Here is a 121,896-nt window from a genome sequence, read left to right as displayed (position 1 = left end):
TGTGTGTGAGAGAGAGAGAGAGAGAGAGAGAGAGAGAGAGAGAGAGAGAGAGAGAGAGAGAGAGTCAAACCCAGGGCCTTGTAGAAACAAGAATCAAGGCACCTGCTCTGTGCTCTGTCCCTAGGCAGAAACAACTAGTCCTGGTTTTGCGCCAGAGCAGTGGGACCCTATAGTTTATTTCGTAAAAATTCTTCTGGGGCTGTGCGGAAGCTGTCATAGAGGAGGAGAGCCAAGAGGAAGGCCCAGTCACTGTCCAGCAGGTGGGCAATGGTGGCCTGGCCAATGGAGGGGCTTTGGGAAACAGCTTAGGTTGGGGCCTGGCCGAGTCCTGGCAGAGAGAATGTCCCACCTCCGGGGTGGCTGGTGGCCAGGGAGGGCCTCACCCCTTTCTCTACACTTCCGGGGCTGCAACCTCGAGGACCAACACTCGTGTACAAGCAAAAATAGTTTATTTGAGGATGGAAGACCCATCAATGGGGGGGGTCCCAGGGGTGAGGCCACCGCAGCTGCCTGGATTTGGCACAGACAATCCCCAAAGTCCAGGTGAGGAATGCCCCGCTGTGAAGAAGCCCTTCCCTGGGCCCCCTAGCTGCCTCCCCCACTTCCCGGAGGAAGGATTGTGCAACCGCCAAGACTCCTCATCATTGACGTCCTTGTCATAGTCAAGGTTATCAGAACACAGGTTCGCAGCGTCTGGCCCGAGAGCTCCGCATGCAGTCTCCACCAGTGTCACGAGCCCCACGAGCAGCGTCAGAGTCCAGGTGTGGCTCCACCATCCAGTGGCGAGGGGGACACGTGATAAGGAGCCGCAGGCAGGGACAGACGGGCCTCTGGGGGTCCCTGCTGAAGCCTCAAGAAGGTTCTCTCTGGCCACTGGCCCTGGCCTGGCGACCGCCCTTTCTCTCTCCTCTCCCCCTGGCCACCCGCCACGGTCAGATTCCAGCCAGGGTTGGCCCAGGCGCTCTCCCAGATCTTAAAGCCCCTTGTCCGGCCCGGCTCTCCGCCACAAACCCTTTCGGGTAGCCCAGGAGGCTACGAACTCGCAGTTGTGATAGAGGAACATTCCCGAGAGGGTGAGGGCGATGCCCGTGTAGCTGAGGGTGCTGAGGCGGCTCCCAAACAGGAACCGGGACAGGACGAGGTTGCCCACGACCGTGAGGTTGCCCAGGACGTGCACGGTGAGGGCGGAGGTGAGGGCCAGCAGGGAGAAGCTGGCCAGGTTGTAGAGCACGGACAGGAGGCAGCTGAGCAGGATGCAGGCCCAGAGCCGGGAGTCTGTGGGCGCGGGCGGGGCGGCCACGCCCGTCTCCAGCACCAGGGCCGCGCCCGCCAGCAGGCAGAAGCTAGGCAGGGAGGTGGCGTAGAGCAAAGTCACCGCGTCCAGTCTCTCCTCCTGCAGCAGGGCACCTGCAACCAGGACAGTGGCCATCAGCTCTTGGCGGGAAGGGACCGAGTGACCCGCCCCCACTCCTGGAAGCCTGTCCAAGCCCCCTGGGCAGGAGAAGGGGCTCCCTGCTCTGGGCGTGAGTGATGGTCCAGAATCCAGACTCAGAATACACGGCCGGTGCCCTGTGTCCTCCTGTCATTTAGCTGTGACCTGTGACCTGGCACTTAACCCCTGGGAGCCCAGGTAACCTTACCTGGCAGAGTACACCTTCAGAAGTCAAGTGCCCAGGAAATATAACCCGTACACCTGTGATGGGCTACTTCCAACCACTTCTCACAGGCTGAGACAATAATCTATGAAGCTATCCAAAGGTCAATAAACATGAACTGCTGCTTATAAACAAACCAGCTAACCTCAGGGGCTCTCAGGCACTAGAGAAAAAGCTTCCTGGTTTTGTGGCCTGCTGCCTGCTTCCTTTCCTGATCTGAGCCCCTCATTGCGTCTCAGGGACCCCACTCTGCAGAGGCCTGCAGAATATCCCAGCTCTGCCCCTTACCAGCTAAGTGGCTTTGACATTTAAAAAAAAAAATTGCTAGGGAGGGATTGGGAAATGGGGCAGGAAAGATAGTACAGTGGGTAGCGCCTTGCATGCAGCAGACCCAGATTCAATCCTGGCAACCCATGTGGTCTTCTGAACCCTCCAAGAATGATCCCTGAACACAGAACCAGGAGTAAGCTCTGAATACCTCTGGTGGGCCCCAAAGCAAAAAAAGAAAAAAGAAAAGGTGGGGAACAAGGAGACTCAGTGGTAGGGTGCTTGCCCTGCAGGTGTCAGGCTCTGAATTAGATCCCCAACACCACCACCACCACCACCACCCACACACAACAGGTTAAAATAAGTTGAATCAAAACAGGAGACCATTCATTGCTTCACTTACAAATAACCTTTGGGAGGACAAGGGATCAAAAAAGCCATTGTCTGGCTTGCCAGTCACCCACTGTTTATAATCCACTATCAGCATCTTTGCGATCAACACAAGAGCTGCAGAGGGGAAGCCAGGCCTGAGAAAAAACCTTGAGCTTCGCAAGGAAAGGGGAGCTCCTGCCACTTTGCCTCTGCGTGACCCGCGTCGGGGTGTGGACACTCAACCCCACCCGGAGCTTGCCAAGGGGTGTCGCCCATCGTCACAGGCGGGGCTCAGGTCCCGAGTAGTAGAAAGGGGTGAGCACAGTGTGGGGCTTCTCCAAGGTCCTAGCGGCAAGAAATGAGTAATCGATCCGGGCCCCCTCCCAGGACTCTCCGAATTTTCCGATGCATGCTCTCCAAAGCCGCACACAGACGCTTACTCATAAGCTAAGCCTAGAATAGGAAATCTTATTTCTCTCGGTTTCATTCTGATGTTTTGGCCTTGTTCTCTAGGCAACAGTCCCTCCAACTCAAGCATTTCTAGAAATGAACAGATAATTGGGATGCCTCTTGCTCCTCCGCTCCAAATTTAGCAGCACTACCAGCTCTGTGTGTGTGTGTGGCCCGCCCGCCCCGGAGAGCTGTGGGCCACTGGGAAGTGTGGAAACTTCAGGTGAATGTCATCTGGCCCAGCAGGAAGGTCCCTAACCTCCCACCTGCCCCTGGAGCCTATTCTAGACGCCCTCAGCCCTCTGCCTCCCCTTGCTGGGGGCAGACCACTGATCTGTGACCCCCATCCCAGCAGAGGCCACTCAAATGCCAGCCCGGGTCTCCTCGGGACCCTTTTCCGGCCAGTCCATCACTCTCATTTCAACCTCTCCTTCCTCTAGTCTGAAGCACTTTGGTTTGGGGGCCACACCTGACAGTGCTCAGGGCTTCCTCCTGGCTCTGTGCTCAGGGAATCAGATGTAGTGCCAGGGACCCAGCAAGTAAGTGCCTCCCCCTAGCACCTCTCTGACCTCCACTTTTTTTTTTTTTTTGCTGTTTGGGTCACACCCATCGATGCACAGGGGTTACTCCTGGCTCTGCACTCAGGAATTACTCCTGGCGGTGCTCGGGAGACCATATGGGATGCTGGGAATCGAACCCGAGTTGGCTGCGTGCAAGACAAGCACCTACCTGCTGTACTATCACTCCAGCCCCTCCGCTGGTGTTTTTTGTCTCAGTGTCTGAACCTGCCCAGGTTTCTACCAGAGGTGAACCTGTTCCCAGACCCACGGTCATGGCTTACTGCATCTCTGCCCTTCACCTACTGTCTGTGTGGAGCAATACGGGGAGGGAAGAGGAGGTGCTGAGCACAAAGTCCTGTGTCTACCAGTGGCTGGTCACCGTGGCCGCTGGGAACCCTCCCCCACCCCCCTCCCCACGCTGCCCCTGGCAGCTGACACCTGGTGCCCCAAAGTCTGTTTCCTCTTCCCAGAACGCCCTATCCTGCTCCAGCTGGGTGTAGGGATTGCTACTTTCCCCCTCCTTTGGGGGCACAGTGCTGGGGACTGAACCCAGGTCTCCTGCTTTACCGCTGAGCCTATCCCCAGTATCCCGGCCCCACCACTATTTCTATTATTATGCTGACCACTGCCTGCCTCCTCCCCGCAGCAGTCTCCTGAGGGCTGCCTGGGAAGAAGGAGGCGCCCCATCAGTGTCCACCTTAGCTCTGAGGCTGTCTCCTGCTGCTGTGGTCTCCACCTCGGGGTGTGTCCTGCCCAGCCTGAGCGCAGTGGGCAGGGCTCAGGTCAGGCCATGCCCCATGCATGGCTCTGCCTGGGCACAACATCCGCAAGTCTTTTCTGCAACTCTTTTTTTCTGGGCATGGAAGGTGGCATCACCTGAGCCTCTAGGAAGCCCCCCTGGGCCAGCGATTGGCCCAGGCAGGAGGAACGCATCTGAGGTTCTCCCCAACTCTCAGTCCAGCTCCCAAGGGTGCTGTCAGGAAGGAAGCTGGAGGCAGTCACTGACACTCTAGTCTGAATCTGGCGCAGGTGCCTGTCCTGGATCACCGGCAAGCAGACATCTCCTCTTGCCCTCTCCTCTTCCTCCCTGCTGGGTTCCCACCCGTTATTTTGGGGGGGCCCAGCCTCCTTAGCACCCCTCTTCGCACGCTCGGCCATGGAGCCTATCCCACCTGCCAGAGCCACTCATCACCCCATCACGCTGTGGGTCACAGGTGCTAGGGACACCGCAAACCAGCCCTTGCCCTCTCTGAGCTCCTGTCTGGGGCGGAGGCTGACAGGCTGGCCGTGAACCGAGGGTAGCAGGAGACATGAGGGAGGTAGGCCCCGGGGACACCATGAAACCTGGAGCCAGCACCCGGCCTCCAGACCAGGCAGATGACAGCCGGGAGCGGAGGAGGGAGCAGCAGAGGCCTCGCTGCCACCTGCTCCGCAGTGTCCAGGCGACCTGGACGTCCACGGCCTGTCCTGCAGGCAGACGCTTGTGGCTGAGGCGCCTTGAGCCTCTCTGCAGGTGTGTGGGCCTCGAAGCCAGCCGGGGCCTTCCCAGCCCTGCCAGGGAAGGGGCGGGGGAGCCCAGCTCAGGTTTCCCACTGCCGACTCATGCCCAAACTCCGTGCCCAGCGCTCATGTAACCAGAGGGCAAAAATAGAGCAAGGGCTGTGGCGTGGCCGCAGGGCCTGGGAGGAGGGAGACAAGGCCGCTGGGGCCTGGCTCTGAAGATGCCCACTTCTGCCTTCAACCTGGGGCCCAGCTGGAGGCTGCCCTTGACCCCAGCTCAGGCCCCCGGAGCGCCCCTCTCCGGCCCCCATTCTCTCTCTCGGGTCTGGATCTAAAGACCTCTGTGCTAGAAGAGGGAAGAGCAAGAGAACCCCAAGAGTGAGGGGGAGCCTGAGGCCCCCCAAAGCCAGAACCTGACAAGGTCACTGAGGTGGGATGACCTAGGGCGTGTGGCGGGACTGGCCTCTGCTGTCTCCCTAGGGTGGGGTAACTCAGGCGATCCTTAGTCACAAGCAGGAAGGCGGCCCCTCCCGCAGTTAGTTCTGGATCTGGAGTCTCCACCCTTCCCTGCCACCCCCTTCCAACGGAGCCTAGATCTGGAGGCCCATGGACCAGGGCTCTAGCCCCGAAGAGCAGAATGTACCTGGGTAAACCAGGAACACCCAGTCTCAGTTGCATCATCTGTACAATGGGGATGCAGGAGGTCGCCATGACTACTCAGCATCAACAAGCAGCTGAGGGTCTGTGAGGTAGCAGCGCCCAGGAAACCTCACCCACACTCAGCCCCGCCCCACCCCTATGCCCGCCTAAGCCCTGCCTCTCTCCTGACTTGCCATCAGCCCCTCCAGCTCCTTTCCCTTAACCATGACCCTGGCCCCGTGCAGAACCCAACAACTGGCTTTGGATTTTGTCTCTGTGACTCACTAGCAAGTCTCTGCACTCCCTGTCCAAAGGGGGCTCCTTCCTGGATCAGGGCAGGGGGAGACGCAGTGGCTTTCCGCCGCTAGCAGAACTCACTCCCTCTGGAGTCTAAGTCTGGGGCTCCAAACTCACGGAATCGGGGGCCCTTCTTGCGCCTCACTTTTTGTGCCTTCCAAAGCCCTGTGCCTTCGTTGTTTTTGCTTTCTTTTTTTTAATAAAAAAAATATGTACCATGGCCTAACAGCCATGCCAGCACATAACCCGTGCCAGGCCACAAAACCACCCACACTGACCCCCACCTCCTCCACCAGCGACCCCCACACTCACTCTGCTGAATGGACTTGAGGCCACGGAGGCAGGTGGCCACCAGCAGGAATCCGCAGCCCACGGGGGGCGCCCGGAGCTCCCCAGCCAGGCTGCAGGCAGCCCCCAGGCAGAGCGGGCCCATGGCCACAAACTGCAGTGGGTGATGGCGGCGACCCAGGAGCAGTGCCGAGAGGGCCAGTGTGATGAGCGGGGTGGTCGTGGTGGCCAGCTGTGCCAGGTCCAGGGGTACGGTGCTCAGGCCCACGTTGCCACAGGCCATGGACGTGCCAAAGGTGAGGCTGAGAAGCAGCACCTGGCGGCGGGTCTGGCCGGGCATGGGGCGACGTGCCCTTCGGTGGCAGGCCAGCGCCGCAGCCAGCATGTGCAGCGCCGACAACAGCAGGGGCCGCCCGAAGCCGTGCACAGTGAAAATCCACTTGTTGAGGCTTGACATGCTGGCTCCTGCCAGCAGCCACACCAGGGCTGCCACGGCCACCCGGGCCCGGCCTGGCCACCCAAGGGCCTGCGGGGCTCTGGGGGGCCATTCGGGGGACCCAGCCACCCGAGCCTGGCCAGACATTGCCACTGCCTCCTGCGAGGTCATCCCGCCTTCATGGTGCTCCAACGGGCAGCGGCACATCCGTACCGGGCAGGCAGGTCAGAAGGCCGGTGGCTCTCCAGGGATCAGCTTTGGGCCACCAAAGGGCCTTGCTTCGGGGCCGGCTCAGGTGTCTGGTCCTCCTCCAGATTCCGTTCCTCCCTATGGCCAAGCTCCGGGTCGTGGCTACTGAGGTGCCAAACCTCCTGGTGCTGAGTCCGGCCTACGACGCTCGGGACAGCGCCGGCCGGCGCCAGGTGCAGCCTCCACTCGTCTCCCGGCTCGTGCTCACGCTTAGCTCGGAGATGGAGCCTCCTTCCTCGTCCTCTTCCATCCAGATCCCAGGACCACCCCTCCCCGCGTGGGCTGAGGCTATGCCCAGGCCCCGCAGGGGCGATCCGGGTTCCCGCGCGCACGTCTGCTGGGGTCGCGGCCGGCACCCGCCCACCGTACCCAGGCCCTGACAACCACACGCCGAGCCGCGCTCCGGCCGCCGAGCTCCGCTCGGTCCCGCTCGGGCCTGCGCTCCAGCTCGGGCTCCCGGCGCTCCCGGCGCTCCCGGCCGCTCCCGGCCGCGGCTCCCGCCCGGCTCCAGCCCCTGCGCGACCCGGCGGGCGCGGCCCCGAGCTCCCGGCCCCGCCTCCGCCGCCGCCCGCGCCCCATCCGGAAAGTGGGGCCCAGCCCCCGGCGCCGCCTTTGGCACGGCCCCGCCCCTCTCCGCCCCCGACACGCCCCTTGGTCAGGCCCCGCCTACAAACTGCCGCTTCCCGGTGCTGCCTCTGCCAGGCCCCGCCCCCAACACTCCCTTGACACGCCCCACAATCAGGTCCCGCCCATCCCCCGCCGCGTCCCGGCGCCGACTCGAGCCCGGCCACGCCCCGCGACCAGGCCCCGCCCACTCCTCGTATCGCCCCGGCGCCGCCCCCTCCACGCCCCCTCTCCGCCCGCTCACCGCCCCTCCCTTCTCCAGTCCCGAGTTCGCTCTGTGCGGGGAATCCTTCCATCACCATCGCGGGCGGGCGGGCTGAGCCTGCTCCCCTAACCGGTAGGGATCAGGCCCCTTCCTCTCCCAGAGTCAAACCTACCCCTGACCCATAGAGATCAACGCAGGGCAGGAGACGCACGTGTATTTTCTCACGGAGCCCAATAAAAAAATCTCAGACAGAAGCCTCCATCCTCCATAGCCCCCCCAATTCAGAAACAGTTTCTGGCCACATTTATGTCCTCTTGACCTCAGCATCTAGGAGAGTTGGACAGAGGAGTCCCTTAAGGACTGCTTCCAAACCACCGCGTCTCCTTCTTCTCCCAGTCCAAGGCGGAGCCCCCACCCCTACTCTCAGGACCAGCGGAGGGACGCTGAATCACCATGGTCACCCAGTTTCCATTCCCTCGCCATCACCCCTGTTCCAACCGCAGGGCACCCAGAGCTGACTCATAGCTGGACGTCTGGGATCCACCCACTGACAGGGACCTGGGCCGGGAGGCGAAGCTAAGTCCCTAGCCCCTGCCCAGGTCTTGGCTTTCCTCGCTGAGCCACAGATGCTTTCCCGGCTCCGGGCTGCGCAAACACAGCAGCCTCCAGAGCAGGACCGCTCGGTCGGGATTCCAGGCACGCCCTGGCCTCTCTCAGTTCTGATGTTCAAGCGTCCAAGGACCAGGCAGGTGCCCAGTGCCGCTTGCCAGCCTCTTCCCTGACGTCGGGCTTCCTTCCTAGCAGAAGCTCCTGCCCACTGGGCCACGGTTCACCCCTGCTGTCTGCCCTTGATGACAGCAAAACTGTTGGGAGAAACTAGCAGTGCCTCTTAGCCCGGTCAGTGGCGCCCTCTGGCGACGAGACCTCAGAATTACTGCACGTTGTAGCCAGGGCGGGAGTAGGGGGACGGGGTACGGCCCCTCGCCGCCCTCTCACTGCCCGCGCCCCGCCCCACCCTCCTTCAGGCCACGCCCCCCGTCCCAACTGCTGGCACAGATTGATTAAACCTTCTTCCAGATGCGCACTCCTGGCGCAGGTATCTGCATCTTGCCCTTGACCTCTGGTTATCCTAACACCCACAGATCACGCCCTCAGAGGCCAAATTGTAGGACAGGAAAGTTTAAGGGAACTAGGAGAGCATTTTAGACAGTTTCTTTCTAGAAGGAGCGCAGGGCATAGGGGCTGGGACGGGGGGAGGGGGCGAGGGCGGAGGACGCAAAATGGCCCGCAGAGAAGCAGCATCCTATCACTTTCACAATTCCTGAAAAGGAGAAATCAGGAGCACCGCCTCCCCAGTGCTATAATCTTTGCGGGATTTTGTCAATTCTCAGTCTTCTGGGGCGGGGGCGATGCTCAGGGATTACTTTTGACTCTGCTCTCAGAAATTACTCCTGGTGGACTTGGGGACCATATGGGGTGCCAGGGATAGAACCCGGGTGAGCTACGTGCACAGCAAGCTCCCTTCTTGCTGTACTATCTCTCCATCCCCATTAATAATTTCTAAGATTTCTTTTTGGCCACACCCAGTGGTGCTCAGGCTCTGTGCTCAGTGATCACTCCTGCCAAGGCTCAGACTGTATGGGTGCCAGGGATTGAACCTGAGTCAGCTGTGTGCAAGGCAAGGAATCTACCTGCTGTATTTATACTCTGGTCCTGATATCAACTCAAAACTAATGCCTGAACTGGGTTGGTTGGTTGTGGCAGGCTATGAAAATCTATCTACACCTCCTCCAAGACTTTCCCAAGAGGCTCTCACTTGCCCTGCCCATGAAGAATGAGGGTTAACGAGGGTATAGGCTGGGTGGGAGTTGGGAGGGAAGCTGAAGGCAGGGAGTGTGTGAGGGGAAGGGGGCGGGTGTGGAGTCCCGAGGGTGATCCCAGAGGGGCACCTAGCCAAGACATAGAAAGCACCATTAGCTGCCAGGAGCAGAGAGGTTCAGGCCAGCAGCTGGACCTCAGCCCCTAGACATGCCAGCAGCTCAGCTTGGGAGGAGGCAAGGTGACCTGGATGGAAGGGGGGGGGTTCTGTGGTGGTGAGGGCTGATGGGCAAATTCAGATCAGGTGATCCAGAGCCCCCATTCCTAACCTGCCTCCACCTGTAGGCAATAAGTTCTCCATAGGCTGGAAGAAGCCCAGGAATCCCACTTTATGGGCACATCAGGGCACTTTATGGGCACACCACACTCCTGGACATCCAAAAGCCCAGAGCAGCCTACTTTTGACCCCAGAATCCCAAATTCCCGCAGATCTGAGAGGTGCCCTTGGGGGAGGTGATATTCAGGAAGCAGGCTGGGAGAAACTCGGGGCAGGGGGAGGGCAGGGGGAAGGATACTGGTGGGGGAGAGGACCCCATTTCCAACAAGTGGGCTGTGAAGGCTGTGAAGGAGCATCTCCCCTTTTGATGCATAAACATCACCAGACACAGTGCTTTGCAGCAGGGCCCTCAGTTTCCCCTTCTGTGATCTCGGAGGACTACAGCTGTGTGAACCCAGTTTGCTGAGTCCAGGCCCATGCACAGCTGTCGGGAGGGCACGCAGGGGCAGCACAGGACATGACTCTCCTCTCCCCTCACCCCTTCTCAGGATTGGCCCATGTGCGATTCCCCCACCCCCAGGCCCATGTCCGAGGGTGGGCAGTGCCAGGAGACCCCACTCCGGGCTGAGAAAGGAAGTGGGGCTGGGGCCTTGAACTCGACATTGTTAGCATCCTGGCCGGGTTCCCACTCAGAGCTGGCTTAGGGTGATGGCAGGGAGCTGGGGACATGCTGGTGCCTTGGCTGTCGGGGTGGGGGTGGGGGTTGTTTGTTCAGCAAATATCCTGATTTGAGAGGATTCAGGCACTTCCGGCTCACCAGATGCACGCCTTCTAAACAGTCTCTGCGGAGAGATCACCCCCGGCTGATCCCAGGGTGCTCCCTCTGGTGAAAGTGTACCCCAGGCCCAGCCTGGCCTGAGACCTTCCACAGCCAGTCCCCCCTCTGTGGAAGGGGCCCCGGCTCTTCTTCAGGGGCGTCTCCGGGGCTTGGGGGGACAGCAGAGTGTGGAGCGCTGTGACTGGTGTGCAGGGCTCGGGTCACCTGGTGAGGAGCTTGGCTCTGCCACCTTCAGGCACTGTGACCACAGACAGCATCACAGTCCCCCTCGGGGACTAGGGGGTCCAGGGCACTGACATTGCCCCGTAACAACAGGCACCAAGTTTTCATTTACTGTTCTCATTCTTTGGCATTTGTTTCCATATAAAAGTGTTTCTGAATCACCTTCTTGTTTCTGTGTGGTTTTAGAGGGGGCCACACTCAGTGGTGTGGGTTTGATCCCCAGCACCGTCTACAGCCCTGGAGCCGGAAGGGAGTGGTCTCTGAGCAGAGAGCTGGGAGTCCACCCCGCATACCCCTAAACTAAAAGCCTGTGGGCAGGGAAATGACTTGGTCAGAAACACAAGTTTTCCCTAGGTTAACTTCCCTGCACCCCGTTTCCCCCAATCTGGGAATGGGGAAGAAACCCCCCCTAGCACCGAGCTGGGAGTAGCCCCCCGAACCACCAGGTGTAGCCCCAAAATGTAACAAATGCCTTGTGCAGAGTAACACTGCACCCCTAGAGCTCAGTTCTAACAGCCGCTTGCCGGCTTGTTGCCACCTCCAGGAGCTGCCGGTATCTCAGTGCCTGCTCTAGGGAGAGGGCCCTGTAGTCTGTGGTTTCCGCGCCACACCCAGTGTGCTCCCCAGCAGCGAAGCCCCTGATGGCAGTTGGGGTGCTTTCCATACCTGAACCCCAACTCCTGTGGGAAGCCCAGAGCCTGAGCTCCTTGGGAGTAGACCCTGGGGGTCAGGGTGGTCCCTGACTGTGTATATGGGAAGAGCCGAGGCCCAGAGCCAGAGCAGCAAGGCCCAGGGTCCCCCGGCTGAACTTAGACTCAGAATTTTGGCCATACAGCACACCTTCTCCAGATGGAACCCTGGCGACACTGAGCAGCAACTAACACGGCTCCAGGATTCGGGACTGGGACAGATCCGAGCCGCGCGGCCGCTAATGCGGCCGCGCGACCTTTTCTAAAACCTGAAAACATACAATCTTTGAATGGAAAACTAATTATCAAATGCCTCCTTATTAGGGTTATCTTGTTTGGGGATATAACTCCCACAACAATAGTGAGTTTTGTGTTGAAATATGGAACGTAATCAAGGTGAAGAGAAAATAAAGTGAGGTTCATCAGTTATACAGTTGGTGTGGGGGGTGGGGGGTATAACAGGGATTTTGGTGGTGGAATATGGGCACTGGTGAAGGGATGGTGTTTGAATACGGTATAACTGAGACATAAACCTGAGAACTCTGTAACTTTCCACATGGTGATAAAATTTTAAAAAAAATAAAAATTAAAAAAAAAAGAATTTCGGCCATAAACTATTTTTGAGGGGGCTTGCGGGGGCTACTCTGGCTCTGTGCTCAGGGGTTGTTCCCAGCGGTGCTGGCAGCCCATGCGATTCGAGGATTAAACCTAGGCCTGCAACCCTCAGCTCTCTGGTCCTGCGATGTAACCTTCTTCATCAGTGGCACCCCCGATTCCAGTGTTTGAAGGAGGAGGCAGGAGACCACTCCAGGCCCCCTCTGTCACGGTCAGAGCCACAGCGGCCACCGGACACTCCCCCTGAGGACAGTCTCCCATCAGTGCCACGAAGTCTCCCTCGGGTCAGTATGTGTGCCACGATGGATCCAGGCGCCCACCGCCAGCGTTATCCCCACCCTCAGCTTGAGGCCTCAGGACAGAACAGCGGGGGCACGGCCAAGGCTTTAATGGATCGTTTAGGAGCTGACCTCTGAGTCCCCAGCAGCAATGCTGCAGCAAGCCAGAGAGGAGGGCAGGGGTCCCACTGCACCAGCGGCCCGCGGGCCCCTCCTGTGCTGAGCAGTCTCCCCTGCTTCAGGACCTCCAGACAGTGGGTGACCTTCAGGGGCCCTCGGGGCGGGGGTTGGGGTGGCTCTGCTTGGCACCACCCACCCGGCTGAGCAGTGGCTTAGAAACTTCCTGGGGGTGTAGACAGGGATCACCAGGGGTCTTCGGTTTCTAGCACGTGGTGAGCAGGGTCGGGTGGAAGCCCAGAATCTGCAGCCCGTGGCATTGGGGGTGCAGCGTGGGGGGGCTACCAGCTGACCAGCCTCAGCTCGATGGTTTCTCCATCCTTGGGTCTGTAGTCAGCAATACCTGCAGAAACATCGGGGGATGATGCAGTGCAGTGAACAAGGCAGCCTCACCCCTGGGCCCCCGCTGGAGGCCAGGGCCTGTGAGAGGAGCAGGGCTGGCAGGAGGGAGCTGGCAGCTAGCTGGAGACCCAACTCAGCTCCGAATCCCCACTCCCTCCTCCTCCTCTCCATAGGGTCCGGTGGCCCACCATCATCAGCTCATTTTGCAGTGGGGGGGGGGATCCCACAGAGCGTTGGGGTAGGGGACAGCCAGGTGGAGGGTCTGCATGGGGAGGAAGGAACCAAGGGTGCTGATCACCCCTGAGCGCTGGGTCATTGTCCTCGGAGTTCCCAAGGGGTCATCAGAAAGGGGCTTGCTGGAGTCATGTGACGGGAGAGCCTGGCCCTCCAGTGAAGTTTTCTCCACCCCAAGGAAGGAGCAAGGCATTAGCAACACGTGGGGTGATGCCCACACTCTGCAGCTCACTTGTGGTGGGACTTTGACTCAGTTCGTTACCCTCTGTGAGGGCTGCTGGGTCTCACTTTTCTGAAATGTGGTGACACTGAGGTCAATAGTTGGATCATCCTCTTTCTTCCAGGGAACTGGGACAGAGGTCATGAGTAGGGGGGCGGGATACGAAGAGGACTCACGGCCCCTGTCTGCCTCATAGGGGGTCCAGTGGCCCTCTCAGATTCCTCCAGTCTAGTCCAGCCCTTATGGGTGATGAAAGTCAGAACTGGGTGCTCCACCTGTCACCTGTCTATTTTTTTTTTTTTGGCAGTGGGGTGGTCATAGCAGTGCTTAGGGCTTCCTCCTGGCTCTGTACTCAGGGATCACTCCTGGCAATGCTCAGGGGACCATATGGGATGCCAGAGAATGAACTTGGGCCAGCTGCAGGCAAGGCAAATGCCTTACCCACTGTACTCTGGCTCCAGCCCAGGTTCTATTTTATTTCTACTGGACAACTGCTAAATAATATGACTCCATTTTAATGAAAAAAAAAGTAAAGTTTCAAAAAAATTATCCAGGGGCTGAAGAGATAGTATAACAGATAAGATGCTTGCCTTGCACGCAGCCAACCCAGGTTAGATCCTCTGCACCACATATGGTTCCCTGGGTATTCAGGGTTCAGTAAGCCCTGAATACCACTAGGTGTGGCCAAAAATCAAAATAAAGAAAAAAAATTTTGTTTAGGATCCAGGGAGAAAAATCAATGGGCTAGAGATTTGCACACAGGAAGTCTGGGTTTGATCCCTGGCACTGTTTGGGCCCCTGAACACTGACAGGAGCAATCCCCAAGCAATGATGAAGGAGTGAAGGAGTAGGCCCTGAGCCCCGCCAGGATGGCCCCCCAAGGACAGAACAAAATGAAGAATTACCTGGGAGAAAACACCTCAAGAATTAAAGGAAGGGGGCTGGAGTGATAGCACAGTGGGTAGGGCATTTGCCTTGCACGCAGCCGACCCGGGGTCGATTCCCAGCATCCCATATGGTCCCCTGAGCACCGCCAGGAGTAATTCTTGAGTGCAGAGCTAAGAGTAACCCTTTGTGCATCGCCAGGTGTGACCCAAAAAACAAAAACAAAAACAAGCCAAAAACGAAAAAAAAAGAAGAAAAAAAAAAGAATTAAAGGAAGAAATTTCTGGGCAGTGAACTGGGGAAGGTTTAAAAAATTTCCTTGCTCAGCTCTCAGCCTAGATGTGACCCGAGCGGCCACACACGAGTGCCCCCTCCATTGCTGAACGCCCATGATCCTGGAGGCCAACTAACTACTTTCGGCACCAGCAGCTTCTTGCAGAAATGTCTCTAGACCGTGAACTAAGCTATGGCCCCATGCCACCCCGGAAGGGGAAAGTTTTTTCTCTCTCTGCTTTTCCTTTCCCCGGCAGCGGCGTGGCAACTGCCATCTAATAAGGCCCACGAAACAGAGGTACGAGCTTGCAATGATGTGACTTCTGGTAAAAATTTTCTGGACTTAGTTGCTAAAATACCAGAAATCCAACCAAGAGCTTATCGACCTCATATGCTCTTCATTCTCAACAATGGAAAACAAATTATCAAATGCTGCCTTTTCAACCGGTCTGATTGTTGGGGGGGGAAATCCAAATAATAATAGTGAGTTTCCTGTTGAAATATTGAATGTAATCAAAGTAAAGAGAAGGTAAAGTGAAAATCATCAGTCACACAGGTGCTGGGGTGCCGGGGATCGAACTGGGGTCCACCTGGGGGTGGGGGTGGGAGGGGAGGTATACTGGGGTTTTTGGTGGTAGAACATGTGCACTGGTGAAGGGGTGGGTGTTTGATCATGGTATGACTGAGACTTAAGCCTGAAATCTTTGTAACTTTTCACATGGTGATTCAATAAAAAAATAAAAAAAAAACTAGCTTAAGAGAAATAAAATTGGAGCTTGCTTCCCCCCCAAAAAAATTTTTTTTCCTTGCTCTCTGATGTCCTAGAGTTGCCATAGTCATACACATGATGGTTCTCAGAGTTCAGCAGAATCAACTATTAGCCACCTGAAACATCCAGGGCTGAGGCTGACTCAGGAAAGACTGGGCGGAGTTAGGGAGCTGTAATTCGGAGAGAGGGGTGGGGTCAGGGACACACCTGGAGGTGGCCGGCCACTCACCTTGCAACAGGGGCGTGTCAGGGTCTCGAAGGAGCTGCCAGAACTCACGTTCCCCAACTTCCTTCCCCATCACTGAGGTCAGGTAGGGGCCGGATAAGGTGGCCTGGGTTCTGTACCTGCCAGGGGGAAGGTGAAGAGAGAGAAAAGGCGACATTGGGGCTAGAGCAGTAGTACAGAAAGTTAAGTGCTTGCTTTGCATGATGCTGATCCTGGTGTGATCCCTGATGCTGCATCTGGTCCCCTGCGTGCAGAGCCAGGAGTCATCCCTGAGCACTGCTTAGTGTGCTCCCATACCACCATGCCCTCCAAAAAAAAGACTTGTTCCCACCCTCGCCAGGGCAGAAGTGGAGCTCACAGGCACAGGAAAATCCTGCCCTCCCCTCCCCCCACCAGGCAGGCACCCGCCCAACCCAGCCGGCTCCCCCTGGGCCCCACTTCCACCCTCTTTCCAGCCCCCCGATGCTAGTGGACACTGTCCACTCAGGCACTGGCTGCCTCATCAGCTCGGTGGCTGCTCCCCCCTCTGAGGGCTGATCAGCAGCTGCTGCCCTCACCCCGTGAGGTCCCTGACCAGTGAGAGAGGGTGAAACGTGCTGGCAGAGGGAAGCAGGCACGTGCCACGCAGGGAAGGAATGCTGGCAAGATTTGGAAGTTTCCGTGCCTCCGTGGTATACCTTTCTCTTGGTATTTTTAATTTTTAGGTGTTTTTTTTTTTTTAGCGGGGGTGGGGGGAGGAGAGGTGGGAGTTATACGTGGCTGCACTCAAGGGTTATTCCTGGCTGTACTGGGGATCGAACCCTTCCTGGGGCATGCCAAATTCTCCGTTTCTCTCCTCTTTCTCTTTCTCTCCCTCCCTCCGCACCCCCCTCCCCTTTGCCTCACTTTTGGTTTGGGGGCCACCCCTGGCAGTGATAAGGGCTTACTCCTGACTCTGCCCTTAGGGATCCTCGGGGGACTGTATGGGGATGCCAGGATTGAATCTGGGTTGGCCGCATGCAAGGGAAGCACCCTACTCTTGTACTATCATGCCGGGCCCAACTTTTCTTTCTCTTCCACCTTAGTTCTTCTCTCTTCTTCCATTTCAATCTTTTTTTTCTTTCTTTTTTTGAGGTGGGAGTGAGGGAGGCAGTGGAGTCACAACCAGTAGTTCATTGGGACTGTTCCTAGGCCTGTGCTCGAGTGAGTCTGGCAGTACACAAGGGACCCTCTGCTGGGGTGCCGGGGATCGAACTGGGGTCCGCAGGATACAAGGCAAGCACCTTAACTCCTCTCCTGTCTCTCGGACCCAGTCCCTCTCTCCCTCTCTGTCTGTTCTTCCCTCTTTGTCTCTGGTATACCTTCCCCTGCCGTGCATCCCTGTGCCTTCCTGCTGGGCCCCGGGTCAGATCAGGCGCCCGTGCCCACTACCAAGAGACTCGTTTCTCAGGTCAGTGTCAGAGGGCAGGGCATTCTGAACGGAAATGTTCACTTTCACATTCTCCATTTTGACGACACCTGAGAACCTGAAGACCAGCAGGTTCTTCTTCTTTTTTTTTTAATTTTTTAAAATTTTATTGAATCACCGTGAGATAGTTACAAGCTTTCATGTTTGGGTTACAATCTCACAATGATCAAACACCCATCCCTCCACCAGTGCACATTCCCCACCACCTTTTCCAAGTATACCCCCCCTTTCCCACCTTCCCCCTGCCTCTTTGGCAGACAATATTCCCCATACTCTTTCTCTACTTTTGGGCATCATGGCTTGCAACAAACACTGAGAGGTCATCATGCTTGGTCCATCATCTACTTTCGGCATGCATCTCCCATCCTAACTGGTTCCTCCAGCCATCATTTTCTTAGTGATCCCCTCTCTATTCCATCTGCCTTCTTCCCTCCACTCATGAAGTAGTCTTCTAGCTGTGGGGCAATCCCCCTGGCCCTTGTATCTACTGTCCTTGGGTGTCAGCCTCATGTGATGTTATTTTATACTCCACAAATGAGTGCAGCCCCTCTATGAAAGACCAGCAGGTCTGGGTAACCAAGGAGGCCCAGGTGTGTGGTCATCGGGACTGTGCCCCCGCCCTGCCCTTCAACATTGCCATGCGCACTGCAGGTGCCTAGGTAGGGAAAGAAGTGCACGTAGTAGTAGGGAAGAGAGACGGGGCTGCAGCGGCCTGTGCAAACTCAGGCCTGGCGGGGACTCAGTCAGAGAACACTGAGGCGCTGCCCAGTCCAAGCCCGCCACCGTCCTGCTTGTCATCTGAACGGGAAGGCCCTGGTTTCAGCGTGGCTGGTTTTATATGGTGGCTTGCTTTGCTCTGGTTTTTCTGTGTTGGGCCACGCCGGGTGGTACTCAGGGGTCACTCAGGATTTGCCTTGCTCAGACACTGTCCCCGGTGGGACCATGTGGTGCTGGACCCACAGGTCAGGCCTCCCCTGAGCAAAGCAGCCCTTCCAGCCATTTCCTTGGTCTGGTATTATGCACTTTGAATTTTAATTGGTGCCAGAATGATAATGGAACAGCACACAAAGCGCTAGCCCTGCAGGCGGCCACGTCAGCCCTGACCCAGGTTGGATCCCCAGCACCACATATGGTCTCCTGGGCACCGCCAGCGTCACTGTTGAGCAGGGTAGGAATAGCCCCTGAAATCCTCTGGGCACAGCCTCCCCGGCCCCCCTCCCAAATTAAAGGGATTTTAAAAAAGACTTCCTTGGCAGAGTTACTTAGGATTTATAACGGTCCAGAGCGCCAATTCTCTATTTTAGACACCTTTCAACCTGTTTACTTCCTGTGGGTTCCCCCCACCCTTCCTACTCATTGTCTCCTGAATCTCATGCCACGGTCCCCGCCCCTTTTACAGGATTTTCACCCATGGTCCCCTCGGAATACCCATATGTCCCCCCAGCCCCCGCCCGAGCCATTGAAACACACGGATTTAGAGGCTAGAAAGAGGCTGAATGGTCAGCTTGACCCGAGCATCTAAGCTCTATCTGCACAGAATCATTCCAGCGGGGACTCCCAGACCATCCTCTCAACAGGTCTTTGCATAGCTCAGGGCTGACAGTCCCCAGCTCAGAGGACCCCCGAGTGGGATGGGGAGCTCTCCCTGGATGCTGTCCCTTGAGAGTGGCAGCTGGGGACTGACACTGGGGCTCTCACACCGAGGCGTGCCCTGCTACAAGAGAAGTCTGGGTCGGGGAGTCTTGGTGGGTGGCCCTCGAGGTCACCTTCCCCAGGGACAACATGAGCTCCATCCGCTCTGCTCTAGGGAGCAAGATAATCTGACAGCGTCCATGCAGAAATGGCCACTCCAACACTTGCCCAGGCTCAGGGGGAGAAGGACGGTGTCTGAACTCTGACGTAGAGAGCTCTGCCTTGGGGGCTTTATCACTGCAATTAAACCCTGATCATTTTTGTAAGAGCTCGGGGTGTGTGTGTGGGGGGGGATGGCACAACCACAGTGCTCAGAGGCTATTCCTTGCTCAGTGCTCAGGAGTGACCCTTGGTAGGGGACCATGTATGGAGGCTAAGGGGTGGAACCACGGTTGGATGCGAGCAAGGCAGGCGCTTTACCCACTATACTGTTTCTCCAGCCCTGAGAGTTCTTATGGGCCGGGGAGATGGCTCAGAGGACAGGAGTGAATACTTGGCATGCAGGAGTCCTGGGTTTGAGCCCCAGCACCACCTGATTCCCCAAGGACCAGCCCTGTGGTGTACAAAGCCCGCATCACATTCTCCATGCACGTGAACCCCCGTTCACACAGAGCAGGGCTTCCCCGTGGCTTGCTAGTCCCAGAACCTGTGACGCAGCTGCCCACAGTTTTCGACCGTGGGATGAGTCAGGAGCAATGGGGAGAGGGGGTCCTCCTGAGGAGGAACATTCTCCTCCACCCCCTATTTCTTTTTTTTTTAATTTTGGGGTCACACCTGGCGATACACAGGGGTTCTTCCTGGTTCTGCACTCAGAAATTACTCCTGATGGTACTCAGGGGACCATATGAGATGCTCGGAATTGAATCCGGGTCGGCCGCATGCAAGGAAACACCCCACCCTCTGTACTATCACTCCAGCCCCCATCCCCTGTTTCTTATGTGACCTGGTTTCAAGGATGTAGGACCAGGTGGGCAGAGGACAGGATGGCTGGGGGTTGGGGGGTCTCACGTGAATCCTCCAAGCTCCTGTGCCTTCTTCAGAACATCCTCCAAGGAGGACCCAGCAGGGACGTGGATGAAGTGGCTGTACGGTGGCACGACGCTGGGAACCCTCAGCATGACCCAGATGTCCTCGAGCGCACGGCCCTCTGCAGGGGTCTCTGTGGTGGGTTCCAGTATGGCTGTGTCAGGGAGAGGGGGGGCAGCGGGTGTGAGGACAGGGGTGTGGGCATCAGTCCTCCTCTCCCCCTGGACACTATCCCCCTTTCCACCCATCTGCCACTTAGCGTCGTAGAAGCCTTTCTCTGGAACATTCATTTACTCTTACAACTCTTTCATGTTACCTCTGAGAGCCACTTCCCCCTTTTCTCTTTCTTGTATTTTTCTCTTGGTTTTTGGGTCACCATGGTGGCGTAGCCCCAAGCTCTGTGCCCTGGGAACGTGTGGTGCTGGCGGTGGACCCGGGCCTCCAGCGTGCAAAGCCTGTGCTCAGCTCTCCGCCCCCTCCACGGCCCTGCCTCTCCTTTCCGCTCTCCGGCCTGCCAGGCTCATTTACTCCCCCATAAGACTCTGCTTCCCTCCATTCCCGTCTTTTACGCCCTCTCTGCCTTTCTGCCCTGACCTCCCTTCTCTCTTCTCCACTGGCAAATCCCACTTACTTCCTCCCAGATGAAGCCGAGATTCACCTGTTAATTGGGTTCATCATGGTGTATCAGAGATAACCAAAATGTTTCCCTCTTTCCTTCCTCCTTCCTTCCTTCTTTCTTTCCTTCCCTTTTGTTTTCCTTCTCCATGTCTCTTCTTCTGTCCTTCCTTTTCTCTTCCTCTTTTTTTTTCTTTCTTTCTCCCTCCCTCTCTGTTTTTGTTTGTTGGTTGGTTTTGTTGGTTTCGTTTTGGGACACATAGCAATGCTCAGGGGTAACTCTTGCCTCTGCACTCAGGAATTACTCCCAGCAGTTGTTCAGGGTACCTTAAGTTGAGGGTTGAACCTAGGTCAGCCACAAAGGAAGTATCTGTACTAAAGGAACACCCCTGTACTATCCAGCCCCTCTCTGTTCTCTCTCTCTTTTTTCTTTTTTTTGCTTTTTGGGTCTCATCTGGTGATGCACAGGGGTTACTCCTGGCTTTGCACTCAGGAGTTACTCCTGGCGGTGCTCAGGGGACCATATGGAATGCTGGGGATTGAACCCAGGTCGGCCGCGTGCAAGGCAAACGCCTTATCAGCTGTGCTATCGCTCTAGCCCCTCTGTTCTGTCTCTTGCCCTCTCTCATTCTCTTTTTTTTTCTCTCTCCTACTCTTCCTACTTATCTCTTTTATCCATCCATTTAAATTTGTTAGTTTTGTGGCCACACCAGCTGTGCTCCTGGTTTTTCTTAAGGGTCACTCCTGAAGGTGCTCAGGGGGTCTTATATAGTGCCAGGGATCGAACCTGGGTTGGCTGCATACAAAGCAAGTGCCTTACCTGCTTTACTATCTTTCTGGCTCTTGGTATTATTTTTTTTCATTTTTAAAAAAGGAATAGGTCTGGGGCCACACCTGGGAGTGAGTGCTCAGAGAATATTCCCAGATCACTGATTGTTGACCCCTGTGGTGGTGGGGATCAAACCCAAGGCCACTGCACACACAGCGCATGTTCCAGCTTCTCTGGCATCTGCGTCTCTCTGGCCCACTCAAACGATCCTGTGCTACCACACAAAGGGGCGGAGAGTCAAGGCTTGGGATCTTCATTTGTATCTCCCTGTGGGCTCCCAGTAACTGTCACCTCCTTTCAGGGGCCAGAGCGTCCCCAGCATACCCGCAAACCCGGGTGGACTCAGCAAATCAGGGCCCACCACCGGCCCTCACTGGGCCACACAGCCACCAGCAAGAGCCGTGCAGTCTGCAAGGGACCGGGCTCTGTCACGGCTCAGCTACCTCTCGGCGCCCGGCAGTCTGAGGAGAGGAGATCCACATAGTTCTTGCTGTTCAGGACAGGCAGCAACTGAGAAATCATGAGAACGTTCTCGAAGTTTCCATCTTGAATGCTGGCTACCAGAGCTGCCCTGGCCTTAAGGCACGCTGCGCCCAATTCGACCCCGGGCAGCGGGGAGGTCATCAACAACTGGTGAGAGAATGGGGAGAGGGAGGAAGGTCAGTGGCAAGGACGAGCCAGATCCCCTCCCATGGCCACCAGCCTCTAGGAAGCTGGAGCACGGCCTTGCCCACCTGCAGAGCTAGCGGGGTGCTGTAGACATTCCCAAAGTAGCCCTCTGGGGTCTGGGCCTTCAGGATCTTCTCTCGTGCTGTCCTGATGGCCAACGCCATCCGGATGCTCAGGTCAGGGTTGAGATCAGCACGTTCCAGGCAAGTGAAGGCCAAGCCCGCCATGGCTGCCGAGTCTGCAGGGCACAGATACAGGACGGGAGGGGCAGCCAAGGGCAGGCAGGCCCTGGGGGGCAGTGGGCAGCCACCGGAGGGTTGGGAGAAGGTTGGGAGAAGGGGGCTGAGGTGGTCCAATGAGCATCTTTTTTTTTTTCTTTTTGGGTCACACCCGGCGATGTACAGGGGTTACTCCTGGCTCTGCACTCAGGAATTACTCCTGTTAGTTCTCAGGGGACCATATGGGATGTTGGGAATCGAACCCCAGTTGGCCACGTGCAAGGCAAACACCCTACCCGCTGTGCTACTGTTCCAGTCCTTCCGATGAGCATCTTAGAAAGTTTTCCCCAACCCAGGGGACCTACTCAGCCCAACTTGTCCAGGACTTTTTCTTGGTTTGGGCATAGGAGGCCTGGTGGCCCCGGAAACGGCTTGATCCTCAGACAGCTAGGACAGAGGTCAGAGGGGGAGACGGGACAGAGAGGCTGGTACCTTTCCGAACCTTCTCAAACCTCCCTACATTTTGGAACCACCAGGGAAGTGTTACAAGGTCTGAAACCTTGGCTACTCCTCGGAGGCAGATTAAAGAGATGCCGGTGGGCGCTATGTGGGCCCTATTGTTCTTGGGGGGTGGAGAGGGCAGAGAGGGTGGTGCTCAGGGACCACCATGGATACCCCCAGTAGTGCTGGGGATCAGACTCGGGACCATGTGCCTATGGGTCCAACATCCCTGGGTGCTTTTTCATTCGGAGGATTCTGTCTTTGGTGGGCGGCTCACCGGTTGGGTTCAGGGGCTACTCCCATCTTAGTGCTCAGGGATCATTCCTGGTGGTTCCCGAGGGGTTCTGTGGACCATGGGCCTCACACGGGCAAGGCGAGTGCTGGGCCATGGATCCACTTCCCCAGCCTGCCTCGGGGCTTTCATGCACCCCAACTCTGTGGCTCTTTGGTGACTAAATGCGCCCATACTCAGTGTTTCTGTGCTCTGAGTCCAGACAAGCTTCCCACCCAGCTGCCTTCTTTCCTCCTCTAACCCCCTGCCTCTGTCCCAGCCCTGCAAAACTCCTGCTCCGCTCACAGAGCACTGGACTGGAGGGGCCCTGGAGCCACAAGGCCAAGGTCACACAGACAGAAAACTACTCCAAAGCCTTGACGCAGATGTCCCAGCGGTGATGAGAATCAGGCGGCAGCCCTATCCCCAGTGGCTTCTCAATGCGGGCCTTTTCCTACAAGGCACCCCCTATCAAAATGCTGCTAGAAGTTTCTTTCACAGGGACACTGGAGGGCCGGTTGACTTGCTCAGGGTGCCCAAGGGTGGGTGAGTGTGGGCGGGAGCGAGGGCCGGGGTCCCAGCCTCCATCTAACTTGACTCCCGGCCGCTCCGGTGGACCTGGGGAAGGGGGGTGGGGGCTCCCCCAGAGAGGTGAGCGAGCAGGGCGAGAGGGACACAGGTAGGGACAGGCCCACTCACCCACAGAGAGGTGACCCTGGTACACAGGGTGGTCATGCTCCACAGCGTACAGGAGTTTGCCCACCACGCTGTTGTGGACCTGCTTCCGGTGGACGCACAGGGCCAGGATGCCCAGGCCGTACTGGTAGTAGCTGGTGTGGGGGTGGCCTTTGTGGCTGTGCCCTAGAAGGAGAAGAGGGCTGAAGGGCTGCGGGGTTACCTCTCTGCCCCTCCTAGCCATGAGCCCTGCCAGCTTGTGGAGCCCCCCTGGCCAGACTTGTGGGGCTCTCCCTCCCTCCATTCTGCTGACCCCTCCTTGCCGCTCAGCTTCAGGGGCTGGGCTGGTGGCAGGAATTTGGGGACAGGCCCCCCGCAATCCCACAGCCCTGCCGAGTGAGTGCAGGTTGAGAACTGGACTCAGGATTGAGTTCCCCTGGGGTCATAGAGCGACTCTTTGAAGAAATGGAGAGTTGGGACAGGATTTTCTACAGAAGAAATCCTGGGGTGTGGGGGGGTTGGTAGGTGGGCAGGGGGAGCTAAAGGCAGAGCAGGAGTCAGAACTTACAGGAGTGTGTGTTTGCATATAGATAGATATGAGAACCCTGGTTGTTGAGAGTAGCTGGGGTCCACAGAGGGGCCGGGGCATGGCTGAGCCACGTCCAGGGAGCTGAAAGGAGCAGGCAGGCCGGGCAGAGGGCTGTGAGCACCGCAGTGTTGATAGTAGCTGATATGATCATGTATATATTTAAACTACTGCTGTGTCAGGGGTATGCTGGGGTCATTTGGGGAGGCAGGAAAGCTAGCAAAGAAAGGCTCAGCAGTAAGCAGCAAGGACACTGTGTCTCAGAAGTGGAGAGCTGGGTCCATCTGGCATCTGAGCAGCAGGACTTGCTGGAAATGTGCATATGGGATGCAGGAAAGGCTTGATCAAGGGAGGGGGAAGGGGTGCTATTGGGGTAGACCTGAGCTCTAGGTGGAGAGGGAGACAAATGGAGGGTGAGAAAGAGGCTGGGAAGAAATACCAATTTTGACCTAGGTTTTTCCCCAGAAGATGTTGCCTGATGCTAGCTGCTTCCCCCCGCCCTCCACCTCCACCTATTCGCCACCTCCCAACCTGACACTCCCTGTCACTTACCAATGGTGTTCTTCTCATCTTCCAGGTACCGCTTCAACTGTGAGACCAGTCTGTCACCCTTGCGGCCCCCAACAAACTCGCAGTTGGCCCTGAGAGCGAGCAGGTAGAGAGCCAGGTGGCCCATGGAGGGCTTGGCCTGGCAGCTGCTGCTCTCATCATCAGGGGCACACCTAGGGACAGAGCAGTGACAGAGGTTTCATGAGAAAGTGACATGCAGTAAGCCTGGCTTGAGCGCCCCATACCCACCCCAACTTCTATCACACAGCAGGAAGAAACCATAACAGTTGAGAACTTTGCTCAGACCAGCAAAAGCAGCTGTGAGTTATGTATGCTGTGTTCCGCACATCACACAGTTTACTAAAAGCAAAAAATCAGACCTCAAACTACATTCTGAGGGCTCTTGCGTCCAAACGACTGGGTCCTGCCTCACCACTTGTGTGTGTGTGTGTGTTATGGAGTGGGACAAGGGGGGGGGGGGCGGGGTTGTTTGGTGACAACCAGCAATGCTTAGCGGGTTGCTCCTGTAGTGTTCAGGGGCTACACCATGTGGTGCCAGTGTTGGCGATCAAACAGGGCTCAGCAACACACAAGTCAAATGCCTTAATACATTGATACTGGTGCTGCAGTTTGTTTTAAGGCTCATTCAAGTATAAGCCACGTGTGTTTCATGCCCATGTCAATGTATTGGACTGTCTCTCTGGCCCTCCCTCCCCATTTGACCGCATTTCACCCAACTCTTGTCCCCTTTCTTTCCTCTCGCAGTCCTATGCCCTCTTTCCAAGTGAGAGTCCCTTCAGGTAAAAGTTTGTGACTGTTCCTAATTCTCCTCTCATTCAGATCCCTGCTGCACCTCAGAAAAGGCATCTCTGTAAAGTCCCCTGGAAAGAGAATGCTGAGAGAGTCAGATGCTACTGACATCAGCATGGAGAGTATGGTCATAGATTAGTGATGTCTGCTCAGGCACAGGAGGGGAGCAGGACAGAAGTTCCTTCTGGGCTCAGTGTGTTCATAGACTAGTGATGTCTGCACAGGCACTGGAGGGGAACAGGACAGAAGTTCCTTCTGGGTTCAGTGTGTAGAGTGTGGCCATGGATTAGCAATGCCTGCCTCCAGTACAGGTGGGTGAAAAGGCCCCCTATAAGCATCTCTGCTCTAGCCAAATCAAACCCTTCTACAAAAAAAAGACCCAGAGGAGTCTTGCCCAAGACCTCCCAACAAAGCAATGATAATGCCCAACCAGAACAGAGCTCTCCCATCTCATGGGATGTTGAGAAGATAGAGGGAAAGAAAAAGAAGAAAGGATCGTGCCAGACCTCAGGAGACTCTGCTGGTAATGCAGCTTGAGGCTGTGCAGGTAGGCTTCCTCCTGGAGCCCAGCCTGGAGACTGGAGAGGCGCAGGCCCACGTAGAGACTGGGGTTCAGGTGCTCCGATGACTGCAGGTCCACCCAGGGCAAGAGGCGCTGGCCCAGCCTCTCCACCAGCTTTCTGTCCACCTCTGGTATTTCTTAGGAAAGAGAACAGGCTATGTGAAACCACAGAAATAGAAACAGTTGTGACTTTACCAGAGAATAAATATCTCCCCAGAGAATAAAGCACCTCTACCCAGCACACACCCTACTAGTATGAACACTGGGCTCTATGCAAGGTAGTGGGTTGGGGGTGGGGGTGCTGCTCCCTAAAAGAGTTGTTGGACTGGGGCTAGAGCGGTAGCAAAGCGGGGAGGGCGTTTGCCTTGCATGTGGCCAACCCAGTTTCGATCCCCGGCATCCCATAGGGTCTCCTGAGCACCGCCAGGAGGGATTCCTGAGTGCAGAGCCAGGAGGAACCCCTGAGTATCGCTGGGTGTGACCCAAAAAACAAAACAAAATAAAACAAAAAAAAGAGTTGTTGGACTGGCCCAGGAAGAGGTGGTGAGTTGCCAAGGGCAGGAAACTGAGGCCAGGTGCACCAGAGACTGGCTAGCTGTCTGCTTGCTGCATCCCAGGCACCATGTGTGACCTGAGCCTGTGATGTGGCTTAGCTCATTATCACTTTGCCCAAAAGAGGAAACAGAAATTCAGTCACGTGCATCTCCCAGGAGGCCACAGGGCCAACTCCTGGCCTGCCTGCAAAATTCCTGGTTCCTGAACACGAGTTCCCTCCCTGAACAAAAACTCAGACCCATCGGGAGAAATGGGCAGCATATACAACGTTAGGGATGTGCTTCAAGTGGTGGAGCACAGGCCTCGCCAACCCCATCCCACCCAAGCCGCTAGTTACATAGAACCCTGGTGGCTTCCGGTCCAACCAAGCACTGCTGGGCTGGAACATGAACGGAGTGGGACAAACCCACCCACAGACAAATAGCCACTGTGGAGAGCCAGGCAGCCCTCTAGCTAACTCGGCTGCCTGGTGGCTTCCTGTGGTGGATTTGAAAGTCACGCCCTTCCGGCGCTAAGAGGATCTGAGATTGTCAGGTGAATTCTTCAAAAGCGTGATCATTTGCAGCCATCTTTCTGAAATCCTTTTGTTTTGTTTGGGGGCTATACCCCAGTGGTGCTGCTCAGGGGTTAGCCCTGGCTCTGCACTCAGGAATCACACCTGGAACGCCAAAGACTGAACCCGTGTTGGCCATGTGCAAGGCAGACGCCCACCCCACTGTACTAATCACTCCAGCCCCTGCAACCATCTTTGGGGGGGGGCGGGTGGAGCAGTGGGAATTACCTGAAACAGTATGAACAAAATGCCAGCAGTGGAAGTAGGAACCTCAGGGATATTTCCTAGAACCTGTGTGTAGCCATCTTCCTCCCTGGGGAAGAGGTCTGAGCTGCAGAACTGCTATGAGATCACTTGGGCTTTTCCTCTACTTACTGCCTTCCCCAGGGCTCCAAAACTACCTGGGCTGGGTGATGTCCCTGTAGGCTGACTCCCAGGGGACACAGTCAAGGACCTGCTGACAGAAGGCTCTGCTTCCGGACCATGTGGTGTTACTCTCACGTGCCTCCCATCTCTCCTTGTCTGGGTCCCATCATCATATGCCTGTCTCCCCAAATCAGAGCAAATCTGTTACTAGGAGAGGGGAACAGTAGTGGGGAGGAGGGGGATTGCTTTACTCCATCTGCCTCCGTAGGATCGAGTCAGTCTCTAGCTCTCTCCACCTGGCTCTCTGCTCCTCCGTCCTTCCCCTAGGGCCTCTGACCTCCAGCCCCATGAGTCAGCCCCAGCCTTAGGAGCGATAAGAAGAGGCACTGGAGCCAGCAAGAGGCTGAAGAGCACCATTCAGTCTCAGAAAGCTGGGTTCAGGAAGATTCACCCGGGAAATAAAAGTGTCTCTGGAGGAACCGCCTCCCTCCCCAAAGGTCTCTGCTCACTGCTGACCCACTCTGCCTGCAAAGGACAGATGGGCATGGACGGTCTACTACGACCTGGGAACGCACAATCCCCTTAATGCACCTGCATGAATATGCTGAAACCAGGCACTGAAATTTGTGTTAATTAGGCCACAGCACAGCGTCAGCCACGAGTGGTTCCCACTGTTCATGCAGTTTGGGGTGATGCAGCTGTGTCCTCAATCCCTTGGCGGGGCAAAGTGATAAATGGTAAAGTATCCTTGAAGCCCTCACAGCCTCAGGGCAGCGCCTGCATACCCTGGAGGGAGACAGGGAAGTCATCTGGCCCATTTGACAGAAAATAAGGCCAGAAGCAGCCAAGCAGCAGTGGGCTGCACCCCCAAACCCAGCCCGGGGCTCTCTAGGTCCCCTGAGAAGGGGGTTCTTGTGGGGTCAGGCATGTGGTTGGTATGGGAAGGATCACATTCAGTGAGGGAGGGGAGCAGTGGCCTCAGTGCTCCCTGGGGTGTGGGGGTAGGGGGCTCTCTGCACAGGATGTCAGGACCCCGGGGTCTGACTGCTGGGGGAACTGCAGGCCCAAGGCTTCCTGGAAAGCCGTGGCGGGGGTAGCCGCACTGGGCTCTGCCCAATTCACCGGTCACTGGGATAAGAAAGAATCTCCCACCTTGTTTCTCCAGGCTCCCGGAAGCCCCTGGGCTGAGCACATTGGGGGCAGAGTTCGGGAAGAGCAGCTGAGGTTGCAGAGGGCACAGATTCTCTTTCTGCTCCTTCCCTCCCACCCAATTGCTCAGACTCACAGGAGGGCCCTGACGCTCAGGCCCTTGACCCAGAAACCGAGCAGCCAGGCCCTCAGTGTGGACTTGAGGCAAATGTCTCCATGCTCACCTCACCCTTCCCTTCCCGTGTTCCTGGTGCTCCTCAGACATCCTCCCTGAGCTCCCCCCGGATCCCTGCACCCCTGCCTCCCTGTTCTTTGCGGCGGGGCGGGTTCCTCTGGCACACATCACAGCCCCCCAACCCAACCTCTGACTTCCCAGGCCGGCCCCAGAGCCTTCTGGAGGGCAGTTAGATCTGGCTTGGTTCTTTCCCACCCCTAGCCCAGTGCCTAGTCAGAAAGAATAAGTGAAGCAGCGAATCGATGATTTAATGGAAGCTGTTGTGTCTGGTAAGGAGAAACAGAGTCTCAGTACCATGTGCTTGGGCGAGAGGACGCAGGGAGCTGGAGGGCAGGCTCTGCACGCTGGGGGCCCGGGCTCCAGACCCGGCACCGCGTGCTCCCCCGAGCACTGCCAGGAATGATCCCTAAGCACCAAAGCAGGAAGAGGTCCCCGAACACAAACAAAACCAAACAAACTTAACTAAATGTACTCAATGCTGACATCCAGCCGAGCTCACATTTCTGTGGGGGCACAGAGGGCCAGATAAACGGCAGCCATACCTGATCCTATCCCCCACCGGCCCTAAAAGGCCTCAGCTGGCCCGGCTCTATGAGGGACTTGGACAAGAGGATCCAGCCTCCTCAAGATCCAGCAAGAAGTTGACCCCGGGCCGGCCTGGTTACTCACCACAGATCTCTGCGAGGGCCCCCAGCGCCCCCAGCAGGAAGAGGAGGGCCCCGAAGTGGCCCATGACAGGAGCAGGGGGTGAGCAGCTGCAGGCAGACGACTCTTGGGGCTGTCCTGACCACTCTGTCCACTCCGCTCTGCCAGAGGTGGCTTCCTGTCACTGATTAATCCCACCACGCCCCGCCGCAGGCTGCAAGGTCAGCAGAAAGAAAGGGGAAAGGGTTTGCAGGGGAGGGGGAGGGAAAGCCAAGAAACAGAGGAAGGAAGGGCCAGGCCAGGCCCAGAGCTGCCTTCGGGGAGGAAAGCGGAGGGGGCTGCGTGGGATTCGGGGTCCCCCTGCCAAGAAGGGCTGAGTGAGACCTCTCAACTGCCTCTCCCCTGTCCCAGCACCTGATCGGCCAGAGGTGAGAGCAACTGATTATCTGAGCAACTCTCTGCGGACCGCCCCCTGCTGCCCTCTGCTGCCCCCTGGTGGCCTCCCTGGTGGCCCTCCCTGTAGGAGCCCTCTGAAGTGCCCACCCGGCCGGGGGGATGGGGGGGAGCAGGCAGGGAGTGACCCCAGCTGTCACGTGAGTAAATCGGCAGTCAGCTGTTCTCTGTCCTCCCCACAGGGGTGGCGCCCGCCTGCTGGACACGATCCCACTGCCCTGGAGAGCAAACAAAACAAGCCACGGAACTGACTGAATTGTCTGAGACACAAAGCCACGGGCGTCCGGCCAGGCTTCCAAACGTCCCTGAAAACAGGCTGGCAGATCTCTGCTGGGAGGAGACGAGGCTCAGGATTGCTCCCTGCCCCCGCTGGAGTCAGAGTCCCTGGAGGAATGTGACCTTGGCTATGTCCTGAGTCAGGAAGGGTACCCAAGCCCTAACCCTGAGGGATCCGAACACCAGCAGGTCACCTACGCTCCTTCCGACTCCTAAATACCTCGGAGCACTTTCAAAGAAGAGCTGTATTACCATCCTCCTGTGGCTGATCACCATGCTTCCCAGATACCCTGCTTGGGTGCCTGATTTTCTTTTATTTAAAAAAAATTTTTTTTTTAATTTTATTGAATCACCGTGAGATAGTTACAAGCTTTCATGTTTGGGTTACAATCGCACAATGATCAAACACCCATCCCTCCACCAGTGCACATTCCCTACCACCAATATCCCCACCCCTTTCCCACCTTCCCTCTGTCTCTATGGCAGACAATATTCCCCATACTCTCTCTCTACTTTTGGGCATTATAGCTTGCAACACAGACACTGAGAGGTCATCATGTTTGTTCCTTTATCTACTTTCGGCATGCATCTCCCATCCCAACTGGTTCCTCCAGCCATCATCTTCTTAGTGATCCCTTCTCTATTCCATCTGCCTTCTCCTCTCTGCTCATGAAGCAGTCTTCCAGCTATGAGGCAATCCCCCTGGCCATTGTATCTACCATCCTTGGGTGTCAGCCTCATGTGATGCTACCCCACACTCTAAAAATGAGTGCAGTCCCTCTATGTCTGTCCCTCTCCTTCTGACTCATTTCACTTAGCATGATACTCTCCATGTTTATCCATTTATAAGCAAATTTCATGACTTCATCTCTCCTAACAGCTGCATAGTATTCCATTGTATAGATGTACCAAAGTTTCTTTAACCAGTTATCTGTTTTAGGGCACTCGGGTTGTTTCCAGATTTTGGCTATTGTGAACAGTGCTGCAATGAATATATAGGTACAGATGTCATTTCTACTGTGCTCTTTTGAATCCTTGGGATATATTCCCAGAAGTGGTATTGCGGGGTCATATGGAAGCTCAATTTCTAGTTTTGAAGGACTGTCCATATTGTTTTCCAGAAAGGCTGGACTAGTTGGCATTCCCACCAACAGTGAAGGAGTGTCCCTTTTTCCCCACATCCACGCCAGCATTGGTTGCTTTTTTTCTTTTGAATGTGTGCCAGTCCCTGTGGTGTGAGATGATATCTCATTGTTGTTTTAATTTGCATCTCCCTGATGACTAGTGATGTGGAGCATTTTTTCATGTGCCTTTTGGCCATTTGTATTTCTTTTTGAGGAAACTTCTATTCATTTCTTCTCCCCATGTTTTGATGGGGCTGGAGGTTTTTTTCTTATACAGTTCTACAAGTATCTTGTATATCCTGGATATTAATCCCTTATCAATGGGTATTCGGTAAATATTCTTTCCCATTCTGTGGGATGGGTGCCTGATTTTCACAGGCCAGGTTCCTAGCGCAGGAAGGCTGGACAGGGCCAGGCTCTGGGGGAAGGAGGGGTCCTAGCAGGGTGGGCTTCTGCAGATCCCTGTATACAGAATTCCCCGCACTATGGATGGTCACCTGAGCACCGCCAGGAGTGACCCCTGAGAACAGAGTCAGGAGTGAGGCCTGAGAACCAGGGGGGTGGCCCAACTTCCCCCTCCCCCACCACACACACAGACATACCTGCCCACAGTAATAAAATAAAAACACAGACTCTCAGGCTGGAGACATGGCTCAGAGGGACCACTAGAGAGCCAGCCAGTGGCCCCTGCGCTCCCAGGAACTGCTGGGTGAGCCCAAGATGATAATTTGGTTTGTTTTGGGTTTTTTTTTCTTTTTGGGTCACACCTGGCGATGCACAGGGGTTACTCCTGGCTCATGCACTCAGGAATCACTCCTGGCGGTGCTCAGGGGACCATATGGGATGCTGGGAATCGAACCTGGGTCGACCGCGTGCAAGGCAAACACCCTACCCGCTGTGCTATTGCTCCAGCCCCCCAAGATGATAATTTGTAAAAGGAATAAAAGCACAAGCTAGAGGCTGGGGTCATAGCACAGTGACTAAGGCACTTCCCTTGCATGCGGCCAAACCACGTTGCATCCCCGGTGCTGTGCTACGGTGAGTCCTGGCACGGAGCAACAGGCTGGTCTGTCAGCTGGTGTCACGGGCAAGGACACTGTTTTTTTCCTTGGCTGGAATCCATTGAGTGTGCATGGATGGTCCCCTCCAGTCAAATCTCCTGGGTTTCGATGCTTCACATGAGGAAGACCCAGGATCCCTCCTTGGCATCACATGGTCCCCTAAGCATTGCTAAGCATTGCTGGGAGTGACCCCCTATTTATGAGTCAGAAACAGTCCCTGAGCACTGCGAGGTGTGACTGCACCCTACAAAAAATATTAGCTGTTAGTTGGAGCAGAAATTAAATGAGTTTGAGCCATATGACAACTCAGAGCATTTTATTTTGGGGTGCTCCCAAGCAGTGCTCAGGGGACTGGAGGCCATTCCCAGCAGTGCTTAGACAGTGGAGACAGGCATTTCAAAGCTTGGCCTGGTGAGACAGCTCATCTTAGGGCTCTGGGGGGCCACCGGGACTATGCCCAGCAGTGCTAAGGGTGCCATGGGGTGCTGAGGCTTGAACTTGGTCCTATGCATACACATGGCTAACCCTAGCATTTTCTTTCTTTCTTTGGGGGGCAGGGCAGCCCCACGGCAGTGTTCAAGAGCTACATCTGGCTCTGTGTGTTGCTTGGGGGACCATATGTGGTGCTGGGGATTTGAACCATTTGAATCATGATTTTGTAGTCGCAGCTGCATGCAAGGCAAATTCCTTAGCCTCTGTACTACCTCTGCAGTCCCCAGCATTCTCCCTCAGTCCTCCTGAGAAACCCAGGAGCATGGCACTACACTCTCACTTTACAAAGAGTCTTCCACTCTCGCCAGAATCCACGAAGGCAGGTCTGGAGTCCAGGTCCGGAGGACTAACTTTTCTTGTTAAGATTCAATAAAGTGTTTTTGTGCTGGAGAGACAGTACAGCAGGAAGGGGCTTGATTTGCACGCAACTGTCGTAGATGCAATCCCAGGCACTGCACATGATCCCTGGAGAGCCACCAGGAATGATCCGTGAGCACAGAGGAAGTCTTTAGTACCACTGGGTATGGCCCCCAAGACTTCCAAAACTGCCGTTATTATTATTATTATTATTATTATTTGGCTTTATCAAGGATAGTCTTAAGTGAAGCTAGTGACTTTATACAATGGTTACTGACTAATACAGTAATACCAGTACCAGTCAGTAATTGGAGCCACTGCTTTGCATGGCACCAACATTCCAACATTTTAAATACCAAGATTTTCAACTTTAGCACAAATGCCCCCAATGAAACAGGAAAATTAAGACTTTAGTTTGTTTTTGCTTTGGAGCCACACCTGTGAGTTCACAAAGTGTGGGGGTGCACAGTGCGTGCGCTTGGTGGCCTCTCCCGCAGAGAGACAATGAGAGATGGGCACTCACAGATAGATGGTAAAAATGGCCCGTTCAGTGCAGACATGTTAGAATACTTAGAGAACATCTGAGGAGGGTCAAGGTATAGGACTGCATGTAGGTGTGATTGATCATCTAAAGAGGGAAAGGGTTTCAGGGGAGGCAATTTTTTTTTTTGGTTTTTGGGTCACACCTGGCGATGCACAGGGGTTACTCCTGGCTCTGCACTCAGGAATTACTCCTGGCGGTGCTCAGGGGACCATATGGGATGCTGGGATTTGAACCCGGGTCGGCCGCATGCAAGGCAAACACCCTACCCGCTATGCTATCACTCCAGCCCCCCAGGGGAGGCAATTCTCTTGGGGGGAATTAACTCAGGAGACACTCCGTCTCCCAGGGACATCTATATTGCTTTTCTCTTTCCCTTTAGCTGTAGCACTGTAGCACTGTTGTCCCATTGTTCATCGATTTGCTCGAGCAGGCACCAGTAATGTCTCCATTGTGAGACATGTTGTTACTGTTTTTGGCATATCGAATATAGCTTGCCAGGCTCTGCCATGCGGGTGGGATACTCTTGGTAGCTTGCCGGGTTCTCCAAGAGGGACAGAGGAATCAAACCCAAGTCGGCCACGTGCAAGGCAAATGCCCTACCCACTGTGCTATCGCTCCAATCCCTTTAGCTGTACATATAAAAAATTAATTTTATTTCTTATTAATGACTGTCTATCACTGTCATCCTGTTGCTCATCGATTTGCTTGAGTGGGCACCAGTAATGTCTCCATTGTGAGACTTGTTACTGATTTTGGCATATCGAATGCACCACGGGTAGCTTGCCAGGCTCTCCCGTGCAGGCGAGATACTCTCAGAAGCTTGCCGGGCTCTCCGAGCGGGGTGGAGGAATCAAACCCAGGTCTGCCACGTGCAAGGCACTTGCAGTTATTTGGATAAACACAGTAAGAGATATAGGTTTCAAAACTTAGTTCTCTGGGCTCTGAGGCAAGCAAGGCTTTTGCCATAAGTCCCAGACTAAGTCCTTGAACCAGTTCAGCTTGTCGTTCCCCATGGGGGTCCTGTCTCTTATGTCATAACAGCTTGCATCAAGACCATGCTTTTATGCTTTCTAGACTGTCCCATTTCGATACTGTGGTAGCTTCACCACTCGCCCAGGCTCCATCCCAGTTCCATGGCAGAACCTACTTTGGGGGATGTTAAGAACTACAGCAACAGGAGCCTAAGTCAACTCATTATGATGCATGCCCAGAAGTAGATATATTTTACAGTCAATCAAGTCCCAAATATTAGGAGCATAGAATTAAGTCTTTCTGTGTTTAGGAAAAAAAACATTGCTCTATAGTAAAATATTTTTAAAAGGCTATAGGGGAAATAGAAAAGCAAGTAATTCACTTCAAATACAAAGTCCACAGTCACCTAAGTTTTGGCTTATAAGTAACCAAGACTGACTTGGGAAACTATGACAATGAGAGATAAAACACAAAGGAAAGGTTAAAGATAAACTCTGGGGGTTGGGGGTGCTTGCAAGAGCACTGTAAGCTTCTCTGAGAGGAGAAAAAGGGCAATTCACTGATGAAACCTAAAACACTTAGGGTTAATATCCAACACAAACCCAGCAGTGCTCAGAGCTTACTTTCTCCTGGCTCTGAGCTCCGGGGTCACTCTTGGTGGCTCTCAGGGGACCACATAGAGTGTCAAGGATCCGACCTGGGTTGGCCAGGTAAGATCAAGGAAAAAACTTTTAAGATTTTTAAGTGATTTTTAAGGCACTCACTTTTAACACAAAATGGTATAGCGATTAAGGGACTTGCCTTGCATGTGGCCAACCCGGATTCGATCTCCACATAGAGTGCATCACCAGGAGATACCCTGAGCGCAGAATCAGAAGAAAAGCCTGAGCACCGCAAGGTGTGGTCCCCCCAAATTAATTAAGTCTAAGTCATCTTTATTTTTTTCCAAGGATTGGGAATTGACCACACCTGGAAATACTCAAGGGATCATGCTAACAACAGAGCTACTATATGACTCAGTGATCCCCCTAATATCTACCTATAAGGTGCAAAATCACCCATTTTATATCCACACCTCTATTCGCTTTGGCACATAGTACAACAGTCAGGTTTTGGAAACAACCCAGGTGTTCAACGGCAGCAAATGTACAAAGAAGCTGTGGGGTATACACACAATGGAATACTAATGATCAAGTCATGCAATTTGCTGCAACAGGGATGGGATGAAGGGCTCTATGTTAAGTGAAGTAAGTCAGAAGGAAAAGTTCAAGCACTGGGTGCTCTCACTGGTTTGTGGTATATAGAATAATATTGCTGGGGAATGGTCGCTTGCAAACGTGGGGAAAACGCTGGCTCTAGACCACAAAGACGGCAATGCCAAGGAAAGAGATAAATTGGGAGGGGGACAAGAAGAGGAGGTATGATAATAATGTAGAGGCAAGGGTCAGGGGCACTGGTTGTCTCTACAGAGTAGAGATACAGTTCCTGCATATAGCTAAACCACTAGATCCAACACTGCCAAGAGCATGAAACCAAGCAACAAAAACTTAACTGTCAAGGGGTCAGGCAGTGGAGTCATGGGGACCCTGGGTGGTGGACTTAGAGTGGAAATATTCTATGTCTGAAAACCCATTGTAAACAACTATGTAAATTATGTCTAAAAATATTTTGGGGGGCCCAGTGATGTTCAGGGGTTATTCCTGGCTCTGCACTCAAATACTACCTCTGGTGGTGTTAGGGGTTGGCAGATTTCTGCCTTTGGGGAGGCGAGGAGGAACAAAAGAACAAAACCAAGACAACTCTTTCTGCAAATGCATGGGGGTTTATTCAAGCCAACATGGCCATGTCGGGACCTTCAACCGTGCCTGAAAAGCAGCAAAGCTGAAGGTCCCGAATTCAAAAAGCGAGCCGTTTTTGTATCCTTTTGGGGGAGAAAAGGGAATCACACATATTGGATCAAAGGGAATCACACATATTGGACCAAAGGGAGTTACACCTATTGGATCAAAGGGAATCACACATAGGTCACTTAATTTGCTAATCTCAACATTTGTTAACTGTTAACTGTTTCCTCGCAAATGTTTGTTTACAGTTCCTAGAGCAGTTCCTTGGCCCATTTGTAGACCGTTTCCTGCCCAGGGTGGTAGGTCGCGAAAACATCTTTCAAAGCAGCCAAGCAGTTACAAAGGCAAATTTAACCCTTAACCTGCCCTCCTCTTCAGTGGTGCTCGGGGGACTATATGGGATTCTGGGGATTGAACCCATGTTGTCTGCGTGCAAGGCAAATGCCCTACCTGCTGTACTATTGCTCTGGCCCCAAACATTTTTTTTAAAACAGGAAAAAACATGTAACTATTCTAAACCTAATGCTCTAGCTACAAAAATATAAGGCAATTTTTTATAAAATTACAAGGATTTTACAAAATTTACCAAATTACTATCATTTTATACCATAAAAGTGGGAATTTGGGAATGGAGGCTGGGCCACACTTGGCGGTGCTCAGGGGTCACTCTGGATGATGCTCAGGGATCTGTGTGGTGCTGGACTAAGACTTTTGAGTTATCTCTTCAGCCTCAGCTATATCTTAACTCATCTTTTTTAGTAATTGAGACATCAAACAGAGAAAAGAAATAGTAAATCTTAAGTAAAGAACAGCCAGAGCAGAAACACTCATAATAGGCAAAAACTTAGAAACCAGAAGCTCAGAGAAATAGTACAGGGCTTAGGTATTTGCTTTGCATTCATCCGACCCTGGTTCAATCCCTGGCACTACATAATCCTCCAAGAACCACCAGGTCTTATCCCAGAGCACAGAGCCAGAAATAGCCCTTGAGCACTTCCAGGTGTGCCCAACCCTCCCCACCCCACAACCACTACCAAAACAGAGAAACTTAGAAACCACCGATATATAAGGAATTTAACCTTGGGGTCAGGGGCCTAGCTCAGCAGTGGAGCATTTGCCTTCAATGTGTGAGATCTTGGGTTCCCTCCCCAGCACTATAAAAAAGACCTCTTGTTTTTACTGGACATCTACTTGCAAAAAAATGAACTCAGACCATTGTCTAATATCAGGCACAAAAGTCAGATCAAAGTGGATTAAAGACCTCAATATCAGACCTTAATACATAAGGTACATGGAGGAATATGTAGACAGAACCTTCCATGACATTGAAGCTAAAAGCGTCTTTAAGGATGAAACACCACTGACCAAGCAAGTGGAAACAAACATAAACAAATGGGACTACATTAAACTAAGAAGCTTCTGCACATCCAAAGATACAGTGACCAAAATACAGAGAAAGCTCACAGAACAGGAAAGAATATTTACTCAATACTCATCTGATAAGGGGTTAATATTCAGGATATACAATACACTAGTCGAATTGTAGAAGGGAAAAAACCTCCAACCTCATCAAAAAATGGGGAGAAGAAATGAACAGAAGTTTCCTCAAAAAAGAAATACAAATGGCCAAAAGGCACATGAAAAAATGCTCCACATTGCTAGTCATCAGGGAGATGCAAATCAAAACAACAATGAGATATCATCTCACATCACAGAGACTGGCATACATAAAAAGAACAAGAGCAACCAGTGCTGGTACAGATGTGGGGAGAAAGGGACTCTCTTTCATTGTTGGTGGGAACGCAGACTGGTACCACCTTTTGGAAAACTACATATGCATTCCTTAAAAAAACTAGAAATAGAGCTTCAATATAACCCTGCAATACCACTTCTTGGAATATATCCCAAGGGTGCAAGAAAGCACAGTAGAAATGACGTCTACACCTGTATGTTCATTGCAGCACTGTTCACAATAGCCACAATTTGGAAAATACCCAAGTGCCTGAGAACAGACAACTGGTTAAAGAAACTCTGGTACATCTACACAATGGAATACTATGCTGCTGTTAGGAATGATGAAATTTGTTTATAAGTCGATGGTCATGGAGACTATCATGCTAACTGAAATGAATCAGAAAGAGAGGGACAGACATAGAATGCATTTGTGGTATATAAAATAACATAATATGAGACTAACACCCAAGGACAGTACACTCAAGGGCCAGGAATATTGCTCCACAGTTGCTTCATGAGCTGGGGGAGAAGGCAGCTGGGATAGAGGAATCGCTAAGTCAATGATGGTTGGCGGAATCGTTTGGAATGGGAGACATGTGCTGAAAGTAGATAGAGGACCAAACGTTATAGGCTCTTTGTATCTGTATTGCAAACCATAATGCCCAAAAGTTGAAAGAGAGTATGGGGGAAGTTGTCTGCCACAGAGGCTGGGGAGGTTAGGGATGGTGAGGGGGATACTCGGGACGTTGGTGGTAGAAAATGTGCACTGGTGGAGGGATGGCTGTTCAATCATTATATGACTGAAACTCAAACATGAACACTTTGTAACTGCATCTCACAGTGATTCAACTTAAAAAAGGGAAAAAATTGGACATTTTTATCATGTGTCTGATGATAAAGGAAAATCTTTTTTTTCTGTTGAATATGATATTAACTACTGGTTCATTTTTTTTTCTTTTTGGGTCACACCTGGCGTTGCACAGGGGTTACTCCTGACTCATGCACTCAGGAATTACTCCTGGTGGTGCTCGGGGGACCATATGAGATGCTGGGAATCGAACCTGGATCAGCCACGTGCAAGGCAAACGCCCTACTCACTGTGCTATCACTCCAGCCCCTACTGGTTCATTTTATATGGGCTTTACTCTGTTGAATTATGCTAATGCTCCTATCCCCATTTTGTTGAGTTTTTTTTTAAATCATAAACTTGTTGAATTTCACAAAAGCTATCATAGCACTATTAATATAATCATATAATTTTTATCTTACTTTTTGTATGTGTGGCATTTAATATTATCTGATTTGCACATAATGAGCCTTTCTTTCATTCCTGGAATAAATCCTATTTGGAGATAAAAAACTTTTTTAGACTTTGCCCGTACAGAGATCTGGCCTGTGCCCTTGATTTCTGGTAGATAATCTGAGAGTTATTATGAGCTGGGAGACAGTTTCAGATAATTGATAGGAGTGTCTAATCCTGAGCACCCCTTATGGTACCCTGAGCTCTGCCAAAAGTGATCCCTGAGGACAGAGCTAGGAGTAAGCCCTAAGCACTGCTGGGTGTGGTCTCCAAATCATGTGAGCAATACGTCAAAGATATTGTCACCTACTGATGGCAGGAAAGTGGCAGTGTCCTGAGTCTGCAGACACAGTGACTGGGGCTCTGAATTTGGTGCTTTCCTAGACTCTGCCACCTATGAATCTTACCTCAGTTGATTTAAATCAGTATCCTTACCCTGGAACCACAATTATAGGACTTTTAATTACGTTCTCTTTTCCTGGGGGGAGAGCATATCCCAAATCCTCAAGGGTTACTCATGATTCTGTGCTCAAGAATTACTCCCAGCAGTGCTCAGGGGACCATATGGGATACTGGTGATCAAACCTGGGTCGGCCTCATGGAAGGTAAGTGCCCTGCCCACTGTACTATATCTCCATCCCCATATTAAGTTTCCTTTTTGTTGTTGTTGTTTTGGGGCCACACCCAGCAGTGCTCAGGGTAACTCCTATCCCTACACTCAGGAATTACTCCTGGTGGGAGTAATTCAGGGGACCATATGGGTTGCTGGGGGTTGAACCCGGGTCAGCTGTGTGCAAGGCAAGTGCCTCACCCCTTACTTCAACCCCCAACCAAGTTAAGTTTTCTAAGTCCTACTAAATAATCTAACACGAGGATGACCCTGGAACTAGCAATGACGGAAATGAAGGTAGTCTCAGGGACTACATCCTTTCTTCATGGTTGCTTAACTTTTCCACTGTCTAATTTTTAAAAAGAAAGTTTATTGGACACGGAGCAAGGCAGGAAAAAACTCCATCATGCCTGGTTCCTGCTTCATGTCTTGTTTTACTTAAACCTTTTTGTTTTTCTTAAAACCCTGCTTCTCTCCCCTGGCCATCTGTGAGGGAAGGACAACTGGGCTGAAAACTCGGCCTTGGCAAATAGTTTCATACTCGCTAGCCGCTACCTATAGAAGCCACCTAGGGGTTGGAGCAATGGCACAGCGGGTAGGGCTTTTGCCTTGCATGCGGCCAACCCGGGTTCGATTCCCAGCATCCCATATGGTCCCCTGAGCACCGCCAGGGGTGATTCCTGAGTGCATAGCCAGGAGTAACCCCTGTGCAGCGCCAGGTATGACCCAAAAAGCAAAAAAACCAAAAAAACCCAACAAAACAAAACAACAACAACAACAAAAAGAAGCCACCTAGATGCAAGCAGGACAAGCAACTGCCAAAATGGTCCGAAGCATGTCACAGTGACCCATCTGTAACTGTCTTGTTTGTACTGTTTGATATGAGTAATAAAATGCAATTTCACTTATGTTTTTGTTTGAATTTATATGTGAGGGCTATGATGTAAACAATAACTATAAAACTATCAGCTTTTCCCTTGCTCAGGGTCTTGATTTGCCCTGCATGCCTGATAGCTCGACCCCAGCTAGCTGGCTTAATAATCTCTGCTTGTGTATTGCATTACTGGCTGAACTCTTTGTGTGGATTTAGAGAGGGGGGGAAATTATGGATACCAGACCCTTATATCGTCAGCCAAGGAAATGTGAAGATTGAATCAGTTTTATTAAGCAATTTGTGAATTGGGAAGCAGCCTATCTGAAAAACAGAAGGATATTCTGAGGAACTGGAAAACATAGAAAAATTTGAGAAAGTGAGGGAACAAGATTACTTGAAAAGAAAACTTTGGGGTGGGCCTGTCCCTTCTCCTCCCCCTTTCCCTCCCTTTGGCAGCCAAGAGTAATCCTTGAGCACAGAGTCAGGAGTAAGCTCTGAGCACTGTTGAGTTTGTCAAAAAAAAAAAAAAAGGAAAGAAAAAGAAAACAGGAGCCAGAGAGTTATTACAGCAGGTAGGGTCCTTGCCTCGCATGTGGTCCACCATGCACCCCTGGCACCCCATATATTCCCTGAGCCCTTCTAAGAGTAAGCTCTGAGCACAGCTCTCTGTGGCTCCAAATTAAACAAACAGAAAAATGAAAAGAAAAGAAAAAGGGAGGGCCTGGAGCAATAGCACAGCAGGTAGGGTCGTTTGCCTTGCACGTGGCCGACTCTGGTTCGATTTTCAGCACCCCAGATGGTCCCCCGAGTGATTCCTGAGTGCAGAGTCAGGAGTAATTCCTGAGCATCGTTGGGTGTACCAATGCCGTCTGTTACTCCAGTGGATAATCTGACTCTGAGAATCAAGAAGTGTTTATCCTGGCCCAATAGCCATAGTTTTGCAGTATGACCCCATGAAATCACATATCTGGGGCTAGAGGGTAGTACAGGGGTTAAGGTGCTTGCCTTGCACGCAGCCAACTCCAGTTTGTTCCCTAGATATACGGTCCCTGAGTACCGCCAGGAGGAACCTCTGAATACAAAGTCAGGAGTAGCCCCTGAGCACCTCCGGATGTGGCCTAAAACCAAACAAGCAAACAAACAAAAATCATCTATTAGTAGGAAACATCTCAGATTCTTCGCAAAGCCTGAGAAAATTCAGCGAGCAACCGTTACCATGACAACGCAGCCGGCGCGTGGGCTGCGCGAGTAGTGCCACTCTGCATCCCAGAAGGCACTGCGCTACCTCTGCTTCCGCCCTTCTCCCTCCCAGCATGCAGTGGAACGCAGAGCGACGAGTTTTCGTCCTTAGGGCGGTCATACAGATGCCTGCGCGCTGCGTTCGTTTAAAATTTTAAACTGTCTATAGAAATCTCATATGCGGGAGATAAATCTAAAGAGAGTTCGTGTGAACCCGTTTCCTAAAGTATTTAGTGAGAACTCTGGAGAGGAATTTATATGTTTTCTGGAATTTATTCAGGCATCTTGCTGGGCAGCTCTCAGCAGCAAGCGGCTTGGGGACCTCGGGGTCCTAATCAGGCACGTGCGAGAGGAAGTGGCGCTGTGGGTCCGGGCGGTCCTCCTGGATCCTTCAACGTGGAGCCATGGGGGGCTTGGAGAAAAAGAAGGCAAGTGCGGGAGACCCTGGGGCGGGAGTGGGGGAGATCCTCGAGAGGTGGGGGACGGGGGTGGTAGTACCTTTGACCCCCGCTTGCGTACGGAAACGCTGGGGCCCTGAGACGGGAGACAGGTCTGAGGGTTTCCGACAGCGTTCTCTGGTGAAAGCCGCGGGGCCGGTGTTTCTACAGTATGTTCATGAAACAGTTGCGGTTGCCCAGCAAATGTTCACCCCACAAAGCAGGCCCAGTCTAGGGGAACTATTTCCTGAGCGTGTAAAGGCTTTATTTATTTATTTTTTTTCTTAAATCACCGTTGTATCTGGGTGATTTCTTAAACGGGTTTCCTGTTGGGCCGAGCCCAGTGCCTCTCCGGGGATGGGGAGGCAGTCGGCCAGGGCACCGTGCCTTCTTGAATTCACCTGCTGGTGGGGAGTATGGGCAATGACGCAAACAACCAAACAGAAACAGTTCCGGACTGTTCTGTGTTTGGTGAAGGAGAAAGTAAGTAAGGGAGACTATACAGGGATGTCAGTTTTAATATTATCTTGGGAAGTCTCAGAGTTAGAAGATTTTAACCGCTACTTGGAAGATCAGAGGGTCTCGGATGGGTTCTGGAACAGGAAGATGTGTAAGGTCACGCATGGCAGGAAAAACCAAGCCAGGGGAAAGAGTGCTGTGTGCAGGGAGGCGGAAGGACAAGAAGATGGCTAGGGTACAGTAAGCCAAGGAGAGAATATCAGCCTGTGTAGTTGGGTTTGGACAGTGTCCATATTATGCTAAGTCTGTTAACCACGGTGAGGATTTTATTCAAGGAGGACCACACAGAGTTACCGCTATTTGGAGTCACCGTGGTGGCATGAAAAGATTGGGGAGGGGGGAGGCAGGAGGAAGATATAGTTACCTCAGATGTTTTCTTCAACATGAAAGTACTGCCAAAAAAAAACCAAAAACAACTTTTTTTTTTTTAACCCAACATACTATGAGCAGCAGGTAGCAATTGGAATAAAAGTTGAGGTAGAAATATCTTCCCTGGCTGCATAGATGTAGAGTGGTAAGCAAATTACGGCGATATTTGAAAGTTAATTATAATTTAATTACAATCGTTTACATGCATGAGCTCACATGTCAACAGTTTTGACGTACCTTATTTTTGTTTTTGTCTTCTGATGCTGTATATTGAGCTTAGGGTCTCCTCATAGATGTAAGATAGATGCTCTACCATTGAGCTACATCCTTTGCCGTATTTGGACATTTTGAATGATATGACTGTTGGATGTGAAAGGGCTGCCCTGTGCTTTATAGGATATTATGCAGCATTGCTGACTTTCTTCCTTACCCACATAGGCTCATCTTAGTGTTTAAACTAGTAAACACGGTGACAAGTATGTGCGACTTGAAAAATTAAACCCTTTAGTGAAGATGAAATCCTGATGCATCCTGAAACTCATTTTTGTACTCCTAGGAATTGGCTTGGTTTGAGATTCCTAGTAGATGTTACTAAGAAAATGCCTGAAGGAAAGAAAAGAGGATGTTCTTTTCAGAGGATTATTTGTAAACATGGGGAGTGGATAAGGGGTTGGTAGGACAGGGAAATAACTCAAAGAACTAAAGTGCATGTCTTTCATGCACTCTAGCATGCACCTGAGGACTGGGAAGGACCCCCAGGGAAGCAAAGCACAAAGAAACAAGAACCAAAATTCCGTATCTCACAGGAAGCTACCGGTCCATCTTTTCAAGTTGGACACGACCTCTTGCTCCCTAGGCAGAGCAGTGGAAAGGACGTGCCTGGTTAATGGGGCTGGTTAGGTCCAGCCCTGTGCCGCCATTGTCATCATGAATGTGATGATGTGATGAATGTGTGAAGCAGCTGTGTAGCTGCACACCTGTAGCTGGTTGCACAAGATAGTTCACTCCCTGGGGCCTCAGAGAACAGGAACAGGCCTCTGAATGATGGGAACATAGAGTAGAACTTGTTTATGTCTGTTAAATGATCCCGTCAGAAAGGGAGAGGCTTCCACATGCATTCTCAATTGGATGGTGGTTTCCCACAAGTGAGCATAAAAGGATGGGGTTTGTATGTGTGTGGGAGCAAAAAAGTGTGTGTGTGGGGGGGCGGGTAACAATTTCTAAACACGCAAGACCAAAAACTAATTTAGAGGCAACTGCGTAACAAATCCTCCTGTTTCTGGCAGCTGCATGGTCATGTTGTGTTTCCTGGGCTTTTAGCAGTTAGACAGGAAAGAGCTGCAGGGAAGCCCTGGCCTGCAAAGCCTTGGTTTTCACCCTTTTCTATTCACTCAGCTGTCAAAGATCACTGTACATCAACAGAGCTGCTGTCTCTCTGTGATGGGAACATTTCTTCGGCCTGTGTGGAGTGATTAAGGGTGGGAAGAACATGTTTTAAAAGCTCCTGGTGGGACTGGAGAGATAGCACAGCGGGTAGGGCGTTTGCCTTGCACGCAGCTGACCCGGGTTCGAATCCCAGCATCCCATATGGTCCCTGAGCACCGCCAGGAGTAATTTCTGAGTGTAGAACCAGGAGTAACCCCTGTGCATTGCTGGGTGTGACCCAAAAAGAAAAAAAAAAAAAAAGCTCCTGGTGATGGTGAAGTGGTTATAATGAAAAGAAAAAAAAATTGAGATTAGTGGATCATGCACTCAGGCTTTGAACTCAAAGGTTGGATGCCCAGTCCCAGTTGTTCAAAAGCTAGGAGGGGGCAAAAGGACTGGCCTTGCACATGCTGACCCAGTGTTGATGCTCTGAGCTCCCTGGTTCCTTCCAGGAGTGACCCCTGAGCGCATCCAGGAGTAAGCCCTGAGTATTGCCAGGAGTGACTCAAAAATAAAGGAAAATAATAAAGAGCTGCTAGGCCTGAACAGGTCATTTTTCTGAGCCTGTCCTTTCAGCGTGAGGAGGGAGTGTTTCGCTATTCTTTGTTTTTGTCCAGAGGCCACACTCTGCAGTGTTGGCAGCTGCTCCCGGCTCTGTGCTCAGGGAATCAGGCAGTGCAGGGGATTTGAACCTGGGTCTCCTGCATACAAAGCATGTGCTCAGCCCTTTGAGCCATCTATATGCAAAATGGGTTTGTTGTATAGCATCCACCTCATAGATTGTGGGGACTTGAATGAAGCACGTGTGGTGTCACTGATCCGAGCAGCCAGTACTTAGGGGCAATGTACGGGGTGCAGCAGCCTCACAGTCCCCAGCATTGCACATGCGATCTTCTGTTTGTTTTTGGGTGACAGCCATTGGTGCTCGGGCCTTACTCCAATGGTCAGGAGTCACTCTTGGCAGTGCTCTTCACTTCCACGGGGACCATATGCAGTGCTGAGGATCAAACCGGGCATGGCCTTGTGCAAGATGAATGTGTCAACGCCTGTATTCGGCGGTTTTCGTGCAGACAGTTGGCAGGCGAGCTCCCTGAGATAGTGCCCCTGCCCGCTCTACCCCCAGCTCTCCCCACTCGCCTTAGGAAAGCCTCTTGGCCACTGACTGGAGGGGCCACTTCCTCTGGCCCCAGGCCTGCCCGGAGTTTGACGCCAAGGCTAATGAGCGTTTTTCCCCTTCTCCAGTATGAACGTGGCTCCGCCACCAACTATATCACCCGAAACAAAGCCCGGAAGAAGCTGCAGCTGAGCCTGGCTGACTTCAGGTGAGGTGGGAAGGTGTGGGTTGGGCTGGGGAGGTGTTGCCGTGTCCGGGGCTGGGGGGAGCTGTGCTTGCGTTGCACAGTCCCTGGGGAAGAGGAGGAGGACACAGTCAGGGCACTGCGTTCTCCCGGGGCCCACTGGCACAGCTCTGTGCTCTCTCCGGGCATTGCCTGCAGCGAGGTTTCTCAGCTCCCAGAACAGTGCTCTCTGCCGGCCTGAGGGCCATGCCCCCTGTCGCCCTTTGCCCTACCCTACAGTTCCCACCCTGTGTGGGATGCCCTCCCTGCTCCCTGGTGTGCCGTGAAAATGTTTCCTTTGCTCGTCCGGCCCTTTCCTGACCCATATGCCCCAGTTAGCATCCCGATGACCTTCTTCCCAGTGCTTGGGAGCCAGTGACTGTCAACGCCCCCCTCCCCCCAAGACCCCCTTCCTCCTGCTCTGGGCACGTGCTCTGGTTGTCTTGGTGGGGCGAGGCCAGCCCTTGGGTGACTGGTGGCAGGGCTGCCTTTTGTCTTACAGGCGGCTGTGCATCCTGAAAGGCATCTACCCCCACGAACCCAAGCACAAGAAGAAGGTGAACAAGGGCTCCACTGCAGCCCGCACCTTTTACCTCATCAAGGACATTCGCTTTCTCCTCCATGAACCTATTGTCAACAAGTTCCGTGAGTACAAGGTGAGACCTAGCCTTCAGGAGACCCGTGAACTCTGACCGCGGGTAGGTAGGTGCTTAGGTCTCCCTGAGCAAGCCTGTTCAGGGGTGAGGTGGTTCTGCCAAGGAATGCCACCAGGATGAACTGAAAATCCCAGTGAGGAATGCCGTACCCACCCTTCCTTTCCCCTGCTGCCTTCAGAAACGGTTGACAGGGACGGCCTGGAAGGTAGAAAAGATATTATTTCCAGAGCGCTCTGGCCCAAAGAACAAGCTCCTATTTAGTTTCTTTCTGGAAGTGGTGCCAGGAACCCAAGCTTTTCATTCAGAGAGAGAGGGAGAGACACACCATTAAATGCTCAGGTACCACAGGGAAAGGAGAACCACTTTTATTTTTTCAGTTTGTTTTCCTTTTTTTAATTGACAGTTGGTTCACTGTGAATTTCAAAGTTACAAAGTGATTCATGATTGAGTTTCAGTCATATAATGTTCCAATACAACCCCTTCACCAGTGTCCGCAGTTTCCCTCCCACCCCCCAGCCTGCCTCTGACAGGCACTTTATGCCTCCTTTCAGCACTCTGTCTCCTCCACAGTGACCACTTCCTTCCACCAGTGTTGTATGTTCTCGTCCCTGGTCCCCTCATCCCTTGGCAAGCTTCCTGCTATAAACCCAGAGACTCACTCTCTACCACTTGCAAATAAATGAAAATCAAAAAATTGTTGCCTGGGCTGGGAGGGGCTAGGGTGCCACCTGGCGGCCACAGTGACTGGCAGGTGCAGGCCTCCCTCTTGCCCTGCTGGCAATTAAAACGGTGATCACTGTTGGCTGGAGCCATAGCACCGCCAGTAGGGCGCTGGGCTTATGTGCAGCCAGCCTGGACTTGATCCCTAGCACCCCATTTGGTCTCCCGAGCACTGAAAGGAGGGACTCCAGAGTGCAGAGCCAGGAGTAAACCCTGAGCATCACCAGGTGTGACCCAGAAACAAAGAAAAACAAAACTGTTAGCAGTGGGCCTGTGAGGGTAAGGGCTTCTCGGCACTGCCACTTATGACCCCAGGGGACAGCTGAGGCCAAGCCTGGCCAGAAGCACTCGGTGGGAAGAAGCGGGCTCGCCTGGAGGGCCTCCTGGGCCGACAGTTGACTTCGGCTGCATTTTCCTGGGTGGCCCGGCCCTACACATCCCAGACTCCTGGCCTCGGATTGGGCGTGAAGACCACCCTCCGCGCTGCCCAGTTCTCGTCTCCCCTTGGCCTCTCTCTGTTGGCAAATGGCAGAGAAGAGCAGTTTGCCTGTGTGTGGTAGCACAGTGTGGCCTTCGTCCTCCGTCCCGAACCCAGAGCTGTGGCACGCGCAGCTCCGTGGCGGGCCACGGTGCAGAGCCTGAGCTGAGGGCAGGACCCCGCCAGGGCCCTCCTGTCGAGCCCCCCCCCCCCCCGTAGATGGGGGTGGGCAAACAGCAGCATCTGCTCTCTCACAGGTCTTTGTGCGCAAACTGCGGAAGGCCTATGGGAAGAGCGAGTGGAACACCGTGGAGCGCCTGAAGGACAACAAGCCCAACTACAAGCTTGACCACATTGTCAAGGAACGGTGGGTTGGACTCTGGGCCCAGCACCCGGGTGGCGTGGGCGTGGAGACAGGACCCTGCCCCAGTGAATTGTCAAGGAGTTTGGGAGGATGCAGATCAGCACGTCAGATACCCACGCAGATCAGATACCCACGATGAGTTGTGAACAAAGATCATAAAGCGGGCCGGAGCAATAGTACAGCGAGGAGGGTATTTGCCTTGTGCCCCCTGAGCACTGCCAGGAGCCATTCTTGAGTGCAGAGCCAGGAGTAACCCCTGTGCATCACCAACAAAAAGAAAAGGAAAAAAATTAAAAAAAGAATGTTAGACCACTGACCTGAGGGCTGCCGCCTGCTAGAAGGAACTGGGGCCCAGGGTTAGTTGCAGACAGGTCTGAGGGCTTCTCTGAGGGAGGGTGTTGGAGACATCCAGGGAGTGCATCGTTTTTGTTTGTTGGTATTTTCTTTTGGGGGGGAGGGTGGGGTGAAAGGGGGCTCTCCTGAGCAGTCCCAGGAGGCCCAGGGGTCCCTGCTGGAAAGCTCTGGCGATACTGAAGGTAGCCAGTGTGGTGGTTCGGTATGAAGCGTTGCTGCTGGTGCTCTGCGGTGCCAGTGATTCCTCAGGCGTCCCTGGCAGTGCTGTGCTCGGGGGACCACGTGGTGCCAGAGAAAACCCAGTCAGCTGCATGCAAGGCAAGCGCCTTTACTCCCATACTCTTCTCTGCTCCCCAGGGAGTACATCATAAACGCAGACAGGTACAAGGGGTGGTTCAGAGGGCGGGTTCTGGAGGGTGGCCATGGCGTGCGTGATCTTTGCCCTGCTCTCAGCAATGGCCCCACTCTGCTAAGTCAGTGCTGCTTCACCTGAGGGGATTGTTGCCTACCCACCCCGACTTCCCCAGGGGTCATGTGGCCTGGTCTGAAGACACTTCAAGTTCTCGAGCCTCGGCTATGGGGGTCTGAGGTGTTTGATGAGTCAAGGCCAGGGATGCTGCCAACCAGCCCAGGCTGGGGGTCCACGAGCTGGTCAGAGACTTAATGGCTGAGAGTTGCTCTTGTCCTGTCCTTGATGCACAGCTGGCGCTGTGTGGAACATGGGGAAGACACGAGGGGGAAGCAAGGTTTGGGGCACTGTGGTTGGCCCATTTCCTGTCACCCTCAGCTCTGTAGCTGTGGGTTGAGAAAATGTGGGTGTCTCAGCAATGGTGGTACTGAATACAGAGCCCAGCCTTAGGTGTGTGTCGGGTGGTGGGGGAGTCTGCAAGGTGGGGAGTGAGGGAACTGGGGTGCAGGGGCCGCTTTCAGAGGCTCTCCTAGTTGTGCAAGAAGTTCCCACAGACTATTCTTCCCTGGGGTGTGGGTTAGAAGATGGGGTGCAGCTGATCCCCGGCTGGGAGCACTGCCTCGGGGGCTGGAAAGACCTGGGTCGCTCTGATACCTGGGTTCCAAGAGGCCACTTCCCCCACCACTGTTCGTGCTGGTTCCTGCCACATTCAAACCCCCATGTCCCCCTGAGTGCCCACAGCTTCTCTCCATCACTGTCCCAAGGACCCTTCCCCTAGGTGAGCTCAGTTCTGATGCCTTTGGCCATTGTTTTTTCTTTATTACATTTCTTTTTTGTTGTTTTTTGTTTGGGGGCCACACCCAGCAGTGTTCAGGACTTATCTTCAGGGATCACTCCTATTGGGGCTCAGGGGACCACATGGGGTGCCCGGGATTGAACCTGGGCCAACTGCGTACAAGGCAATTACCCTGCTCATATCTCTTCGGCCTGGTCCCATGAGTTCTTATTCCTTTTTTCTTTTTAAACACAGCCTTGACCAGTTTCCCCTGTCCCCATCACCCATTGTTGCAGAGGCTTTTCTTGCTCCACTCCACGCTCATGCGCTCCTTTGTTGATTAGCTGACCGTACGCCTGAGAAGCTGTCTGGCTCTGCACTATCAGTTCTGTTCCATCGCTCTTGGGTGGGGGTAGGGAGGCAATGCTCAGGAGTTTCTCCTGGCTCTGCACTCAGAAATTACTCCTGGCTATGCTCAGGGGACAATATGGGATGCCGGGGATCGAACCTGGGTTGGCCACTTGGAAGGCAACGCCTCCCCACTGTTCTATCGTTCCAGTCCCTCCATGTAAATTTCAACAGTGTTTTGTATCTGTACCTAATGTTATACATATTTTTATAGGTGATGCATAGACTCTGGGTACTGCTTTGGCAAGGAGATGGTCATTCTGACAATATTAATCTTTCTGATCTGTGATCAGGGGGTGTTTCCGTTTCCTTAGTAATGATTTGAAGTTTTCTTTGTATAGACCTTCTTCCAATTATTTGGGGTTTTTTTTGTTGTTGTTGTTTCTTTGAGGTTTTTGTGCCACACTGGGTGGTGCTGTAGGCTTACTCCTGGCTGTGCACTCAGGAATCATTCCTGGCAGCCTGGGGGACCACATGGGGTGTCAGGGATAGAACCTGGTTTGGCTGCACTCAGGACAAGCACCTTACCTGGTGTGTGGTGTGTGGCCTCTCCAGTAAGTACTTGATTTTGGAGGCATAATTGCGAATCTAGTTTTGTTTAAATTGCTCTCTTCTACTTCATCGTTTACATATGGAAATGCTGTGGATTGGATTTCTGTGTGTTGATTTCTTTTTTATAAGTCTACCATTTTTCTGTTTTTTTTGCTTTTGTTTTGGGAGATGCACACGTGCTGCTCGGGATCACTCTCAGTGGTGCTGGGGGCCGTGTGTGTGGCCTGGGATGGAGCGAGGGTCGGCTGCCTGCAAGCACCTTAGTCACTGTCCTCTTTCCCGCTCCCTGCCACTTGACTGGTTCAATGTATTGTTTCAAGGACTGTTTTTTGTTGCATCTTTAGGGTTTTCTAAATACAGTATCGTGTCATCATCTGCCAGTGGTTTGACTTTTTAAATCAGGCCATCCTTACTGTCTCTTTCTTGCCTGATTGCTGTGACGAGGACTTTCAGTGCTATATTGAGCAGTGGTGAGAGTGGCCAGCGTCGCCCGGCCTGATCTCTGAGGAAAAGCTTTCCGTTTTTCACCATTGAGAATGATGTTGGGGGAGGCTGGCGGGGAATGGCTTGAATATGCTGAGCAAAGTGCCTTCTGTCCCAGCTTTGGAGCTGCAGAACCTTTCAGTAAAGGGGCGCTTCTGAGAAGACAGTGCTGGTGCCACAGGCTCAGGGTGGGAGGGAAACCCTGTCTGCCCTTCCCCAGGCACTCCCGGGGAGCTGCAGGAACCCCATTTTCTTTTCTTTAGTGGGGCTTGGGGGCTGTAGCCCTTTGTGCCGCCCCTGGGCCCAGGAGCCCGTTGTGTTGGCTGCCGTGCAGCATGCTGGCAGCGCCTCGCTGGCCCAGCTCCGCACTTTCAAAGCTCCAGTCTTGCTCACCGAGGCCGTTTCTCCGAGGACGCCATGGGGCTCGGGCACCAGACATACTCAGGCAGAGCTGGGGCTGGACTTCTGTGTCACTGTGTATCCAGCGTCTTCTTGGTGACCTCCGCCTCCGCCCCTCCTTGGCGATCCTCCCCTCCTGGGTGCTTGCACGTTCACCCCGGGATTCCTGGGAGTACTTCCTGCCTGTGCTCTTCCTGGCCCCGATTCCTGGTTCCAACATTTGGCCGCCTATAGACTAGACAGACATAGGTGACGGTGGACACAGGACTTTGCCCTCTCTGGTGGCCAGTGTCTGGGCTGGTGGCCCTCCCCACAGCCCTTGATGGCCTCACCTTTCCCACCTGCCCTCTCGAGTCTCTAGGGAGCTTTCCTTGGAAGCTAGTTTTTGCCTTCAGAACTGCCCGATAGCCACCGACTCCTGCTTCTTTTGACCTTACCATGTGGCCGTGGGTAGAGGTCAGGCCTCTGGTGAGCTGTGGGTGTCTCAGGGACCGGCACCCCACCCTTGGATCTCTGCACTCAAAGCTGAGCAGTCATGTCCTGTCCAGCGGCTCCTTCCTGGGCTCTGCCTGGCTCCGGGAACCGGGCTTTGGGGCGGGGGTCCTCACAGGGTAGGCCAAGGTCGGGGGGCCTGAGTGTATTTTCCTGCTGGCCACGCAGGTACCCCACGTTCATCGATGCCCTGAGGGACCTGGACGACGCCCTGTCCATGTGCTTCCTCTTTTCCACCTTCCCTCGGACCGGCAAGTGCCACGTGCAGACCATTCAGCTGTGCCGCCGGCTGGCCGTGGAGTTCCTGCACTATGTGATCGCCGCCCGGGCCCTGCGCAAGGTCAGCCGGGGCCCCCAACCGCCCCCGTGCCCGCCCACCCTCCTGGCCACCCTGTGGTCCTCACCAGGCTTCTCCCTGCCCTCTCCCTATTCCCCCAGGTCTTCCTGTCCATCAAGGGCATTTACTACCAGGCCGAGGTGCTGGGGCAGCCCATTGTGTGGATCACACCCTATGCCTTCTCCCATGACGTGAGTGCACCTCACATTCCCTCCCTGGCTCCTGGACAGAGAGAGATACGGGCATTGGGTGAAGGCGGGGCTCAGGGTGGGGGTGGCTGGGGAGGGGGGCTGCCGTGGAGTCCAGTGTGCTGGATTCCAGGGATGGGGGGTAAGGAATGTGCTAGACCATTGCATAGAGCAGGGCTGCGAGCTCCTGAGGCATGACAGGGTGACTTGGGCATGGCCATCAGGCCCCTGCGAAGCCTTGCCATGAGGGAAGGAAGAGAGTTGTTCGGGGTGTGACATTTGCCCCCTTTGGGGTTGGTGGTGGACCCGTGAGCGCCTTGCTGGCCGAGTAGAGGCTGTGCCCACCTCCTGCTTCCCTCGCCTCCAGCACTCCCCCAGGACTGGGAGCTGATTGAGTTGGGAGAGAGTGAGAAGCCTGTGGCGCTCCCTCTTCCTTACCTCTTGTTCAGTGGGAACATTCGCCAGGGTGGGGAGGAGAAGCTGTTCCCTCCCTTGGGTTCTGACCCCCACGCCCAGGGTGCACCAGGCCCCGAGAGGCATCGCCTCACTGCCTGCCCGGCTCCAAGTGGGCACTGGCGCCTTGGGTAAAGAGCAAATACTCCAGCTTGGCAAGAGTGGGGTGATGGGGGTGTCTCGGTCCCTGCCCCCCACCCCAGTGACGCCAGGCTGGCAGAGGGGGCCGGAACATGCTCTCACCACAGGGCTTGGTGGCAGCTGCAGCCTGGGCAGGCGGGTGAAGGGCAGGCCCGGCCCTCGGCAGGCCCAGCCCTCGGCAGGCCCGGCCCTCGGCAGGCCCAGCCCTGCACCGGGGCACGCTGTGTGCCAGGGCCTGCGCCCTTCGGCGCCGCATCCCTCCTCCTGCCCGCCTGCCTTCTTGGCCCGCTCACCCGCCTTCCTGCCTGCCCTCCCGCTCCTTCCTTCTCTCTGATGTCCTGCCCCCGTGCTGCTCACACTGGGCTTTGTCCTCGCAGCCAGCGGCTGGTGAATAGGGCTCCCCACAGCTGGCCGGGGGATGGGAGGGGGCCACCCCTTCCTCCTTCCTGCTGGCCAGCTCGCTGCCCGCCCTTCCTCGGCAGGACGGTGGCTGTGGCTGTGGCTGCTGGGCTGTGGCGCTCGGGGCGACCGAGCAGCTGCTGGGGCCCCTCCTGCTCTTCAGGTGGGCCTGTCACCAGGGTCTCAGGCCAGGCCGGGCCCCTCAGTGCAGTCTGTCCCAGGGCTCTTCCAAGGGCTGTGGGTGCTGGGTGCTGGCTCCCCGCAGCCTCTGCCCCGCTACATGGGCCCTGCAGGCCAGCCCTGAGGAACCCACTCAAGGGAGCCATGGGGTAGGGGAGGGAGCAGGTTCGGGCACTGACCAGAGCACACAGGCAACAGCTTCTTAAGCACAGGGCTGAAACGTGCCAGTGAGGGGGCTGGGAATGGCGCAACAAGGACTTCCCCTTCCCTCCATCCAGCTTTCCCTTTAGGCCTTGGGGTCTGACTCTGGGCCCCAGGATTCCCAGCTGCCCTGGGACTCCCCCCCACACTCGATGCAGCCCAGCCTGCCCCTGTGTGGGCCCCCCCCACCCCTTGTAGACCGCTTCTCTCGCTAAAGAGCACCCAAGACTTGGCCCCCGCCCCTGGCCCCACCCAGCCGACACACCCGACTCCTGTGCCCCTAGCACCCGACCGACGTGGACTACAGGGTCATGGCCACCTTCACCGAGTTCTACACCACCCTGCTGGGCTTCGTCAACTTCCGCCTCTACCAGTCCCTCAACCTGCGCTACCCGCCCAAGGTAGGCCCCCCGCGCCCGGTGCCTCAGGTGGGGCCACCCCAGGGCTTCTCTGTCTGACTGTCCCCCTGCTCCTAGATCGAGGGGCTCGCAGAGGTGAAGGGCAGTGAGGAGAGTTACGCGCTGGACTCGGAGAGTGCCCTGGAGGTGAGGCTTCTGGGTAGGACTCGGCACCCCAGCCCACTGACTTCCACCCCTGCCAGCGCGCCCACCCACCCCCACAGACACACACGAGGCCACCAAGTAGCCACCTCTTCTCTTGGCAGAAACTGGCCGCCCTTAGCTCCAGCCTGGCCCGAGTGGTGCTGCCCACGGAGGAGGAGGAGGCCCAAGTGGATGAGTTTCCGGCCGAGGGGGTGAGCAGGGCGTGGGCTCTGCCCCGGGGGTCTGGGAGGGGGGTGGGACACTGGTGGTGCGAGGCTGACCCCTCTCGCGGCAGGACGAGGCGGCACAGGACGAGGAGCACAGAAAGGAGCTGGAGGCCCAGGAGAAGCACAAGAAGCTCTTCGAGGGCCTGAAGTTCTTCCTGAACCGGGAGGTGCCCCGGGAGGCTCTGGCGTTCATCATCAGGTGGGGGGCGCTGGGGTCGGGATTGGGGTGGGTGGGAGGGTGCAGGCATTGGGGCTGCTCGGCTGGCCTGGCGCCCGTCAGATGGGGGGATCCTGGGGTGAGGAGGGCACAGGAGGGACCCAGGCAGGCAGGTCATGGGCTTCTTTCACCCTTGCAGGAGCTTTGGGGGTGATGTGTCCTGGGATAAGTCTCTCTGCATTGGGGCCACCTACGACGTCACAGACTCCTGCATCACGCACCAGATTGTGGACCGGCCAGGGCAGCAGACCCCTGTCATCGGCAGGTAGGGCCCAGGGCGTCCTCCACTTAACTAAGGGTGCTGGGGACAGAGGTTGGGCTCGAGGCCTCAGGGGCCCCAGGCTGACTGGCTGCTGACCGTTGTCTGCCGCCACCCGGCCCCAGGTCCTACGTGCAGCCCCAGTGGGTGTTCGACTCTGTGAACGCCCGGCTCCTCCTCCCTGTGGCCGACTACTTTCCTGGTGTCCAGCTGCCCCCTCACCTCTCGCCCTTCGTGTCGGAGAAGGAAGGCGATTATGTGCCCCCTGAGAAGCTCAAATTGCTGGCCCTGCAGCGGGGCGAGTATCCCGGTGAGTGGGTGGGGGCGGGGCTGGCTCCTGGCCCCTTGGGACTGAGTCCTGGGGAGCAGGACCTTGGTTCCCCAAGCAGTGCGGAGGAGCAGGCCAGAGCCGTGTCAAGTTTCCAAGGCTGACAGGAGGCGGCAGCGCTGTGGGGGTGCTGGGTGTGGAGGCCCAGAATCTCCTCTGAAGGCGGCTGGGGTTGTGCCATGGGCCTGTCCCTGTGGGCAGTGCCTGCATGGGGTGGGCCAGGCTGCCTGGGCACATGGCTACCAGTTGCCGTCAACTTGCAGCCGGCAATTTGGGTGAATCTGAAGAGGAGGATGAGGAGGAAGATAGTGAAGGCGATGGGGACGAAGGAGGAGATGACGAAGACGACGAGGAGGAAGAAGCGGAAGAGGCTGAGGCTGGTTCGGAAAAGGAGGACGAGGCCCGACTGTCAGCCCTGGAGGAGCAGAGGATGGAGGGGAAGGTATCGGGGCAGGGGGGTGGGGGAATCTGAGAAGGGAGCAGCCTGGAAGCTGCTCTCCGGGCCACCTTGGTGCAACCCAGCCCAGGAGGACAGGCACGAGGGCAGGGGATGTCTGCCCTGTGTCCCCAGAAGCCCAGGGTGATGCCGGGCACCGTCAAGCTGGAGGACAAACAGCGGCTGGCCGAGGAGGAGGAGAATGAGGCCAAGCGCCTGGCGATCATGATGATGAAGAAGCGGGAGAAGTACCTCTACAACAAGATCATGTTTGGCAAGAGGCGGAAAATCCGGGAGGTAAGTCCCCATTGCCTCAGGCTCCAGGGGGCTGACAAGCGTGCTGGGGTGCTCCCCTCACCAGGCACTCTGGGGAGGACAGTCGGCTCACACCCAGGCTTTCCCGGCCTGTCCGAGTTGCTGGAGTCGGACAAGGCAGACAGACTCGGGGTGGACTCTGACCAGGGCCCCGTTCATGCATCCAGCCGACAAAGGGTGCAGGCGCTTGGGTTAAGTTCCTCTTTCTTGGGTCTCCTCATTTTCAAAACAGCATATGTTTGTTTTATTTACTGCAACTACATTTTTTTATTTTTTGGCTTGTAGGAGGCCATACCTGGCGATGCTCAGGGCTTCCTGACTCTGCACTCAGGAATCACTCCTGGTAGTGCTCAGGGGACTATATGGGATGCCAAGGGTTGAACACAGGTCGGCTGCATGCAAGGCCAGATTGCTTCTTTTTTAAAAACTCCAGAGCTTTGCAGTAGACATGGCCCATAGCCCCTTCCTGGCAGGCGAGTGAGGGTGAGGGTCCTGTGGTAACAACTCTCCAGGTTTCTGTTATTGTTTGTTTTTATTGGGGGGTAGATGGTGCCCCCTGGACCAACTGGACTGGTGGTTCATTTGCAAGGGCCTGAGAATGCGGGGCTGGTACCAGAGATTATCAGGGCCTCTGGGCTGCACCTGGCAATACATACCCAGGGATCATGTGGTGCCAGGAACCAAACTGGGTCAGGCGCATACCAGCATGTGCCCTATCCACTGTGTATCTTCGGGCCCGCAGGTTGCTTTCGTGCCTGTAATAATAGACTGGCTGGGACCTCGGGCACTGCCAACCTTGTTTGCAGTAGCTGTCATGTTTAATTACATTGATCTTGTATAATTACAGCTGTAGTTAAATTAGTTACAGCTTTCCCTGGCCTGAGCCCTGTTGAGATGAGTGGGTAACAATCCATTAAATGGCGTGGAAACATTCCACGTATGCCTCAGAAAACACCTGTGAGGGGCCCAGTGAGACAGTGCAGGGGGAGAGCCTGCTGTGCGTGCATGAGGGCTTGAACCCCCTCCCGGCCAGGTGGGCCCAGTATCGCCAGGATGGTTCTGGGACCCCCGGGCACACCTTGAGAGGTCCCCAAAGCAAAATAAGTAATGGAAAACACCTTTGAGCATACCACTCTCCTCACAAAATACCTCTGCAGGGCAATCTGTAGGCACAGATGCACCCACAGTGGGGCCAGAGTAATAGTACAGCAGATAGGGTGTTTGCCTTGCACATGGCCAACCCAGTTCTATCCGTGGCACTGTCAGGTCCCCGAGAGTGCCAGTGATCCCTGAGCACTGCCAGTGTGGCCAAAAAATGGGGCCAGGGAGGTAGGGGGAGAAAGAGTCAAAAAGACATGTTTGTTGTCTTTGTCTCCTGAACCCTCACCCCCATGGTTGTGTGCCTCTGGGCTCTTCCAGCTCTGCCTTTTTTTTTTTCTTTTTGGGTCACACCCGGCGTTGTGCAGGGGTTACTCCTGGCTCTGCACTCTGGAATTTCTCTTGGCAGTGCTTGGGGGACCATATAGGATACTGGGAATCGAACCCGGGTCAGCAGTGTGCAAGGCAAATGCCCTACCCGCTGTGCTATCACTCCAGCCCCCAGAAGCTCTGCTTTCAAGAGATGACTTTCAAGAGATAGGGAAAGAGGGGTCCCTACCCCATCACAGTTTGACTCACGTACCTCATCCTCCTGACAGGCCAACAAACTGGCAGAAAAGCGGAAAGCCCACGATGAGGCCGTGAGGTCTGCTAAGAAGGCCAAGAAGGCCAAGCCGGTGTGAGCATCTCCACGGCCGCTCACCGCAGCAGGACTCGGCACAGGCAGACCAGACGCCCCAGGCTTGGTGACAGACCAGAGACTTCTCTCTCCACCCTCCTGCTCCCTGCCGGCCCTCACACTCGGCCTCCCTTGGATGGAGCTCCTGGCTGGTGGCTGGTCAGGGCAGTGACCTCTGGGCCTGCCTCGCTCTGCTCCCCGAGTGACATGGGGTGTGGGGTCCCAGGCAGCCCCTCACCTGCAGCTCCATTCACCCCGTCATCCACACACGCACGGCTGGATCCTGACTGTCGGGTGCTGTGATGGGGCGAGGGAAATAGGGTTATTAAACAGCTGGAATTTTGCAGCCAACTGGGTTCTGTTTGTGAGTCTGTTTTTAAGGTGACCAGACGACCTCCCTGGCGTTAACCCAAAAGGCCTGGGCGTTACTGCCCAGAGCTCTCAGGGTGCCTGAAGGCAGGTACAGACTCTAGGCTTGGCTCTGAAGTCGTCTGCCAGTGGTTCACACTAGAGCCTGTGACCCTGCTTGTCTGGAAGTCCTGGGCACGGTGCATTAGGGGACCCCACTAAACTACCTGGTCTCAATAAATATTCACGATTGTTGTCAGCCCGGAAAATGCAAACCTAGCCTCCGGGCTCTGCAGGGCCCAGGATAGGGCACGTAGAGAGGACCCCTTGTGTGACAGTGCCCCCCACCCCCACCCCCCCGGTGGGTGCTGCCAGTGCCTGCTTTACAGCCTTCCAGGGTCAGGCAGGGAGTCTGGGACAGCTCTTCAGTGTGGGCACAAGCCAGGCCCCAGCAGGGAAGGGCCGACCAACGGGGAGCCGGGTTCTGATTTGGGGCTAGCCTGTTCACCTGTGACCTTGGCCCTCTGCCCCTTACCGTATTCAGGCTCCATAGGAACTGAGTTGGGCATGCAGTTCCGTGCTCTGGGAGCTGGGTTGTGGGTGCAGTTCTGTGCTCTTTGGGGGATGAGCTGGCAGGTGTTAGTTGCCAGCTCTGTGGGAGCTGGGGGCGGAGGGGGGAGAGGCGAGCTGGGGGGGGGGGTGGAGGGGGAAGAGGCAAGTCGTACCTATGCAGGGGAGAAGCACAGCGCAGATGGGGCAAACACACCCAGCACCACTGTCTCCTGCCTGCTCTGAGGGAGGAGGCAGGTCCCACACTCAGGCTCAGCCTGCAGCTCTTGCGGGTGACTGGGAGCTAGTGACCCTGGGGTCAGTGAGGGCGGGGACCAGGCCTATCCCATCTGGAAAAATCCCTGGCTGCGCCTTGAGGTGGAATTTTTCCCCATTCCACAGTCGCCCGGTGGTGGCGGGGGCACCCGACTTGACACAGGCCACTGGGTGACAGCTGGTTTTGTGCTGCCCACAGCTGGGGCTGGGCATTCCTGGCTCTGGGAGGACATTCGTCCCATCCTTGGACCTGCCCTCCGGGGTGACGAGGCAAGGCCGGGACTGGGAAATGAGGCTCTTGAGTGGAGGCGTGTCTGCCTCCCGCCGGCTCAGCACCCAGCCCCGATGGGCGCGGGGGAGCCGCGAGCTCCCCTGAGCTCCCCAAGTGTCTGGCCCTGCTCGGAAACGTTGCCTCGCTGAGCTCGCCTCGGGGATGCTCATCACGAACGCGCGCCCGAAATGTGCCCGGGACGCGCTCCCTTCTCCGGGATCCTCCAGGCTGCAGGACCCCCGACCAGCTGAGCCGCTCCATGCGGCCGCCTCCTTTCCCCCAGAGCCGCCTGCCCCGCCACCATGCCACCCAGCTGCCCGGGCACCCGCGAGTCTCCGGGGCCTGGATGCTGGTCCGAGTCTCAGGGTCCGGCGGCCGGACAATGGCCCCGTTGGCGCTTCAGAAACAAACGGGGCCTTGTTGGGCGGTCGGCGGGGGCGCGGCCCTGCGCCCCTGCGCGCTGAATGCGGCTTCTGTGCGGCCCGGGAGGGCGCGGGGCGGCCGGGAGGGGGCCGGGGCCCGGGGCGCCCATTGGCCGCAGCGCAGGGGGCCGGGCCAGGCCAGGGCCGCACCTGGCCTGCAGCGCGCGCGGCGGCGGCGGCGGGGCGCCGGCATGGTCCAGGCCGGCCCGAGCAGGGGGCCCAGGCGGGTACGCCCCGCCGCCTAGTCAGCGCCTGGCGGCGCGGCCCCAGGGCCGAGCCAGCCACACCAAAGCCGAGGACAACGGGGACAAGGTATGTTCCTGGGGGGCCACCCCCACCCTCCACCAGCTCGCCTTCTGCCTCTGTCTACCGCCCTGCGTGCAGCCCCTTCTGCCCACAGAGCGCACAGACTCACCTGAGCGCTGTGGAGCCTTCCCCAGGCTCCAGGGTCCCTGTGCCCCTGCCAGCTGCCAGAGGCGGGAGCTCGGGCCAGGCAGGGCGCAGAACCCTCCCCTGCTCTTGGTTTCTTCCCCGTGGCCCTCGTCCAGGGTTTCCTGTCCCCTGGAAAAGGGGTGGGTGGGGCTGGCGCAGGAGGTCATTAATGCTTAATCTGTGTCCCAGAGCACTAGGCCAGAGGACTCAGGATTTCACCTCCCTCCCCGGAGAGCATGAATACAGAGCGGAAGCTGGATGGGACCACACCAAGAGACCCATGCCCTCTGCTTCAGCGGACCCCGCCCTGCACTCCTGAAGGGGTGTGCCTCCGGGCAGAGGACCTGTGGCTGAGGCAGGATTCCACCCCCGTGGTGCCCGATGGTACTTGGGAAAGTCATAGAGCAAGGCTGGGCCCCTCCTGATGGCCACTAGGTCCCCACTGCGGGCAGGAGGAGGACAGGTGAAGGCTCACATCTGGCTGCTGTAATTCACACCAGTGGGAAGGAGGGGCAGGGCAGGGGAGAGGCGGTCAGGCCTGACATCTGACTCCACGGTTGCCCAAGAGACCGGTGCCCACCATGGAAATCCTCAGCAGGGTGGACCAGTTAGGAGACTCCATCCTCTTCCTCTGCCAAGGGAGTGATGGGATGGTCAGAGATGAGACTGGAAGTCCCCCCGGCAGCTCTGTTCCTGACCCTGGGCAGGCTACATCCGTATTATCCAGAGAGGGAAACTGGGGCTCGGGAACAGGCCCTGACTCTCCCACAGCCACCTGGCCCCGGTGCAGCCATATGGACTCCACATCACAGACTCACCCCAGCGTCCACCCTGCTCCAGACCTCCCTCCCCGCCGAGGCTCCTAACCTCTTGGCTCAGCCCCCCCACTGAGGACACCTGTTCCCCTCACCTCTTTAGCTCCCAGCTCTGCCTGACACTCGGGAGGTGGGGTGGGGGCACGCCATTTTCCGGGAGCAGATACAACGGAGCCCTGTTCCCAGCTGCCCCATCCGGTCACTGCTTTGCCTGCTTCTCCCTCGGGCAGCGCTTCCTGCAGGAATCTCCTGCAGCCCCAGGAACCCACCACCAGCTTCCTGTGCCTTGCCAAGCCCATGGGTGTGGGTGGAATGTTTGCCAGCACAGGCCCCTTGCCTCGCAAGGGAGGTCCCTGGTGTCCTTCCAGCCCCTCCCTCTGGGCTGGAAAGGACCGAGTGTGCCAGAAACAATGATTAACCTGGAAGAACAGACCCGGCTACAGGAATTCCGTGCCTGGCAGTGCGAGGGTTTCTAACTTCACTTTGTTTTGCTGGGTTGTGTGTTTTTAATCTTTGGGCCATACTCTGGCCATGCTCAGGGATTACTCCTGGCTCTGCACTCAGGAATTACTCCTGGCGGGGCTTAGGAGACCCTATGGGATGCTGGGGATTGAACCTTGGTCCACTGTGTGCAAGGCAAATGCCCTTCCCACTGTACAATCGCTCCGGCCCCTTTAGCTTCACTTTGATTGGGCGGAGAATGTGGGCAACTCCTTTCTGAAGCCCGATGCTGCTCTAGACACAGCCAGACAGGATAAAGTCAAGAGGCTCATGGGCGGGTCCATGGGGGAAGAATTGGACTAACTAGTGGAGGAGAGACAGTTGGGAGTGTCCACTGCTTTCCCACTGGTCGGTTATGAACAGAGATGAAGTGGGACTTGGACACCATCACCCCAATCTGGTCTCCAAGATGCCTTGATTTACCCTGGGGCCCTAAGCAAGAACTTCCCATCCAGTGCCTCGCTTCTCTTCATTGTGAAATCTGGAGGGAACTGGGGTGAGGGGTCCTGTTTCTCCTGCCAGATGGTTCTCGAAGGGTTTGGGTAATGTGAAGTGTGGCAAGGGTTCATGTGCAGGGTCTCACTTGAACCTCACTGTGAGACTGTGAGGGGGACAGTTTTGTTTTGAAATTAGGGTGCAGAGGGGTCATCCCCCTGCCCCAGGCTGCCCCATTGCAGGGTTAGTAGGACTTGAGCCTCCCAGAGTCTCCCTTAGTTGGGGGTGAGTGAGGAATAGTAAATGTTTAGTTCCTCTTCCAGATCTTTCCATTGTGGCTGCTTTAGATGCTGGTAAGGTCATGAAGTACTTCAGTATTTTCCGTCGTACTGTGGGCAGAGTCTATTATCAACTCCCACATGCTCCCCTCAGAGCTAATGGACAGGGACAGACTTCTTGGCTAACCCGTTTCTCAGAGCCTCTTTGGGATAACTCCAATCTGCCCTTGTAAATTGAGGTGATTTTGCATAGACAAGGGGGGGTGGCAGGAAGCACCCGTGGGTGTGTCTCTGATCTGGCTTGCCCTGGAGCCCCTCCACAGGTCTCTGAGCCTCAGTTTCCCTGCCTGTCCCAGGGCAAAGTCGACGGCTTGGGAGAATGGGTTCTGGGACATCAGGGAGGTTGTCCTTTGAGACGGCAGAGGGAGGTGACGCAGCAGGATTGTCAACTGCTCTGAATTGGTGGAGTCCGGGGCGGTGAGAGCAGTCGCCGCGCCGGCGGGCGGGCGGAGCCCTGGCAGTGTGGACAGTTCCGAGGTGATCCCGGGAGGCCCCACACTGGGGTTCTGCTGAAGTGCTCTGCGGGAGATCCACCCGTCTCTGCTCCGACACTTGGCTGTCAAGGGTGAGGAAGCTTCCAGATGCAGGCAAGTCCCCACCTCAGCACCCCTGGAGGGAGAGTCACCCCCCTCCCCCGCCCCCATCTGTAGCCCACACCTTTACCTGAGGGCGCTGACTTCCTGCGCAGGGCATGGGGTCGGGAAAGTAGCCTGCCCAGCCACGCAGCCCCAGTGTCCCCTACCTCCTGCCACACTTGCTTTTTGAAATGAAATTGTATTTTTAATTTTATTTTTAAACAGTGTTTTGTTTGCTTTGGGATCATACCTGGTAGTGCTCAAGGCTTACTCTTGGCTCTGCACTCAGGGATAAGTCCTGGTGGGTACCACATATGGGCACATTTAAAAACTTTTTAAATTGGTTTTTCTAATTGAATCATAGTTACAAAGTTGTTCATGACTGGATTTCAGTCATATCATGTTCCAACACCAGCCCATTCATTCACCAGCGCATATTTCCCACCACCAGTGTCCCCAGTCTCCCTCCCACATTGCCCCTGTCCCGCCTTTATGACAGGCACTTCTTTCTCTCTTTCTCTCTCTCTCTCCCTCTCTCCGTCTCTCTGTCTCTGTCTGTCTCTCTCTGTCTCTGTCTCTCTCTCCCCTCCCCTTTTGGGCATTATGGTTGGCAGTACAGATACTGAAAGCTTATCATGTATACCCCTTTCAACACCCAGTTCTTGTCCAGAGTGATCATTTCCGACTATTATTGCCATACTGGTCCATTCTTTTTTTTTTTTTTTGCTTTTTGGGTCACACCCGGCGATGCACAGGGGTCACTCCTGGCTCTGCACTCAGGAATTACCCCTGGCGGTGCTCAGGGGACCATATGGGATGCTGGGAATCGAACCCGGGTCAGCCGCGTGCAAGGCAAACGCCCTACCTGCTGTGCTATTGCTCCAGCCCCATGCTGGTCCATTCTTTATCCTAATTGGTACCATGTTTAAAATTTTTTCTAAAGTAAGAAACTGTTAAAAAAAAGTGTGGGTGGAGATGTGTGTGTATATGTGCATGTGGAGGTTTAGATAGATACTTCAGTGTATATCGTGGCATCATTTTATTTTGCTTTTTTTTTCGGGTAGGTGGATTAGCTTAAATTAATTTTTACTACAATAGATTATTGTGGATATAATTGTGTTTAATTATGTTTGGGGGCCACAATTGGCAGTTCTCAGGGCTTACTCATGACTATGCTTAGGAATCCCTCCTGTGGTAGGGATCAAACCTGGGTCAGCACCTACAAGGCAGGTGCTTAATTGCCTTGCTTACCTAACTCACTGTACTGTCTCTCCAGACCAGTTTATGATACTTTTTTGTTTTGTTTTGTTTTGTTTTTGGGTCACAGCCAGCAATGCTCAATGGGTTACTCCTGGATCTGCACTCAGGAATTACTCCTGGCGTTGCTTGGTGGACCATGTGGAATGCCAGGGATTGAAACTGGGTTGGCTGCGTGCAAGGCAAACACCCTACCTGCTGTACTATCACTCTGCCCCCTGTTTACAATTTTATTTATTTTTTATTTTTTTATTTTTTTGCTTTTTGGGTCACACCTGGCGATGCACAGGGGTTACTCCTGGCTCTGCACTCAGGAATTACCCCTGGCGATGCTCAGGGGACCATATGGGATGCTGGGATTCGAACCCGGGTCGGCCGCGTGCAAGGCAAACGCCCTACCCGCTGTGCTATTCCTCCAGCCCCCGCTTGTTTACAATTTTAATGTAACAAATTCCCGCACCTTCACCACCACCAAAGTGCCCAGGACCCTCACACCCTCACATCACTGTTCTTTTTTTTGCTTTTTGGGTCACACCTGACAGTGCACAGGGGTTACTCCTGGCTCTGCACTGAGGAATTACTCCTGGTGGTGCTCAGGGAACCATATGGGATGCTGCTGGGAATCCAACCCGGATCGGCCACGTGCAAGGCAAACGCCCTACCCATTGTGCTATCGCTCCAGCCCCTCACATCACTGTTCTTATGTCACCTTAGCCCACCTTTCCATTTCCCCCTGTTTGGTAATCTGTCTGCAGTCAAATCCAAGAGTGTGTTCTCACCCGAGACTGTCTACTCCCTGGTTTTGTCTCTGTACCACAGAGGAGTAAAATCATCTGGTTTTCGCTCTGCTCTCTCTGACCTGTTTCACTTAGCACAACACCCTCCAGGTCCATTCAAGTTACAGAAAACTGCAAAATTTCAACTTTCCATGTAGCCACACAGTGTTCCACTGTGTATACATACCACAACTTCTTTAGGTGGAGGGGGTGGGCACACCCAGAAATGTTCAGGCTCTGTGCTCAGGAATTACTCCTGGCAGTGCTCAGGGGATTATATGGGAATATAATCTGGAATATAATCTGGGAATCGAACCTAGATTGGCCATATGCAAGGCAAGCACCCTACCTGCTGTACTATCGCTCCTGCCCAGTACCACAATTTCTTTTTTTTTAGCTTTTTGGGTCACACCTGGCAATGCTCAGGGGTTACTCCTGTCTCTGCACTCGGGAATTACTCCTGGCAGTGCTTGGGGGACTGTATGGGATGCTGGAAATCAAACCCAGGTCGGCAGCATGCAAGGCAGATGCCCTACCCGCTGTGCTATTACTCCAGCCCCAGTACCACATTTCTTGATCCTTTCATCTGTCAATAGACATTTGGGTCATTTCCCCATCCAGACTTAGCACTGCATTGAACATAGGTGTACATACATCTTTTGGTGTTTTCATGTTCTTGGGGTAGATGCGGCATCATTTTAATGAGTACTTATATCTCACTATTTTTAGCTGTCCCTAGTATTGGATTTGTAGCTTGTTATTTTCTCTTGTTTTGAGGGGGTGGGGATCAAGCACCAGGAAGCCTTGGGACCCCATCAGTGATTCTTGGCCCACCAGGCTGCTGGTACAGTGCAGGAGTCTGACAACATTGCTGAGACCCTGGGTACCGGGCATTCCCGTAGCGATGCTGGGGGCATCTTCTCTCTTCCTGAAGAATACTCACTGGCAATCCTTGTTCCCCATCTCAGAGCTCTGTTACCTCCATGGAATACTGGGTGAGCGCCCTTCCTTCATGGAGAGACCCACGTCCCTCCTACCTTCTGGTCCCATCCACCTCCAGACCCTTGGAGAGCCCTGCTTTCATCCCAATGATGGGCAAGGGGATACAGAGACCACCCACCCACTTGAGGACAGGAATTGCAAAGGATGACGAGAAATATAGTCTCGCCATGTATCTTAGGAGGGAAAGAAACCGACTCTGAGCACGTAGCAACTTCTGCCACGTTAGCTCCCTACCCCAGAAAGTCGGCCCTACCTGCCTCCCGAGCAGGTATTTTCTCTGCTAAAGCAGCCCCGGCCCAAAGGGTATCCTGCCTCATAACACCTGCTGCTGGGTGCCTCCATCTGTCCCATCACCAGGGGCTCAGTGGCCTAAGCTCTGTGCCCCAGTTGTCATGAACCCATCGCAGCTTGTCAGGAACCACCTATAGAAGGGCTCCACCAAAAACTCGCTCTGGGGACCTGGAAAGACAGTCCAGTAGGTGAGGCACTTGCCTTGCATGCAGCCGACGCAGGTTTGATTCCCAACACCCCATATGGTCCCCTGAGCACCACCAGGAGTGATTCCTGAGTGCAGAGTCAAGAGTAATTCCTGAGCACTACGAGGTGTGGCTTCAAATAAAATAAATAAGTAAATAAATAAGAAAACAAAACCAAAACAACTCATTTGGGTCCTCAGAAGTTGTTCTCCACCTGTGGCTAGGTGCTGAGGGCAGTGGGGAGGAAGCAGGCTCAGTTCTGACACAGACAGTGCTCCCCGGATGCCCTTACTGTGTCCTTTCCTCCGTGGCTGTGTGTGAGGTTCTCAGCCACTTCCTGTGTGTCCTGGGTTTGCTTCAGGAGTATGCCCCGTTGTTACCACCGAAAACGCTTTCTAGCGTTGCTAGAGATGAGGTCGCTGGGATGAGCCTCCCAGGTCCCCAAAACACCACTTGGGAGGTCCCCCAATTTATGCTATCAGTGATACTAGACTTATACGGGTGTAAGGAAAAGTCTCAGCAATCCACGGAGGGGTCCAGAGTCCACATCATAAACTGCCTTCCCTCCCAGACAGAGAAATCTCCACCCTGGGCCTGGTCTCCATCCAGCTGCCAGAGAGCTCAGGACTTTAGGTTGTTCTGGGACCCTGAAAGCATTGGCATTTCCTGCGTGTTGGGTTGAGGGGAGGGGGACGGGACGCAGAATCTGTCTCCAGACTGGGCAGAAAGTGGGGCGAGAGGACTCTCAGTCAGGGGGTGCTGGTAGTGACACAGCCTGTGAAGGGGCTCGCTGAGGGGGGAAGCACCCTGGCCACAAGTGAGTCCCCAGTGCTCCGAGCCTGGCTCGGGTGGCAGCTCTGGGCATCAGTGCTGAAGGAAGGATGGGCACTCTTTGAGACATCCTTAGTCTGTGGGCAAGGCTGGCAGAGGCTGTGGAGAACCCCAGGGCCTGGGCTAAGCCTGAAAGCCCCTGGGGGTTGGCCCTCGGGCCCCTTGAAGTGCCTTTCCCTGGTACATCCCAACCAGGACAGGCAACTGCTTAGCCTGTGTTCTCGCTGCCACCCCCCTCCCCTGGGCAGAAGGAGCTGAGGTAAAATCAGCAGATCCCATCCCCCACCCAAACCCCGTCCCCCCCTGCGCAGCTTGGGGCTCCACTTCCAGGGAGCCTTCCCACCTGAGATTGCCCCCCCCACCCCACCATCCCCCTCTCTGATTCCAGACAAACCTTGGTCCCCCGTCATGACTCATCAGCATCCACGAGCTCTGGAGTTGGGCAAGACTGAGTGAGGACTCGGGTCCTGGTGGTGCATGCTGGCTGTGTGACGTTGGGCTGGTGAGTCCCCTTCTCTGAGCTTTGGTTTCTGCACCAGAAGGAAGAGTGGGCTCATCTCGGGAGGGCAGTCAGCAGACGTCCGTGAGGTCAGACGGGGAGCAGCTGGGTCTCTGGGAACCCCCCCCCCATCCCCTGCCTCACCTCCCTCCTCTCTCTCTGGGGATGCACAGGCCTCCCCACCTGGCCTGCCTCCCCACGCTCTCAGACCTGTCTGGGGCTCTCTGCAGGGCTCTGCGGCTGCTTCTGTCCTTGCCCAAGGACACCGGGGAGCTTGCTGAGCCCTTGCGGAAAGGAGCTGCCTGGGCCGAGTGGCACCTGCAGAGAGCAGGGCCCTGCCACCTGCTATCCCGGGGAGGGAACTTATGCATATTCACACCCGCTGGAGCGTGAGGGAGCCTGCCACCGGCCGGCCACCCTGCAGGGTGTCATTGGAGCACTCGGGTTTCCTGGAGACGGCAGAGACAGCCTGGAGCCCAGCTGGGGCTCAGGCCGGGAGGGAGACAGACACGAGGGACGGCCTAGGTGAGTGTCTCCCTCCACCCCTGCACCGGGTCCCCGGGGGAGAGGCCAGGTCCTGAGACAGGAGCCAAGGATGAGTCCCATTCCTCCTTCAGCTGGAAGGTGCTGGCCCGTCCCCTGGGAAGGTGGCTGGGCCTGGCCCTGTGCCAGCCATCTACGCAGATGGAGGGGCTTGGGGCCGGGGTCACTCAGAATCCAGGGTCTGGGCTGCGGCAGAGGGATGGTCTGTCCGGAGAGGGACAGTCTGGGACTGTCTCCTGGGTTCTTGGGTGAGGTCCCAGCTGCTGCTGCGGTGCTGGGTGACCTTGGGAGCCGTCAGCCTCTGCCAGAGGAGCCTCCCGGCTCCAGTGTGGTCACATCATTCTCAGTCCCTCCTGGCCCGAATCTCAGCCGCTTTTTTTTTTTCCTGCTGCTTTTTGTGCAGGAATTATGCTTGGTTCCTGGGGGACCATATAGGATGCAGAGACTGAACCCCAAGCTACCTGCTGTACTGTCACTCTGGCCCTCAACTGCCTCTTCACCCCCACTGTGGGCCATGACTGTGCTCTGGAGGCAAAAGTGAGAGAAGCAATGGGTTGAGCCGAGTTCAGCATCTGCCCTGTGCTGGCCCCGTCTGCCGGCCACATTCAGGGGCGGGGGGCGCCGGGGGGGCCACACAGGCTGTGCAGGAGAGTCGAAACCATCCCTTTGGAGGAAATGTTGTGGCTCCGTTTCACGGCAGGAAGGACTGGGAGTGGAACCCAAGACCAGCCCCGGCTCCTGGCTACAGGAAGCCTTCATGTGGGCGGACGTACCACGGTCACTTCTGCTAGGGAGGGTCACTAGAACTCATCAAACATTCACTAGGTGCCAGGCTTGGGAGCTTTGGGATGAGTCACGGCAGGTTGGCTGGCACCAGGCACGGAGGGGCCACACCTCAGATGCCTGGGTACTGCCAAGGGCCGTCACAGAAGCGAGTCGGTGATGGCCAGCAGCTGGGATGTGCGTTCTCGCCTTTAGATTTCCTTGCCTCGTGGCGGTTGTCCCCCAGCTGGGCTGCCTGTCGCCTGCCCCTGGGCCTCCGTTGCCCCGGGGTTTCTGCTCCTGGGCGCCAAGGCTCTGTCGGCCCTGATCTTGCAGAGTGTGTCTGTCCACTGTATCCAGAGGGAACAGACTCGGGCGAGAGCAGGCGGCCCACCGCGGCCACAGCGCGGCCCTAGGGTAAAGCGAATGCCTGGTGTGCGTGGGACCTGGCACACACCGAGCCAAGCACAGAGGCCAGGCAAGACAGAACCACTGGCCTTCGAGGCCCTGGGCTGCCCGCACGGCCGGGACGGATCCCAGGACCCGCTGGGTCGCCCACAGGCCCAGAGGCCGTTCTCCTCAGCCTCTGTGATGGGTTTTGGGGCAAGGCTCAGGGGCTGCCATGGGCAAATACTGGATCCTGGCCGTGACCTTGCGCAAAAAAAAAAAAAAAGTCCTGCTCTATCCCCGGGCCCCAGTTTCCCCATCTGCAAGCTGGAGGCGGTGACAGGAGAGCTGGAGCAAATCAGAGAGATGCTCTGGAGAAGCCCCTCCAGGGTCTGCTTGGGCCTGGGGGGTCCGGAGAGAATGCAGAGGGTGGGAGGGCTCAGGTCAGGCCCACTTCCTGCTTCTGGAGGCTCCGTGGGAGAATGGAGGGAGGAGGGGGGGCGGGGGGAGCCTGATTGGTGGTTCTGGGGCGCTGCTCTGCCCCCTGCTGCCTGGCCTCCACCCCACAGTCTGGAGCAGCCTCAGCGTCTGGAGTTGCTTGAGGGTCTCTGGTGAGTGGGCTGTGTGGGGGGTGTGGGGGGGCAGAGAACAGGCAGCGAAGCCCCGCCCGTGTTACAGGCAGGGAAACTGAGGCCCAGCACCCTTTCTGGGCTCTGCTGCCCCCCTCCCCCCTCCAGGAGCCAGAGGCCTGAGGGGGCTTTGGAGGCTCCAGGCAGCTTTGGGCTGAGAGGGGCAGCGCCTCCTGCTTCGGGGGCCGCAGTCTGAGGGTGGCAGAGAGACGCCCCCGGGGGCCCCCCGGGAGAGGTGTGGGCTGCCGCCTTTTCCGGCCTCCCCACCTCACGCACGGGAAACTGGGGTGTCCAGAGGGCCTGGCGGGTCCAGATTTACGCAGGCTCGGGTTTGAGAGCCGGCCGTCAGCCCCGCCCGCCCGGGAGCCCTCTGGGACTGGCTTTATGGTCTGTCGGGGAAAGATCGTAACGGCATTTTATGTCTTTTTCTGACTTTAGTCAGTCACAATTATTGGACTGGGTTGGGTTGGGCTGGGACTGGGCCCCACCTAGTGCTCAGGGGCCCTTCCTGGCTCTCTGCTCAGGACTGACCCCTAGAGGTGCTCAGTGACCGATGCGGTGCCGGGTTCAAGTTCATGTGGGCTGCATGTAAGGCAGGTCCCTGACTTCCTGTACGATCTCTTTGCCCCCCAATCATTTTTTTAAAATGTATAATATAGGGACCCGAGAGGTAGCACAGGATCTAAATCTCTCGCCTTGCACACAGCTGGCCCTGGCTTGATCCCCTGGACCCCGTCTGGTCTCCGAGCCCACCAGGAATAAGCCCTGGAAATAGGGGCTGGGGCTATGGCTTGAGGGGGTAGAGCATATATCTGGCATTTCGAGTTCCCAAGTTTGATCTGCCCCTTGCCCCCTGGGCTCCCTTGGGTGTAGACTCCTGAGCACTGCTGCACCAGCAGGCCAAGTATAGTTGGGAGGCTCCTGCTGCCAGCCAGCTCTGGGCATGGCCTCTGTATCAAATCACATATGGGGAGACAGTTCCTTATCTACTCCTCCTGCTTTTGCCCCACCTATCGCTGCTTAAATTTAAAATCTTATTTTTTCCATTTTATTTCTGCTTTTTTACCTATATACCTATATAGGTTGGAGGTGGCAGAAGGAGGCATGGTGTTTTGGAACTTTCTTTTTTTGTTGTTGTTTTGGACCATACTCAACAATGCTCAGGAACTACTCCTGACAGTGCCCGAGGAACCAAATGGGATGCTGGGGACTGAACCCGAGTCAGCCATGTACAAGGCAAATACCCTACCCTATGTATTATCACCCTGGCCCCTGGAACTCTTTTTTTCACCTAAATAGGTACACTTTTTTTTTCTTTTTGGGTCACACCCGGCGATGCACAGGGATTACTCCTGACTCTGCACTCAGGAATTACTCCTGGCAGTGCTCAGGGGACCATATGGGATGCTGGGATTCGAACCTGGGTCGGCCGCGTGCAAGGCAAATGCCCTACCTGCTGTGCTATCGCTCCAGCCCCCCCCCTTTATTTTTTTGCTTTCTGTGTCACACCTGGTGATGCACAGGGGTTACTCCTGGCTCTGCACTCAGAAATCCCCCCTGGCGGTGCTCAGGGGACCATATTGGATGCTGGGAATCGAACCTGGGACGGCCGCATGCAAGGCAAATGCCCTACCTGCTGTGCTATTGCTCCAGCCCCCTAAATAGGTACACTTTTGAGGCAGCTCATTCAACTCATGCCAAGGGTTGAGCGAGGGTTGGCTACATGCAAAGCAAGTGCCGTGGCCGCTGGACTCTCTCCAGCCCCGTGTATTTATTTATTGCTGGGTACAAATGACTGCGTGCTGGGTGGGTGGGTGAATACCTCAGTTTATGTAAGGATTCCCAAACTTCTCAAACTTTTTTTTTTAACAATTTTTTAATTGGTTGAGATTCTATCATTTACAATACAATCAAAAATGGTTTCTCAATGTATATAACATGCACCCGCCACCAGTGGGCCCGTCCCCCCCTCCCACGGACCCCAGCGCCCCTCCCTCTCAGACACCCACTCCAGCCCCGTGACGTGGGTCAGTTTTCCCGTCCTGTCGCCTTTAGCCCTTGGCTATGCATCTTTCAGCTGGTCAAGCTGCTGAAACTGGGCGCCTGGGTGTCCAGAGTTGGCAGGAGTAGCTGCGCTGTTGTCCCGGCTCACCTGAATGGACAGGGACAGGTCACTGGGGAGGCCTGAGATCCCAGGTGTTTCCTGCCTCCTGTCCTCCCTCTTCTGAGAGGAGGCACAGCTAGACTCGGAGCCGAGACCCCAGGACCTGGTGCCGGGGGGCTGGAGGCACCATCTGGCCCTTCCCTGGAAAAGGCTTGTGGGCACTTTCCAGGGCCAGGATGTGGGGTCCTTCCCCAGTGACTGGTCTCGGGCCCCAGGGACCCCAGTAGAGATGTGCCGGCCCAACACTCCTGACACGGGTGGCCGCACAGGCCCCTGGCCCCTGGCAGTTGGGGCAGGAGTAAAATGTCTTGCTCCCTGGCCATGTGACTAAGGCATGGTGGGAACACCCTAGCCCTAGTTTCCTCTGGGCCCCCCGTCTGTTTGAGCACCTGCCCCCCGCCATGACAGTGCATGTCCCTTGCCGATTAGGTTGTCATAGGTAGACCAAAAAAGTTGTGTCTCTCCCCCAAAACCAGGGGATCCACTTACATTTGATTTTTGATGTTGAGGTGAGGTGTTTTTTTTTGGGGGGGGACATGGCAGGGATGGGGTCACACTTGGCAATGCTCAGGAACTACTGCTCATGCTCAGGGGACCATATGGGATGCCGGGGACCGAACCCAGGTTGGCTGGTCATGTGCAAGGTGAACGCCTTCCCCACTATACTATCGCTCTGGCCCCTGGAGTGCTTTTTAGTGGAAGAACATTCCATGTATTTTTTTTTTCTTTTTTGGGTCACATCCAGCAATGCTCAGGGATTACTCTTGTCTCTGCACTCAGGAATTACTCCTGGCGGTGCTTGGGGGACCATATGGGATGCCGGGAATCGAACCTGGGCCGGCCGCGTGCAAAGCAAACGCCCTACCTGCTGTGCTATCACCCCAATTTCATGTATTCTTTGGTTGTTTTGTTGTCAGTTTGTTTCGCAGCCATCCCCGGCTGTACTCTGGGCTGGCTTCTGACTCTGCATTCAGGGATCATGTCTGGTGGGCTCTGGGGACCATTGTGTGGTGACAGGAATCGAACCTGGGTCAGCCATGTGCAAGGCAAGTGCCCCTCCCCACCCCACCACCCCCCTCCACACACTGGCCCCCTTACGCACCCGTGCACTATTCGGGACAGACAGACTTGTGCCTTTAAAATATTTTCTTTTTTTGGTTCTGGGCCTCACCCTATAGTTCTCAGGGATCTCTCCTGGCAGGGCTCATGGGTCCATATGTGGTGCATGGTCTCCTGAGGAACGCCAGGAGTGATTCCAGAGCACCAAGCCAAGAGCACCCCCAGCACTGCTGGTGTGGCCCAGAAACCTAAAAGAAAATGTGATTTTTACTAATGAGAACCCCTGAACCCACCACTCAGCATAAAGTGAAACAACCAGTCTTCTCACTGTCCATTGCCCACTCTGGGGATCTGCCCACTGTTTCTGCGGCCCTGTCTTTGGGCTTCCTCCCTCTCTCCTCTTCTCCCTCCCTCCCTCCTTCCTCCCTTCCTTCCTACCCTTCCTTCCCTTCTTCCTTCCTCCCTCCTTCCTTCCCTTTTTCCTTCCTCCCTCTTTTCTTCCATGCTTCCTTTCTTCCCTCCTTTCCTTCTTTGCTCCTTCCCCTTCCTTCTTTCCTTCCTCCCTCCATTTTGTCTTTCCCTTCCTTCCTTCCTTCCTTCCTTCCTTCCTTCCTTCCTTCCTTCCTTCCTTCCTTCCTTCCTTCCTTCCTTCCTTCTTTCCTTTGTCCCTCCCTCCCTTCTTTTCCTTCCTTCCTTCTTTCCTTCTTCCTTCCTTCCCTCCTTCCTTACTTCCTCCTCCATCCTTCTTCCCTTTCTTTCTCCCCTTCCTTCCTCCCTCCCTTCATTCTGCCCTCACTCTCTCCTTTCTCTCTTCTTCCTTCCTTCCCTCTCTCTTCTTTTCTCTATTTTCTTTCTTTCCTATCTTTTTCTTTCCTCCTTTCCTTTTCCCTCCACACCCTATGGTGCTCAGGGCTTACTCATGGCTCTGCTCTCAGGAATCTCCTGGCAGTGCTCGGGGACCATGCAGTGATGGGCATCGCACCTGGGCCTCCTGAATGTCACACACGAGTGCAGGCCTTTGAGCTATCTCAACAATGCCAACAAAGATGCTGGGGTTGAACCCAGGTGGGCCACATGCCAGGCAGCCACCTTGAGCTCTGCACTATCTTTTTCCCTCTTCCCCGCCCTTGGCTGTTGCTGGGTTGGGCGGGGCACATGCCTGTTTGTGGAGCTTGCTGGGAGTCACGCGCATTTAGCATGGTGCTCATGCACACTGCCAGTGGCACTATTCACCAGAAGAGACATCCTGGTCGGTGTTAGAAAATCTGTTCATAAAAATAAAATAAAATAAAAGACAAATAAAAATAATAAATTTAAAAAAATAAAAATAAAAGTAAAAATAAATTTAAAAATAAAATAATAAATAATCACTCTATCACTGTCATCCCGTTGCTCATCAATTTGCTTGAGCAGGCACCAGTAACGTCTCCATTGTGAGACTTGTTGTTACTGTTTTTGGCATATCGAATACGCCACGGGTAGCTTGCCAGGCTCTGCCGTGCGGGCGGGATACTCTCGGTAGCTTGCTGGGCTCTTCGAGAGGGATGGAGGACTTGAACCCAGGCTGGAGTGATAGCAAAGCGGGTAGGGCATTTACCTTGAACGCGGCTGACCTGGGTTCGATTCCCAGCATCCCATATGGTCCCCTGAGCACCACCAGGAGTAATTCCTGAGTGCAGAGCCAGGAGTAACCCCTGTGAATCACTGGCTGTGACCCAAAAACCAAAAAAGTAAAAAGAAAATCTGTGGCAGTGCTCCTGGGTGGCTGCACGCTTTAGCTGTCATGCTCCATACTCCTGACTGAGCACCAGAGAGCACACCCTTTGCAACAGTACCAGGGTCCCAGATAGCAGTGCCTCTGGGACCGCACGTTGTGCATGTGGGAGGCACCGGGGATCGAACTCTAGACCTTAGGCTTGCAATTGGGCCATGGAGCCATCCCTGCATTCCTTTGTTTCTCTCACCCCGTGTTTGTCCCTCTCCCTGACGGGGGTGCTGCTCGAGGGCCATAGAGCTGGTGCAGGCTCATTAGTGGCTGTCACCAGTCCTGCGGGGTCTAGGACTCGCTCTGTGCCCCACAGGTGTCTGCGATGCCGCTGCAGAAGAAGCTCTGGGAGTCCATGGCCAAAGGGTTGGTGCTGGGCGCGCTCTTCACCACCTTCCTGCTGCTGCTCTACTCATACGCGGTGCCCCCGATGCATGCCAGCCCCGCCTCCACGTGAGTGGCCCCACTGGGCAGGGCTACCCATGCACTCCCCCCCCCCACAACACCCCCTGCCATGATCTTGGCTGCCTTCTGGGTCACCCCCCGTGCCCTGTGTCACAGGTTAATGATTCCACCAAGGGCAGCAAAATTCCCTACATAAGCCTGGGCCTCGGTGTCCTCATCTGTGAAATGGGCATCACAGCAGGAGACCTTGGGAGCCTCAGAGCCCTGGGTTCAGTTGATCCTCTGAAGCAGGTGAGGCTCTGGGTGGTGAGGGGGGGAAGGGTGCCCATCCACTGCCCCCCCCCCTCGGCAAGGGGTGGCTCAGTTTGGCTGGCACCGCCTGGGCTCTGAGTTGGTGCAATTTGGTTGAACTTGAGACAAGTTGATGGTAACCTACCCCTAGTGGCCTAGAAAAATCCGGGTGATCCACAGTGAATTGGGGATAGACACACAGCCCAGTCTCATACCACCAAGGGAGGGGTGCTGTCCTTCCTCCCACCCCCACCCATTTCCCAGATTCAGAAGGTTGCAGCCTGGCCTGGCCCACTGGGTCCCCCCTCACCACTGTGCTCCCCAGCCACCTCACTCCCTATAGACCCCCACCCCCAAAGCCCAAGGGTTCTGAGTTCGGGTCCCCTAAGCAGCAACCCCAACTCCCCGGTACCGGCTCTTGTCCCCCTGCAGGACCCCGGAGGGCACAGCGTCCTGCTCCCCGGCCTCGGCTGAGCCGGAGCCGGGCCCGCCGGCCAACGGCTCGTCCCGGGGCTGCCAGCCCCGGCGCGACATCGTGTTCATGAAGACTCACAAGACGGCCAGCAGCACCCTCCTCAACATCCTCTTCCGCTTCGGCCAGAAGCACGGGCTCAAGTTCGCCTTCCCCAACGGCCGCAACGACTTCGACTACCCGGCCTTCTTCGCGCGCAGCCTGGTGCAAGACTACCGGCCCGGCGCGTGCTTCAACATCATCTGCAACCACATGCGCTTCCACTACGACGAGGTGCGCGGGCTGGTGCCGCCCAACGCCACCTTCATCACGGTGCTCCGCGACCCCGCGCGCCTCTTCGAGTCCTCCTTCCACTACTTCGGCTCGGTGGTGCCCTTCACGTGGAAGCTGGCGGGCGGCGACAAGCTGGCCGCCTTCCTGCAGGAGCCCGAGCGCTACTACGACCCCGCCGGCTACAACGCCCACTACCTCCACAACCTGCTCTTCTTCGACCTGGGCTACGACAGCGACCTGGACCCGGGCAGCCCGCGCGTGCAGGAGCACATCCTGGAGGTGGAGCGGCGCTTCCACCTGGTGCTCCTGCAGGAGTACTTCGACGAGTCGCTGGTGCTGCTCAAGGAGCTGCTGTGCTGGGAGCTGGAGGACGTGCTGTACTTCAAGCTCAACGCGCGCCGCGCCTCGGCCGTGCCGCGCCTCTCGGGCGAGCTGTACCGCCGCGCCACGGCCTGGAACCAGCTCGACGCGCGCCTCTACCGCCACTTCAACGCCAGCTTCTGGCGCCGCGTGGACGCCTTCGGCCGCGCGCGCATGGCCCGCGAGGTGGCCGCCCTGCGGCGCGCCAACGAGCGCATGCGCCGCATCTGCATCGACGGCGGCCGCGCCGTGGACGCCGAGGCCATCCAGGACTCGGCCATGCAGCCCTGGCAGCCCCTGGGCGCCAAGTCCATCCTGGGCTACAACCTCAAGAAGAGCATCGGCGGGCGGCACGCGCAGCTCTGCCGCCGCATGCTCACGCCCGAGATCCAGTACCTGATGGACCTGGGCGTCAACCTGTGGGTCACCCGGCTCTGGAAGTTCGTCCGCGACTTTCTGCAGTGGTGACCCGACCTCCTGACCACTCGGCATCCCCGCCTGCCCGCCCCTTCTCCCCCACCACACACACACACACACACACACACCACCCCGCCTGCTCTCTGGAGACGGCTCCTGTCAGGGACCCCCAGGCTTCCCCTGAGCCCCTCCTGGTGCTACCCCATCCCCACCCCCGGGGTGAGGGGGGTTGCCTTGGGGATGCAGCCGGCCAGGACTGGATCCACTCTCCCACCCCGTCCACACACAAGGGCCCAAGATCAGTATTTGACTAATTGTACTTGTTTTGGTTTTAAATTAAATCCCCTGCCCTCCACCCCCCCACCTCCCCAACAGAATGTTCTAGTTCTCCTCTTCCCCTCAAAGGGGAGACGGTGGAAGTAAAGGAATTGATGTGCTTTTGTTAATCAGCCTCAGTGCTCGGTGACTGATGGGGGTGGGGAGGTTGATGACACACTCCGGGCACAGAGAAGCAAGGCAGCGTGTGCAGTGTGCCCGGCTGAGACTGTCAGCAGGGCAGGGAGCTGGGCTGTGTTTCTCATATGCTGAAGGCCTGTAATTTTTGTTTGTTTGTTTGGCCACATCTGGCAGAGCTTAGGGTTTACTCTTGGCTCTGAGCTCAGGGGTCACTTCTGACAGCTCAGAGGATCCTATGGGGGTGCTGGGAATCGAACCTGAACCTGTGTTGGCCATGTGTAAGCAAGTACCCTAATACTGGCTCTCCAGCCCCAGTCCTACAATGTTGAAGGGTTCTCTGGGCTTGCAAGAGCTGGAAGTGTGTGTGTGTGTGTGTGTGTGTGTGTGTGTGTGTGTGTGTGTGTGTGTGTGTGTGTGAAAGAGAGAGAGAGAAACAGATACAGAGAGACAGATAGACACAGAGATAAAACAGAAAGCGGGGGCTGGAGTGATAGCACAGCCGGTAGGGCATTTGCCTTGCACGCAGCCGACCCGGGTTCAAATCCCAGCATCCCATATGGTCTCCTGCACACCGCCAGGGGTGATTCCTGAGTGCATGAGCCAGGAGTGACCCCTGTGCATTGCTGGGTGTGACCCAAAAAGAAAAAAAGAAAACAGAAAGTGGCAGAAATAGGGACTGGAGAGCTCGTATAGTGGGAGGGCGCTTGCCTTGCATGTGGCCAACATCCTATGTGGTCCCCTGAGCACCACTAGGGATGATTCTTAAGGGAAGAGCCAAGAGTTACCTCTTGAGCATCACTGGGTGTGACTAAAAAACAAAACAAATCCCCCCCACCTTTACCCTGGCATTCGCTTTAATCCCAGTGGGCTGGGGTGCCCCAGGATCCTGCAGCCCACCGCAGGGATCAATGGAAGAACACAAACATGTCAGCACAGAAAATTAGGTCTCTCCAGGGCCATTTTCCAGCAGTATTTCCAGAAACAGAGAACGACAGAGGGAGTTATAGAGAGATATATTGATACAGAAAGAGAGCAAGAACTAGACAGAGAGTGGTATACACAGAGATAAAAGAGAGATAGAGAGATACAGAGATAGAAAAGCGACAGCGAGATGGGGAGTAGGGAGGCTGGTGGATTTTGCCCAGAGATCTCTGAGATGGATTGCTGGTGCAACCTCACCAGCCCTCATCAGAACCCTCCGAGTCTGGAACAAGTTCTGACAAACTGTGAAAGAAAGTCTCGTGCTTAAGGTCACATGGTAGGACAGAGCTGACCCACAACTAAACTGCCTCCAGGGGCCCCCAAGCCCCTGTCACCTCCAATGCCTGTCTGCCACCCCATACTCTCCCACCTCCGCCACTGCTGATCATCCTAGCTGCTCACTGTCTGCAGGTACATGCACCCCACCTCAGGTTAGATCCCCCCACCCCCACCCTGGCATTCGCTTTAATCCCAGGGGGCTGGGGTGACCCCGGATCCTGCAGCCCACTGAAGGGGATCTATGGAAGAACACAAAAATGTCAGCACAGAAAGTTAGGTCTCCCCAGGGGTCATTTTCCAGTGGTATTTTAAATCACTAAACTCTCGAAGCATCTGCAGTGCCCATCAGTTGGTGCTTGGACGAAAGTGTGGTGTCAGATGAGGGGTGGAGGGGGGGATCCCCGACCTTGCAATCTGAGACCCTAGATCTGATCTCTGGCACGAACCAGAGAAACTTAACACAAGAAGATGGGCGCATTCATGCAACGGAATACTGTAAGCTTTTTTTTTTTTTTTTTTAAGATGAGAACTGGAGTTATCTCTCTTCACATGCAGGAGCCCTGGACTCAATCCTGGCACTGCTTATGGTCTCCTGAGCACTTCTAAGTGTGATTTTCCCCCTCCCGCAAAAAAAAAAAAGAAAGAAAGAAAGAAAGAAAGATAATGCTCCTGTCGCCTAATGGATGAGGCATTGGCCTCCACCTCCAAAAAGAGAGATTAAAGAAGAAAAAAGAAGACAAGTTTTGGGATAATTTCACCTTTATATACTATGTTATGGTATAAAATTGATAGACAAAAGAATAAACCATTCGATAGTAGGTACTAAATATCTGAGGGTATGGTGGGGAGATAAGGTAGAGGACGTAACAAATTATCTGGCATACACCGTGGGCGCTCTGCTCTGACTGGCCACCAGCATACTGCAGTTAATAAGTTAGTGGGGCCCTGTTAGGGCTCTTGGCCAGGGGGGCCAGTGGGGGCCCAGCAATCAAAGCACAATGGGCGAAGCACAGGGTCCTCAGTTTTCCCAGCACCCCGCTGCGAAAGACACCAGCCCGGCCAGGGGGCTCTGTCAGGACCTGCTTCTGCCAGACTTGGAGTTACACACTCATCACCCCCACCCGAATAGCCCCAGCGTCCCTGCCTCACAGACCATGTGCAGAGATGTCCGGGGCCTACCCAAGGTCGCACCAATGATTAGCGCCCAAATCCTCCTGTCCTCTCTCCTTCCTGCTTCTGGAGTGAGTTTCTGCCCAAATGGGCTGGGAAGAGGTGAGGTGACCTCACCAACCACCCCAGTTTTCTGGGAGCTATCTAGGATGAGTGCTGGAATTCCACATGCCAGGAAAGTGCTCAGTACCCAGTGACCAGGTGGGCCCCCCTGCATCCTACCTTACCCATCGTCTGCACTCGGTAGCAAAAACTAAGCACAAAACTACAGCTCTGGGTACCAGAGAGATAGTACAGCTGGGAGGGCATTTGCCTTGCATGAGCTGTCCTGCATTCGATCCCCGGCACCACAAATGATTCCCCTGAACCCTGCCAGGAGTAACCCCTGAGCACCACCAGGTGCGACTCCAAAAATATAACTGAATGACTTCATGTCCTTGGTGAGAATAAGGCAAATGTAAATAAATAGATGTAATGGATAATAACTGAGAGACTTCTCAGGAAAAGATATCACAGTGCCAAAATTCATGAGCAAGTCTTGCCTCATTTACAGGCATCAAAAAGAGATGTAGGGGCTGGAGCGATAGCACAGCGGGTAGGGCATTTACCTTGCATGCGGCCGACCCGGGTTCGATTCCCAGCATCCCATATGGTCCCCTGAGCACCACCAGGTGTAATTCTTGAGTGCGGAACCAGGAGTAACCCCTGAGCATCGCTGGGTGTGACCTAAAAAGCAAAAAAAAAAAAAAAAAAAAAAAGATGTGACTTAGTGTCGTGTGAGAATATCCTGGATTTATGGAAACCTTAAGTGATCATTTTAGATCTCCCAAATGCCAGTACTATCCCTATGTATTATGATATATCCAGGTATATTATAATATATTATGATATACATCATATTATATATATACATTGTATATTATCACTGTATATTTTTGTGGAGTCAGGATTGTGTTGTCTTTTTTTAAATTTTTTTTATGGAATTACCATGAGATAGTTACAAGATTTCATGTTTGAGTTACAATCTCACAATGATCAAACACCCATCCCTCCACCAGCACACATTCCCCACCACCAATATCCCCGGTATACCCCCCTTTCCCACCCTCCCCCTGCCTCTATGGAAGACAATATTCCCCATACTCTCTCTCTACTTTTGGACATCAGAAACTTTGGTACATCTACACAATGGAATACTATGCAGCTGTTAGGAGAGATGAAGTCGTGAAATTTGCTTATAAATGGATAGACATGGAGAGTATCATGTTAAGTGAAATGAGTCAGAAAGAGAGGGACAGACATAGAAGGACTGCACTCATTTGTGGAGTATAGAATAATAGGACTGTGTTGCCTTATTGTTTTTTTCTATTGGTGCTTCTAGGTCCTTAGAAGTGTCGAGAGAGATCCCAGGAGGAAAAAAATCTAGTAGAAAGTAGATGCTAAGAATATAAATCACATTATTAGTATCTACTAGCTGCCTTGCTGTTCTTTAAAGCATTATTGTTATTAATTTGCTTACAACGTAATTAATAATTTAATAGCAAGTAGTAGCCAGTTCCATGGGCAACCACTCTGTCCTAAACCCCATGTGGGATCATGCACAAATCTCTTTGCTGCCACAAAGAAACAATGGAGACCAGAGAGGGTGAGCAACTAACCCAGGGTCACACTGCAGTCAAGCTAGGTCTAGTATCCCTGACCTTGCAAAACTTCAGCTTCATTTCAGTTGACTACTTCAGATTTAGGACTGAGGTCTCTTTTTTTGGGGGGTGGAGGTGGGTATGGGCCTCCCCGTTGTGCGTGGGCCTTGGGGATGCAGCAAGGCTCAGATCCAGAGGTTCTGGGGACCATAGGGCCCATCTAGCGGTACTCTAGGGGGTGAGGCCAAGGGGTGCTGGGGCTTGAACTCAGGGCGGCCTTGACCCTTGGCCCAGGACTCTGATCTCTTCCTAGCAGAAAGCGCCTCATCTTTGAGACAGAGGCTTGGAGTCCGCGGGAGTCAGCCCGGTCTTGCCGGCCCTGGGCAGCAGAGGGCGCTGTGGTGCTGAGCGTGATCTTGGCCAGGCTGCCCGTATCAGAGGGAGCCGCTGGCTGGGGGTTCCCGTGGTGACCAGGCAGCTGCACCTGGGAAAGCCCAGGTCCGTCGCCTGGGAGCATTCAGTGGCACCACCTGTTCTTCTCTGGTATGGGGTCGAACTGAAATGATGTGCTGACGTCCTAAACCATCCCTGTGACCTCCCTGGATAGTGGGACTTAGTTCTGAAATCGTGCTCAGAGGCCGATCAGGCTGGGCCTTAAGCGCCTGGGCTGGTGTCCTTACAAACGGACACAGAAAACGCCTAGTGAAGACAAGATGCCACAGGACAGGGCCGAGTGCAGACAGGCAGGGGCTGGAGGGTGCAGTGACACGCGGAGGAGTGCCAGGTCCAGTGCCAGCCACAGCAGCTGGGCAGAGGCAGCGAAGGGTTCTAGGCTGAGTCCAAGGGGAGCATGGACTCCCCATGGACTCCTGTGGGCACTGCAACACTTGCGGATTCCGGCCACAGTGGGCCACGTCGATGAGAGTTGCTCCCAGTCTCTACAAGATGCACACGGAACCTAACTTAGGCTGTCCCACCTAGAGTTAGGTTTCACACAGCCCCAAAATGGCCCAAGGGAGCGTTTCTCAGACCCTGTCCTACATGATGGCATCATTGTCTGTCTCTCTCGTTCATTTCTGTTGTTTTTTTTTTTTTTGGAGAGGGGGGAGGGTACAGGGTTACCATACATACAGCGATGCTCAGGGGTTATTCCTGGCTCTGCACTCAGCAATCACTCCTGGCAGTGCTCAAGGGACCATATCAGATGCCGGGGATCGAACCCAGGTCAGTCGTTTGCAAAGCAAATGCCCTTCCCTGCTGTGCTACTGCTCCCGGCCCTTTCCTTTTACGAGTTCTGTTACCAGCCTCGTTGATCCGTAGGAAACTGGCACAGAAAATGTATCTTGAGCCAGGAAGATCGTTGAACTCCTTGGGTTCAATCTCCGGTAACACATAGTTTGCTTTTTCGATTTTCCGGGCCTATACCTGGCAGTGTCTAGGGCTCAAACCTGGCTCTGTGCTCAGGGATCATTCCTAGCAAGCTTGAGGGACCACATAAAATACCAGCAATTGAATCTGGGTCGGCCACATGCAAGGCAATTGCCTACCCACTGTGCTATCACTCTGGCCCCGAGTTTCTCTTTTTATTGTATGCATTTTAGGTGCTATGACAAATGCCCCACTGTCTTGCAGCCACCCCCAGAATTAGATGGCAAAGCTATTCCATGACCCCCGAATTACCTTCTACTGCCTCCTGGTTGTCAACCCCTCCCTTGCTCCTAGACCTGACAAGCACCAATGCGACCTCTGTCATTCTATAGTTTTAATTTTCCCAGAATGTCATGTGGGCTGGAGCGATAGGGCAGTGGGTAGGGCGTTTGCCTTGAACGTGGCCGACCTGGGTTTGATTCCTCTGCCCCTCTCAGAGAACCCAGCAAGCTACTAAGAGCATTTCGCCTGCATGGCAGAGCCTGGCAAGCTACCCGTGGCATATTAGATATGCCAAAAAACATTAACAACAAATCTCACAATGGAGACATTACTGGTGCCCACAGCAGCAAATCGATGAGCAACAGGATGACAGTGATACAGAATGTCATAAAAGTAGAAATATGCAGGATGTGCTCACCCTAAGGCTTCCGAGAGTCATTTAGGGGGCTTAATCTGTCACAAGTGGGTCCTTTTGGTGGCAACATATTAGTCCATTGTATGGCCACACCCACACATGTTTATCCGTTCCCAGTTTCATCATTCCCCCAGGGGACAATTGCCAAACGGATAAAATTGCTCTAAGTGTTTGCGTTCAGGCCTTTGTGAGCCCGTGCCCCTTTCTCTGGGTTCAGGCCCAGGTACGGGACGGCTGCTGTGTGGCATGGGAAGTGTTTGTTAGTGCGAGAGGAAACTGCCAGCTGGCGTTGCTCCCTCTTGCTGTCCCATCTGAAGCACGGGAACTTTCCTGTTGCTTTACAACCTTGCCAGGGCGTTGTTAGGCATTTGACAAGCGCATGGTTGTGTCTCTTTGGTTTTTTCTTTTTTTTAAAGGGACACACCCAGCAGTGTTGGGGAGGACCACCAGTCTGAGGATTAGTGCTCAGGCCCGCAGTGCTCTGGGAGCACCAGCTCCCTACCCGGCGGTGCTTGGGGCCATCTGTAGGGACTGAACTCAGGCCCTTCCCAGGCTGGGCGTGGGTTCCAGCACTCGGGCTATCTTCCCGGCCCCCGTGGCAGTGCTCCTGTGGATGCTTCCCTCTTGTTCCAGAAGCAGGGAGCGTTCTGTGTGATACAACAGACCGGAGTTCAAGTCCTGTTTCAGACTCTCCCTGTGTGGCCTGGGTAAGTGGTCAGGTTGCTCTGAGTCCCCTTGGCATGTCAGGGTAACTACCCACGGAGTGATTGCTGGGAAGATGAGGACACGGCCCGCCTGCAGGCTGCAAGGGCGGCAGCTCGTGGGAGCCAGGAATCGGGTGCTGAGGCCACACACACACACACACACACACACACACACACACACACACACACACACACACACACACACCCCTGCACCTGTCCACAGGCCTTCCTCCCAGCTGCTGGCTGGCTCCCTCATCTGTAGCTCTGCCTCAGCTCCCTCCAGCCTTGCTGCATATCCCTCGTACCTAGACCTCAGCAACCCCCTTCTACCTGCCCTTGGACTTGACTTTCCACCTTGCCTTGATTCCAGATTTGTTTCATTTCAACTATCAACTCGGAGGGCCTTGCTCCCCACCCCTCCCACGCCCGGGGTCCCCTTGTTCAAATCCAGGACTCAGGTCTTCTGCTCCCCCTGACTTCTGTCCTGTCTGTGCTGGCGCCACGTCCACTGGCTTCCACTGCTGCTGGCTGTGCACTTGCCCATCTGTCCTGGACCCTCCTCGGAGGACGAGTATCTGTCCAGACCGAGGGTGTCGTCTGCCTCACATGGTTTTCGCCTCAGCCTGTTTTAACAAACATCAAGGAGAGGGAACACGGGCTGCAATTGCCCATGTGGGCTCTCGGGGTTGGGCACTGGGCCTGAAAATGTTCTCAGGCTTGGCTGAAGAGATAGTACAGGCTTTAGGGCACTTGACTTTGCACACAGCTGACTCCGGTTCAAACCCCCGTATCATGTATTATCTCTGCCATGGGCCCCTGTGGAGCACAGAGCTGGGAGTGGCACCCAAGCATGGCCAGGTGTGTCCCCACCTCCCCATTTGGTCTCAGGCTCTTAGAATAACCCATCTGAGGGTCAGCGTGACCTGGGCCCTAGAAGCAACAGCTCCAGCAGCAGACCGACCGTTCCTGTGCAGGGCACATACAGTTGAGTGGCAATTGCCTTCTGGATGCCCTGGCTGTGTCGGGGGTTGCCCCTCCCCACAGACCCCAGGTCAGCCCCATTCTGCAGCCATATCACTAACTAACTAACCGAGGCTGCTAGTGTCCATGAAGCTGGAAGGCCCTGAGGGCAGTGGGAGACCGTTGGCTGGAGCTGGGTGGGCTGCTGACCCAAGGGCCCTTCTCTCTTGTGTTCCTTGGGGGAGTCGGTGGGTCCCACGGGGTCCCAGAGTTCTCTGCTGACACTGCCTCCCCCCCGCCCCCCCCCGTTCCATGGAGCAGTTGAATCAAATGAATGAAAGCTTGAGTTACTGCCAGAGGAACAAATGACGAGAATGACAGTGAGTTCTTCAGAGCGTAGGGCTTTGATGAATTGCTGGGGCTCTGCCAAGAGGCTAATCTGAGCGCCACCCCGCCCCCCTGCCCCAGGGACCCTGTCTGGAGAGCTGGGAGCTTGGCCTGATGGCCAAGGGCAGCCCTAGGAGCAAAAGTTCCAAGGCCTGAGCGACCCCCTTCACCACCACAGCGGGTGCCCGAGCACCACTGGGCATGGCCTCAGAAACGACGGGGAAGCCACTTGACTTTATGTTTTTACATTTATTTGTTTAGAGCAGTGCTCAGGGGACCTAGAGGTCACTCGCAGCATCTCAGCCAGTCAGGTCAGAAGTGCTGCGTGAGGGCCCTGGGACGAGGCACACACACACACACACACACACACACACACACACACACACACACACACAGCTTCAGCCCAGGTTCCCTTTCCTTGATGTTTGCTGAAACATGCTGAGGTGAGAACCACATGAAACTGAGGACACCCTAGGTGTAGACAGGCACTTGCCCCCCAAGGACAGCCTGGGGCAGATGGGTGAGTGCCCAGCCAGCAGCAGAGAGAGCCAATGGACGTGGCACCAGCATAGGCAGGACGGAAGTCAGGGGGAACAGAAGACCTGAGTCCTGGATTTGAACAAGGGGACCCTCGGTGTGGGAGAAGCCCCGTGCGAGGGCCCCAGGCTGAGGTACACACACACACACACACACACACACACACACACACACCTGCTCAGGCCCCACCATGCAGAGGATTAAATCCAATGATGCTCAGGGTGTGTGTGTGTGTGTGTGTGTGTGTGTGTGTGTGTGTGTATGTGTGTGTGTGTGTGTGTTTTGTTTGGGGGGTACACCCAGTGGTGCTCAGGCCTTACTCCTGACTCTACATTCAGGAATCACTACTGGAGGGGCCCAGGGGACCCTATGGGGTGCCGGAGAGCAAACTTCAGTCTTCCCATGTGCAAGGCAAATGCCCTACCCTCCCTCTGGCCCCAAAGGGTGTGGGGGATTGAACCAAGGCTCATTGCAAGCAGGTTTGCCCCCTTATCCCCTGTACTATCTTTCTGGTCCCCAAATAAATCAGTCTGTGGTGGGGACACAGCCAACTTTGCTCAGATTTACTCCTGGTAGGCCCATGGGACCATATGTGGTGCCAGGAGGGAACCAGGGTCAGTCCTAGTCACTGTACTATCTCTTCACCCGAGTCTTTCTTGTTGACCACACTCTACTTGTTTGTTTGCTTGCTGTCTTGTTTGTTTTTGGTTTGGGGCACACCTGGCTGTGCTCAAGGCTTACTCATGACTGCTCAGGGATCACTCCTGCCATATAGGGTGCTGGGCTAAAGCAACCATCCAACATGCCCAACCTACTTCCTTGACCACACTCTGGCAAAGAAAAAAAAAAGTGCTCCGGAGAAGGGCATGGCCTGGAGCGCCCCACGCTGCACTGACTCAGGTGCCCCCTCCTGGACGTGCAGCCGATGACTGTCCCCAGGGCTCCCCGAGCTTCTGGGCCCAGGGCTGTAATGAGGCCCGTGGTGCATGACCCAGAAGGTGCCCAGCGGCTGCAAGGAGCGAATCCTGAACTGTCCACTGTGGCAACCACGGAGTGCTGGTAGCTTGCTAGAGCGGCAGGAATGGTAGCCCCGATCTCAGGACTTTCTCCCCATTCTAGACTACATGCCAAGATCGAGGGGCTGGAAGAATTTGCTCAAGTCTCCCCTTCTGGCTCCTGCCCTCGCTGGCTTTCTCTGGCTTCCTTGGTTGGCCTAGGGTAGGAGAGACGGATCAATGGCTGAGCACATGCTATGCATACAGGAAATCTGCTTGGAGTCCTGCACCCACAAGAGCCCCCAGCACCTCTGAGCGCGAGCCCAGGCACAGAGCAGGGGACGGCCAGTGAGCGGTGTGCCACAGTGCCACTCTCCCTGTCCCCAAGCCTCACCCTCCTCTGGGCCTCACCCCCCGCAGATTCTCCTAGTGCACATGTCTGCTGTAAATTTAACCCCCGGGGCTGCCGGGTTAGCGCCTCCCACTCTCCAGTCTAACCAGACCTTAGCAGATTGTTCTGGGGTGCTGGGAATTAGGACTTCAACAAAGGCGCTCTGGAGAGATACAAGTCGTCCCCTAACACGTCTGTGACTAGTGAGCACTGGGAATGTGACTTAGTTGGCATTGAAATACACACCAGATTGCAAAGACTTGGTACCAACCGCAGTACTCAGGGCTTACTCCTTGCTTAGCACTCTGGCAGGCATAGGGGACCCGATAGGGTGCTGGGGATCAAACCTGGGTGAAAAGCAAACACCCTATACCTGCCACACTATCTCCCTGGTCTCAATACACATTTTATTTTTTTGCTTTTTGGGTTACACCCGGCGATGCACCGGGGTTACTCCTGGCTCTGCACTCAGGAATTACTCCCTGGCAGTGCTCAGGGGACCATATGGGATGCTGGGAATCAAACCAGGGTCAGCCGCACGCAAGGCAAACGCCCTACCCACTGTGCTATTGCTCCAGCCCCTCAATACACATTTTAAAAGAAAGATTTCATGACAAATTTTTGAAATGATTAATCTCAATTATTAATTATATTAGCATATGTGGAAATGATAGTGGTTCGGTAACATTAAGTTAAATAAAATTTATCACTAGTATTATTTGGCAGCTTGGGGGCCCTATCTAGGCGTCAGGAGCTACTCCTGGCTCTATGCTCAAGGATCACTCCAGGTGATGCTCAGGGGACTAAATGTAGTGTTGGGACTCAAACCTGGTCTGGGCATGTGCAAGAGAGATGCCTTACCTGCTGGACTATCATTCCGTGCCTCTGAGCATCACCCAGTGATGTCATGGTCCCAAGCACCACTGCGTGTAGCCCTGGAGACTCCCCAACCCCCCAGAGTGGCCTAGGTAACCCCCAGCACCACGTTCACCTTTTCTCACACTGAACCACTGACAATCCCTGGGAAAGAACTTTGGCTTCCTAAGCACTGCTTGGGAGCTCCCTCCCATACATTATTGAAGTTTTTATGTTCCCTCTAGAGAACTTAGTTACCCCGGAGGTCTCCATTATGTGTGTACTGACAGCATTGGGCTAATATTTATGCAGCCCTTAGAGCAGGGCCTGGCTCTCAGCACTCACTTTTAAGTGCTGTTTAAATAAAGACTTCTCTCTGCAGGTGACATGTTACCTGTGGCATTTTAAAAATATGACCCTCCCATGCCTCAGAGATGGGACCAAGTTGGGAAGTAATTCTTCTTTCTGGCCCTTCTTTTACTAGATATATTTTGCTTACCTTCTCGAAGCCTATGGTTGGGCCTTTTCCAAATACCATGTTTTGTGGTAATTTTTTCCATGTGGTTATAAATTCTTCCTCAAGCACATTAAGCATCATGGATAGTTTCTTTAAAAAATGTTTTTGGGGTCATAACAATAGTATAGCAGGTGATAGGGTGCTTGTTCTGCATACAGCCAACCTGATTTTGATCCCTGACACCCCATATGGTCTCCCAAGCCTGCCCGGAGTGATCCCTGAGCACAGAGCCAGGAGTCAGCCCTGAACACAGCTGGGTGTGGCCCCCAAAGCAAAAGGGTTTCTTAATTTCCTATTACGGGTACATAAACAACTTAGAGTTGAAAGCACTTTCTGTACAGACTATTTGTGTGTATTTGGAGTGGGGGTTGTGGTTTGGGGGAATAGTTGGGCCACACCTGATGGTGCTCAGGGCTTACTCCTGTCTCTGTGCTCGGGGATCACTCCTGCAGGGCTTGAGGGATATGGAGCCAGGGTCAGGTGTGAGCAAGGCCAGCAGCTTAATGTCTCTCCAGCCCCTGTTCACTCAGGTTGTTACTGGCCCAAGTGGGCCACTATGAAGATATCGTCATATTGTCAAGCAGTTTACCAGAGAAGTTTGACTAATTTATAGTTCTTCAAGCTGTGTGAATGTGTCCATTTTACCAATCTTTTTTTGGGGGAGGGGTTTGGGTCATACCCAGCAATGCTCAGGGGTTACTCCTGCCTCTGCACTCGGAAATTACTCCTGGCGGTGCTTGGAGGACCATATGGGATGCCGGGGATCGAACCCAGGTTGACTGCGTGCAAGACAAACACCCTCCCCACTCTACTATCGCTTTGGCCTCCCGTTTTACCAATTTTTGACTTTATTATTATCATTATTATTTGGGGGCACACCCAGAGATGATCAGGGACTACTAGCTCTACACTTAGGAATTACTCTTGGCAATGCTCAGGTGACCATATGGGATGCTGGAGATTGAATCTGGGTCAGCTGCATACAAGGCAAATGCCTACCCACTGTACTATTGCTCTCGTTCTTGTTCTTGTTGTTGTTGTTCTGGGGGTCACACTGGCTGTGCTCAGGACTTACTCCTGCCTCTTTACTCCAGGATCACTTCTGGCAGTGCTCTGAGGACCATTTGGGATGCCAGGGATTGAACCTAGGTCAGCTGCATACAAGGCAAGTGCTTTACCTGTTATAATATTTCTTCAGCCCCGGAGTTTATTATCATTTTTAAGTGAAATGACTCACAAGCCAATGTAAGACTAGGATCTTGATCCCTGGGGCTCCCTGCACCCACCAAGTACCATCCTAGCTGCTCTGGGTTTGTGCCTGGAACTCAGCCAAGTGTGCGAGCACCACAAGCAAGACCAAACACCGCAGCCGAGTGTGCGGGCACCAGCGAGCAGCACAGCCAAGAGTGTGAGCCCCACAGCCTCTGTAACACCACATCCATGAGGGAAGGGAGGCTTGCGGGGAGGAAAATGAATAGACAGCCTTGATTTAGAGATGCTTAGATCTAAAAAAAAGGGGGGGATATTTTTAAAGAAATGTGTGTGTGCTCAAGCGCATGCTATTAGGTTCTGCTGCTGATTTGGCAGAAATATAAACACATCTGTTTGCTTCTGTGCTGACTGCCTGGAGGTTGAATATTTATCCATTTGATTATTTCTCTGGTGTGTGTCTACTTCTAAAATTTGGTACTTTTAATTATTTTTCCATGTCTGCTTGCTTTCCCTTATCTATTTGCATATAACCTTTTGGAGCGGGCAACATCAGCAGTGCTCAGGGATCACTCCTGGCTTTGCAGCTGGGGATCTCGCCTGGTGTGTTTGAGAGATCAAATGGGGTGCCAAGTAACAAACCCAGGTCTGCTGCTCGCAAACTCTACCCTCTGTAGTATTTCTCTAGCCTGGGCACATATTTATTTATATTTAAGTTTTGGGGACACACCTAGTGATGCTTAGGGGTTAATCATGGATCTGCACTCAGGAATTACTCCTGGCAGTTCTTGGGACCATATGGGATGTCTGGGATCAAACCCAGGTCAGTCTTGTGCATGACAAATGCTTATCCTCTGTGCTATCTGTATTATCACTCCAGCCCGGGCATATATTCTTTTGAAAGATAGAATTTCTTCCTCAGGGGGCTAAAGAGAGAGCTACTCTATAATACGGTGACCCTCAGGGCTTCTCCAAAGAATACAAAAATATAAACAGAGGGGGATGGATTTATAGTACAGTGAGTGAGTGGGGCATTTGTCTTGCACACAACAACTCCAGGTTTGATCCCCGGCATCCCATACAGTCTCCCAAGCAACGTTAGGACTAATTCCTGAATGCAAAGCCAGGAATAACACCAGAGCATCATCAAATGTGACCCTAAAAGCCAAATATATATATGTATATATACATATATACACATATGTATATATGTACGTGTATGTATATGTATATGTGTACACGTATGTATATGTATGATTTGATTCATATACATACATGTATATGAATGGGTTCGATTCCTCTGCCCCTCTCAGAGAGCTTGGCAAGCTACTGAGAGTATCTCGCCCTCACGGCAGAGCCTGGCAAGCTACCCATGGTGTATTCGATATGCCAAAAACAGTAACAACAAGTCTCACAATGGAGACGTTACTGGTGCCCGCTCGAGCAAATTGATAAATGAGATGACAGTGATACAGTGATAAATGCATACATATGAACACACAAAAATGTTTTTACTTCAATGTGTGTTTCACATTCTATAGATAGCACAGCGGGTAGGGCATTTGCCTTGCACATGGCTGACCCAGGTTCTGATTTCTCCATCCCTCTTGGAGAGCCCAGCAAGCTACTGAGAGTATCCCGCCCGCACGGCAGAGCCTGGCAAGCTACCTGTGGCGTAATCAATATGCTAAAAACATTCACAACAAGTCTCACAATGGAGACGTTACTGGTTCCTGTTTGAGCAAATCGATGAACAATGGGACAACAGTGCTACAGTGACAGTGTGTTTTACAGCACTGTTTATAATAGCTAAACTATGGAAGAAAGCGAGTAGATGATTGTAGAGAGATGTGCTTCATTTATATAGCTATTTAAAAGAATTAAAAGGTGGGGGGCAAGAAGATCAAATAGCAGTTTAAGGGGCTTACCTGCATGAGAAGAATCCCAATTTGATCCGGGGCACTGCATATATGGTCCCTCGAGTACCACCAGAAATGACCCCTGAACACAGCTGAAAGAAAAAGATCCATGTTGGGTGATTTCATTTATATCAACAATGAGGAACAGGCAAAACAGACAAAATAAGATAAACCGGCAGACACTAAGAATAGACTGTAAGTTAACTGAGGAGGAGATAGGGGATTCCAAGCGGGCTGGGGGCTGAGTGTGTGCTTGCATGCAAGAGCCCAGATTCCAGTCCCCAGCACCTCATGGTCCTCTGAACATCAATGGAGTGGCCCCTGAATAAGCCAGTACTAGGGGGTGTCACCAGATGTGCCCAAACCCCCGAAATGACTTTTGCCAAAAAATAGCCCCAAGCAAAGCACTGAGAATAGCCCCTGAGCATTACCGGGAGGAACCCCCCCACCAAACATAATTAATCTAAAGATAAAGGTATGAAAGAAAATTTTTTAAATAGTTTTAAATCATAAAAAAATGTCCAAAGAGAGGCTGGAGAGATAGGACAGTGGGTAAGGCATTGCCTTGTGTATACCCAACCTGGCTTCAATCCCCAACATCCAACATGGTCCCTCAAGCAACTCCAGGAGTAAGTCCTGAAGGTAAAGCTAGTAGTAACCCCTGAGCATCACTGAGTGTGACCCCAAAACTAAAAAAGAGGGGCTGGAGCAATAGTACAGCAGGTAGGGCGTTTGCCTTGCACGCGGCCGACCCGGGTTCGATTCCCAGCATCCCATATGGTCCTCTGAGCACTGCCAGGGGTGATTCCTGAGTGCAGAGCCAGGAGTAACCCCTGTGCATTGTCAGGTGTGACCCAAAAAGCAAAACAAACAAACAAAACTAAAAAAGAAATAATAATAAATACAAATTGTTTTACATGTAGAAGCCCCAAGAAACAGTTGAGATGCATTTAACCAAACACCCTATATTTTGCAATGATTCAAAAACATGATCACATGTCATTATTATAAGAGATGAGCTAATAACGGTTTCTACTGTTGAATCTTTGGAATTGGCACTTTAAACTTACAGCTCATCTGCACTCTGTTTGGTTTTGGAGCCACCGCCGCCTGTGCTCGGGGCTGACTCCAGGCGCTGCACTCAGGGATCACTCTTGGCAGTGCTCCGGGGACCGTATGAGATGCCAGAGATCACACCCAGGTCGGCTTCCTTCCAGGCAAGCGCCCTACCCACCTCCCGGCTGTAGTTCCCCCTCTGGTCCCACGTCTGCATTTGGGACAATGACAGGCCATGTGCTGGGTGCCCAACAGCCACCCCAGGGGTGGTTCCACTATATGTGTCACCACAAAGCTTCAGGTTTGGTTTGGCTCCAAGGAAAGGCAGAGGGAAAGGTTTCGAGGGCCTCATTCATTGAGGTCTCCTTCCCCTGCTGCCTCTAATGCAAAGGCCAAGCCCTGCCCACCTTCCCCAGGCCCTATGCCAGCTCTGTACCCGGTCCTGGAAGCCTGTGCCAGCCCCCACCCCCACCTCCTGTGTCCCGGACACCTGCTGGGTCAGCCCCCACCCCCACCTCCTGTGTCAGCCCCCTAGATTAACCCCTAGATTGCCCCACCCAAACCTTTCATTTGTCCTCTCACACCTGGCCTGGGGGCCGTGGCTTCTCCCCCGCAAGTCAGCTGCCAGGTCAGCCGTCCCTGCCACTTGCTCTTCTGTGAAGCAACGTGTCTAAGAGCCGACACGGGGCAGGGCGTGCCTGGCCAGCCTGGGATGTGGTCTTATCTAATCCTCCCCACCGTCTTGAAGGCTGCACCCACCATGCCCAGAAAAGCTGGCCTATCAGCCAGGGATCACGGAGCACGGGTGGGGGGTGCAGCTGAGGTTCCCCAACCAGAGACGGGGGTTGTGGGCCCCTGGGGCTGCAAGGTGACAGAGCCTGGGTTTTTCTGGGAAGGAATCCTCCTCTTCCTCCCTACAGGTCATTTGCAATCCCCCTAGCCCCCATCGGCGTTCAGGGAAACTCCCCAGCCCCGCCGGGAGATGCGGACCCCGCTTCGCGCCCCACTAGAGTGTATGTTTGGGGATCCCACTTGGGGTGTCACCTCCCTGCCCCGGGGTGCGTCTGGGTAACCCTGTTCAAAGCCCGGGGAGGGGAGGGGAGGGGGGAGGGGCGGGGCGGGGCGGGGCGGGCCGCTGCCATCTGACCTGTCAGGCAAAAGGGGAGGCGGGCAGCTGCCTGGCAGGCACGTCCGACCGGCACTCCCGTGCCCACTGCGCCCGCGGGCACCATGAGCGGCCGAGTCGGGGACCTGAGCCCCCAGCAACAGGAGGCGCTGGCCAGGGTGAGGGATTTGGCGGCAGGGAGGTTTGGGAAGGGGCCCTGGACCGCGGGGCACAGCAGCGGGGAGCACCCTGGAGAGCGCCTCTGTGCGGCGCGCAGACCCCTGCGCTCCCAGACAGGACACCGGACTGACAGACTCACTGTCCACTCTGGGGCCCCCGCGGGTCGCCCTGGTCCCGGCCCTGTGTGCTCCAGTCCGGCTGTCCAGCCCGGTTCTGGTCTCGGGGCCAGGGCGGCGCTGCCTTCAGGCTGAGCTTGGCGGGTCGGGGATTGCAACATTGGTTTGTTTGGTTTCTCCTTTTGGCTTGCTCACTCGCCAGGGCCCAAACCTTTTTCCTGTTGTTAGGGGAGCTCATTAAAGGGGAACGCAGGTTTTGGGGGTGGTGGCTAGACTGTCCTCCGCTACCGCCAGCGTGGCACAGGTCCTCGATAGACGCGTGTCTGCGGGCTTGGGTGCCGCTGGCTTCGCTCGGCTTGCAGGTGGCGAGTGGAAGGCAGTGACTGGGGACTGGGGTGAACTGGAGCGGAAGGAGCCGACAGCCCAGGGCCATAGGTCACGCGGGTGTGAGGGCAGCTCAGGACTCGCAGACAGGCACTGAGGAAGGGTGGGTCGGGGAGGAAGGAAGACGGGGCAGGGGCCCCTCGATGACTCTCCTTGAAGCAGACAGGACATCCCTGTGCCTCTCCACTCACAGTGGCCTTAGGGAGTCCCGGGCAATAGCTGTCTGGCCTCCGGGGAGGGGCTGGGCACCCGGCTTTAGGGTGACTTACTGGCTGGAGCGAACAAGAGTTTGTTCTCACTGGAGAGATGGTTCAGCGAGCAGGGCGGACACTTGGCTTGCACATGGCCAGCCAGGGTTCAGTCCCCAGCACCCCAGCTGGTCCCCTGAGCCTGCCTGGAGTGTGTGCAGGGCCCTGAGCACAGTGGGTGTGGCCCCCAAACAAAGCAAACATAGTTTATTCTCATCCCGTTCTGCCAAGATTTAAAAGAAACAAATGTCATTTATTTTAAGGAGGGGAAAAGAAAAAAAAATGGGAAGAAGAGGGAGAGGACTCCCGAGATTCAGGACGTCTAGACCCGTGGCCTTCAACCTCGGGGCTGTGCTGGCCCTCAGGTGTGGGAAGGTTGAACCCGGCTCCGTGGGCATATGGAGGGCAGGTGCCCTCTGCAGGTGGGCAAGACTGAGGGAGGGACATGCTCTAGGCAGACACGCCAATTCCTCCCAGCTTTTCCCGAGAATACTCTCGAACCGTGGGCTTGACTGCCAGACCCATTTCTCCAGAGATTTTCCTCAGCTCACCTCGGGCACACCCAGTACCCACCCTTGCAGCTTTCTCTTTTGGGGCGGGGGTGCCGAGGCATGGGCCTTGCTCTTTCCCAAACAGTGCTCAAGGTCCCAGGGACTGTCCCTGCCAGGGACCACCAGGCACCCTAAGGCTTCTGGGGCACAGCTTGGACATACGTCAAAGCCATGTGGTTCTGGACTTGAGCCAGGCCCAGGGGCAAGCACCCTAACTGCTGTCCCAGCCCGTGTGGCACACTCTTTTCCTTGTCCTGACTTTGAGTCCTCGTGTCCGGGGCTGGCGGTGACCTCGAGACGGAAAGATGTGCGGATTGCCCCCTGCTGTGCTTTGCTGCCTCCTGCCTCAGTCCTACGTCCCCAACCTCAGTTTGCTCTTCTGAGACACAGGGAGATGACCTCGGTCCCTCTTGCTCAGGGGCCCTTCCTGAGGTCCAAAGGAGAGACTTCAAGATGTTGGCGGGGTCCAGGGTGGAGGTGGCACCGTCCAGCCCTGCCCTCTCCCACCCACGCCGCCTCGGGAGCCCAGAGATGCACCTGTTCAGTGTGCAAGACCTGCCCTCGGGGGCCCCCGTGGCACCGGGGTTATTGGCGCAGCTGCCGTGGCCCGTGTTACTCGTTCCCACAGGGGCCGTTTAGCCGATTACTCATCTGAGGCGCGTGAGCAGCACACGGAGGCATGCCGCTTTCCAACAGCGGCCACAAAAGCTAACGGGAGCTGGGTGGGCGGCAGGCCAGGCGGCCTCCTCCGGCTCTGTCGGCATCTGTTTCTAGTCCCAGATTTGGCTTCACAGGCTGCCTCTCGAACCCAGCCTTGCTTCCAGCGCCCGTCTCCAGGAGACGTGTCTTCTCTCTGTCTCTAGTCTGAGCCCCCTCCCCAGCCCAGAGGCCCTGCAACTCAGCAGCCCTCCCCTCCCCAGCCTCCTCTGGGCCCAGGCAAGGTGCGCCTTCCTCCCCATCAGTCCCTCCTCGAGCACCCAGCCTTAGTTATTTCTGCGAAGACCCCGCTGGTCAGGGCTCTAGGTAGCCATGGCTTTGCCGGCCACCCCCATTTATCTGGCACCTGCTGCAGGTTAGGCCCGACGCTCTCTCTTACCTGCACAAACTCCTCTCACTCAGGTGTATCATGAATCCCCACTTCACAGATGAGGAAACTGAGGCTCTGAGAGGCTTCATCACTTGCTTCCAAATCCAGACCCTCAAGGTGCAGCGTCAGCACAACTCCCACCCTCTCCATCCCCAGGGGAATCCTGTGGGCCCCCAGCACTGCTGGTCTTGAGCGCTGACCAGGGCCAAGTATTTCAGGAGTGCCCCACCACCCCCGATCTTCTGAGCACTGTTGGGAGGCCCTTTCCCCACTCCTCATAAAGGATGCAGTATCAGGGACAATATTCGTTCCTAAAGTGCTCTGTTTTACAAATTGTCTTCCTAAAAAGAGAGGGCGGGGCTCACTTCAGACATGTAGCATGGGGGCCTTGGGGTCAGAACATCCAAAAGTTTGATTTTTATTTATTTCTTTGTTCGGGGGCCACACCCAGCGATACTCAGCGCTTCCTCCTAGCACTGTGCCCAGGGATCACTCCAGGCAGTGCTGGGGGATATGGGGTGTCAGGCATCAAACCCGGGTTGGCCATATACAAGGCAAGTGCCCTGCCCGCTGGGCTCCAGTCCCCTAAGCGTTTGGAAAGGAGTCAGCTCTCCCTGGCCCGCAGGCAGTGGGTGCCCCCCCCACCCACCGGTGGCAGAACCTTCTAAGCAGCTGCTCGCTGTGTGGTCCTGAGCTTGGGGATGGCCCCAGGTCCTGGGATCCTGCCTCTACTCATCATATCTTTTCCCCAAGTTCCGGGAGACAGTCCGAGACCTGCTGCCCACGCTGCCCCATGCTGATGACTACTTCCTCCTGCGCTGGCTCCGAGGTGAGGCCTCTGAATCGGGTCCGGAGACAGGGACAGAGAGCAGGCGGGTGAGGGGCGTCTCAGAGGGGAGACATAGCGGGTCAGCACAGCGTGTAATCAAGAACACTGGCTCTGGAGTCGGCTTGAGGCTGGAACCTGCGTTCTCTCAACCAACAAGAAGTCCTGGCCTCAGTCTTCTCACCTATAAAGTGGGGCTATGGCTGTTGTGAGGGTTAAGTGGGATGGAGAGGGGTGGGTGTAAGACTGGAGTGAACTGCCTCCAAGTTCTCAGGATGACAAGCCTGACTCAGCCGTGAGTCAACTGTCACTAATTGTCTTCAGGACCTGCTGCTGGGTCTCTCTCTCCAGTTCCTGGAAGACAGGGCTGAGTCTCCCACCCCTCAGGGAAACTGGCCTTGACCATGAAACAGTGCTGAAAGAGAATTTGATTAAAGGTAGAGGAGAGTCTTCCAGGAATTGCTACTGAAGAATAAAATAGACTAATAGAACCACCTGGGGCTTAGGGGGAATCTTATTTCAATTCAGCATACCCCTCAGCACTTGAACTTTGAGAATTTGAACTTTTCAAATTGAAAAGAACTGAACAAATTGAAAAGTTTTCAGTTCAAACTTTTCAGAACTTTTCAGAATTTGAACTTTGAGCCAGAAGAGATGTCAGAAATTAAGGGGGAGAGGGCAGCGCTCAAATGCTGGCCTAGGAAGCCGGGGAGAGGACTCATATGCTGGAGCACAAACGTGGCAAGCATAGGGCTCCAAGTTCAACCCCAGGACCATGTGATCTCCCAAGTACCCCTGGATATAGTCCTGGCGATCTCGAGCACTGATGGGCAGGCCTCCAGCCCCAACTCACAGCGGAAATAAACACTGGCCAGGGCTGTACAGTAGGTAGGGCATCTGCCTTGCATACAGCCAACATGGGGTTCCATCTCCAGCATCCCATATGGTTCCCCAAGTCTGCCAGGCGTGATCCCTGAGCATTGAGCCAGGAGTGATCCCTGAGCACAGCTGGGTGTGGCCTAAGTGCAAAAAAAAAAGAAAGATAACAAAAAAGGAAAGATGTAAGGGTAGAGAAAGGGAGATACACATGTTCAATGGTGAAGTAAGGCAGGTTTAATTGAAATTTATTTAGAAAGATGTGAGGGGAGAGAGAGAAGCACATGTTCTAGAGAAGTCCAGGCAAAGAAACACAGAGGAAGAAGCGAGACACATACTCCAGGGAGACAAGGGCTTGGAGAGCAAGCCTTTCTGGATCTTATTTAATGCCATCTTTTCAACAACTGTGGAAAAATATTATTTACACTTAAGAGATTACCAAAAAAAGAAAATAAATAAAAGAAAAGAAAACAGGGGCTGGAGTGATAGCACAGCGGGTAGGGCGTTTGCCTTGCACACGGCCGACCCGGGTTCAAATCCCAGCATCCTATATGGTCCCCTGAGCACCGCCAGGGGTGATTCCTGAGTGCATGAGCCAGGAGTGAACCCTGTGCATTGCTGGGTGTGACCCAAAAAGCAAAAATAAAAAAAAAACAACGAAAAAGAAAACAGGGGCTGGAGCGATAGCACAGCGGGTAGAGCGTTTGCCTTGCACGCGGCCGACCCGGGTTTGATCCCCAGCATCCCATATGGTCCCCCAAGCACCACCAGGAGTAACTCCTGAGTGCAAAGCCAGGAGTAACCCCTGTGCATCGCCAGGTGAGACCCAAAAAGAAAAAAAAAGAAAAAGAAAAAGAAAACCGATATAGGGCTGGGGATGTGACTCAGCGGTAGAGCACCAGTTCTTTTTTAATTTTATTTTGGCTCTTCAGCGATGCCCAGGGGTTACTCCTGCCTCTGCACTCAAGAATAACGCCTGGCTGTGCTTGAGGGACCATATGGAATGTTGAGGATCGAACACACCCCCATACACACACACAATCAAAAATAAAACTAAGGTTCAGAAAGGAAAGTGATTTTCTTGAGGTTTCTATGCAAATAAAACTAGAATTCAAGCCCAAACCTGTCTGACAGGCTGAATCAGTCAGTCTCCAGCACCATCAGTTAGAACAGGCATGCTGACTCCCCCCTCCCTCTTTCTCTGTCCCTCTCTCCCTCTCTTCTTCTCTCCCTCCCTCCAATCTCCTAGAACAGCATTTTCCACCCTGTCTGTCTACTGAGCAGCAAAAAACATTTGGCCAGGATGTGCTTTTTATTTGTATGTCATTTTAAAACTAATTTTTGAAAAACGGGGCCAGAGGGAGAGTGTGGTAATTTGCCTTACACATGACTGACCCCCATTAAATCCGCCCATGACCCCCGGGCCTCGCCAGGAGGGATCCCTGAGCACAGAGCCAGAAATAAGCCCTGAGCACCACCAAGTGTGGCCGAAATCACACCCCCAGTACTATGGTAAATAGTGTTTTTTAATTTCGTCTTAGTGGTTTCTGAACCACTGCTCCTATCTCTACCAGAGTTTGCAGGTATAAACGGGTTAAAAATAATTGCTCTGGAGAGTTGAAGATCCTTCCATTTTGTTTATTTATTTATTGCATTATTTATCTTTGGTTTGGGGATCATACCCAGTGGTGCTCAGGACAGGATTTGGGGAACCTTATGGGGTGCCTGCAGGCTGAGCACTTTTCCCACTGTACTATCCTCCTGGCCCTCATTTTTTTGTTGTTGTTGCTGTAGGGAGTCATACCTGGCAAGGCTCAGGGCTTACTCTTGGCTCTGTACTCAGGGATCGCTCCTGGCAGTGTACAAGGGGACTATAGGGGATGCCCAGGATTACTATCTTTCTGGTTCCCCGTTTGCTTAATCTTTTATCTCTCCATCTGTCTGTCTGTCTGTCTGTCTCTCTCTCTCTGTCTCTGTCTCTGTCTGCCTGTCTGTCTGTCTGTCTGTCTGTCTCTCTCTCTCTCTCTCTCTCACACACACACACACAGACACACGCACACACATACAGGGCCTCTCATTCTTGGAAGTGTCCCCAAATAAATTATCACTGATATAAAGACTAGGAGGAAGAACAAAATTTCCTCAGTTCAAAAGAAAAACTAGAATCAGAGTTTCACTGAGCAGAATTCCCACCTATACGATTCTTTAAAAAGCTTCACGGCTGTGAGAGCTCAAGGTCCTGAGCACGGGCTTTGCAAGCTGAGCACTGGGTTCGGCCCCCAACTCCACAAGGTCCCCTGAGCACGGCTGGCAGCAGTTACTTGAGCACCCGGTGTGGACTCCCCTGTATATTCTTGGGGTATCAGGAGGAAATTTCTGCTTATTCAAAAAGCAGTCTCAAGCCTCCTCTTCCCTGGGCTCTTCTTACAGCTCAGGACTTTCTTGGCTGGTTTTGGGCCACACCTGGTGATGCTCAGGGGTTACCCCTGACTCTGCACTCAGGAATCACTCCTGGGGGTGCTCAGGGAACCATGGTTGCTCAGGCGACCAAGGCTGCATGAAAGGCAAGCACCTTCCCCACTATACTCTCTCTCCGGCCCCGTAGCTCGAAACTTTGACCTGCAGAAATCTGAGGACATGCTCCGGAAGGTGAGCCACACCTGTGGAGGGTCCTACCCCGCCCCCCCCCCACCTTCCGTATGTGACCCACAGGCACTAGCCACTAAGGGTGGGCAGCCGCCTTTGCTCCATCCTATGTTGAGTTTCCTTCTCCCATTCTCCTCGGATCCTCTTAATTTCAGCCCTGGGTGCCCCCAGGTCCCCATCCCAGTCTTCCCCCTCCTACCCCCCTCCATGATTTGGGGGGTACCCTGGCAGGTCCCATAGCCATGGACAGCGGGGCCACACCTGTGCCCTCAAAGGCCAGCGGTAGCTGACCCAGCACCTGCCGTGTCTCTCCAGCACGTGGAGTTCCGGAAGCAACAGGACCTGGACCACATCCTCTCGTGGCAGCCCTCCGAAGTGAGCCCCAGCAACCCCCCTTAGGTACCCCCCCACCAACCGCCCAGTTGGGCTGGCTGAGCGGCCCTCTCCCTGCGCAGGTGGTCCAGCGGTACGACTCCGGCGGGCTGTGTGGCTATGACAATGAAGGCTGCCCCGTGTGGTTCGACATCATTGGGACCCTCGACCCCAAGGGGCTGCTCCTGTCGGCCTCTAAGCAAGAGTTGCTCCGGAAGCGCATCAAGGTCTGCGAGATGCTTCTGCAGGAGTGTGAGCGGCAGAGTCAGAGGGTGAGCGGCCAGGAGCGAGGGCGTGCAGCCTGCCACGGGGGGGTTGGGGGGCTCCAGCACAGGCTGGAAAGGGGAGTCCCCCCGAACTGCCTATTCCCCATTCTTCAGCACCCCCGGGGCCCTGGTGCTGCGTGGTGTCCCCTAAAGCCCACCCGTGGACCTCAGAAACACGTAGGCGACTCCCTTGGATGCTTCCTCTCTTCCCCACAAACTGGGGTGAGCTTCTGACCTTGGGTACCGCGAAAGGAAGGCCCAGCTTTGTTTTCTGGACAGTGCATGGTCAGCTGTGCTGGTGGAAAGGACGTAGGTCCTGCCCCCTCTCCCCCCCCCCCACCTGCCAATGTAAGTGTCATTACTCCAAGCACCTGAGGGGGGCGCCATTGCTCTGGGCATCCTGCGAGCAGTGCCCGCTGGCATGGACCACGTTCCCTCATGGATCTCTAGAAGCTAGTCTGGAGTCACAACAAAAAAAGATTGAGCCCTGCGAGTTCAAGGCTTCTAAGACAAGCGGAAGCCACGCCCCCTTTTGCCTCTCCTGCCCCATGTCCAGCCTACACCCTTCCCTAGGATCGTTTTTTTGGTGTGTGTGTGTGTGTGTGTGTGTGTGTGTGTGTGTGTGTAAGGGGTTTGGACCACACCTGACAGGCAGTGTTCAGGGCTTGCTCCTGGTTCTGTGCTCACTTCTAGCTCAGGGATTACTCCTGGCAGGGCTCGAGGAACCATTTGGGGGCCACACCGGGGTGGCCCCGTGGGAGGCAAATGCCCCACCTATTGTGCAATCACTCCAGCCCCACTTCTCCCTGGAATTCCAGTAACAGACCTTTGGTGGTGTGGGGCTGACTGAGCTGAAAGGGATGAGCCCAGGGGAGCCATTCTGCCACAGTGGGACGACGTGGCTGTGACTGACCCCAAGTGAGGTGGCTGGGGCTGGCCAAGGGTGCCCCCTGCTGAGATCCACAGCCAGCAAGAGAGAATGACAAGAGCATCTGGTTCTGACAGATGTGCCTGGCTGATGTTCCAGGCTCAAAACAGCAGCTTCCCCTTCACCCCATCCCCCTGCAGCTGTGTTGATCTGGGCCATCATGAGGGTGTTGGTGACGCTCTTACCAGTAATATCTGACAACTTTTACCAAGGATTGGCCGCACCGCCATGTATTAGCACAGCAATTCTATCCGAACCAGGAATTAGCCCCATTTTACAGATTAAGAAAGTCAGGCCAGGGACTGGAGCAATAGCACAGCGGGTAGGGCGTTTGCCTTGCAGGGGGCTGACCCGGGTTTAATTCCCAGCATCCCATATGGTCCCCCAAGCACCACCAGGAGGAATTCCTGAGTGCAAAGCCAGGAGTAACCTCTGTGCATCGCTGGGTGTGACCCAAAAAAGAAAGTCACAGGCCAGGAAGCGTTGAAAATTCACCCCGGGCTGCCAGCTGTGGGTCTGCAGACGCTGAGCAACTGCGGCGTCTTCAGGAGGCCCTGGGGCCTGGACTCTGAGGCGGAGTCTCCTCAGACCCGCCGTGGTGCCATCTGTTGGGGAAGGGCTGTGGGCGGCCGGAGGTGGGAGGAAGAGTCTCTGGACAGCTACTCTAGTCTGGAGCTGCGGCCTCACCGGGGTCTCTGCCCTGCCCCTGCAGCTGGGCAGGAAGATCGAGACCATGGTGATGGTGTTTGACATGGAGGGGCTGAGCCTGAGGCACCTGTGGAAGCCGGCGGTCGAGGTCTACCAGCAGGTAAGGTAGGCAGCTGGCTTGGGGCCATAGGGAGTCACTGCCCACCCCCTCTTCCAGTTCAGACAGGAGGGGGACGCCCCCTGGGGCCCCATACAAGAGAAGCAAAGTTGACCCGGGGCCCACCCTCCAAGGAGAAAGAGGAGCAAGGTACCACGGGCGGGGGTGGGGGTGAGGGCTGTGTTCATGGGGGGGGGGAGCCGGGCAGAGGGGGGGGCTGGGGCCAAGGGGGCTCCTGTCTCAGGGCAGCAGTCACAGACATTCGGGTGCAGCTGGAGGGGGAGCCTGGCCTCAACCAGACTTGTCTTGACTGCACACAGTTTTTTGCCATGCTGGAAGCGAATTATCCTGAGACGGTGAAGAATTTATTTATCGTCCGAGGTGAGAGCATGAAGGCAGATGACTGCCTGGGGGAGGGAGCGGGGACGGGGAAGGGAGAAGACAGTAGAAACACTGATAAGTTCAGGGATTCTCTAATCTGCCTTTGTGAGGGGCTGGGTTTTTTCACCCCCTTCTGTCCTTTGTAGAATCACTGTCACTGTCATCCTGTTGTTCATCGATTTGCTCGAGCGGGCACCAGTAACGTCTCCATTGTGAGACTTGTTGTTACTGGTTTTGGCAGATCGAATATGCCACGGGTAGCTTGCCAGGCTCTGCCGTGTGGGTGAGATACTCTCGGTACCTTACCGGGCTCTCTGAGAGGGATGGAGGAATCGAACCTGGGTCGGCCACATGCAAGGTGAACGCCCTACCTGCTGCTCTATGGCTCCAGTCCCCCTTTGTAGAATATAAAAGTATATTCATATACTTCTGGAATATACTGACATGTGGCAGCAACGTCAAATAAGTTATGTTTCTAAATGCGCACTGCTATTTTCTTTCCTTCTTTGCGTGTGAAGGCTGACAGATGGTCCCCGGGCCACACTGGTAGGCGGGCCCACTTTAAGCCCGAATGGTGCTTGTCTTCTCCAGCCTTCCATGAGGAGGTGGGTGGGCAGCGTCTGACCCTAGGACCCGGGGATCTGCTTTCAAATCTCAGTGGTTCTGTGACCTTATACAAGTTGTTGGATTTTGGAGGGGGGCTATATTCTACAAAGGGGGGCTGGAGCACTATGCATGCGGCCCACCCGGGTTCAATTCCTCCGCCCCTCTCCGAGAGGATAATGCATCTGGCAATGCTCACGGGTTACTCCTGGCTCTGCACTCAGGAATCACTCCTGACAGTGCTCCAGGGACCCTATGGGGTGCCACCAGGAATCAAAGCCGGGGAAGCTGCTTGCAAGGCAAACACCCGCCCCGCTGTACTATCTCTCCCGCCCCTGTGACATGATACACGTTTCTAACCTGACTGAGCCTCAGCTTTCCTGTTCTGTAAAATGGAAGCGCAGTGGCACCATTCCCATAAGAGAGCTGTGGGGCTCGGGTAACCTTCTGTTGCAAAGGCCTCACACAGAGCCTGCTCCGCAGAAAACACCTGGCAAACGGCAGGGACTCAGCTGGGCCATGAGGGCTCACGCGCCTGCCCCTGAGAGGATTCCATGGCCGTCTGAGAACTCTGGCTGTGAGGCCAGAGGCACCGTAGGAGAATCGACACTGATGCAGCCCAGAGCTGAGCAGAGCAGGCGGGCACTGGGGGAGCCAGGCCTGTGCTATGTATGTGGTGTTGAATGAGCTCTCCACGTTCCGGTTAACATCACTCAGACCCCGGTGAATGACTGGTCAAAGGTCACCCAGCCGGAAGGGACAGAATCTGGACCTGTCCAGCTCCTGAGAAGCTCCAGTCCTTGGTGTCCGGATCTTCTCTGGTTCTGCTTTCTGAGCGGGTTTCCTGTGTTTCAGCTCCCGCGCTGTTCCCTGTGGCCTTCAACCTGGTCAAGTCGTTCATGAGTGAGGAGACACGGAAGAAAATAGTGATTCTGGGAGGTGAGTGCCTTAGGCCCCGTCTGTGTCCACCTCCGTGCTGGGATGCAGCGGTCAGGGCTCAGGCCTCGGGACTCATCTCTTCAGACAGTAACCTTGACCTCACTCTTAGAAGCCTTTGCCCCCTCAGAGGAGGTGTCGGTCGCAGACCAGAGGGGCTGGGTGGTCGCATGAAACTCTTGGGTGTCCTCAAGAATGGGCCTCCAAGCGGGCTCTGTGGCGCAATGGATAGCGCATTGGACTTCTAGCGTGAGAAGAATGGGCCTCCAGGGCTGGAGCAATAGCACAGCGGGTAGGGCATTTGCCTTGCATGCGGCTGACCCAGGTTCGATTCCCAGCACTCCATATGGTCCCCTGAGCACCGCCAGGATTTCCTTAGTGCAGAGCCAGGAGTAACCCCTGTGCACTGCTGGGTGTGACCCCCCCAAAAAGAAAGAAAAAAAGAATGGGCCTCCAAGGGACCGAGTTCAGAATGTGCCCTCGCTAAGCGGGGCCCCTGCTACGCCCTGCCAAGCCTCCCTGAGCCCCTCAGAGCATCCCTCATCTTCCCCCCTCACACAGGCAACTGGAAGCAGGAGCTGACCAAGTTCATCAGCCCTGACCAGCTGCCCGTGGAGTTCGGGGGGACCATGACAGACCCTGATGGCAACCCCAAGTGTCTGACCAAGGTACAGCACACCCAGAGGTGGGGCGGGGAGCTGGCCCTGCCGAGCGCCTGCTCACCCGCCCTCGCCCGCAGATCAACTACGGGGGCGATGTGCCCAAGAGCTACTACCAGACCAACCAGGTGAGGGTCCAGTACGAGCACACGGCCACGGTGGGCCGAGGCTCCTCCCTGCAGGTGGAGCACGAGATCCTGTTCCCCGGTTGTGTGCTCAGGTAGGCACGGCGGCCCCCGGGAGGGGGGGGGGGGCGGCCCTGGGCACAGCTGGGAGGGGCCCGGAGCGCCCTCACAGCGGTCCTGTTGCCCCGCAGGTGGCAGTTCGCCTCAGAAGGGGCCGACATTGGCTTCGGGATTTTCCTAAAGACCAAGATGGGGGAGCGGCAGCGGGCCGGGGAGATGACGGAGGTGCTGCCCAGCCAGCGCTACAACGCCCACATGGTGCCCGAGGACGGGAGTCTCACCTGTGCGGAGGCCGGCGTGTGTAAGGCCTGTCCCCTCTCTCCGTGGACGCGTCCCCCTCCTCACGGCTCTGCCACTGCCAAAAAATAAAGAGGAGCCAGAAGAGAGCGTGAAGGGTTGGAAAGCGGGGGCCCTGGGTTCCATCCCCAGCACTGCCAGGAAGGACCCTCCAGCCCTGAGCTGGGATAAGCCCACCCCACTGAAGAAGAAAGAGAGAAAGAGAGAGGGGCCAGAGAGGTAGGACAGCAAGTAGGGGGTTTGCCTTGCATATGGCTGACCCGGGTTTGAGCCCCAGACCACATATGGTATTGTGAGCCTTGCCAGGAGAGAGCCTGAGAGTGTGGCCTAAAAATCCAAACCAAAAGAAAAAAAAGGAAAGAAAGAAAGAGAGAAAGAAGAAGGGAGGAAGGGGGGAGGGAGAGAGAGAAAAAGAAAGAAAGAAAGAAAGAAAGAAAGAAAGAAAGAGAGAGAGAGAAAGAAAGAAAGAAAGAAAGAAAGAAAGAAAGAAAGAAAGAAAGAAAGAAAGAAAGAAAGAAAGAAAGAAAGAAAGAAAGAAAGAAAGGGAGGAAGGGAGGAAGAAAGGGAGGAAGAAAGAAAGAAAGAAAGAAAGAAAGAAAGAAAGAAAGAAAGAAAGAAAGAAAGAAAGAAAGAAGGAAAGAAAGAAAGAAAGAAAAGAAAGAAGGAAAAGAAAGAAAGGAAGGAAGGAAGGAAGGAAGGAAGGAAGGAAGGAAGGAAGGAAGAGTGAAAGAGGGAGGAAGGAAGGGAGGAAGGAAGGAAGGAAGGTAGGAAGGAAGGAAGGAAGGAAGGAAGGAAGGAAGGAAGGAAGGAAGGAAGGAAGGAAGGAAGGAAGGAAAAGAAATCAGAAGAGAAAGTCCAGGCATCCTCGCCATCCCTCAGTTTCCTCGTGCGTGATGGGAGACAGTCCCCTCTGTGTGGGGCCACTGGCTGCTGAGATAGTCCCCTGTGCCAGCCTGGCACCTAGAAGATCAAGAGCCCCCGGGGGCAGCTGTCATTTGTTCCCTTAGCACGGCCGTCATCCACGGCACCGGGGCTGAGCAATGGTCGGTGGCCAGGCCGTTTCCAAGGGTCCCGGGCGGGCAGGGGTGCGGCGGCCTGGCCTCTCGACCTCCTCTCTGTCCTTGCAGACGTTCTGCGCTTCGACAACACCTACAGCCTGATGTTTGCCAAGAAGATCAGCTACACGGTGGAGGTGCTGCTCCCAGACAAGGCCTCCGCGGAGAAGATCCACAAGGCGGGGGCCCCGGCCCCGTGAGCGCCCGCCCGCTCCCCCCCTGCCGGTGCCCCCGCCCGCCCTCCCCAGCCAGGTGGCAGACCTCCCGCGTCCAGCCCACCCTGAGCGTTGGCACGGGCCCCTGGCACGCCAGAGAAGGAAGGGTCCGGCTGGGGGAACTTGCTCCTGAGGAATGCCCCGGGCACCCCCACACCTGGCGCCAGGGCATGGGGGAGGCCCAGCTGCAGGCCCAAAGCCCCCTTCTCTGCCCGGAGGCAGTCAGGGGGCCCTGAGGCCACTGGGCAGGACAGCCCCAGGTCTCAGCGCAGCCTGGACAACCTCACGGGCCCAAGGCGGTTCTGCTTTTGGAAGGGCAAAGACATGTGACCCAGCGCTGAGGGGGGGGGCGTGACTCTCAGGGGCCTTGTGCCCCTCCCGTCTGCCGTGCCCACAGGAGCGCCTGCGGCGTGGAAGGTGCCAGAAGGCGGAGGGAAGCTGCTCTCCCTGACTTGTGTCTCTGCGAGGGCACAGCTGAAGGGCGGCTGTCACGCTCAGCACCGGGCATCCGAAGCCAGCCGGGCACGGCGTCTGTCTCTGAGGTGGCTCCCAGGTGCCCACCTGCCCTCAGCACGGCCACAGCAGCCCTCGCCAAGAGCGCTGCCCAGCAGGGTGTGGCCAGGCTGCCTCCCCACTCTGTCCTCGCCCAGCCTCTTGGGGGGGGGCACTGACCGCCTGCCCCACCCTCGGCTACTGCCCAGCGCTCCTGAACTGCCACCTCACGGGTGCTCTGCTCGGCCAGCCCCAGACCCGAGTCCCCCATACCCCCGCCGGGGTTCGCCCAACCTCAGGTCCTGGCCTTGTTTTCTCAGGGGTCTCCATGCCCGCTCTGCGGGTGTGGGGCCCGGGGAAGCGGGGAAACGGGGTCTTCTCGGACCCTCCGTAGCACTGGGCTTGGCTGGTTGGGGTCTGAGCAGGGGCCGGCTGCTCTCACAGGCATCTTAAGTGACATTAAACGAAACAGAATGCCCCAAACTGGTGCCACAAGGCACTGCTGCTCCAGCTGCGTCTGTTTGTTTGTTTCTGGTTATTCTATGTTGAGGCCACACCCGGCCACGCTTCACTCCCGGCAGTGTGGGGCGGGGAGGGGGGTACAGATGTGGTGCCAGAGAGCAAACCTGGGCCCATGTATGCAAAGCATGTCCCGTAGCCCACTGAACTATCTCTCCCTCTCTCCCCGTCCCTCTCTTCCTTTCTCTCTCCCTTTCTCTCCCCCTTTTCCGCTCTCTCCCTCTCTCTATCCCTTCTTTCTCCCTCTCTCTTCCCCTTCTCTCTCCCACTCCCTTTCTCCCTTTCTCCCTCTCTCCCTCTATTCCCCTCTCTCCCTTTCTCTCCCTCTCTCTTCCTCTCTCTCCCTCTCTCTCCTTTATCTCTCTCTCCCTCTCTCTCACTTCTTTCTCCCCCTCTCCCCCTCTTCTCTCTCTCCCTCTTTCTCGCTTACTTTCTCTCTCTCCCTCCTCTATCTCTCTCTCCCTCTCTCTCTCTCTCTTTCTCTCCCCTCACCCAGTCCTCCAGCAGGTTCGAGGCAAAGCCCACTTGGCAGAGGCCAGAGAGAGCCCGAGGGGTTGGAGCATGCGCTTTGCTGCAAGAGCTGCAGCTCCAACCCCTGGTCCTTGCAAGGTCCCCTAAGCATCAACAGAAACCAGCCCTGAGCAACCAGCCAGGAGTGGCCTTGGAGCAGGGATGTGGCCCAAAGACCAAGAAGAGAGAAAGGAAAGGGCCCCAATCAGACATCCGGTGGGTGCTTCTCACCCCACCCCGTGCCCCCACTGCAGCCGTCCTAGAGACTGTCAGATCTGAGCAACCAAGGCACTCAGGGGTCCTAGAGCCACCATCCCACTACCCTTGGCAGGCCCTGGGGCATGGCCAACTGGGTGGGGAGGACACTGTGCCCAGTGTGCTCCCCCAACCCCATGGTCCTCAGAGAAGCTCCCGGTTCCTCCCTCCACCCTCTGACTTTAAGGAGTCCTGCAGACTTCCTATTGCTCTGATCATAGCTCAGTTCATTGACACGGGGGTGAGGGGGTGGGTAGCAAGTCCAGAGGGGGTCAGGTGTGAGTGCTAAGCAGAGGGGCTACAGGGCGTCCTGCGTGGTTAGGGGGCACTTTGGGACCAGGTGGGGGTGTTCACTGGGACTTCACTCTGTCTCTCTCTCTCTCTCTCTCTCTCTCTCTCTCTCTCTCTCTCTCTCTCTTTTTGGAGGAGAGGGAGGAGCCACACCAGGCCTCGCTCAGGACTTCCTCCTGGCTCTGTGTTCACCCCCCCCACACACACACACCCCTCTATGGTGGTCTCAGGGGACCACGCATGGCGCTGAAATGGAAGCTGGGGGTGTGCGGGGGGTGGGGAGTGCAAGGCAAGTGCCCAAGCCCTGTGAACTCTCTTGCCTCTTGACCAACACAAGTGAATGCCAGGCAGGAGCCCAGAGAGGGCCGGCCTGCCGGGCTGACGTTCGTTCCTCTGTCCATTACTCATGGCTTGCGAGGGCTGCTCAGTGGGAGTCACTACAGGCCCCGGGGACAGGCCTGTCTGTGCCAGCAGGAAGCTGGCCGGGTCTCAGGGTGGCCAATGACCTGTGAGCGAATGGGCATAACCTCAAGATGTGTGTGGGGAGGGGCAGGAGGTGAACCCGGTGCCGAGGGGGTGGGGCGGGAGACACTCAGAAAGATCAGAGTGTGCCCAGGGCCAGCGGGGAGGTGTGAGTGGGCGGCCTGTCGGCAGGGAGCCTCCCCCACCCCCCCACCCCCACCTCCCGCAGTGGGGCGTCTGAGGCCACTGCCAAGCTGAAGGGCTCTTGGGAGGCGCTGGTCATGGCTCCCCGCTGTTTGCCACTTCTTTGTGAACGACTGTGTACACATCTGTTGTTCATGAAACCGTTTTATAATGCAGGTTACAAATCCCAGCCTTGCTGCCGGTCAGGGAAGAATGCCGCAACATTGGCGGGGGCCACGGAGCAGAAACTTGCTCAGAACACGCCCGGCTGGAAACACCCAGGTCTCCTCTGGCCGAGTCCTGGAGGCACAGCCTGCCCCTCCCTGGGCCTTCTTTCCTGGGGGGCCCCCAATCTTCTAGGAGGTTGGGGGCCGAGGTTAGAAAGCCCTACTGCAGGCCGGCCCCTAGGACCCCGAAACCCTTCACTCCATTTCACTCGTGTCCAAGAGGCCCGGGCAGAGAGGACTCAGCTCCCAGACGGTCTCCGCACTCCACGGTGGCACGGCCTGTTTACTTGTCCCCCGCAGCAGACAGCAGTTGTGACCCCATTTTATAGGCCAGGAAACCCAGGGATAAAGTCGAGCTGCCCGGTGGCAGAGGTGAGCTGGCACCCCTGCCAGCTGCTGGGGGTCAGGGGCCCTGTTCCCCAGAGGATGTGGGCGGGTGACCTCGGGTGGAGGCTCAGGATGGAAAAGGCGTGGGCTACTTTGGGGACGGGAGTGGGGAGCCTGGCGACAGCTGCTTAGGCGTGGGTGCACCGTCACCACCCCCTGGCCCTGGGTGCCTGGTCCCGGGGGGAGGCTGAGAGCTTTGCACCCAGATCACCCAGGAGAAGGGGGAATGCTCGGGGCAGGAAGTGACGTGGTAAAGAGAAGACGCGAGCCTGGGCCCATCTGCCTTGTGCAGGCAGGAGCTTCACCAGCCCATTGGCAAGGGCATATGCCGGGGGCCCAGTGGGAACGATTCCACATTCAGACACTAGGGGGCAGAGTCGAGTCATACTTCTGTCCTCCGTGTTTCCACCCCCCCTCCCAGAACAGCACTGGGCACTGGGTGGAGAAGGAAGAGGCCCCATTCATCGGGCCCTGGTTGTCGGTGGGGTGGTCGGGACTGGCAGGAGGAGGTGGTCTGGACTGGGTTCTAGCCCGGCTCTGTCACTTACTGGTCTGCTTCTCAGTACACCTGAACTGCATCTTCTCTCTTACCTGGATCAGTGCAGGACTCCACCCCTGCATCCAACTCCTTCCCGCCTCCCCACATGAGCTGGTGCCTCACCCTCAGGCGAGACCCGATCTCCAGGCTGGTCCTCCAGAGCCCCTGGGGGTCTCTGGAGCCTTCCCCCAGCCAGTTCCTTAGCAATTTGGGGTCCATGTCCCAGCTTGGACTGCTGCTCGTTACAAAACAGAGACCCCCGTCTGCCATGAGGCTGTTCCCTCGGCCTCCCAGCCATCCTGCTAGTTTGTTTATCTGCACGGCAGCCCCTGCGGCCCGGTCACCCCCTTCTCAGGGGAGGAGAGAGCGGGACTTATTGTTCCCCAGCCAGCGGTGGCAAGGCTGGAATTCAGGAATGCAGGGCCATGTGCTTCCCCCGTCCACCCACCCCTGAGCTTGGGTCAGACCAGGAGCACAGCCAAAGGGCAGAGTCTGAGCCCGTGACTCAGCACCTTGGAGGGGCCCCAGGAGAGCGCAGGGTGGGCTCAGTCAGCTGAGTGCTTAGCCCGATAGTACCCGCCAAAGCCGGAGGTGGGGGGGATGATGGGAAAGCACCTCCTTGGTCCCTTTCAGCCCCTCAGGGTCCCTGTAAGAAGAACTTATTAGCCCCAAATGATAGAAAATGGAGATTTCTGGCTAGAGAGATAAGCGCCGGGGTCTAAGGTTCAAAACTCTGGCATCACATCTGGCCCCCTTACACACACACACACACACACACACACACACACAAACACACACACACACTGTCAGGGGCCACTCCTGAGCACATAGCCAGGACTAGCTCCTGAGAGGCCCAACACCCCCTCCCGCAAGAGACCCCAGAAAACTGAGAGCCCCAGGGAAACCAGGATTCAGACACAGGACCCAGGCCAGTATTTCCCCAACAATCGGGGAAGATTTGCTCAGGGTGGGGAGAGGAATCACAACCGCCTGGGTCGTTCATTTGTGGTCACTCCCCAGTAGCTCTGGGCGCTCCATGCTCCCCACGAAGGCCTCGAAGTGGAGGCTGGTTTGGCACCAAGAACTCAGAATCCTCCATGCCCTCCAGTACCCCAGTGTCGTAAGAAGGGAGGGCCCCCTCTGGCCCCCGACTGGGCCTGCTTGCTACACCTTGCAGCCCCCCATATTACCCTGCCCCTGCTCCTGTCACCATGGAAACCCATTCCAGCTACGCAGTCAGACATCCTAGACACCTATGGACAGGGCTGGCAGCTCTGCCATGGATGCGGTTCTTGGGGAACCATCCAGAAGGCATGTGGGCTTGCTGGTGGCTCCCAGCTTTCCCGGCACAGACAGCACTGGCAATATCATCAACGGCATGGTCCTCGTTAGCATATTTTTCTATTTTCATTATTTAGGTATTGGGGCCACACCTGCCGGTGCTCAGGGCCAATTCCTGGCTCTGTATTCAGGGATCACTCCTGGCAGGGCTTAGGGATCCAAGGGGGGTGCCGGGGATCGAACCCAGATCTGTCACAATGCAAGGCAAGGACTGTCCAATCTCTCTAACCCTGGTTATCATAGTTAATTTTTGTTCTCTAATCACAAAGGGAACTGGAATTGAGCAATAAAACATTCATGCCAGCCTTAAAAATAAAACAATTATCAGTGCTACCAAATTCAACAAGAGATTAATACCAGATAATACCAGATACCACATTAATGCACAAAATTTAGCAGCATTCCACTACACTAGGAATCAAGGCTCTGAAAGGCAAAAAAATCAGTTTTGTTTGCAATAGCAAGAGTGAAGAATTCCATCCCATGTGTGACAACAACAAAGAGGAAGGACCAACGAATGTTCCTGAAGGACTCAGGAACAACTTTAGTCAAAGAAATATGAGCCTGGGGGCTAGAGCGATTGTAAAGTGGGTAGGGTATTTGCCTTGCATGAGGCCAACCGGGGTTCGATCCCTGGCATCCCATATGGTCCCTTGAGCTCTCCAAGAGTAATTCCTGAGCCCGGAGTAGTAACACTGAGCATCATCAGATGTGACCCAAAAAACTAAAAATAAATAAACCCCACCAAAATACAAGGTTTTATGTTAAAAATATTGTTTAAAGGAATTAGGACTTAGCCTGGGTTCTCTTCTCTACCCTACCACCCTCTCTCTTTTCCCCACAAATTTCTCTAGATTTCTTTCAGTAAAAACACTATTTTGCGGGCTGGAGCGATAACACAGCGGGTAGGGTATTTGCCTTGCATGCAGCCAACCTGGGTTCAACTCCCAGCATTCCATTATCGTCCCCTGAGCACCACCAGGAGTAATTCCTGAGTGTACAACCAGGAGTAACCCCTGTGCATTATTGCCAGGTATGACCCAAAAAAAAAAAACCAAAAAAAACCCCACAACTATTTTGCTTTGCTGAAAAAAAAAATTAAGAGATGGTTGAGAAAATTAGAGATAATGGTGGTGGGAAGGTGCAAGGGTGGTGGAACTGGTGTTGGCATACTGAATTTCTGTAATAAAGAAACAAATTTTAGGACCAAATCCACAGATCCAGAGAGAGATCCAGAGCCGGAAGAGAAGCAGAGAGAGAGAATGAAATAAACTGATCTAGCAATCAGTTAGGCCTTCTTCCTTCCATCGCCTGCCCTTGACTGACAGCACACACAGTGGTTCCAGGGCACTGAATGTGAGCGGTGAGACAGAGCTGCTCGGAGAGCCCAGGAGTGCACACGCCCCTCGGCGTGCTTTAGTTTTTTACAGCTGGCGTCCCTGGAGCGGGCACGAACTACCAACTAAAGGTTGCACCTCTAGAACTACAGAGGAAACTGACCAGAGAATGGCTGCATTCCTCTACTGAAGTTCTCCTGCCAGAAGTTGTGATGCTCCTGTTCCAGTGCTCCCTGACTGATCCAGTGCTTCCTGAAATTTATTGGACTCCTAATAGCTGCTCCCATGAGACTCATTGCTGCTACCACTACTGATGCTGTTATAGGAACAACTCTTCAGTTTTGATCCAGACACTTCATTTCTTCAAAACAGGACTAAATGATTCTTATCATTGGTGACTTTCATCACCCCTGGACAGTGCAGGACAATTGGATGCCTTACTACAAGCACTGCTCTGGGCCCAAGGTCAGACTGAAATCTTAGTACAACTTATAAGACTCTGATTTATTGTGATTTAGAATTGTGTTGTGATTTGGAATTGTACTGTATTTAGAATTGTTCCTCTTTCTATATCAAATTTTTGTAATTTTGTAAACAGAAAAGGGGAGATGTAGGATGACATTACTTTGTCCTCTCCCCCCTTGCCACAAGTAGCTTGTCCTGGTTTTTCCCAGAGGTTAGGCTTATCCCAGTCTCACCCATCAAGGTGTTCCCGAATCTCTCCCATCCATTTGTTTAGCTGTAATCACTTCTCTATGCTCTCTTCCAAAAAAAGAGTTAATCAGCTTCTCCCCCTAAATCTGACTCTGCTAATTTGTAAAGTCAGACCTTCCTAGGATACTGAACTTATAAGTTAATATTGCCTTTCTCCTTTCCTTATGCCTTTTGAATAATTTACTTTAAAGCAATGTCCTTTTTGTATAGACACAAGAAGATAATATTATGCTTTTGTAACTTGGCACTTAATTGGCTTCAAATATTATTCATTTCCGGGCATCTGCTTTCTCCACCTAAGCCTCAGTTGCCCTCAGTTCCTAGCACTCCAAAATCAGGGTCCCGATGAGGGACGGGATGGATCCAGGGCAAGAGGTGAGTTATGTGCTACCCTGGCATCGAGATGGGCCTGGCCAAAGTGCCTAATTCTTAACTATAAGTTAAGCGCTTGATCATAGATAAATGCTGTCATAATCCAAAAGTAATGACGAGGCCAGGACCCTGCTAAGGATAGGAAAGACTGATCTGGCCTGAGCACTGTAGTCTGAGATCGAGATGGCCCCAGGAGAGCAATTCTATAAGCTTTAATGCATCTCTTATTGTGTCCATACAAAATGATTAATATTATGAATGCTTATATGTTTGCTGGATGAAGAGAGGAGAAACACACTCATGGGATCCTGCCCTTGGGTGGATCCTCCTGCTGAAAGAGAATCAGTCCTAGGAGAAGCATCCCCTGAGGGAAAGGAACTTCACCCTTATTGATGGTGACCACACCTATGTGTACGCCCCAATTCCCTCATGCTGGGGGGACTTAACTAGGCTGTAAGAGTGGGTTGGGGAGCCAGATCTATAGATCCAGAGAGAGATCCAGAGCTGGGAGAGAAGCAGAGAGAGAGAATGAAATAAACTGATCTAGCAACCAAAAAAATTTTTTTAATAAATAAATTTAAAAAAACGAAATTAGGACTTAAATGAAAAGAGACCCATGTTCACGGAATGGAAGACTTAATATAGTTAATATGGAAATACTCTCCAAATAGATCCAAGGATTTTGGTATAGCATCTATCAAAATTACAATGTAACCCCCACGTCCTTGGGTTTACTGCTTAGCTGGACACATTGATTGCAAAGTTCATATGTAAATGCAAGGGAATTAGAATAGATCAAAACAACCTTAATCAAGTTGAGGACTTATACTTCCCAATTACAAGTTTTGTTGCGGGGCCACACCCAGCAGTGTCAGGGGCTACCTCAGCTCTGTGCTCAGGGCCTGCACTACTGTGTGTGGGACCAGGTTGTGCTGGGGTTCAAATCCTAGTCTCCCCTGTGCAAAGCATTCACTCTAGCCTGCTGAAATACCTCTCTGACCCACGGTTCAATCGTTGATTTTGTTGTTGTTGAATTTTTTGTTTGTTTGATTTTTGCTGTATCTAGTGGTGCTCAGAGGCTGGTAGTCCCAGCTCTGTGCTCAAGAGTCATTCCTAGCGGTGCTCAGGGGCTGCTCCAGGTATGTCCCCTGCAATGCTCAGAAGATCATGTAGTGCCCGGATCAAACCCAGGCCTCCTGCATGCAAAACAAATGCACTAACCTTTTGTCTTCTCTTTGGCCCCCTTTCTTGGTTTCAAAACTCACAACAAAATTATGGCAATCAAAACAGTGTGGTCCTGCCATGAAGATATATGAACTAAGGAAAATGAGTAGAGAGAGGGGTTGGAGAGAGAGTGCAGTGGGCAGAGTGCTTGCCTGGGCTCAATACCTGGCACCCCATATCACCCCTCAAACCGGCTGGGAGTGATCCCTAAGTGCTGACCCCTGCCCACTGCCAGATATGCACACCCTACAAAATGGAGATCCTACAAATAAGCCCTTATATACATGATCAAATGATTTTTGACAAGGGAACGGAGACTATTCTATAAAGTACTAGGAAATGAATAAATGGTGCCAGTATATTCACATACAAAAGAATGAATTTTTACACTTACCTTACACATTCTATATAAATACTCCACACAGATGAAGGAGTTCAGACTATGAACCTCTTAGAAGGTTCATAGTTCATGTTGGTGGAAATCTTCGCAACGTTGGATTTGTCAATGATTTCTTGGATCCCAACAACACTCTGATCAAACCCAGGCCTCCTGCATGCAAAACATATGCATTAACCCTTTGTCTCCTCTCTCGCCAACAAAAGAAACAAAGATGTATTGGACTTTGTAAAAACTAAAAACATCTGTGAATAGGGGCCAGGGACGTGGCTCAACAGCAAAGCGCAGCCTCACATATGAGACTGGAGTTTGCTTTCCAGCACTTCACAAACAAATACATAAAGTTTTGTGCATCAAAGGGCAAACACTAGAGAAAATGGAAAGACAACCTGAGGGTTCGGAACCATAGCACAACGGGTAGGGCACATATCTTGCATGTAGTCAACCTGGGTTTGATCCCTGGCATCCCATATGGTCCCCCAAGCATCACCCAAAGCAATTCCTGAGTGCAGAGCCAGGAGTAACTCCTGAGCATTGCTGGGTGTACCCCGCCTCCTGAACAAAAAGGAAAAGCCAATAGAGGAGGTAGAAGATAATATTTTCAAATTATAGACCTTTTAAGGAATGTTCAGAATATATTAATAATTGATAAATTCAGTGGTAAAAAGGACAAAGAAATTGATTTTTAAGATGGGCAAACAGGACCGAAGAGATAGGACAAGTCATGTGGGCATTTGCCTAGCACGTCGTAGACCCAGGTTTGATCCTTGGGATCACTTATGGTCCCCTGAGCACTGCAAGTAGTATCTCTGAGCACAGAGCAAGAAGTAAGCCCTGAGAACATCTGAGTGAGACCCTAAGAGAAGCAAACAAAGTGCATAAATACTAGAAAGTGAATTCAAAGGCTGGAGCACATGCTTTAAATGCAGGAGAACCAGCACTGCAGTGGAGCAATCCCTGAGCACCAAGTCAAAAGTAGTGCCTGAGAAGCACTGGGTATGCGACCCCCCTCCAAAAAAATGGATAGACATTTAAAAATTGTGAACATAAATTTCCCCTAGGAAGATATACAAATGATAAAGCACCTGAAAAATTACCCAAAATCTTTCATTATAGAAACATAATTCTTATTTATATATTTACTTACTGAAGCAATAGCACAGTGGATAGGGCATTTGCCTTGCATGCGACTGACCAAGGTTTGATTCCTCTGTCCCTCTCAGAGAGCCTGGCAAGCAACTGAGGTATCCCGCCCGCATAGGAGAGACTGGCAAGCTACCCATGGCATATTCCATATGCCAAAAACAGTAACAACAAGTCTCACAATGGAGATGTTACTGGTGCCCGCTCGAGCAAATCGATGAACAATGAGATGACAGTGCTACAGTGCTATTTACTTCCTTACTGGTTTGGGGGCCACACCTGGCAATGCTCAGGGCTTATTCCTGGCTCTGTGCTCAGGGATCACTCCGGTGGGACCCAGGGAATCATATGGAGTGCCAGGGAGTGAACCCAGCTCAGCCATGTGCAAGGTAAATGCCGTACTATTGCTTCAGCCCTGAAATGTAATTCATTAAAATTTGTTTGGTTGTTTAATTTGTTTGTTTGATATTCATCCAATGAAAAAAAAGGGATCTGGAGAGATAGTACAGCAGAGAAGGCCCTGGTCATCCACACAGTTGACCCAGGTTCGATCCTCAGCACTGAATATGGTTCTCGGAGCATGGCCAGGATTGGTCGCCAGATACAGAGCCGGGAGCAAGTCCTGAGCACAGCAGGTGTGGCCCCAAAACCAAAACAATGAACAAGCAAAAAACAAATGAAGGAGTGAAGCCTGCTGGAACAGAGATGAACAGTGAAGACATTAGGCAGTGAAGGGGGGAGGCCAGTCCCAGGAGACCACCTGCTCCATGATGGGCTTTCTGTGGACTATCCATAGGGATATGGAGAGAGAGAGAGAGAGAGAGAGAGAGAGAGAGAGACAGAGAGAGAGAGAGAGAGACAGAGAGAGAGAGAGACAGAGACAGAGACAGAGACAGAGACAGAGAGACAGAGAGAGAGACAGAGACAGAGAGAGACACAGACACAGAGACAGAGACAGAGACAGAGAGGAGAGAGATGGGGGTTTCGTAGTGGCTAGCGGCAGGAAAGGGGAAGCAGGGGAGGGGAATGAACTCTGGGGCCAGGAGGCCAGTGAGGACAAGATTCCCTAGTTGGCAGTGCTGGCTGCCCAACCTCACATGGATGTTCAGCCACTGTGTACCACAGAGCCTGGTGGATTCAAGGCGTGTGAACTACAGCACCCTTCAGTTGCTCTTACTTCACAACACTGAAGATGGGGTGCCAGCTGTCCCAGGGTGCTTCCCAGAGCACCCCTGGTACTATAGCGATGTATCTCCTGATTCCCTTTCCAGCTCCCCTTTTCAGGCCACGCCTCCTTTACTTTGCTGTGTCCTGAACTCCCCAGCCACCCCCCCCATACACACACACATGCACATACACACTCTGCTTCTTGCCCCCCGCCAAGGCTCCCCCACCCAGGGCCCCCTCTGTACTCACCAAACAGGTTTTGACAGAACAGTCTGTTCGTATTTCCTAGTAACCAACTGTCCAGAAGGAGAGGCTCCGGGGAGTGGCGTGGGGAGTTACGTCTCCCCTCCACCCCATGCCATTGTTTGGTTACGTCCTGGCTGTCACCATGGTCTCCTGAGAGCTCGGCAACCTGGGGGCGAAACACAATCTGGGGACTCAGAGCAGGTGCATAGGGTGAGGGGGCCAGGGGGTTCTCCTTTCCCAGGGCCTTTGTTTGGGGGGAGGGAAATTGCTTCTGATGGTCTCAAGACAGTGCAGCCCAAGGGGCGGATCCTGGCTTCTAGCACCCAGTGGTGAGTGAGGTCACTTACCAGGAGGACTGACAGTGCTCAGTCCTCCACGGACAAGAGGGCCGAGCAGTGCCTCTGGGGCAGGCTCTGAGTCTGAAAGGCTGGGGTCAAATCCTGACTCGCCATGATGACTGGCTATCTGACCTTAGGAAGTCCCTTCCCAGGGCCTGAGCGATAGTACAGCGGGTAGGGGCATTGTTTGCCTTGCACACAGCTGACCCAGCTTCAATTCCCGGCATCCCATATTGTTCCGAGTCTCAGGAATGATCCCTGAGCCCTGAGCACTGCCAGATGTGGGCCCCCCAAACCCCAAAATATTCCTTCCTCTCTCTGACTCTCTTATTGGCTGTCAAACAGGGACACACCAGGGCCAGGGAGATATCTCAGGGTGCAGGCCCAGCTGGGGTGCTTGCTGGCCAGCATTGCAGGGCCCGATGAGCACCGCCAGGTGTGGTCCTGGTCACTCCTGGCCCAGGCCTGTTTGATTGGCCCTCATGAAAAAAAAATACCCCACTATATAGAAAGGCCCCCCTTCAGCCCGTGTTTCTGACCTTGCTGCCTAGTACCAGTTTGATCTGTTAAATAAAAGAGTCATAAATAAAAGAGTGCTTAAAAAAAAGAATACCCTAACTTATTTGCAACTGGTTGGGTAATGCTGTAACACTCTCAGCCCAGAAGAAATGATCAATAAGTAGGGGACTATGGACTCCTGGCAGGCAGAGCCCAAACCATGTTAGTTACTAGTTACTAGTTACTGGGCTCTCCCGGGGTTCCCCTGCATGTGGGGATTTTGGGGGTTTTGCCTTTCTTTCTTTCTTTCTTTCTTTCTTTCTTTCTTTCTTTCTTTCTTTCTTTCTTTCTTTCTTTCTTTCTTTCTTTCTTTCTCTCTTTCTTTCTTTCTTTCTTTCTCCCTTCCTTTCTCCCTTCCTTCCTTCCTTCCTTTCTTTCTTTCTTTCTTTCTTTCTTTCTTTCTTTCTTTCTTTCTTTCTTTCTTTCTTTCTTTCTTTCTTTCTTTCTTTCTTTCTTTCTTTCTTTCTTTCTCTTTTTAACCACACCTGGTGGTGCTCAGGTCTTACCCCTGACTCTGTGCTTAGGGGTCACTCCCAACAAGGCTCAGGGTACCTTATGTGGTGCTAGAGAGGCCAAGTGCAAAGCAAGTGCCTTCCTTCCCCTCCATG

General features: G+C 54.4%; 5 protein-coding genes across 12 annotated transcripts; 3 read left to right on the top strand and 2 right to left on the bottom strand.

The window, feature by feature from the left end:
- Positions 1-432: 432 nt before the first annotated feature.
- Positions 433-7,282, bottom strand: SLC35E4 (solute carrier family 35 member E4). The gene is made up of 2 exons (XM_004615556.2): positions 6,053-7,282; positions 433-1,407 (listed from the first exon to the last, which is right to left on the bottom strand). The coding sequence occupies exons 1-2, from the start codon at positions 6,669-6,671 to the stop codon at positions 974-976; spliced, it is 1,053 nt and encodes a 350-aa protein (XP_004615613.1). The 5' UTR covers positions 6,672-7,282; the 3' UTR covers positions 433-973.
- Positions 7,283-12,367: 5,085 nt separating this feature from the next.
- TCN2 (transcobalamin 2) lies at positions 12,368-29,838 on the bottom strand. The gene is made up of 9 exons (XM_004615554.2): positions 29,383-29,838; positions 25,800-25,992; positions 24,487-24,656; positions 23,373-23,534; positions 21,749-21,921; positions 21,458-21,644; positions 19,553-19,724; positions 15,409-15,524; positions 12,368-12,799 (listed from the first exon to the last, which is right to left on the bottom strand). Exons 1-9 carry the CDS (start codon positions 29,444-29,446, stop codon positions 12,738-12,740), a joined length of 1,299 nt encoding a protein of 432 aa, XP_004615611.2. The 5' UTR covers positions 29,447-29,838; the 3' UTR covers positions 12,368-12,737.
- Positions 29,839-42,589: 12,751 nt separating this feature from the next.
- Positions 42,590-58,760, top strand: PES1 (pescadillo ribosomal biogenesis factor 1). The gene is made up of 15 exons (XM_012934293.2): positions 42,590-42,666; positions 46,231-46,310; positions 46,828-46,981; positions 48,437-48,546; positions 52,584-52,755; positions 52,854-52,943; positions 54,599-54,715; positions 54,791-54,859; positions 54,979-55,068; positions 55,152-55,282; positions 55,440-55,565; positions 55,685-55,869; positions 56,151-56,329; positions 56,459-56,620; positions 58,336-58,760. The coding sequence occupies exons 1-15, from the start codon at positions 42,643-42,645 to the stop codon at positions 58,417-58,419; spliced, it is 1,773 nt and encodes a 590-aa protein (XP_012789747.2). The 5' UTR covers positions 42,590-42,642; the 3' UTR covers positions 58,420-58,760.
- A 1,677-nt stretch (positions 58,761-60,437) lies between these two features.
- Positions 60,438-78,191, top strand: GAL3ST1 (galactose-3-O-sulfotransferase 1). 8 transcript variants are annotated; one of them, XM_055147440.1, is made up of 4 exons: positions 60,438-60,593; positions 68,108-68,221; positions 75,844-75,980; positions 76,656-78,191. In XM_055147440.1, the coding sequence occupies exons 3-4, from the start codon at positions 75,853-75,855 to the stop codon at positions 77,794-77,796; spliced, it is 1,269 nt and encodes a 422-aa protein (XP_055003415.1). In that variant the 5' UTR covers positions 60,438-60,593; positions 68,108-68,221; positions 75,844-75,852; the 3' UTR covers positions 77,797-78,191. The 8 variants fall into 8 exon arrangements, with proteins under 8 accessions (XP_055003415.1, XP_055003417.1, XP_055003419.1 ...); XM_055147442.1 differs by having other exon boundaries at positions 68,108-68,307; XM_055147441.1 differs by lacking the exon at positions 60,438-60,593 and adding an exon at positions 62,797-63,367.
- A 16,848-nt stretch (positions 78,192-95,039) lies between these two features.
- LOC101554502 (SEC14-like protein 4) lies at positions 95,040-109,538 on the top strand. Its single transcript, XM_055147209.1, has 12 exons — positions 95,040-95,150; positions 98,291-98,366; positions 101,845-101,888; positions 102,201-102,260; positions 102,341-102,529; positions 104,164-104,259; positions 104,577-104,637; positions 106,096-106,179; positions 106,738-106,844; positions 106,916-107,055; positions 107,152-107,321; positions 108,445-109,538. The coding sequence occupies exons 1-12, from the start codon at positions 95,097-95,099 to the stop codon at positions 108,570-108,572; spliced, it is 1,209 nt and encodes a 402-aa protein (XP_055003184.1). The 5' UTR covers positions 95,040-95,096; the 3' UTR covers positions 108,573-109,538.
- The last annotated feature ends 12,358 nt before the right edge of the window (positions 109,539-121,896 follow it).

Source organism: Sorex araneus, chromosome 9 (assembly GCF_027595985.1).
Source record: "Sorex araneus isolate mSorAra2 chromosome 9, mSorAra2.pri, whole genome shotgun sequence".
NCBI classification, from domain to species: domain Eukaryota; kingdom Metazoa; phylum Chordata; class Mammalia; order Eulipotyphla; family Soricidae; genus Sorex; species Sorex araneus.
Note: the sequence above shows the minus strand (reverse complement) of the source record. Positions and strands in the feature narration are given on the sequence as shown.

Excerpts from the sequence above, each read along its gene's own strand:
- SLC35E4 (XM_004615556.2), bottom strand. The coding sequence starts at position 6,671 with ATGTGCCGCTGCCCGTTGGAGCACCATGAAGGCGGGATGACCTCGCAG. Across the intron at positions 1,408-6,052 it reads CCTCAAGTCCATTCAGCAGA|GTGCCCTGCTGCAGGAGGAG; the intron begins GTGAGTGTGGGG and ends TCCTGGTTGCAG.
- TCN2 (XM_004615554.2), bottom strand. The coding sequence starts at position 29,446 with ATGGGCCACTTCGGGGCCCTCCTCTTCCTGCTGGGGGCGCTGGGGGCC. Across the intron at positions 25,993-29,382 it reads GGCCCTCGCAGAGATCTGTG|AAATACCAGAGGTGGACAGA; the intron begins GTGAGTAACCAG and ends CTCTTTCCTAAG. Across the intron at positions 24,657-25,799 it reads TACCAGCAGAGTCTCCTGAG|GTGTGCCCCTGATGATGAGA; the intron begins GTCTGGCACGAT and ends CTCTGTCCCTAG.
- PES1 (XM_012934293.2), top strand. The coding sequence starts at position 42,643 with ATGGGGGGCTTGGAGAAAAAGAAG. Across the intron at positions 52,944-54,598 it reads CCTATGCCTTCTCCCATGAC|CACCCGACCGACGTGGACTA; the intron begins GTGAGTGCACCT and ends CTGTGCCCCTAG. Across the intron at positions 55,069-55,151 it reads ATGAGTTTCCGGCCGAGGGG|GACGAGGCGGCACAGGACGA; the intron begins GTGAGCAGGGCG and ends CTCTCGCGGCAG.
- GAL3ST1 (XM_055147438.1), top strand. Across the intron at positions 75,981-76,655 it reads CATGCCAGCCCCGCCTCCAC|GACCCCGGAGGGCACAGCGT; the intron begins GTGAGTGGCCCC and ends GTCCCCCTGCAG.
- LOC101554502 (XM_055147209.1), top strand. The coding sequence starts at position 95,097 with ATGAGCGGCCGAGTCGGGGACCTGAGCCCCCAGCAACAGGAGGCGCTG. Across the intron at positions 95,151-98,290 it reads AACAGGAGGCGCTGGCCAGG|TTCCGGGAGACAGTCCGAGA; the intron begins GTGAGGGATTTG and ends CTTTTCCCCAAG. Across the intron at positions 101,889-102,200 it reads CTGAGGACATGCTCCGGAAG|CACGTGGAGTTCCGGAAGCA; the intron begins GTGAGCCACACC and ends GTGTCTCTCCAG.